Source organism: Acipenser ruthenus, chromosome 17 (genome assembly GCF_902713425.1).
Source record: "Acipenser ruthenus chromosome 17, fAciRut3.2 maternal haplotype, whole genome shotgun sequence".
NCBI classification, from domain to species: Eukaryota; Metazoa; Chordata; class Actinopteri; order Acipenseriformes; family Acipenseridae; genus Acipenser; species Acipenser ruthenus.
The window spans coordinates 28,331,619-28,448,417 of NC_081205.1; the positions used below are offsets into that span (position 1 = coordinate 28,331,619).

The 116,799-nt window shown below is 37.1% G+C and overlaps 2 protein-coding genes across 2 annotated transcripts; one reads left to right on the plus strand and one right to left on the minus strand.

Moving 5' to 3' along the window:
- Positions 1-56,184: 56,184 nt before the first annotated feature.
- Positions 56,185-92,086, plus strand: LOC117423168 (rho guanine nucleotide exchange factor 26-like). The gene is made up of 15 exons (XM_034038652.3): positions 56,185-56,612; positions 57,161-58,341; positions 59,011-59,050; positions 60,533-60,678; positions 63,420-63,476; positions 63,928-64,088; positions 71,898-72,050; positions 72,462-72,591; positions 74,145-74,219; positions 75,239-75,328; positions 77,286-77,440; positions 83,219-83,428; positions 89,464-89,534; positions 89,660-89,764; positions 90,911-92,086. Exons 2-15 carry the CDS (start codon positions 57,253-57,255, stop codon positions 91,051-91,053), a joined length of 2,625 nt encoding a protein of 874 aa, XP_033894543.3. The 5' UTR covers positions 56,185-56,612; positions 57,161-57,252; the 3' UTR covers positions 91,054-92,086.
- A 1,278-nt stretch (positions 92,087-93,364) lies between these two features.
- Positions 93,365-114,214, minus strand: dhx36 (DEAH (Asp-Glu-Ala-His) box polypeptide 36). The gene is made up of 25 exons (XM_034038650.3): positions 113,514-114,214; positions 113,141-113,280; positions 112,139-112,301; positions 111,909-111,947; positions 110,907-111,077; positions 110,404-110,483; positions 107,003-107,077; positions 106,537-106,703; positions 105,813-105,894; positions 105,505-105,645; positions 104,711-104,816; positions 102,151-102,238; positions 100,418-100,473; positions 100,224-100,288; positions 99,187-99,330; positions 98,376-98,493; positions 97,744-97,842; positions 97,434-97,607; positions 97,137-97,223; positions 96,673-96,756; positions 96,392-96,491; positions 96,217-96,307; positions 95,485-95,605; positions 94,225-94,377; positions 93,365-94,092 (listed from the first exon to the last, which is right to left on the minus strand). Exons 1-25 carry the CDS (start codon positions 113,844-113,846, stop codon positions 93,910-93,912), a joined length of 3,060 nt encoding a protein of 1,019 aa, XP_033894541.3. The 5' UTR covers positions 113,847-114,214; the 3' UTR covers positions 93,365-93,909.
- Between the last annotated feature and the right edge of the window lie 2,585 nt (positions 114,215-116,799).

Here is a 116,799-nt window from a genome sequence, read left to right on the forward strand (position 1 = left end):
TCACTGTAATTCAAGTATACCATGGAAAACTGCATAAAACTGACATCCCGCGAGGGACTGAAACATACACTTTAGCAGTGATTTAGAGGTTGTTTTAAAAGACTCAAACTAGGACCCAGAACCAGAGGTGGTCTCACACAGTTTTCTATATAAATCCTTGACAAATCGCAATCATTATTTTGGAAGCTTAGTATGTGTTATTTGATTAGCCTTGTCTTTGGAAAGGTGAGGGGTTGAAATCACTGGAGACTAAAGCACTTTCTTCAGTCTCTTGGTGCAGCTCCATTCCAGTGTTATAAATCACTCACCTCTGACTGACATTGCACACCAACATGTTATGATGATATATATATATATATATATATATATATAATAAAACAGATTTAATTAAATTCTGTATGTCAAATGTGGTCGATTTGAAATCCACGAGTGTGCAACGGCTTCATGTTGCCCTTCAAGCTTTGTGTAATCAAAGCAGAGACCTATGTACACTGCATTCTCAAGTAACTCTTGTAGCTCTGAGAAAGCCTGGAGAGAAGCAGATGTTCTGAGGCTGATCAATGCAGTGTGATTTTTATGGTAATTTAGACAACATTTTCATTCACTGCTTCATGTAATAGCATTTCTCCCGTCACCGTGTAGGCAGCCACATTAATAAGAAAGGATGATACAGTGTGTGATGTACTTCAGACTGAAAGCAAGGACTTCTATTTTCAGCACAATTATTGCAATCAGCAGCATTTTGCATCAACATAAGTAATATTCTAAGAGTATTAGAGAGCTCTTTCATAGAGACGCAAACATCTTATTTCCTACAGTGAAGTCTTTTTTAAGTTACACCAATACACAGAAATTAAGAGCGTGAGAGTCGAGGGTTCTTGAAGTTGAGTGCAATTTGTGGAAATCCACTAGCATGGAAGAACAACATATAATAATATATTATTCTCATATGATAACATAGAATAATATATTGTTCTCATATAATAACATATTGTTCTCATATAATAACATATAATAATAATTTGTTCTGTAGAGTGACTGTAGAGTGTCATCTTCCGTCACCTGTTACTATATATTTGTGTACCTACTGTGTTAATCTCACTAACCAAATAATGTTTGTTTTTTATTATTATTATTATTATTGTGGCTATAACTTCTTTCCTAAGTACTGTACCTGACTCACAGTGAAGCAAATGGAAAACAGGACTTTTCAGAAAGTCCTGGATATTCTTAGTGGAAGGGGTGGAAATCCCCAGTCATGCCTGTAGCTACTTAACAGACAAGCGCAGTGGAGTCTGCTGACTCTTCTGCTGTCACCTGATAATGCCAGCTGTTTCACTACCTAAGTAAAAAATAATACTATACAGTACAATATTGCCATGTTAGTGGGAAGATGACACGTTATACACTACACTTCGGGTCAATGAGAGTGCACTTTGCAGGCATGAATAGGCTTCCAATAAACGGTTAACTTCAGAGAGAAGATTCTGGGGCTGGTAAATCTGGATTTATGAGCTGCATGGGATGTTCTGCAACAAGGGTCACCTATATGTTATATTGCAACAATGACCTGTGTAATGCAGGGCTTGAAATGAACTTTGATTCTTAGCCAAGCTAAGTGCCCCTTTCTATGCCAGAATATCATTTCTAATGCTTCCTTATATAGGAGCCACAGCCCCACTTTTATATGACCTTGAGGGTTTAATGTATGTCATTATTTTTAGCCAATCCTGTAAATGTTTTTATTCTTGGGTGTGCATGTTAATAAGTCTCATTACAAAGTTGATCTACTGAAGATCATACAGTCATAGTGCAATTGAAACCTCTGTGTGCCAAAATATAAAGAACATGAATAAAAATGTGATGGGCCTCTAAGCATCCTGCTTGCCAGTTTCTCTTTCATTAGGGCACTAACAACATTGATTTAATAAATACCACAATCATCAAAAGCAAGCCTTTCAAGTAAATGTGCTGGTCTCAAAGCATTTTGGATCAGTTAATTATTTCATTGATTTAATTATCTTTTGCATTAAAGAAAATAAAACCATTAATGTTGTTTCTTCTCAGCTCACTCTCAAGAGATATACAGAGAATGGTGGTAATTTGTGTATGGGTATGTGTTATCATCTGCACCACAGCCTACAATCCAGTCTGCAACAATGGTCAAATATAATCTATATTTAGAAAAGAGTACGCCTAGCCGTCTGGTGTGCAGGGTGAGTCACACAGCCCAGGTTCGCATCCTGACTGTGCAAAGTCGCCGGTCTTCGCTGGGGATTCTGAAGGGAGAGTCGCATTGGCTCTGGTGCTCCCGTGGTTTAGGGAGGCAAAAACGTCAGGGACTGTTTCTCCTCAACATGCTATAGCGAACCCTGCAGGCCAGGCACCTTGTGAGCTCAAAGCAGACCCCTGCAGGGTTGGCGGTTGTCCTCCAGAGGGCGGTAGCTCACTGACATCCGCTCTCGAGTTCCTGGGTGAAAAAGAGGAAGCTGTCTCGTCATGGGATCGGAGGACGCCCACTGAACCTTCGGTTCTCCTGAGCTGTGTGGGGAATTGCTGCGGTGAGGGAATAAAATGATTGGACATTCCGATTAGGGAAAAAATCGGGGGTAAAAAAATTAATCAATAAATAAAAAGAATACATTATGCCTGATATCGACGTAGTCCTCGTTGTTTATTCCTGGTAACTGTTTGCTGGATTTGCATTGCATAAAAAAAAGATAAAATAATAATAATTTTGCTTTGATGATACTGCTACAATTTCAAAATCAATTTTGCTCCTCAACATCAACTTCCGTTTCCCAAACCAGTTTTTTTTTTTTTAAAGCCGTCATAAGTATGACAGGCCATAATTCAATGTTATTCCAAGCCTTTGTATTCCTAAAGTTCAGGACCATCCTTTGTTCTATAGTTTTGGGGTGTCACAGCTTATTTAACTTTCTCGGTCAGGGAAAGTCCTGCATGATAACCTTTAAACATTTTGGCAAGTCCCTAGAATCTGAAATGATGTCATAAGGATGATTTATTATTGCTGTGCAGTCGAATTTTTGGAAATCCCAGTGCAAGCCAGGAATCTTCCTGTCTTCATGTTGGATAAACAATAATGATTAAACTGGATCTTCATTCATAGTTATTTCTTGCTAGTTTAACACTGGTATGATGTTTCGTTCCTCTCAGTAAATGTGCCTTTGCCTTTTCGCTTGTGTATAGAGCTCTCTGAATGTGACATAGAATTCTGATACTTAAACTTCAAGATACAAGATATCCAAAACGTCCAAATACAGAAGCTGTTCACGGGGGTAATCATTTTCAACAAAACATATGCTGACGAGGAATGTGATAGTCAAAAGGGGAACAAAATCTGTTAGTTTTACAAAATGAGAAAAAAGAAACTCAGTATTTCTCAGTAGGTAATTTACGACAAGGTGGAATTTTGGTCCTTCAAAAAAGATACATTTAAAGTCTCTTTGAAATGATGGCCCTCCGACGTATATACACACACATACTCACTCAGCTATAGAACAGACACTGGAGACCAAGGAAGCTGTAGATATTGCAGCATGTGCAATTTTTCATGATAGCAGCAAAACTCTTGTTAAAATTGCTTGTCTAAAGACAATATGTTACACTTAAGTTATTGGTGCCGTCTGTTTGCTGAGTGTGTTTGACAGCTGATGCAGAGGCTCAGCGGATTTAAAGTGGGGCCATTATATTTGCTGATTGGCTTAAACTGTAATCCCTTTCGTAACAGACACTTTGAATTATTGCATTGTCCATTGAATTGATTGCATAATATTTACTCAGCTTTTGCTGCAGTTTGTGTGTGTGTGTGTGTGTGTGTGTGCATGTGTGTGTGGGCGACTGCTAGTAAGTAAGCACATCATGTAAAAGTCTGTGTGTGCAAAGGGATGGGGTTACACATTCTCCCACCTAGTAGCATTGACTTACAAATGAGAGGACGAGAACTGGATACATCATTTCATTCGATTAGGGTTAACCTCTGTCGTCGAATCACAGGGAAGCATTGACAAGGCAGATTGGGGTTAAGAAGCAGGCCTCGTCTAATACTGGCCTACAGGCCAAAAAAATGTGTCTGGTGATAAAAGAGACGTTGAAGCAGATGGTGTGATAGTTGTGTTCTCTTACCCCTAAATAAGCAGCTGCCTCCGGCAAAGGGGAGGAGTGTGGACCCCAGACAACCCCCTACCTCTCCACAGCCTCCCACTTGTCCACTACTTCAGAAGTCTGAGAAGCCTGGAGTGGGGGCTTGTCCTCCCCAGAGGAGTAATCCCTTGTTGTTGTCAGATTTGTCTTGTACCACTTGCAGCGTGAAAATGACAGGTTTGTACAAATGTTTTGTGTATTCTCCATTTAGTCAACATGTGAGTCACAATGCATTGTATTTGAGTCTAACTGGCAGCCAGCCACAGAGTGCAGAGAGACAGATTAACTGTTGTGTGAACAAAACTCACCCTTTATCTTATGAATTAAGTTTAACAGGTGTGATGTCAACAACCTGTTATTACCACTATTACTCATTTTTCCTTCTGTCGGAAGACATTTTACTCACTCGTTTACAACATGATATTTTACATTTTTTTTTTGTTTGTTTTGTTTTTGTTTTTTATACTATACATCACAGGTTTTTTTTTTTTTAATTAATTTTTTTAATCCCACGTTTGGAGTTATGGGCCCATGTTATAATTTATAAAAATTAAAAAAAAGGTTTTTACATTAGTTTTCTAATTAATGCAGCAACTTTCTTAACAATGAATAGTTATATTTTACCACTAGTATCTACTGTAGTAAATGCAATCTCATACATCTTCAATCTAAATGCTTAAATTGATTGGTACAGTAGTGAAAGTGATGTTGCCCTTTTCAGTTTAGACAGAAATACATGCTGTTAGCTTAAAATGACATGGGGTGATTTTGAAGTTGTTGAACCCAATATACACCCAATATTAAACTAGTTCCTAAATATTCATGTTATACACATTAGACATGTTTTAAATTTGTGTAGCCCAGTTTAAGTCAACCTGCCTTCCCCCTGGGATAGAAAATTGCATAGTAAACACTACACTTTTGTATCACCTTTTTGTCAACCAAGCAGTAATTACTAGTACGGGTAGTTATTCTGTGTTACTTAATTTGATTACCCTAAACCTAGTCCCAATCCCAACCTAATAATTCTAAAAGGTTTACCAGCAGATCATTTGTCATGACTTTGAAGAAAGGGCACTCTCAACCAATGTAAGTGGTACAAGACAAATGCTGGAAAATATGCATGAGTGAATATGAAGCAGCCACGCTATACCACTAGCCACTGGTCTCTGCAGTAAGAAGATTTCACAGAATAAACTTTCCCAGGTCCGGGTTATTTTAAACTTCTGAAAGGGCAAACAAGCTCAGCAGGCTAAGAAAAACCCCACATATTTATTATTTCCATATGTTTCTCTGCTAGTAGGATACAGGCCACGAGCTAATTAACAACAGATTTGTACCTTGAATTCTCTTTTTTTTTTTTTTTTACATGTAATGTACATCATATTTTTGCTTTACAGCTTTAAAAGCCTTCCAGAGTAGAGTACAGATTTGTCTGTTCAGAGATAAAGACGTTTCACTTCGTTGCAGGATAGATATGAGGTTGCAACATTGCCTCTGGCTTTGAAAGCACAGTATATGTGTTCATAACCTTTAAAATGTGGAAATGTTATCCCCAGCACGGAATGTTATCCCCAGTGCTTCTTTCAATGCTAAACCTTTTTGAACTCTAGCTCGTCAGAGGTGCCAAAACATAAACAGTGGATTACAACACAAAATGCATTGTCAAGCTTTCATTGTTTCTTAACTTCATCTCAGCCCTCCACTTGTCCTTGTAAACAAAGTCAACTTGTTCCACTTCTAGCCAATGCGCTTCGCTTTGTTTGAATTTATCGTTGATTCATTAGGCATGTGTTTTGCAAATGTAACTCTTGCCAAAACGCTCTGTCTACTACATGTTTATTACATATGTAGTACAGACACTTACATGAAGCAGTCACCTTAGGCAGTGCACAGTAATGCTCTGTGGTCTTAGCAGTCTAAAGCCTATATTATGGATTCTGTGCTGGAATGATGCCATGAAAGCATTCCTAATTTGCTTATTATGAGCACTTTGCTGCTTTTTAATGTTATATCAGTGGCTTGTGTGCAAAAACCTTTTAGTTTTATAAACTTTTTGCTGTCACTGTTGAAAATAAGGTAAAAAAAAACACACACACAATGACCATTTGGGAAACCAATTTTTTTCTGGTTCAATAATGCATCGGTAATGCCAAAATGCACACTCTGCTGATTTGTTAACTATCCTGGTGTTCACATATGGTTAAGATGATTAATAGAGCATGCTAGTGCTCTCTATTATTATCAAATTAAAAGCTATTCTAAGTCAGGCAGATGCCAGTACATGTATTCTCTAATGACAACCTAGTCAGAAATGTCTATATACAAATACATGGATTAAAATAAATCTGTAAGCACGATCGACAAACTGAATGGAATGTCTAATTAGTTAATTATGACTCGGACAACACTGATTTTCTCTATCGCTTTTTGAAACTTGGTTTTTGACAATCATTCCTTAATTAGGAAGTTAGTATGAATTGGTGACTCTGTGGTTGCTAATGAATGCAAACAGACATTAAAAGATTGCACTATAAAAACAACATTCACTGACTAACAATATGTCTCAAAGAATGACAGAACCAGTCTTTAATTGCCCCCTTCTTTACTTCACTTAAAGGGCTTAGCTCTGGGTAAATGATAAGCTTCTGGACCCTTTTTAAGCCAACACCCCAGATTTGCTTTTGTTCTTTTTGTGCACTTCCAGCTATATCTTCGATTACCAACATCACTTCAAGTTGGCCTGAAGCCAAATACTTTGAATCTACTAACATACTCTGAATTTAATGATGTTAGTAATTATCTTAACACAGGGTATCATTAAAACAGCCAGCTTACCCAGTGCTGCAATACTTGCTTCGGGGGAAAGAATTATTAATTAACTGTATCAATACATATCTTGTTGCAAAAAGCCTTTGTGAGGGATCCCTATCCTCATCCACACAAACATGCTCACAGACGCTCACCCACACACATGGCAGGAAGTGGACAGTACTATGTGAACCAGCAAAGCTTGAAACGCCCTGTTTCTCAACTGCCCGTAGTGTTTTGAAATCCGGCACTTGGACACAACCCCGTCTTGTGGGACCTGCTCTGGAAGAAATGTTGGGAGGCGTGGCAGAGGCGAGGGTTGGGCAGTGGAGTGGAGTAGATCAAATGAATGCTGATCTCTGCACGTTTTCTGGGTGATGCAGAGCAGGCAGTGAATGATGACTTTTTACTTTTTTTTCTTTTTCAGTCCAGTCATGGGTTTGTTCAGCCTGGAGGCATCCTATGATTCTGCTGGGAGGTTTACAGAATGACTAGTTTCAACAGCCAGTTAGCCACATTAGATTCAGATGCATAAGAATGGAAGACATAACCCTTCACCCGAAACTAAAAATCACATGGGACGTTTAACGGACTAGTTTTGTCATTTTTATATTAGGCATTAGCACATTTGTTTTTCCAAAAAGTAAAAACCTATACAATAAAATGACCCTATTGTATCAATATGTTTTTTTTTTCACTGACTTATACTTGTAAAAAACGTCTTAGACTGATAAACTACATCTCATACCCATCTGCTCTATGTTTGCATATTCATAAATGATGGTGTTGCAAACAAATTGTTAGTGGTGCCCTCATATTGAAATGTAGAGAATCCTTTTTTTTCTCTGGTACTTCACTTGCTCTAAATCAATTCTATCACTCTTGGCATATTTTATACTAGAAAAGCAGTATATGAACTAGTTACATTTTATGAACAAACTAAGCCATGCAATAATATGAATAATTTAGAACAGAATAATGCATTGTAGGGATATCCACATATAGCAGAAAGAAAGTAATATTAATAATGCCTAATGAAAATGATATTAAAAAGTCTCCTGTGTACAGGCTATTGTGGTTTAAAACTTGAGTTCGACAAGCAGATAACCGCACATACAACATATTTTTTATTCTATGTACATTGCATATTGATGGTCAATTTGAAATTTGTGTTAGCACTGTGTAACAGCAGTAACAGGACCTGTGGTGGCAATAGAATCCATTGTCTTTTTGTCCTTTATTGGAGAATGCATAACTGTCATCCTTTAGCTTTGTGATTGTTAGAAGGTTACACTGCTAAACTTCCCTTACTTACTCAGCTTGCTGGCAAAGAGTCTATTTTCTGTATAGTATTCAGGAACCACAATGTGCACAATGTACAATATCCAGTCACTGGCTGCAGGGTGAAAACACAAGATACTGAAAAATCAGTTTCAACATGATTAGAAAAAAAAAACAGACATTGTGTATTTCGATGAACAATTACTTCAAAGTATAGTTAATCTTATGATGAAGGTATTGCATGGGCATTCAGCACAGGATTAAGACAAGTTGAGGCATGTTTATTTGCCTTTACTATCAATCTCCCTTAATTGTCTATTGCTTTAAGATTTTATAATTTAATTGGGTGCTTATCTATGTTCCTGTCTGAATCAGGCCCTAACCATCAAATCCTCAAGAAGACATGGCAGCGAAGGAACATTTTTAATTAGTTTTATTGGCCACAGTTTAATGTTCCCCTTTTTATAATTACTTTTAATTTCCTGCAACATGGGTACTAGTATAATGAAAATGCATTCCTTGAAAACTTGAAATTGAGAAATAATTATGAAGAAGAAAATTAAAGTTAAAGTTTTTTTTTTTAATTTTATTTTATTCTATTCACAGGGAGTATACAAGCCACTTGCCTTTCTCTTTCAGTTACAGAAATGCTCTGTGCTACCTTCCTCGCTGTCTGAAACACAATACAAAGACATTTCTATAATGCTTTATATGACAGCATTCAAAAGCACTTTTCAATAACAGAAACCCGCATTTAAGATTAAGTGCTGATGTACTGAATAACAAAAGTGTGGTTTGGAGCTATATATAGTTTACAATGGTATTCCAGAGGCTCACTGAAGCGATATCGAAGGAACCACCACCTTCTGTGGAAAAGAGAAGGTTGAAATGAATTCCTTCAGGGAAAAAGTAACTCGGAAAAGTTTTTATGATGAGTACCCATGGTGACACAATTGGATCTTGAAGTCTGTAAATTTGAGTCTGAATCGGGAACATGGAATGGAAGCAGAATTATGGACAAGCCGGAGTATTTTGATTGAGGTCCTGGGTGAAATATCGAAGAGTTACATTAGATAAATCAAGACTGAATCATAAACAAAAGCTCAATAGTAATACCACCCAGGGCCAGATGGCAGTCAAATCAACGCAACTTAATTTGAGAAACAAGTAACAGCAGGCTCTTAAAGAAATGCAAGGTCACGGTAGATATTGAATCCAGGTAAAATGAAGGTTTCATTGTATAATCCAATGCCTAACGGCTAACAGCAGTAAACAATAACAATGTTAATGAAGCAATACAGTTGCGTGCATTGTTTGTTTATAATCTGTGGGTTTGCCCCGAAATAATAACAGTCCCGTTTCAGTTCACCCACCCGTAACACAAACACCAACACCAGTCCACAATGCATGTTCTAGTGCTCGTGGTGAATACATTTCTTTAGTGAAAACAAAGTGCAGTGTTGTTGATTCGGGATTAGTGCTGGCCTTTGGCGACAGCTCCAGATCATGTTAGCCATCCAAATAATTACAAACAGTATTATTAACAACAAACAAAAACAAACAAAAACACTCACGTTTCACAGCATGGATTCTCCTTCTGGTCATTTAACGTAACCATTCACAAAGGAACAGATCACATCACTACGTCCCCTTTTTATAACGTCACCCATGACCCCTTGCTCAACGAGCGCATCCGCTCCTCCAATCCGAGAATGCCACGCCATTTCCATTCTGGGTCATTGAGTTTGTATACCATAGCTTTGCCCCCTTTCTAGATGGCCAACTTCCACCTAACCCTGGGAATAAACTGTCGTGCCATTTAGTCCAGGGTATTCTGTTCCCTTTATGAAGCTGCCTCGCAGATTGGGAGGGAGCTCAACACCAAGAATCATCCGATCTCTGTCACACTACCTTATTCACACTACAGTGATGATCAAAGGTTGTAGTAAGGAAGGAGCCACCCAAAATACTTGTTTTAATGACTGTGATTTGTTTTGGGGTTTCAGTTAATCATCACAGCCCTTTTTGTAGATTCAGGAATATCTTTCTTTACACTCAGCCTGCAGCAATCAATTAACACATAGGTGCTACAGCAGGAGGGGAGAGACAAGAACAAAGCTGAAATAGAGCAACAAGACTGTGACTATATTGCTAATTCAGAGTTTAGGGATGATAGACAAACACAAATAGTTAGTTCCAGACTTGATGGAACAGCAACTGTAGCACATGTGTTCTTAAAGAGTGGGCAGAAATTACATTGAGTCTCCATAATACCATACATAACCTCTGTTAAGTATGTTTTTTTTTCTATTCAGACAGGGTAGTGCAATCAATTACTGCATGGCCATATCAGATTACATAATTGGTTTACAATCATCACTGTTTTCAAACATCTTTGTGATTTAAAAAAATAGAAAAATCCTATATTACATTACATTATATTATAGTACTGTAATAGCTAAGTCAAAATGGTGGCAGTAGAATAATTAATAATATGCAGTAATCAATCCCAATTAATGTAGATGTGTATGTTTTAAGATACCTGTACTAAAACTGCTTTAGATAATGGCTTGTTTTGTTGCTAAGCAGGTACTTCAAATGTGCAAGTGTGGTCTAATGCAAGATGCACTGTAATAAGAACCTGCTAGGCATAGAATCAAAGCTAAGTCCTGACTAACCATGTGACCTGTGGTAAATCACTTGACTAGGACCTTGTTAGTAAAGAGGTGCTGCTGTTCTGTAAACAGTATTGAAACCTCTGCTGCTGAGTTTGAATGCTGAAGTCAGCCTCCAAGTCTGTACCAAAAATAATTGAATCTCCTTTCTTCCCAAGCCTTTTTGTGTACAATAGTTACATATAGAAAACTACTTTTGAAGAACTGATAATAATAATAATAATAATAATAATAATAATAATAATAATAATAATAATAATAATATTTTTTGTATTTTTTTGGAATAAAATAAAATCAGTATTTCAAAGGATTAATCTACATCTATTCTTCACAACATGGTGAGCGGACTCATATTATTATTATTATTATAACCAAGTTAATTGGGTTTTCAGTTACATATTTAATACTAGTTTTAATGCCCCAAAATACACAAAGTCCCAGCAGTGAGCAATCATGTTGATGGGACTCATTGATAAAATACTATTCATAATTCAATACATTATTTTTGATAAAACTTGTATTCAATATATATATATATATGAAAAGAACAGTAAACTTTCTTGAGAAAAATGAAAGATTATTTAATGAAATGGAATGGAACTAGAATTTCTGTTCCAGTCTACTTTGTCCCTTTATTGTTGTGAACGGCAGGTGTTTGACTGTAAGAACAATGTGATGAAGTGCAGTCTGAATGGAGTCATCATATGTTACCGTTTTTCAATTGTCATTACAATGCTGATCAGAGATGGATTTATAATAGAACATATTTTTGTTATTGTAACATTTTCCATTATTTAAACACAGTAGGTACACAGGATATTTTTGCAACTATATTTTAGTGTTGTATTTGAAAAGCATAAAATATGAAACACATAAAATACATTTAAATGCAATTCCAAGTTCTATTTTTTTTTTTTGTTAAAATTTGAAATTGTGGAAAAGTTCATAAAACTAATTACAATAATATATAATAATGCCAGAACAAAAATAATCAACAGGTATTGTGTTACAAGAAACTGGTCCCCAATTCTGCACCAACCTGTGTTTCTTGCTACTGTAGTTCCACACTTGAATGCACATGAATGCTGTATTTGTTTCTGCAGCAATGGGGATACCATTTATAGTTGCCATACATTTTTAAAACAAAGAGATAGATTAAGGGGGTTATATTCACAATGCCTCAACTCATGAGTTTAAAGAATGTTTGCATACCCTCTGTACAGTTGTTTAAAGCATGTTAATATTTCTAAAACTACTCTGAGCTATTGATGGTTTCATAAACACATTATCTGTTTTGAATATAAAATGTTATTTTATTGATAAAAACAGACTTTAAACAAGCCCTAAATTAAAGCTTTGTGAATAGAGCCCTATCAGAGAAGGGCTAGTTCATGGATTCGACAAGCAAAATCAAACCAAATCAACACCCAGACAGAAAGTATGCATATTCATTTGAATATCAGTGATGGGTTTTGTGATGACAGCTATAAAATAACAAGACTGAGGAACAGACAGCTCAAAAAGGCACGGGCTTTGACATGTTGTATGCAGTATCAGTTTCAAACCTTTCAAATTCTCCCTTTGATGATATCAGATGGCTGTTCAGAGGTCACGCTGGCCAGCTCGAGACACCCAGTGCTATCGAACTCCAGAAGCTTTGATTGGAGCCCATGATTGATAGTATTCGGTGTCCTGGAGCTTCCGTTCAATGCTGGCTATACAGCTTTCACTGTGTGAGCAGGTCTGCTGCCTGCTGAATCTTGTTTATTAAGTGTCTCCAGGTCAGAGTGGAGTGTCTGGTTTGGCACAGAAACTCATTTAAAAAGGCTTATCATTTGCTGGTTCAGTAGTTTCTGACACAAAAACTTTCACGGCTCATGACCGTCTCCTTTTTTTATCAACTTCCGAGAAAAGTTGTTCTATTTCTTGCAGTAGATAGACTGCAGTGTTTATATATATATATATATATATATATATATATATATATATACACACACACATTGTGTTTAGGCCAATGCCTCTAAAGAATCTAAATGGCTAATTATTCAGAGCAGGAAGATCCATATTCATATCAAATTAGGAGAGAAAGCAGAACATTTGTTACAGGTAATATGATAGATATCTTAAAGATTGTTAAGTGCTGATAAGCAATTGTTGAATAAAAGAGAAACTAAACCTCTTAAAAACCAAACCAATCATTCCTACTCATCTCAGTAAAAAAGTCACCTCACAATTAAGGCTACTTTTTTACGGTCTTATTGACTTAAATAAACTGCATATATCTGAATAATAATATATAAAACTGTTAAAATAATAATTATTTCTTGTTCAATCCTTGCCCCACCGATCTTTGACAGTGACCATTGGGTGTACTAAGGAAGTGTGGCCCGGTGCTTTGAACAAAGAATTGAATCGTTAATTGTGCTATACCCTGGTTATAAATAGAGGCTGCAGATATAAGGGACTTTACGGTAAGTGCTTCTCAGAAACACATTTTTCTATTTGTTGAAATTAAGCTGGTAAAAAAGTACAAATGGGACTGCACAGTTTAATTTGGGCCAGTGCAGCAAGAATGATTCTTTTTCAACAGCAAGTAGAATTCGTCAATGGATCTAATTCAATAAAACTGAAACCAGCTTATTGTGCTGGTCCTTGGTCCTATACTGCCGAAATTATATGTAAAGTACAATGCATTTTAATCATGTGTTTTTTAAAAGGAGCCCAGCATTACATAATGAATCTTGCAGATTGATGAAGAATTTAAATCTAAGTAATTCTTTACTCTTGCACGTTTTGTAATGACTGTTCACATTTGCATTTTCTTTCTTTTAGGTTTTCTTCAGTTTTTAAGAGGTGCATGTGTTTTAAGCTGTGGATGAATATATTACACCTGCATGTCCTATGACTGAGTGCATCGCATGCACCTGCAGTACCACCACAAAGGAATAGATTGCTACAATCCTTGTATTCATTTAATGAAATGTTGGCATTGTCATTTATAAGTGTACACGGATATTTCTTAAGTGCACATGCATTCGAGGTTACAGAACAAAAAAATACAACCTCCTACAGTATGCGCGATTTATGATGAAATCTGTACAATCAAATCCAAGAACATGTAAGTACAGCATTTATAATAAACCTTATATTTACTGTATAACTTGACATGAAGCCTTAGTAATTTGTCTTTTATATGTTATGCTAATAAACATATTTATCATTAACATTTGTCAAAACCTTTAATCTGTGACCAGATTTGGTATACCAGTGACCCATTGGTATAACTAACTACCGGTAATATACAGTAGCTGCCTGTGAATGGAAGTGTTAGTCTGTAAAGGAATGGAAGTGTTCAATTGGCAGTATGAATGGAAGACATTATGTTGCTGCTGTATTTTAGTATAGTACTGGGTGCATTCAAGTTGTAATCGCTCTTTGGTAATACCAGTGCTAGAATACAGATGTGGTACATTTAACTGAAATGTGTATTAAATTAGGTTGCATATCTTTAGCTGCTGGAGACAGATAGTGCTACTTTAGTGCTGGATTTCATAGTGCTCTTGGGGCTGTCAGCCTTAAATAAGCAGCAGAAAAAAAACCCTGAATTTAAAGAATAAGCAACACAGGCAATGATTGAAATAAATGGTGCTCACAACCTCATTAGGGTCTTATTCTACTGAGATGTGTGTGTCAGTCGTTACTGTTACAATAACAGTACTGGTTTCCAAAGACAGATGGAGTCCAGACATCCACACTCTTTCTATATTACAGATCTGAGGTATGACATCCATGCTGATTGTTAACATACTGTGTCTTACGCATATTCTGTTCCTTGCCCTGTACATTTGCACATAATGGATACTGATAAGATAAGTAAACTTAAAATGTTATTAACATTCTTTCATTACAAGCATTCAAAAGGTAATACCTTGAATACCAGCTGATACAAGTGTTCCCCTGTGCTCAGTGTCACAGAAACAATTACTGTACTTTTCTAAGACCCACCCACAGTTTCTTGGGGGACTTTGGACTGTTAAAATGCTGCAGAATGAATCACCCATGGTAGGTTTAACCTGTACAACTACATTTTGATATCAGTAAATCATTTAAAACAGATTCATCAGATAGTCACACCTGTGTAACTGAATGGCTAATCAGAACTTATCTCTGAAAAACCACCTATATTGCCCAGACAAAGAAACAATCCACATCCTCTAGTAATTGGCGGAGGCCTTCCTTTTGGTTAGATAATAGTTTTTTTTTGCAAATATATGGTCTTTCAAAGTGTTGCAATAGCAGACTATTGGAATGTAGCTTTGGACATCTGATTATATACAGTATATACTGCAGAATGCAAGACAGTGTCTGAATGTAATAATTGTGTGTGCTGGCCCATAACTTGCAAAGATGAGTCTTTTCTGTCAGGATGGGTTTGTTTCAGAAAGCAGGGCAGACATGTATTTTTATTCCTAGAAGAAATCATAATTCATGGGCATTATAGTCATATTCAGAATGACTGCATTTCCTTCTCCGTTTTCCTACTGATTTTGCTGAAATTAAACTGCGCTTTCATCGCCATTTTGCAGACCAATCCCCTTTGCATGCCAGTTTGAGTGTGCGTGAGACTACCATACCACGACTTCAAATAATCTGTTGGGGATTTTCTAGATGAACTCTCAGGCATTGAAAATGTTCACCTTTCTTTTGTTACATTGTGACGAGGTGAAAAACCCTTATAAATAGTGCTTATTTTTGTGATTTCTTTTGTGTTAATACTCAATAATAACTTATTTTCTACCGGTACTTGTTTTCATTCACTCCCATATTTTTATATAATTATTTTAGAATATAATTATTCCACCAACAACATCAGTTGCAGACAGTGTTATCTTTATCTTCATATTTAAGTGTTATTAAGGTTAAACAGTGTTAGTTGTTAGCTGTGTATCGTTTAAAAGACTTCATTTCAATGGGAGAATGTGGCTGGAAGTAAATAAACTGGACCTTGATTGGTGGTCCAATTAATTACCAGTAATTATTATTAAATGGTGCAGGTTTATAAAAGGCTGCAACTAACCTGTGTGTTCAGTCCTGTGGAGGCTGGGGTTTAAAGAAGAGAGAATGTTTTCGGTTTTGAGACTTTCAAATACTCAATAATATTGGGGATTATTAATAAAAAATATATTTGATTCCCTAAATTATCAAGGCTCACACATTTAAAGTAGGACATATAAATACTGTCACACAGGACACATAAACCACACTTGCAGCCACAAAGCACTATAAATAAAGATTATCTGTATGTAGTTTGTGGGTGAGTCTCCAGACCCACGTAAGGACTCTCCTTTTCGTATACCTCCTGCTTCATGTGACCCGGTCTTATGAAATATTAGTTCTGCTTTCAGTTTCCTTTTATCTCCCACTTCCCCATACACAGCCATGCCAGGCTGTTCCTATTTGGTGGGTTATCCTCAAAAATCTTGAAGTATATACGATACATGGAAAAACACCAACAATAATAGTAATAAAAACCAAAATGGCATCTTGTTTTGCAGAAGATTTAATGTGTTTTTTTTTTTTAAATCAAATGCATTTTTTATCCACATGCTGTTTTAATCTGGATAAATCAGCCCATTGTATTTTGATTAAATCACCATGGTGATTGTATATTGCTGTAATGTACTCCCTCCAGTAGAGTAGAGTAATTTAAAGATGTATTAGTACCTATCGCATTTTAAGTTTTATTTCAAAATAAAGAGTTATAAGTTGTTTTTTGATGGTTTAAAAAATATCTAAAAATTGAATTCACTGTTTGTGGGTGTGACAGGGAGGGCCCTGATGCTGACACTTGCGCGGATGTGTGCAGCTGAGACACAAGAGACGCGTTGCTAGGCAATCAGTTGAGCAGGTAGGCTCGCCCGGGGCTGAGCTGATCTGGAGTTCTGGATTTGCTGGGGGGGCGTACCTGGGGAGGCTGCACAGCTCAAAAGGCGTCTGCGCGACAGCTTGAAGCAACTGCCCCACTATGCTACACAGAGGGGCACTTTGTTGACATCAAGGAGGAGGGCATAAACGTTGTAGTTTATCCTCTGCTGGACACCGCTCAACTGCAAGGACGGTCGCAACAACCTGCAGTCGGACTTCGGGAGCAACAGCAGTAAGTTAGTTTAGGGGTTGTTGATGCCAAACAGTATAGAAAGGGTTGTTATAATGTAGCAGGTTCCTGGAGCGGGACTTCTCTCTTAATGAAGCTAGCGCTCGCCTTGTGTGGCAAACTTTTATTTTTTGCTTTGTTTTGTTTTGCTTTCTTTATTAAATCTGACACTAGGGCTGGTACCCTAGTGGCAGTACATGTGTGTGTGTTTAATAAATCTGTGTGTCTGTGTGTCGTGTCCACACCCAATGCTCTGTCTGTGTAACAGGGTGATGGTCCGAGCTCACCCATACCCACAATCACATTTTTCACCTCAGGAGCACAGAAGTTTTGGGAACGCAGGAATCAGCAACTTGGTAGTGTTCACAGGCATAGATATTTATTGTAGCACTGGATACTTCACACATATGACAACTGATGCTTAAAGACTAACAGGTTGTACACAAAACGACTGACATTCACAAAGACAAGATCACGAATGACAATGAAGACAGGGCATTAAATAAGCCCCAGCACCACTTACTCCTAACAGGATCAATTATTCAATAAACAATTAAACTTCGAATGATTTTATACAAAAAAAAAAACAACTATTATTTAACATTCATTCCATTTATAATAAACATTACAATATTTTACATTGAACATGCTTCTTCCCTTTATATATTTTTGTTAAACCTGCATGAATACTGGCTTTGTCAAATACACTTGCTCAACAGCATGCAGGATACATAACCCACGGCTCTATCACCAGTAGAATAACAATCACAATCATAAACACAGTAACAGTAAGTAATTTAAATATTACAGTGAGGGTCTCATCCTCACAATCTGCCTCATTATTATTCAGTGACGACCCACACACTCTGCTTTGTGGGTTTTAGGAACCGAACCAAAGAAGTCGTTTTCTTGTTAAATACATATAACAGATTTCTAAACAGATTCCTGTTTTGAAGCATTCATGTCTCAAGTTATAACTTGAGACACGAGTCTGGTAGATAAGTTATTCAAATTCTTTTATGTCAAGCCTGGATTTGTTTAAGCCTCTAGCCACCATGAGACCTTGCACACCCATTTCAAAGCCAGCCATCCACCTCAATGATATTAATCAACAGAGAGCTCACAAAGTAATTCCAGAGACCCTGCCTGAGGTGTATCTGCATTTCTCACATGTCACTGTGATAAACCTGTATTTGAAAATACCAGTGCATACATACTACTCTATAGAAATTAGAACAGTCTTGAAAAAATAGACATTCTGAAAAGTTGTTTCCTTCAGAACACAATTATAGAACTGACATATGCACAACAGTGCTTAGATGCATTTTTCTTCTGTAATTGCTACAAAAAAAGCATTCAAAAATCAAATGGAGATTTACTGTAATGTGTGATTTTATATACTGTCGAGGGAAATGTGAAGCCTTCAGAGTGAAGGTAATACAAAGTAAATAGGCCTATTATTTATTAGAATTGTTTCATTAGCTGTATATCCTTTAAGTCCATAATGGAGTAATTGTGTACCGTACAAGATATGTTTCAATTAGAGTGCAATACTTTTGAATGAACGAACGACTGATTGAACTAATGTATAATAACGAGTTAATTAATTAATTAATTAATGACTGTGGCTTTTGGGAACTATGTGTATGGTAACAATTCCCCTGAGAGCTGTTTCTGCACACACTCATTACTTTTGGGAAATGTTAGGCTCCACAGCTGTCTGCCAGACAGAATCTTGGTTTAATTGGCAGAACTGTTTGAAGGTAATGTTATAAGATTATGGTAAGTGCTATAAAAGATACTGACTCATACTGACTCTTTAAAGGTTCGCTTATTGAAAACGTAACACATTATTTTAATGTGATATAAATGTTAATTGATATAAATGCAAATAAATTCATGATACATGATATGTAGTAAATATGAACTGGAGAGGAGGGCCCTAGTGGAAAATGATTGACCCGAGGGAAGACTATCGTTACTGACAGCGGGCTATGAAGCCACTCCCAAGGGGCATTTAATTTTCCACTATGAGTGGAGTCTGCAGTACATATTTAATATATGCATCAGTCAAGAAAATAAGGGAGGCAAGGTTGGATAGTAAATATGACTTTATATATTTTGTTTAAATATAGCTGATACAGCATACGTAAATAAATAAACAGCAGAACATTTTTTTGAAGTTCATACCACACAGTTATCAAAGTTTTTTTGGCATACAGCTCTCTGTCTGGCCTGCTGACTGCTGCATAATCCAGCTTAGATCCCCGCTGTCATGTTTGTTTACATCGTCGAGTTTGTTTGAATTTAAGAAAGTCAGAAAACAGCGACAGTGACGTTTTAATCACCATTTTAGTATTTGGAGCAACTTTCTTTAGGAGCATGTCTTGTAATTCATTTTCTGTTTTTTTCACATTCAGCCATTTTCTCTTGTTGTGAAGAGTGGAGGTGAAGGGCATTCTTTTGAAAAGGGGCAGGACTGACAATGATGTGAACCAATCACATGTCAGAGGGAGACTATTGCCCGGTGGCGTAAGGATGTTAGGGCAATATCTATTTTTGCTCCTATGATGAGGTTTTAACCAATCACAGGCCAGTATTCCCAAGCATATCTATCTATCTATCTATCTATCTATCTATCTATCTATCTATCTATCTATCTATCTATATATATATATATATATATATATATATATATATATATATATATATATCCCTTTTAGTCACTGCATATATAATTGCACCATGTTAAGTTTCCTATCTATGTATCTATTTTCAAATGCATAATGTTTTTTTCAAAGTTTTGGCAGGGTAACTTCTCAAACTCCATAAGGTTCACACAGTGTTTTAAAATTTCGAAATAATTAATAGAAAAAAAAAAACATTACTAAAAGGGATATATTTCTTTCTCATACTAATGGCTTTTGGTTTTACCATGTATTTATTTATTTATTTATTTATGTCTTTGTTTGTTTGTTTATATTACAATATTAAGGCACGTAGATGTTATACCATGGTGTTTTATATACAAAACACAGAAGTTTTTTTATTCTTTTAAATACTAATTTAAAGTGACTCTCATTTTACTCCGCACCTCTGTAATTTCTCCAGGGTAAATCTAAGTCCCCCTTGAAACCCTTGTTATTGATTGCTGTGGTAGATTTAATGCTTTGTCGGTATGTCAGCTCAATGCCATGCAAGTCATTGTCCAGTCTCATTAGTTCAGTGGAGCCAGTGAACTGCTCACACTGGGCACGATTCCCACCCTACGCATGTTAACTGCCGGGCTGGAGAGAGTTATCAGCAGGGGACGTAGAGCGACAGTTGGCTTGTGAAGGCAGTTTGCACCCAACACCTGTGTCAGGAATGAATTTTCACCAGTGAAATCAACCTTTAGGAGACAGTTATAGTAGCAGCTAATTGGTTGGTAGCTTGATTATGTATGCTCAGAATGTTGGCATATTGTACCAGTATTTTACTACCCTGGCATGCATTCAACATGTCGAAAGGATCCTTTTTTTTAGGATACAGTAATATGAAATGAACTGGACATATGTGTTTGTTCTGGTGTAAGAGTAAGTAGCGGGGTTCTGAAGAATATAGCGTTACACATCCCCACATGCTGCTATAACTGTTTAAATAACTTACCTGTCATTTTTCTTTTCATTGTGAACATCCTGACAGCTTTTTACACTTATAACTAAAGTCTGTTTCAAAACTATTTTCAAAATAGCTGCTCTAGTGCACTGGGGTTTGCAATCAGTGCAATCTGTTCTCTAAATCAATGCAGGAAGAGCAATACATTTAAAAAAAAAAAACCATAGCAACAACTGCTCTGGCTTTTCTGTTCCGTACCACATCAGGTTGGATCGTTATTGCTGTGTTACCTGTTTGACGATGTCGGCATTAATCCTTACACTATCAGTGCACTAGAGCAGCTATTTTGAAAAGAGCTTTGAAATAGACTTTAAAGTTATAAGTGTAAAAAGTTGTCCGGATGTTAATGAAAAGAAAAAAGACAGGTATATTATTTAAACAGTTGTAGCAACACGTGGGGACGTATAACGCTATATTTTTCAGAACCCCACTACTCACTATTCAGTTCCTGGTTATTCTTTCATAATTTAATCAGTCAATGGAAATGTTTAAAAAACATTGTTTCAGTTTTGACTGACTGCCTTTAAGCCTTTTCTTGAATAAAGGCTTTTTTGAATCTAAATGAATTTGTTTTGGGATTTAAAAGGTGGCCATGTGAAGTGGAGGGTGCTTAAAACAGGTAACAGCATTCCAAAGAGTAAGCCGAACAATAAAACATTTCATTGAGTTAAAGAGACACTTTTTGTTTTCATGACGGTTACAAATGGTGTGCAATAGCAGTAAGTATCTGTTATTAATCTTGTGTCTTTGCCAGCAAGCACATGAGCGTGTTCAGTGTGTGTAAAGCAACACACTTTAGAGCTGAAAACAAGAAGCTTGCGAAAATGTTTATTATTTTATTTTTTTGGAGGTATTGCTAGGTTTGACATCAAGGCAAGACCCCTTCCTGAGTGAGTCAGCATTGAACAGCACTTTCAGTCTCCACTGAACTGGTTCCTCCTGACAGACGATGCGGGAGAATCTGTTGTCCTTCCACTGACGCTACAGAACACCTTGACAATTCTCTCAGTGGAGTTCATTCACCGTCACCTTGGTGTGCATACAAACTGGAATTAATTGTGGCTAGTACAAGGCTTGTCAAAATGTAACACACCAAGCTAGTTTCTTTGGGAAGTATACACTATTACAAATAGGGTTATGAATGATACAGTTAAATGTAGTAGCTATTTAATTAATGAGTTGGATAACAGGATTAGAAATAAGACTCCTATAGCATAGAAGTTTCACCCATTCCAGGTTTTACCACAAGCTTGATTAACCACAGTGTATAGGCAACACATTCTGGAGTGTCTTATTAAAATGGATAATATTCCAAAACAGTGATATAATAATAATAATAATAATAATAATAATAATAATAATAATAATAATAATAATAATAATAATAATAATAATAATAATAATAATCTATACTGGGACATGAGAATATTATGTTTGTTACACTGATACAACAATATCAGACCAATGGGTTGATCATGAATTTTGTGGTGATGGTGCAGGTAGTGACTTCCCAGGTTGGTTCTTGCCTCTAGCTATCTAGGTACAATTTGTTGCTTAGTTTCAGCAGAGAGGCAGCATTTCAGAAATAAGGTCAAACTAATGGGGAAAAAATGAACAAAAAAGTATTGAGCAATCCAGCAGTTAGCTATTGCTGACTTATAAATAAATGTTACAGAAACAATGCACTAGCTCTGCTGTTTTGAAGTGTTTTTCCACCACCTTCAAACAGCTTTATGCTTAATTTCACACACTATCTCTACTTCAATACAAACAAATCAATTACATGTATACAAAAACAATAGCAAATTGGAAATTAGCCAAATATCTTTGGTAACTGATATGTAGTAACTAATACAATAAATAGTACAGGACCTACACACCTCACCTGAACATATAGAAGACAAGCTGGCACAAATCCACATGCTTCTCTATAAACATCCCTAAATTGGTTTTCAACTCAATAGAACTTTTTTTACCCTCTATGTTTGGGTAACCACATCTATCTAAATGTAACCCCACAAAACCGTGCTAATAACATCATTGAACTTTGTACCCCCATTAAATAATGTCCACAGTAGTTGTCCAATGCAAATGAAAGTAAAGAAAGTGTATACTAGTACTTTTACTATGCAATAGGTAGTATTTATAAGGCCGTACAAAGGAAACATCTTCTTTCAAAACTGGGAAAATAAAATTTTGAACAGTTTGACCTTAATGTAAGCACAGGACTCACACCAGGGACACTATTCTAGCTCTGTCTTTACTCCCTCTGCTGGTCGGTCCGCTGTTGCATCAACATTTTTCATGGAAAGTTGCCATTAAAATGCCAGTGTACAATATTCTTATAACTGGTACTGTAAATTCTGTATTTACCCACAGCAGTTACTTTAAATGCTGGTACAGTAAGTAAAACTAGAGTGGCTATTCAACTTTTCATCATGGAGACATGTAAAAAGGGCAGATAGAAATTTGAGATAAACTCAAAATTGCATACAGGATGCAGAACAGCAATGTATTTATTTATTGAAGCCTAAATACATGGTTTTCATTGGAGCAGAACTTATAAAATGTGTGGTCCTTTTGTTGGTATCAGACACACATATACACTGATTCAAAGCCCTTATTTGCTGCATGACAGATTATGACTTCTGACACTGCAAATCAAGTCAATTTGGACCATGAAAGCTTGGCCTGATCCAACCTTTTCATAACTTTGAACAGCCAATAAAAAAGCACAAAAAAATCTAAAGTGCTTTTATGCTGCTTTTAGTTGTTTTGCATTAAAAGCAGTCCTTTTAGAATCTAACAACTTGGATGTGCTAAATGCAGTTTAAAAGGGTTCTTTTCAAATTTTTGCCATCTGGTTATGAATAGGAGAATGATGATACAAGTTTTTTGCTTAATGGAACAAAACAAAACAAAACAAAACAAAAAAACTGCTTAAAGATACGACTTTTAAAGGTTGTTTCTGTCTGGTATCGTTTCAAAAAGATATTTGGTGCTGTGCAATTTGATATCAGTACTAAGTGCTGTAAGTCCTTTAAAAAAATGACTTTTTTTTTTTTTTACCAAATCTCATATCTGGATATTATTTATTTTATAAGAATCCAGATGGCATGAATAGTTTTTAATACAGTTTACATACTCAGGACTCTGAAGTGGTTACATTGATGGAGCTAACTCGTTGGCAAACTTTTCAATTAGACACTAATGACCACATTTCTGCTTGTCACCATGTATCATTTCTGAAATGCAAATGCTTTAAAATTCAATTTGTAAATGATAAGTGCATTTTCCCTACCTATTGGCCACTACCCTGTTGCTATGATTGATGATAGACAAACAGGCTTGCATTCCATTCTAAAAAGTGATGATGCCTAAGAGCAGTATATTTTAAGAAGAAATGGAACAGAACCAGCCTTAAACTATTTTAAAACCAATCAAAATGAAACAAATGGCTTGGAGTCACACTGATGAGTCACATACAGTATACATTAACAGTATGTCCATTAAGTGATTAATCACTCTCTGCAGCATACAAAGATAGTTAAAATAACTTTGTTACAATCTGCTGAAGGAAGAAGTCTGCTGGAGAAACAGGCAGTGTTGTGTGATACATTGTGGGTAAGGATTTTGTCCAGTCATCTGTTGGTGACATGAGATGAGGTTAACAGCTCTAAAAGCACAGCCTGGCTTGTTTGCATTGTGGTTTACACACTCGTATGTGCAGGGTCAGTAAACCATTAGAACAGATACCTTTTTTTATTCAGTACAAATGAATGAGAGAAGTTGCTTGATTAAGCAGCCACCTCAAGAGCTACAAATGTTCAGTCCCAGTCAACCTTTTAATTAATTGCAGATGACTATTATAAAAAATAACTACAAAGCAGCTTCAAACCCACTTACAAAAGTGAAGGATGACTTTGTGACAAACAGTGAAACTACAAACAGCAATAGCAAATGACCTTGTACTCAGGGCCATAACCAGAGCTAACACTGTACCAAGGTCAAGCTTAGGTTTCAAGCTATAGCTGGCAGTATTTATATGACTGCTTGGTATTTACTATTCAGTCTCCAAATCTATGTTACACGGCAAACCAACACAGAAAAGTAAGGCGTCTTTTGTACTTTACCAGAATTTTTACACGAGCATCAGCATTTATGATGCATAAAACAACCGAGGATATGACCTCGGTGTCCTCATAGCTAGTTATGGCCATGCTTGTACTAAATTGTAACACATACAAAAAAAAAAGAGAAATTATACCATCATTGCTATTCAATGATGCTCAGTTGGATCTTGTTTCTTTAAGCCTTAAAACAGAATACAATGTTTGGATCATGGATGTAACTAACAGGATGCACTTGTGCTGTTGTCAGGAGCAGCTTCCTGAAAACCTGTCCATTTAAAAACTCAAGATCTGGGTCGCATGCATTATTCTGGCTGAAGGAAGCAGATCTGTATGTTGAAAGATATATTTTTTTAGTTGTGTTTCCTAGCGGCATACGAGTGAGCTGGATCCTGATCGCTGTGCAACCTTTTCTTTCAATATGTTGTTAAACACCTTGATGTTTAGGTGCAGTGAAGTGTGGATGGTAGTTAGCTGGTGATGCCTCATGTTTTATGTATATGGGCAGCATGGGCAGCCATGCCTATTGTTTTTCTAGGATATGTTGTTTCTAGCTGTCTGATGTTTATAGGGTATATGTTACCAGAATCCTGAAGACAAGTAATATGAAACCTAATTGATGGAACTGCCCTAAATCTATCAATCTCAGAAATCAAATACTTTAGTTTAGTATTGAGCTGTGGATTAAAGTGCAGTAATAATTTACATCTCCAGTCTCAGTAGGACTTGGATTATTCTATCACTCGGAATATTGATATGCTTACTCAAACTGAAAGAAAACTTCTCAAAACTATTTATAGAAACGTGGAATCAATATTAATTTCTTAAACCAGAGGCTGCGTTTGCAGCAAGCAGAAATGTATTTTGCAATTTGTAAACCATAGTATCTCTCTGAGGCAGCAATGCGGCCTGAAATTTTATGGAAAGAAAACAAATATATACAACAAATATGACACAAACACACAGACTTGAAGTAAAGCTCAGCATTCATTAGATTTTGTTCATTATATCAGTTCGCCCACTGCCGCCACAGCAGAAGACGGAGCTGGTCTCTTTGGAGGGCAAGATATACTGATCTTTCTGGTATATTTCAAACATTGTTTATTTCTTAATAAGAAATCTGTTTAAGCTATTGCCTTAATCAGTGTTACTTGTCAAGATAAAGGCAATAGCTGGAACGTTTGTCTACCGTACCTGACGACACCCTGCATTCTAATGGCATATCAAGTGTCCAGAGCAGCCTCAAGCTGGCATGGGCTCATCTTCCTGGGTGATTGGAAGTGTCAGACAACTAGACTTTCCATAAATGAGTGAATACTGCTCAACCGGGAGAAAACAGAGATAAGCAGTAGCTGTGTAGCAACTGCAGGTGTCACTGTTTCAGGAGGTCTGAGATGGGATAGGGTGGTGATAGAATGGAGGGAAGCTGGCTATACATAAATAATATGCTTACTTACTTCCCCTATGGTCTGTTCAAATTACCAAAAGCTTGTTTTATGAATCACAGTACTGTACGGGGGAGTGTTGTGTGATGCACTGCTGTTATGAGTTGTGACCCCTGGCGGTGAGATGAGATGAGGTTTCGGCCTCAGCCCTGCTACACCTATATAGTTACAATATGTTCTTGTTGTGTATTAAACCTGTATAGGCAGGATATGTATATCGTAATGGCCATTTTTGTTTTTTTGTTTTTGTCACTGTTTCGATCAATTGAATATACCCCAGAGTGGACAAGACTGTCCTTTAACACCAGTTTTTTTCCAACTTGGGAGATTTATTGACTACCTGACTTAAATACAACAAAAACAGTGAACAGAGGTTCACAAATGATCAGTTTTTAAGCATTAAAATAAACCCAAGTCTCTTGAGATCCATCTATAAAAAGAACGCTTGCTTTTCACACATTTTAGATAGACAGCGCTGCTCAAAGGAAACGACAGAAGAAGAATAGATGTATGATTCTCTTAGCTTACATATCAAGTTTCAGTCAAGGACGTTATTATAGCGCTGTCTGTAGATTGGTCTTATATATGTTGATCTTCTGTCCAACTCAAAATAGTGCTGCGTCTAAAAAGTGTAGCATCAACCCTTTCCTGAAATTTGATTTAAGTGTAACAAATTTAAACAATTAATATGGAATTCTCAAATTAAAACTATTGTTGCAACCAATGTTTAACAAACAGGAAACATGAAACACATTGGGTGTGTTCTCTTGTCTTGTTGTGTTGGGCTAAAGGTAGCTAACAGTAAAAAACTATCAAATAGAAATAATTGGTAGTGTTCGCTACAAGAAAAAAACCCTAAATTAATCATTTGACAGTCATTAAAAACAGTGTGCAATATGGGACATGTGGAAGGCACAATGTAGCTACAATTTTGATCAAAATGGGTACAAAGGTAAACTAAATGTTTAATTTGTTGATAATGGATGCACTCTGCATGCAGCTTTATGCTGTGCGGTGAGAGGAGACTGATATGCACGCTTGACATTCCTTTCTTCCTACACTGTGACTCATTCACACTCTCTAATTATTTCACAGTCTTTGACTGCCCTGCTGCGACCCTGCTTAGCCTATTCATTATCCTGTGTCTTGTACTTATTGTCCCATGTCAGATTCCAACATCCTTCTTCCTTACTGGGTATTCATGACTCATTTTGTTTAAGCTAGATTGACCAAAATCTGGCTTCAAAGTTTATTTTAGATGCACTACTTGCAAACAGCTTTGAATAAACTGTCTTTGTATGAAAAGGGATTTATTTTACAGCATCTTAATTTTATTAATATTATTTTGTTATACCTACTTAACATCTTATTGAATGTTCAGAATATTCCTATGTTGTTGTTTCAGATTAGATCATTATTTACAATGCTCAATCATCTTTAACAAAAGGTAAAATAGCTTCTAATGGCTTTGGTGACTGATATAAGACTGTACAGTCAGATACACAGAAGTAATGCCCAAAATCTTCTAAATATGTTTGCTAAAACCCTTACTTGGAAGTGGCTTTCAGATTTGCTCAATAATTCCATTACAATATGCTAATTGATTGAGTGATGATTCAGTTAGAGTGTTGGTGTTTATTCCTGAATGATTCAACTCATTTGGGTATCTTTACTTCCATAATTTCTAAGGTCTAAAGTCATGTGCACATCAGTTCAGGTTAATGGAACTGGCACAGCTCTTTTTTCTTGCTTCTGTTACCTCTGCAAACAAAAGGAGGTGACATGCCTTTGAGTTCCTGAACTAACGTCAAGTACATGTTGTCAATGCCAGGTCAGATGGGGCAGGCATCCATTGAATGAAGAGGCTTAATCCCACGACCTTGTGCACTGCCCCCTCTAACTGGTTTTAGAAGACAACTGTGGTTTAAAATTCTCTTGTCCTCTGTAACATGTAATAACATGACATGTTAAATACATTTTATTTCTCAAAAACAACAACAACATTGATCAACAATGTGTGATAAATTAACCAGAGACAGATTAAACCTTCATTTACTTAGCAGTCTTTGAAGTTTCAGTACATCATCAAATAAGCTATGTTTATATGTATGGGAAGGTTTTGCAAACATAATGCTTAACGTTTGACTAAAAATGTTAATTAGCCCTTGGAGATTATCACATTTATGAAGAAAGAAAACAGTGTGGGAAGTCCAGAAATGTTTAAAGCAGATAAAGAAAACACTGCTCCCATTGGGACATAATTATTTACAAAAATACATCAGACTGGACTTCTTACCAACCCTAGAATACATGCAGAGCTGCTTATATTGATTCCTTCTCCCCAAAAATGCTGAATAGTTTAATTTGCTTTACACTAAAACATTGCAGATATGTTACTGATATCTTGCATAAACCAATTAGTTTTGTCTTAACTGCTTTAAGTCCAAACTGAAGAATAAAGCCCAGTGGAAGGAGCAATACATTATTGCTACTCTGAGATTTATTATCCCCAGTTAGTGAATTAACCTCAGCGCTTACATAGCGTTTATGCTCAAATAAAAGCATTAACCTAATTATAGAACATACAGTATACTGCTGCTGTTGTGCTAAATACTGGTTATATCTTAATTATGGTATGTATCCTGTTACCATGTGGCTTGTAAATGGTACATTCATGTCATACTGTAATAGAGCATGTTTGTCATACCATTTCTAGTAACAGTTTTCTTCAGATAATGAGAGAAAGCTTTGTTCAATAATATACAACACACTAATTGCAATGCTTCCTTTTAGGGTACAGTGGGAAGAGTGCAGCCATGGCCAGGCACACAAGCATGTCCACACCCTGCAATGCTGTTATGGGGCAAGACTGTAGGACAATCCCTCCTTGTATAGCTATAATACATGGCATATCTGTAGAAAACCCATGCTTAAATCAATGGTAACATTCTCATGTTCAAGGTCTGGCAGTGTCATCTTAATAGTTTTATCATATGAGTTTTATAATAGTATATTTTTAGAATAGTTTCCAAGGATACAGTAGAATTGACTCCACGATACCAGTGCTGGGGTGTTTGAAAATGGAATGGGTTAAAGATTACCTGCCTAAACACCTGCAAAGGTTTGATCTGTTTTATATGTTGCATCATATGATTCGCTTCTCTTTTATGTAACCCTGAACACCCTAGATGTGTCGCCTTAATGGGTACAACATTATTTCACAAATAATGCAAAATACTTTTTTTCTGAGTATAAAAAAGAAATAAAAATGACCAGTGATTGAAGTGGAAGCTGCATCCTCCCACACAAAGCTTTTCTGTTCTTGTTTGCTGTTTTAAATGCTAAAATCAAACCCTTATGATGAGACTTCTAGAAATGATCTCTGGCCCAACCTTTGTTACTCAATGATAACATGAATTGTAAGCATCCCTTTCTATGTTTAAATGTTAGCTTGCTGTTCTTGAGAGCCCTTTATTTTGACACCTTCCTCATTTTAGGGAACCGACAGAGTATTGTACAGGTGCCTGGTGCAGTTGCTTAGCAACGGTCAGGCTGCTTCCTCTTCAGTACAAAAAAAACATCTCACTGCTGAAAAAAATATATTTTCTGAAGTGCAGAAATACAATGTTTTTAGGCTTTAACTTACTAAGAAAACTAGACTTTTAATCACTGATGAAGGCAATTGTGAAATGTTTGTCTACTTGACTCAGTTTAACCTCTTGAGTTTGTTTTATTTATTTATTTATTTATTGTATTCTACCACACAGAAATATCTCACAGTAAAGTCATGTATTTTAATTAATCACACAAAACAAAACATTCAGAATCTAAAACTGTCTACTGGGAGTTATTTAAGCATTTTTTTTTTTTTAAGCTTTTCCTTTTCTTGATAAGATGCTGTCACTTCAATTTGATAAGCCCTGTTCCCACAGGAGGCTGTTCACTAAAAGTAGAATTTTTGTGGTTGAAAATGGAAGTGGGTGGAGTGGATTCCTGGGGAGACAAATAACATGAATCTAGGGTTTTTCGAACTTTATCTTTTTTTTTCTTTCGGTTTACTGTGTGAATAGGGTGAGAACAGTTAAAGAAATATTATTCTGTCTCACATTTTTAGAATGCTGACTGAAAATATTAAGTTCACGCTAGTAGTTAATGGAAAAGGAAAGGTTCGCTCGGTTACATTTTGGGCTGCATTAGAGATCAGCATGCTCATACTGAATGAATGTAGCTCTTTAATATTAATGTGATGCTTTAACATGGTTGATTGTCCCTTTCTTGCTACAACAGCATACAATTCTCGCAAATATCTAACAAGGATCTGTTATTTTGCATAGCATGTGAAACACATCTCAGAGTACCCTTATTAAGAGATTTCACATACTTGAGTTGCTTAATATGATTTGAAAAGGTACTGTACAAAACACATTACAGTGATCAGTATACTGAAAATTAAACATTACAAATGATACAACAGCCTGACCTGATGTGTCTCTGCAGACTGACCTGCATACAAGGTTTAACAGAATTGTACTGCTGAAATCTATTACATTTCCCATATAGCGTGAGTCATCTTCATCTCAGATCTAAGGCTTAAACCCTGTAAACTCCATCTGCCTGCCGCAAGCTTGACCGCAAGTGGAGGTCGTCTGGACTAACGGTTCACAGAGAGATCTGGACCGACCATCTTGCGTGCTACAGGCGTTCGCTTGCCGCGGCCAGGGTGAAGTACTTCTCTGAATTCATAACTATGGGACAAGGTAAACCCAATGTTCTCTTTAAGACCATTGACCAAATCCTCCTCTCTTACCTGTCATGATGTCTCCTCTTTCTTTCAGAACAAAATCGACAACATCTATTCTATGCTCTCCCACCACAAACCCAGTTTACTACTTGACCACCTTGATGCTCCTCTGGTTGCCCTGTCTGCCCTCTCCTCCTTCTCTCCTCTCTCCATTGCTGATGTTTCCAACTTACTGTTGAAATCAACTACTGCCACGTGCCCCTGGCCGACTAACCTTGTCCGTCTCTGTGCTTCTGATCTTGCTCCCTCCATCATGCACACTCTCAACCTGTCCCTGGACTCAGGCTCGGTTCCACCTCTCTCTTGCTTTCCATGCTCTTTAAGCCTGATATCTGCCATTAGCTTCTGTGTTGTTGCTACTATTTCATGTATTATGCTACTATCATGTATTATGCACTTTCCACTATAATGTATTATGCATTGTTTTTTACTGTATAGCATGTATTATGCATTTCTCTGTATTTAAAGTATTATGGATTTTCTTGTTGTAACTGCATCTTGTAAAGCACTTTATGATGGTGGTCCACTATGAAAGGCGCTATATAAAATAAAGATTGATTGATTGATCTGCTTCACCACCATCCCCTGATAAATACTACCAATACCTGAATTCCAGCCTGTCATAATCCATTCCCAGCAGCGGAAGCATCAGTGTTCTAATGTATGATCCCTGGGTGTATTCACATTGCCTCTGGCCTTCAGGGAGGAGGTGTGAAAAGGAAATTAGAACCAATTAGTGCTGTTCTTTTATTGACATGGATGCTAATGCCATCAGACTGGCAATAAGACTACTTGTTTTTGCTCTGCAGGTGATTGATGTATATTCTAACTTTGGCCCGCTAGGGGAAACAAGACTAGACAGTTGGAAAAACATTACCCAGGCTGCACCTGACATTGGCATATTTACAACATATATTCTCAGTGTCCGAGGACAGTCAAGTAATCAGACCAGTGAAATTTCATGCCGGCTATGAAGATCAACACATAGAAAATAGAGCTTTACCATCACTGTGGGTAGAAAAACTCAAAAAAACCTCAGGCTTTAGTTTCTTATTTTATATTGAGGAATCATAAAAGCATCTGAAGGGCAGTTACATTTAAACTTTTAGACTTAACTTTTGCGGTTAACAAAATTAAAGTAAGTTATCTTAACAATATAGTTAAGTAGAAAATTAAAATAGCAGGTAGATGCCAATTAAAAATGTTCCAAAAAGATACAAAGTAGCTTGTCCTCAATAAGGACACAGGCACTTAATAGGTAAAGGACTACTACAAATAGATTTGGGTGTGTTAGTTACGGTTAACATTACTCCCTATGATTGGTGCATACATGTGTGTCAGTTGGATCAACGGAGGACAATTGTCTTGATAACTGACCTACATGCTGAATATAGGTCAAAATGACAGGCACTTTTTTGGGGGGTGGCAGGTATCCCTGTTCCAAACCCCAACTGTAGGATTGCAGTGAAATAATTTGTATAACAAAGAGCTTATCAGTTCCATCATGAAAGGAATACTAAGCAACTTCAGAAGAAGCAGCTCTTTGTCCAAGGTCTTTTAGAAATCATGTTATTGGGGGTTTGGATTAAAGCAAATTGGCTTAGCTGTTTGTAGTTTATGTTCTGAATTTTTATACAACTACAAATGGGGCCATTTACAATTTCTTAGTAAATTATTTAAATCTAATTATGACTGAGATAATCCTCTTGAATATAAAAGGTGACTGCACAGTAGTTCCAGAGACAAGCAACTGAGCTTTCATCTTTTGTGAGTGATGGGATAGAATGTACAGTAGAATGTAAAAACATGTTCAAATTGTTAAGTAATGGGTTTACATGGATGAATAATTATGTGTGTGAGGTTAATAGGTTATTAAGTTAGTTGTAGTTTGCATTAAAATTAGTAATTATTTATTAGAATACATATTATATGGTCTATTAAAAACAGTGTTTGATGATATTTCCCATTTTATCAATAATTTATCTTTTTCGTTTAATTTATTTCTTCTAAACCATGTCTCTGACTCATTCATACAGCACTCAACTCAAAAACTTGGCACTTATTTGCTCTTTTGTTAGCTTCTGAAGCTAAGACACTATTTCAAATTTAACACAGTAAAAGTAAGTTTAGAACAGAAGGTAAGAAGCACTTTTTTACACAGAGCATTATAAATGCATGGAATAGCTTACCAGGTGAAGTAGCAGGATGTAAAACACTGAGAACATTTTTAAAAAGACTAGATTCTGTGCTTTGTAGGGAAAATGGTGTGCTAACAAGGGGCAAGCCTTGATGGGCCAAAAGGCCTTTTCTTGTTCTCAAACTTTTTTTATGTTTTTATGTTCTTATGTGATTGCTGTGACATTACAGTCCTCTATGACATTTATAATTTTACTGGTTAATCATTTGGTTTTGAAAAGTAAAGTATCCTTCTAACACACATAAAGTGAACACAACCATATTATTGATGGATGTGGTTTTCCAGTCAAGTGAATAAGTCGTCTGCATAACATTTTTATTATAAAATCCAGTAAAAGCTCTCAGGGCTTGATCTAAATGAATTGTCATTATATGTTACATTAAAGACCAGCTTATGAAAGGCTTGTTTTCTATGGGAGTGTCCTGTGCCCAAAAAACAAAGAACTCAAACCCACCAACAGAATGTGTTATTTAAGGAATTATGTAGGATTTCAAAATTTCATAGTGACCATAAATAAGTTGGTTTATAAAAAAAACAAAAAAAAAAACACATGAAAGTAGGAAATTATAGTCTCAGATGCACAGAATCCAATGTGGACAGGTCACACTGTTAGAGAAATGTAATATTTTCCCTTTACGAAGTCTTTACGTCAGCACCCAGTGTAACATTAATTATTTAGAATTCTGTACATCCTGTCTAGTATAGTCTCAAAGCAACTTGACGGCATCAAAATACACCCGACTACAATAAATGTGTACCCACCATCATCATTAAATTCAATAAATAATTTTGAACTGTTGGCCAACAAAATCAGCTATAAAGCCATTCATGTTGTTTTTGTATGCCATTAAAACAGCCTAAATTGTTTTTGTGCATGACTTTGCTATAATTCCTAAAGGGATAACTGTATAGTATTACTTACATATGCATAGTAGAGAGCCTCCACTATTCTTTTTCCATCAAAGCTGCATTATGTTGACATTTAAGTGAAAAATTATTTGTGTGAAATCCTCAGCGAAGGGGACGTAGTGGAGGTAGTTGCACGGATGTACGGATCGTTTATTGAGGGTATTAGATTCTGGGGATATATGGAGATGTCAGGCTGTCCATTTGTTCCTCCGTATAGATCATATTTTTGTAGTGTAGTACAATGTTTTATGGAGCATTGCAAGGGCAGAGACACGTGCATTCAAGTAGTGCATGAAGAAGTTCATTAAATGAGAATTTGATCTGATTATTTTTTTTCATTAGATAGATTGGCTGGGGCGTTATGGTTACCTATGATTAACACAGTAAACAAAAAAAAAAACTCTTATGGATTGCTTTATGGAGTGTCAGTGAAAACGAACAACAAGAGCCACAGGGAAACAGGTTACCTGCTGCCCTGTAATTGCTCAGTAATTACCTTTCAGTTATTTATAGCAATCTTGGCATACAAACATGTCTTTGAAGGGTACAGAGGTTAATGCAGAAAACTCTTTTGTCATAGTCTTCATTCATGCCTAAGGCTCTTAGATATGGAACCTCAAACAAACATTAGTCCCTTATGTGTCGGCCGGCCCTGAGCAATCCAAAATGCCCTGACAACACCTTCCCCTTCACAACTGATCAGACAACTAGGAAAGTTCAAATGTACAAAAGAGACTTTTGATTCAGTTACCGGACAAACAAGTGAACACGAGGTGGTATTTGGCACTTTAGAAAAAGAGAGATTTTTCAGTCCTTTAGAAAAAAACAGAAAACATATTCTTTAAAACTCTGCTTCTATTTTCTAGACTTCAAGTTTCTTTCTATATAAGACAGGCTTTTGCTATATATCACAGAATATAGAGCACAATTGCTCTGATTAACAAGAATGCTACTACTGCTGATGACTTAGATTTAGGCAAACAAACACTGAGTCGCCACTCACTGTATTGCCCGCCTGTGCGCTCCGGTCTCCCTGTCGACACTGACTTCCATAGCTCACTGCTCTACCTATATGTCATGTAACTCCACCTTCTCTTTACACACCGATGAACTCTTAAAGTAACAAGACTCAAATATTTAAAAACATAAATACATAACACACTTAAACATACACAATACCCATGGGATTTTTATTACATCGTGTGTTGGTTCATTGGTGGTGACTTGATCTCATTGTAACTTATTAGTATGCCCATATAATCGTTTTAACACCTTGGCCAAGGTGTTTATAAAGGCATGGTGAGACCCGCTCACCTGTCAATCACTAGTTTGCCAACAGATAGCAATGTAGGGTTAGGGTTAAGGTTAGGGTTAGGGTTAGGGTTAGGGTTAGGATTAGGGTTGAACACTCATTCAAGGTGCAATTAGCCCAGCAGCCTTTGTAGTTGATGTGGTGCTAATGGGATGGATTGTAAAAGTAGACATTTAATATACAAAACATAACAGGATATTCAACAGCCAAGACATTAAATATTTTGAATTTTTGATGATACAAAGTAACCATATGAGCTCACTGTGGGTCTGAATAAAAGATAAGGCTGACAGTAAACTGAGCTGTGCAATCCCAAAATAAGGTCAAGCTAAACAGAACAGGTTTTATAAGCAGCACTACTTGCTGAATTTTCTTTACAGCTGGCTGTGTGCAATGATATGAGGATCACACAAACTCTTTGAAGACATCAAATTATTAGATTATGCAGTGTGGCGATAACATGTGTATAGCTTATGCTTTTGAGAAAAGAAAACTGCTTGTGAGTTTCCTGTTGAAATTACTTTAATACTCCCATTTAAACTTCTTTTCAATGTGCAACCAAATACTGTAATGTCAATCTTCATGCTGAATGCAGTGAATTACATGTTTGCAATTTTGTGATCACGAAGCGTACAAAAGCTGACAGAGTAATTACTTGCTTTTTTGAAAGTCACTTACATCTGCATTTGTATGATGCACTGATCATATGGAATCGCTCAAGAATAAGCTTTTAATGCCAATAATGTCATGCTTTTCTAAAAATAAAATATTTCTATTAAGGAAAATAAATAAAAAGGATTTGAAATCAGATCCAGTGATAAAGTAACCCAAAACCAATTTAAAAATAAATTCAAGTAGAAACATTGCTGTGAAATATTGCTGTAGCCACTCTACGTGTATAAAACAAAGTTTTCACAATGTTTTACTGTAATTATACCGTACATAGTGACCACATATAATACTGTAACTGCAGTTAATGGCAAGCAAAATAATATAAACTCACAAAAGTACCTTGCAGCTACATGAAATGTGTCTCACGCCAGCAGTGCTTTTAATTGCAAACTGCTCTTCAGTGCCCTGATAGATTATCACTAGTGTTATCTGAGGAAAGTAGCCTGCTGTACAGACGGTGTTATAATGATCAGGATTAGAGACTGGAATGCAATATGTTATTTACATTAAGAAAAAGTGAGGAACTGTGTCAGCATATGAAAATGCAATGTAATTCGGAAGATATTTACATTTTAAACGCAGAAGATATACATATGTAGCCACAATATGTGATATAGGCACTGTAAATGCTTTGTGCTTTTTCAAAAATCGGTTGGAACTATCAAAAAATTGATCTGATAACTGGATGAATACAGAGAGGTGAGTTAGGAGTGAGTTGTATTGTAAGTCCTTCTACTTTATGTTACCAGCAATTCATAAACTTTGACAGTGAAAATGCTTTCAAGTTGGAAGTATAGGATGACAGCAGCAAGACGTTTCTTTAAGCTGACCAGTGGAAGCATTTATCCCATAATTGGCTGTTTGTGATCGAAAAACTTACAGAGACTGCATTCTAACAGACTTGTAAAAAAAAAAAAAAACTTACACAACAGTAGTAATCTTGTAGTGCTGATTTATATACTTGTGCAATTTTATATTTGGGGATGAAGTCAGTTACAGTGACTGTAAAACTTTTTAAATATTGGCAATATACTGTATGTAGATCTCCTTTTTGAAAAGAGACCTGAGTAATAAACTAGTTGGTATGGCTTTAGAAATCAGATTTTGTGAACATGTTTCTGACATTGCATCTTTAGGGACAACTTCACGGTAGATGTTTTACCTGTTAACATTTAACATGTAGTAGAGGTGTTTTTTTTTTTAAGTAAAAAAAGATGATTAGGTAACACAGGGAAAAAATCTTAGCAATTTTATTATGCACTGACAGCTAAAATTAAATGTGTTGTATTGTTTTCTCACAGTCAGAGCTGCTTGCCTGAGAACTATGTGGTTTGATTGCTATGGCAAAAAAAAAAAAAAAAAAACCCTACAAGGGTAATTTCCTCTCAACCCACAAACTGCAAAACTGCAAGACTGTATTGCGAAGAATACATTCCCTAATTCGCAAAACAATTAGTTAGCAAGTTAGATAACCTACCTGGAGCAACATCATTAGGAATTTAAGAAAGAAAAATCTGCTGTGTCTGATACAAGAATCATTACAATTTTTTTAGTAAGCAAAAAGACAGAAAACTATTCTGCTCCAATTCCTTTCCTGGCTAGGCTCCAGATTCCTGGCATTTATGTTTCACTGGGTTATATAAAAAACCTGACAGAAATATTATTCAACAAGAGAATAGAGCATTTAAATGTGACACATTAGTCCATCACAGCTTTACTCTGCTCAGAAAAAAAATACAGAATGGTGTTTTTTTTTTTAGCCTTGGATTTGCCTCTGCAGGAGCAGCGCTTGCTAGCATTTCAAATTCAGGCTCCTTATAGCTTCTTTGAAAGGCTGTCAGCAGAACAGTAACCCTCTGAATGTTTAATGATCCGTTTAGTCCCCAAAGCCTTTCACAATGGGGAATTCAAGAAGACAGGGGGTAGACAACCTTTTGAAAAGCCAAAAGCTGGGTCATTAGCCAGCAGATACTGGATAATGTGTGTTTGAGCTGTACCTCGGAGTAAACCTCAAAGACAAACTGCCCGTGGTCATAAACTGTTGTAATTTGTAGCAAAGGGTAAAGCTCATCTGGAATTACAGGTAATCTTCTGTGCTTCTTCTTGCTCTTCATACAGTGAATGTTTCTATACACATGCACTTGCTCCCCAGCAACACTGATATAAAATGCATTCAAATATATATATATATTTTTACCAGCAATTACTTTAATCCATTAAATATAGAAGTGGAACCAGAAAAATTAATTTCCACAACTGTGGTTCAACAGTACTCTGCCCATGACATGGGTCACTGCGTCATAAATGCTAAACTACGTGCTGAGTTTCAATGAGTTTGGGCTGAGAGCGCCACCTTTGCTCCAGCTGTAGCTACAAAGAGCGCATTAATTGCTTGATTTCTCTAATGAAACAGTCGGATTAGTCAACAGCATTGGTAAATGATCGTTCAGTCTTAGAGGACTCGTTTTAGTTGTAAATCTAGGATGAGTCACTCAAAAAATGAACACATTTCAGCGGTATTGAAAACTGCAGTAATTAAGATAAATTTGACCTCTAGAAAAGTTCAACTGTTACTAGCCTACTGGTCTCTGAGTACTGATGGATCAACCAACTGACTGTTGAGTACCCTGATAGATTTGCAGTTATTATTAATGGTTGTGGTTTAATGATTAAAAAAAAAAAAAACTAAATGTTAGTGAATAGTGTTTATTAAGTCCTATTATTTTATTATCTATTCTAATATAAAGATGCCCTGGAATTCCCCATGCTAATGGGTGAATCACTGCAAGGGAACCGCAGTGATGAGAATGGTATGTCGTGTCGGAAATCATTTCAAATTAGTCAGCAGCCAGAGACAATGCTTTCGTAATAGATAATGAGCAATGAGGAAACTAAGTCAATTTTGAGTTTCCAAGCCGTACACAACCCTTCAGTGATTACTGCATCTTGTTTGAAGGCACAGTAGTGTATGTTGGTGTGAGAAACATTATATCTCTTATATGAGTGTTAGTAATATAACTTTGAATGTTTAGGGAAAAAGATGATTGCTTTTAATACACTTGACAATGCTTTTGCCATGGTTTCCTCGTATATGTTTAAATTTTTTAAGAGCTGACCAGTTTGATTGTTTAATTATCTTTTTTTTTTTTTTACTCCAGTAGTTTATTAATAAAGTTGTCCTGCTGTAGTTACCTTGTAGCGTAAAATAACTAGGACTGATCAAGTTGACACAGTGCTGGAATGGTATGTGTGTATCCTTAGTTCTTTATAAGAACACATTCACAGAGTTACAGTGTTTGGAATGGCTGTTTAATATAGTCTGAAAGAATACGGTAGAAGGTTTTCATTAATAATTCTAAGACTGTGAATTTAGTAAAGGGACTAATCTGTATGAAGAAGAGATTAATATTGTCAATGTCATTAATGATCAGAGGACACTTCCGGCATTTGAGTACGATAATTCCTCAGGAAATGAATAATTAGTAGACATTCCCTACAAGTCTGAAATTAGATCATTATTATTAAGCTAACATACACCTTAACATGATCTGTTATTTACCTAAAAAGTTGTAATACTAATTTGTTACAAAAAAATCCAATTCGTAAAAATAACAGGGATTTCTGAGAATCTTACACTATATGTAAAAAAAAAATGTTGGTGTAGTAGACACTGGTCAAACAGTGTGATTATATTTTAAGCACTGGTAAACTATAGGCTGGATAATACAGAGCAATAACACTGACACATGTACACATTCCTATGCAACACTGACAATTATATTCCTAGGCTGAACATTTGGCTGTGTTACTGGTTCTTTTGAATTTGTAAACTCTTCTCCCAGTAAAATAAATAAATAAAAAAAAAAACATATGTTTGGCATAACATTTGAAATAAACAGTTGTTCAACTCTTACCAAAGGAAACTTTAGGGGCTTACTGTTTACATGAATTCAGAAAAGAAAGAAAAACACAAGATCAAAAATCAAGATCTTAATCCCACATTCCTCTGCTGTTTTGAGTCTTTATGAAATCCTCTTTGAATGGAAACCTATTGAAATCAAAAAAGGCCTGCAAGTATAGAACTCTAAAAGTTCTATATAAGGGAAAAATAGACTCTATTAAACTCAGCATGTGGTCTAGAACATTTCCCTTGTGAGAGACTCATTCTAGATTTAAATCTGCAATGAACAATGCGATCCAGTTCTTCAAAATAAGAATTTTGATTAAGACTGTGGTATATTCAAAATGGGACTAATTAAAAAGTTGTTTAAAAATACTCATTGTGGTGACCTCCTTTAATATATATATATATATATATATATATATATATATATATATATATATATATATTTGCATATATATATATATATATATATATATATATATATATATATATATATATATATATATATTTGCAACCTAGTCCTTATTTTGCCCCTTTGGAATATCACAGTGGAAATATCTAAAAAAAATAACCAATGTTATGTACTGTGTTTACTGTATATGGTTTATAAAAGGGTAGCTCAGATAAACAACAGACACAAACAATAATGACAGTGGTGGTTAGCAGCTGGCTTGGTGTGGTGCTCTCATTCACATTCAACCAGTTTTACTATAAATGTGTCTTATTCATTCTCTCTCACACCATAGCATCTCTTAAATGATGAAGTTTGTAAATTTAGCGGTCATGAAAGTCCAAGGGCAATGGCACTGGTTACAGGAGTCATGAGCTTCTCCTTACAGCCCAGTGTATGCCACTTCATACTGATTTGACTCTTACTGGATCACCTGTAGACTCACTGTATAAGTCATCTTGATTTTAAGATAGTGAAACAATATAGATTTTTAGTTTTTTTTGATAGTACAAATATAGTTTTCTACGTTTGGAATCTGTACAGTGTTGAAAGAAAGAGGCTAAAGGTGTTCCCGTGTACTTCACCCAGCTACTCAGACCCTGTTTAATAATAAATCTTGAATACAATAACAATATTCTTGCTCTTCTTTAATTTTGCCATATGGTGTGTAGCTGGAGCTTATCTGTGATATGCAGCCCCTTGCTTGTTATCATTACTGAAAGCAGCAGGGAGAGAATGGTAGTGCCTGATCCAGCTGGGCTCGGAGGTGTTAGCTCTCCCCGTACCGACCGCTCGGAAGTGCTACACTTTCCATATGTTCAAAGCCAATACTACCTTATTGGTATATTTATACCGAAACTACAGCAAAAAACTGGACTTTTTTATTCATTTGTTGCATACAAGGCATAAAAATGTGCAAGGTAATTTTGCATGAAAGGCATAGCAAAGCACAGGCAATTATATCCTTTTCACTCTGCCTACACTCTTATTTTACTATGCTTTACTACACTTTACAATGTCTTTACCATGCTATACCACAGTAAACTACCTTATGTAGTAAAACTGATTGTCCACGCCATTCAAGTATATAAATATTGTACAGACTCTTCATGATTTTTAATCTTGTAATAGCACAATGTTTAACTCTTAGTTTAACTAATTTGTATTTAGCCACTCCCCTCTGACTTCCTCACTTCTCTCCAAGTCTTAGTTGCTGACAGTGGCATCCAGGCTTCAAGAAAATCTACAGGTCACTTCAAAGCACAGGCTGTCTTAAGCAAACAAACTTGGTTTCCTGTTGTCCAAAACGTTGCTTCCGGGTGGGGGTGCAGGGGTGGGTAGGGGGGTTCTCCCCAAAACTAACAATACTGGACCCTATTCCCCAATGAAAATATCAACTCCATTAATGTAAAAAGGACTGACATTCTATTCATGAAACCCATTCTTGATTATTTGATTATTCAAGGAAACCGAGATAAGGTTGTGAATCACAACAGATCAATTAGATAAACAATTGTTTCCTTCAAATGTGAATGACAGCTACAGCTGGCTTTATCTCAGTGATCAGGGTACTTACTGTTGACCCCGGACTGGCTGTTGGGTGAAAGATTTAAACTGCTTTTTCACAGCAGGGTTGTTGTAAAGAGCTGTCAAGAAAGATAATTACTAAGGTTAAAAGATTTTACATGTGTAAAACTGTTTTGGTGGACAGCTATGCTTAATACTTGAGAGTGTAGCTCTTTGGTCAAATGCCTTTTCCATTATCTATAATAAAACCACTTATAACAATATTTAGTTTGTAAATCGCTTTAAGCTTTTCCGGTAAAGTAACATTTCTTGTGTACAAGTTATCTTTAATTTGGCATGTCATGCAATCCTAATTCACCCTTCTGGCTTTATGGATTAAATTAGGTGCAGCACTGTCGATACTTGCTATAAAATAATTGAGAGTTACGCCTTTAAAAGATCTGGCTACAACAGTTCACGGAAATTTTAAACATTTTAAATACATTCTCATAAGACTTATTACATTATGTGTGTTATTATTATAATTTAAGAGGGTAATATGTTTTGTAATTGTATAGGTTTTTAATGAAAGCAGTCCCAAAAGAAAATCATATTGACTTTTTTTTTTTTTATTCATCAACCAACCAAGAGCTTTGGTATATAGTTAACATTTTCCTGCAGTAGCTACTACTCTTTTCATAATAACTTGTTTTTTTAAAAAAATATTTCCTCCAAGAACCACCAGGTGGGATCACAGCAAGGTTCTTAAAGGATAAAATTCACGGTATTACCACAAGGTAATAAAATTAATGTATTCATGTACTTTAGAACATATTCAGGTATAAGAATGTGACAGAGTTATTAGGGCCACATGTTTTTTGTTGAAATGTAGTTTGCACAATTTTTAATGGAAGTAAAATAAAACTGTTGGTTTCATAAAACAAGCAACAAACAACTGAGAAATGTAATTTAACTCAGAAGTTTTATGTTTGTCTTACCTCCCAATTCTAGAACCACTTTCTACCCAGGTACTAAACAAAGAATGTCCTGTAATTGTGACAGATCAAGATTAAATGGATGCTTCTAGCGCAGGTGTTCTGAAAGTGCAGTGCTGAAAAACAGATATGACAATGGGTGATGAATGAGCCACATCGCTGTATTCATTTGTGGCGGAGTGTCCCGCCCCTATTTATTATTATTTGTATTTTTGTTTGCGGCGCGGGTAAAAGCGCCGCGTCTTTTATTGTTATATTTAAAAACCTCGTGAGGATGCATGGCTGATCAGCTACTGATTATTTAACTAGCTGACAGTCATGCATCCTTACCAAACACGTGCAGACTCTGGCCGGGGGATAATAAGATAATTACCAACTAGTTAAATCCCTCGGCCAGAGTATATAAACCAGCAGCACTATGCACTCGGGGTGTGGAGTGTTCGAGAGTGGAGAACGGGAGAGAGAGAGAGAGAGAGAGAGAGAGAGAGAGAGAGGAAGAAAACAATTGCTAAAACGTGCTGGAGTATCCAGCACGAAACTTACTTGTTTGTTTATTCGTTCGGCCCTCGTGCCCTTTTGTTTGGTGTTTTGTTAAATCTTTTGTTTTTGTTTTGTTTATTAAATACGCTGAGTGCACCAGCACTCAGCTTCAACCGCCCATCCACTGTTTTTGGTTTGAGTTACTTCCTGGTCCGTGACGTCATCCACATCACCACTGCGAGCCAGACTGCCACATATGGTGTCCTGCGTGGGACAAACAACGCCTCCAACAGCCGGACCAGGAACAGCAAAGGAAGTTTTTTCGTGTTCGTTTTTTTCAAATAGTGTTTTTTGTGTTTGAAAAAAAAAAAAAAAAAAAAAAAAAAAAATGGATGAAGTGGACGCCTATATGGAGAGGTGGCATGCGCATCAGAGGGAGTTGAAGGAAGGAGGGGCTACATGGTGCCTCGCCTGCCTGGAGTATGGGCACCTCCCTGAGGTGTGCCCATATGAAGACCCCCTCTTTGTGCAGGCCTTTGATCGAGGTGAGGTGGAGACTGCGGAGGAGTGGATCCACCTGAAGGCCATACCATCGCCGCAGGTGGATCAGGAAACCTGCCTCACCTGCCTCAAAGGGGAGGAGTGGTGCTTTGCCGTCGGCAAGGTCGGGCACAAAGCACCCGACCAACCCCCTCCATGGCAGGAGGTGGAACTGCTGGTCCCAAGGAAGGGAAGGAGGGGCGGTGCTAAGAAGGCAAAGAAGCCCGCACGTCCTGCGCCTGAGTGGGAGGAGCCCGAACGTCCTGCGCCTGAGTGGGAGGAGCCCGAAAGTCCTGCGCCTGAGTGGGAGGAGCCCGAACGTCCTGCGCCTGAGTGGGAGGAGCCCGAACGTCCTAAGCCCAAGAGGGGGGAGTCGGTGCATCCACAGCCCAAAAGGGAGGAGTCGGTGCGTCCACAGCCCAAAAGGGAGGAGTCGGTGTGTCCACGGCCCGAAGAGAGGGAAGTCGGGGCTTCCACAGCCCTAGGACCCAAGCTGCAGTCCCAAGAGCCAGAAGGGGAGGAGTTACAGGCTCAACCCCCTGAATTTTTCTGGGGGGGAGAAGGGCAGGATGCTGGTGTTCCCCAGCAGCCTCTATTTATGCTGCTGAAGGGAGCACGGCACACACCAGCCCAGCCGCCACAGCAGAGGGAGCCAGCACCGCCACAGCCTCCCTCTGAGTGGCCAGCATCCGCCCCATCGCCTCTGCCTCCACCACCACCAGGAGCAGAGCAGCAGGAGCTGCCTCTGTCTCCACCACCACCAGGAGCAGAGCAGCAGGAGCTGCTTCTGTCTCCACCATCACCAGGAGCAGAGCAGCAAGAGCTGCCTCTGCCTCCGCCGCCTCCACCGTCGTGGGAGGACTGCTTGCCCCTCCCACCTCCACCAGCAGAGGATGAATACCTGCTGGTTCCGCCTCAGCCGCCGTGGGAGGACTGCTTGCCCCTCCCACCTCCACCAGCAGAGGGTGAATGCCTGCTGGTTCTGCCTCAACCGTCGTGGGAGGACTGCTTGCCCCTCCCACCTCCACCAGCAGAGGGTGAATACCTGCTGGTTCCGCCTCAGCCGCCGTGGGAGGACTGCTTGCCACTCCCAGCTCCACCAGCAGAGGGTGAATACCTGCTGGTTCCGTCTCAGCCGCTGTGGGAGGACTGCTTTCCCCTCCCACCATCGCCATTGCCTGGGGATGGCTGTTCTGCATCGCCTGGGGCTGCCTTTTGTTCTCTACAGGACACAGGGTACGAGGGAGAAGTGGAGCTCCCGCTGCCGCCTCCATGGCCAGGGGCTCCCCTCCCGAGTTCGCCTCCCGAGGGTCCGCTGCGGCTGCCGTCGCCTTCCGAGGGTCCGCTGCGGCTGCCGTCGCCTTCCGAGGGTCCGCTGCGGCTGCCGTCGCCTTCCGAGGGTCCGCTGCTGCTGCCGTCGCCTTCCGAGGGTCCGCTGCTGCTGCCGTCGCCTTCCGAGGGTCCGCTGCTGCTGCCGTCGCCTTCCGAAGGTCCGCTGCTGCTGCCGTCGCCTTCCGAGGGTCCGCTGCTGCTGCCGTCGCCTGGGGTCGCCAGGGATCCTGCTTCGCCTGGGGTCACTACACTGTGGTCAGAGCCCCACGGAGGGGAACTGCTGGCCGTGAAGAGGAGGGGGGAGGTCAGGAGACCAGCTCCCCCAGCCGCACTTTCGCGGCAGGAGTTTGGGTGGTCAGAGCCCCACGGAGGGGAACTGCTGGCCATGAAGAGGAAGGGGAAGGTCAGGAGACCAGCTCCCCCAGCCGCACTTTCGCGGCCGGAGATCATGTGGTCAGAGCCCCACGGAGGGGAACTGCTGGCCGTGAAGAGGAGGGGGGAGGTCAGGAGACCAGCTCCCCCAGCCGCACTTTCGCGGCAGGAAATACTGTGGCTGGAGCCCCATGAAGGGCAGCTGCCAGCCATGAAGAAGGGGGGGGAGGTCAGGAGACCAGCTTCCCCCGCAGCAATTTCGCTGCAGGAGAAAGGGTGGCCGGCCATGAAGAAGGGGGGGCAGGTCTGGAGACCACCCCCAAAACTTTTTTGGCCAGAGGAGCCGGCCGGTGCGCGGGCCATTGGAACGCTACGGCTGTTTGGGTGGGAGGAGGACATCCCACCGTGGCCGCCACCTTTGGTCCGCTGCTGCCCCTGTTCCTGCGCCGGGACTGCTAACCGGGACTTTGGGGACTAAGGGGGGAGGTGGCCGAAAAGGCCATGTGTGCTGCGCACAAGGGGGGGCATGTGTGGCGGAGTGTCCCGCCCCTATTTATTATTATTTGTATTTTTGTTTGCGGCGCGGGTAAAAGCGCCGCGTCTTTTATTGTTATATTTAAAAACCTCGTGAGGATGCATGGCTGATCAGCTACTGATTATTTAACTAGCTGACAGTCATGCATCCTTACCAAACACGTGCAGACTCTGGCCGGGGGATAATAAGATAATTACCAACTAGTTAAATCCCTCGGCCAGAGTATATAAACCAGCAGCACTATGCACTCGGGGTGTGGAGTGTTCGAGAGTGGAGAACGGGAGAGAGAGAGAGGAAGAAAACAATTGCTAAAACGTGCTGGAGTATCCAGCACGAAACTTACTTGTTTGTTTATTCGTTCGGCCCTCGTGCCCTTTTGTTTGGTGTTTTGTTAAATCTTTTGTTTTTGTTTTGTTTATTAAATACGCTGAGTGCACCAGCACTCAGCTTCAACCGCCCATCCACTGTTTTGGTTTGAGTTACTTCCTGGTCCGTGACGTCATCCACATCACCACTGCGAGCCAGACTGCCACATCATTCCCTAGAGGTTAGTGTCGTAACAAAAACACAATGTCAAATGAATATCAGTCCCAGGGGTGTGTTCATTTTAATAATGGTCTGTCTGGTCTCCTTAATTGACTTGACAGACTGAGTTCTGGCATACAAATCATATCCTGCTATGCTATAATAAAGACAGTACTGTCTTGATTAACAGTCGCAAATATTGTTCTTGCATTAAAAAAGTGTGAAGGAAACTACACAGTGCGTGTCCAGTGCCTTAATGGCAGAAATCATTTTGTAAAAATAACAATAATACTTAGGCTGTAGTATGCCACTGTACTACTAATGTCAAGCATACATTTAGCAATACTGCATTATACTGCAATTCATTGTAGTAAATAGTGTAGGATAAAAAGGATAATATTGTAACAAGAGGAATTATATTGTACAAAAGTTGGGTTCCACAGCATTAACTGTTGACCTTGCTTAGAATGACATTTCCCTTATAAAAGTATTGTTTTTTTCTCCATGAAAAATAGATTGTTATGGCTCCAGCACTGACGCACTTAAAGCTTCCTTAAGTAATGTAAGAGTGCAAAGAAAGTCTCAAAAGAAGTGTCATTTTTACACAGGTCCCTTTATAGTGGTTATTGTCAGATTACATTCACTGTCTATTTTAACCAATGCACTACCTCTATGATTAAACTAACAATACAGTTCTATTATTAGCTGTCTCTGGACTTGTGGGCCACATGCAGCTCTGGCCTCCCACCCCTGCAGCTCTTTGAACAAAAAAGGGGTCTGGGGTCTGGAACCTGTAGCTCAGTGAAGACATGACATCATCCTTCTCACCTTTGATCCTGGCTGTTCTTGCAGATACATTATCAAGAAATCTATCCCATCAAAGGGTTCTGTCTGGTGATTAAACTGTACTGTAGGCAGATCTAAGGAGTGCACAGATAATTAACAGACTAGAGCTTATCAGGGTGCTTGTCAGGTCATTTTCATGTCTGCTTAATAACTGTCCCCTTATTTGTTTTTTAGCACATTTCCATCTGTGGCAACAGCTGAGTGTCTGTGGAATGTTGGCTTGAATGTTAGCAAGCAACTTCCATATTTATTTTACAATCCTAGAAGTCTATTGGTTTTAAAAAGTGATAATAGCTTTGATAACAAGGAGATTGAATGACATTCTCAAATGTGCAAATCTATCGGCATGCTGTATACTGCAGGCCTTGCTTTACCAGTATTCAAAACATTTTATGATTTGTATAAGGCTGGTATAATATTTAAATATGGCACTGTTATCCTCATAGTGACTGTAAAGTGATTGTACTGTTACTTACCCGTTTCTCACTTCCATTAGCGACATACTCAAATGTGCAGTTTTGAAAGAAACACATGTTACAGCAAACATGTACTTTCACTTTAAATCTGGTACTACTTAGATCTAAGAAAGTTCTCAGTCGCCATGCCTTACTCTCAGGAAATGCATTACACTTGCACTAGGTCACCTCAGTAAGCTTTCTTGGTCAAAGCATGTCAATCAATAGGGGAAGCATCTGGTTGTTTAAGAAAATGTTCAAGGGGTGGGGATCATTTCACCCTCCAGGTGAACTGATCAAGGAAGTGAGACGCTATCTGAAGGCATGAGCAACAAATAATTCTTTAACTTAGTGTAGTTCCAGTTGTCAGGTTTTAAAATAAAAAGACATGTTTACTGCTGTATATTACATGCAAGCTGTAACGAATCTCCTCCTTGGGGGTTCTTCCTTAATAATAATGACATCAGCATGCGACCCACCATTACCTCTTGACTACAAAGCTTGCTCTTTAGCTGAATGTGACGTTGGTCTTTGAACGGTATGGTTTGCCAAGTCCAGCCCTCGCCTCTCCATTCCGTTCAACGGGCTGAGATGCCAATTCATTACAAAGCCTTCTTGCAACCTTCCTATCGAGCTCGTATCATGTGTTTCTTTCAAAACTGCACACGTGAGGTCTATATAAGGAATGGCACAGCAGGTACAGTTAGTTATTTGTCAGCTATAATAATTTTAAGAAGTACTAACAAACACACACTGTGATAAAGATCAATGCAATTCTGTGTTCTGCTACACAAATATTACCCAAAACATTAAATTAACATATTCATCACAGTTTTCTTTCTTTCTTTTTTTAAGCCACCAGAAGGATAGTAGTGCCATCATTTAAATATAATCCAGGTTTAATGTTGAAAGTTGTGGACTCATTGCCCATCTACACTATCTGTATCAATGCACCGTACTCTTACAGCTGCTTTTCTAAGATCAAACATCAAAGTATAGGATGCAATTAAATGCAAGTTTACTGCATTCTTACAAACCTAGAACCGGGTCGGATGTGATCCTGTTATTTGGCTTATTCTATTCATACTGTAGGTAGGAAGAAGCCAATTACTTCCTATTCTATTGGGTAAAAAAAAAAAAAAAGGCTTTTTAATTTTCAACATGATGTCCAGTGTATAAAGGGTAGTGCAAACAATATTATTATAATAATAGCGATATTGTTACTAGTTCACCCTTTTCTATTGAAGAGCATTTGGTTGCTTGCGTGTATTTGGAATGTGCACGTATTTAAAGACAACACTATAAACATTGCAGTTGTATTTCTACAATATGATTTCCTGTGCTCAGTTTCATTAAAGTTATTCATTCTAACTTTAAAGACATGGAGCATTATAGATTTGGGTGGCTTCACATTATTAAGGAGAAGATTCAAGCGAAACTGTATGACCTTCACCTTGCCTTTATGGAGCTATTAAGTTAAAATCCATGACGCAGCCAGAACTCATCGCTGCTTTTTACAAATGCAAAAAATATAATTCCGGTATGTTCTTTAAATGAAACAAAAGCGTGCTTTCAGTATCGGCAACTGCCTTTGCATTCCCATTACTTTGTGTTATTTGAATGTAAATGAATTGAAGAGTATGTGAATACAGAAATGGGGGTATGCAGCTGTTTATTTCGGATGCTCGTTATTTTAGATGGCGATTGTAATGAAGTGACTGTGCTGACATCTTGTGGCAAAGTATGGTATTTATAATCAACGCGTCTGCAAGTAACAATGGGTTTTAAAGACATTGGTGTGTGTATAAGGGTGTGTAATAACTGATTTACGCTGCAATGTTTTTCCTCTATAGTTTTTAAGAAGGAATCATCCACAGTTTAGAGCTGGTAAAGTTAGGCTTTCCAATGTGTGCCTAGTTGTGGGCCACCATTTAAATTAAAACATAATAATAATAATAATAATAATAATAATAATAATAATAATAATAATGAGCCATTAACTCATTGGAATAGAATCCTGCCCCAAGCGATTATGGCATATTGAGAGGTATGTATATTAACCATACAGACTGTTATGAACACACTCATTCCAGTGTGCATCATACCTGTATTGGTACTTGAGGTGATCATACACCCTATACATTTGAGTGGACAATGCACATCCTCCCCTGATACCTGTTTAGGCATTATTTCTATAAAGAATTGGAGTATTTAGAATGTTAATGTGCACACGTTAGTTGTTTGGAATATTCTGGTACAATAATGGTTGCTGTTGTCATATCAATAACGACCACTCATTGCAATAACGGTTTCTTTAATTTAATTAGGCGGCTGAAACAGAAAATTAGAAAGGGTGATATTTCACCCATAAATACATGAATTGCTGGTTTTATGTGGAGTGGTGCAGAGCGGTATTTTGTTATGTCATCGTGGTCAATGCACTGATTGTTATGTTGGTGCTTGGTGCCGGAGGCACAGTAGTGGCAGCTGCATGCTGCATTCTTTCCTGATATCACCCCTTTCTGCTTTTGAATAGGATGACTGCTCTGTTAGAAGTCAGTGTTAGGGATGGCTGGGCAGAGCTGTCAATGGCAGCGCTGGCACCGGCAGCTGCCAAAAAGATGTGCCACAAGAAAGATCTCTCACTTAAGCATGAAGAAAGGGGGCTTTTTACAGAGGAGCATTTGGCCTCACTTATAAAAGCACTGTAAAGAGATGGCTTAATTGAGCTCTGCTGTGCACAACATTTTTGGCTTTGGATCACAGCTTCTAAAGTAACACGTATAACAGTGACTTGGTGCAAGGACTGGGCAAAAGGTTGCAACCACTGTTTTGTTATGCAGGAAGGAGCCTTTACCCTGATGTTCAGTGCATGGTTACTTTCTCTGACAAACATCTGCTTTTCTCAATAACAAGCTGTTTACAGTTTCATACGTTTCTATAATCTAAAGTTCATGAAATGCTCCCAGTTCAATCAATATACCATTTATCGATAAAAATAAATAAATAAATAAAAAGAATTACAAAAAAAATAAAATAAAAATCCATCTCTCTGCCCTGGACATTTCATACATTATTTAAAGGTTCTCTCTCAGATTTAAGTTGTTGTTTTCTTGTAATTAACTGAAGCCCATCAATTATTCCGCCATTTTAAAAAATAAAACAAATAAATAAAATATTGTGGCCACAGTTATATGTATCTCTCCATGTGTGTCTAAATGTATAATGTATGTAAGAGTATATTTATTTGATGAGGATCATGGTGTTGTATATGTGTGCTATAACTGTCAATCTAGTCTTTTCTATAATAGAGCTGTTCTGCTTCAGTACCTGTAGTGGATGACAAATATCTTTATTTTTTTGTTCACAAAATCAATAAGCCCTCTGTACTGCACAGGGTCATTTACGTGTGCAACCCTTTGTCTGTACATTGTTCAACAACTAGACAAAAAAGCTGCCTCTTTAGAGAACTGATAATACTGTATCATTTATTTTCACCTGTGAGCTCTCCTAGAAACCCATACTTGTCTAAAAAGACCCTTATATAATTTTTTCATAGTGAAAGCACAGCAAAGTGTAACAGTGGAAACATGTTAAAGTATAGGTAAGCATTGTAAAGAATAGTGAGGTATGGTAAAGAATGTTAATAAACATGACAAAGCAGGGTAAGCTATGGTAAATGAAGAACATAAGAAAGTTTACAAATGAGAGGAGGCCATTTAGCCCATCTTGCTCGTTTGGTTGTTAGTAGCTTATTGATCCCAGAATCTCATCAAGCAGATTCTTGAATGATCCCAGGGTGTCAGCTTCAACAACATTACTGGGGAGTTGGTTCCAGACCCTCACAATTCTCTGTATAAGAAAGTGCCTCCTATTTTCTGTTCTGAATGCCCCTTTATCTAATCTCCATTTGTGACCCGTGGTCCTTGTTTCTTTTTTCAGGTTGAAAAAGTCCCTTGGGTCGACATTGTCTATACTTTTTAGAATTTTGAATGATTGAATCAGATCGCCACGTAGCCTTCTTTGTTCAAGACTGAATAGATTCAGTTCTTTAAGCCTGTCTGCATACGACATGCCTTTTAAACCTGGAATAATTCTGGTCACTCTTCTTTGCACTCTTTCTAGAGCAGCAATATCCTTTTTGTAGTGAGGTGACCAGAAATGAACACAATATTCTAGATGAGGACTTACTAATGCATTGTAAAGTTTTAACATTACTTCCCTTGATTTAAATTCAACACTTTTCACTATATATCCTAGCATCTTGTTGGCATTTTTTATAGCTTCCCCACATTGTCTAGATGAAGACATTTCTGAGTCAACATAAACTCCTAGGTCTTTTTCATAGATGCCTTCTTCAATTTCAGTATCTCCCATATGATATTTATAATGCACATTTTTATTGCCTGCGTGCAATACCTTACACCTTTCTCTATTAAATGTAATTTGCCATGTGTCTGCCCAGTTCTGAATGCTGTCTAGATCATTTTGAATGACCTTTGCTGCTGCAACAGTGTTTGCCACTCCTCCTATTTTTGTGTCGTCTGCAAATTTAACAAGTTTGCTTACTATGTCAGAATCTAAGTCATTAATGTAGATTAGGAATAGCAGAGGACCTAATACTGATCCCTGTGGTACTCCACTGGTTGCCTCGCTCCATTTTGAGGTTTCTCCTCTAATCAGTACTTTCTGTTTTCTACATGTTAACCACTCCCTAATCCATGTGCATGCTTTTCCTTGAATCCCTACTGCATTGAGTTTGAGAATTAATCTTTTATGCAGGACTTTGTCAAAAGCTTTCTCGAAATCTAAATAAACCATGTCATATGCTTTGCAGTTATCCATTGTCGATGTTGCATCCTCAAAAAAATCAAGCAGGTTAGTTAGACACGATCTCCCTTTCCTAAAACCATGCTAACTGTCTCCCAGGATATTGTTACCATATAGGTAATTTTCCATTTTGGATCTTATTATAGTTTCCATAAGTTTACATATAATAGAAGTCAGACTTATTGGTCTGTAGTTACCTGGTTCGGGTTTGTCTCCCTTTTTGTGGATCGGTATTACGTTTGCAATTCTCCAGTCTGTCGGTACAACCCCTGTGTCAAGAGACTGTTGCATGATCTTGGTTAGCGGTTTGTAAATAACTTCTTTCATTTCTTTGAGTACTATTGGGAAGATCTCATTTTGCCCAGGGGATTTGTTTATTTTAAGAGCTCCTAGTCCCTTTAACACTTCTGCCTGTGTTATGCTAGAGTTATTTAATATAGGAACAGGTCTACTTTTGGGATGTAACTGTTTTGTGCCTTTAGTACTACATTTTTTTAAAAAAACAGCCATCCCTTTTCTGTGGATGTTTTCTCTATTTTACTGCTTCTGTTAGTCTCTGTTTCATACCTTCATAGTTTGCCTAAAATTTCTAAAATTGTAAACCTTAGCTTTAGTCATTACTTTTTGGGTTTTAAAAAGCACTTCAAATGATACCATGTTGTGGTCTGAGTGCATAATAATAGGGGCATGCTAAATATGAATGGAATGCATAATATGTGTGTTGTAGTTGGAAGAGTACAGTCCACAGAAATGTTTCTGCTAAAGAGAGGCATGTGGTTAAAATAAGCCACATGCTGTATTACAGTAACAGTGTGGCATTTCCATTTAAAATGATTTCACTTTGGAATGATGTTGTGTGGGTGCACATATACCGCAATACCTATTATTAATCCCCTTGCTGTCCTCAAAAACTACCAAAGCGAATATCACTTGATAATTATTCATGGCATGGAAAGAGCAGGTGATAATACTATTTGCAGGACTGCAAAAGTGTTTTTGTAAAGGACTAAATCCATTTACTCAGGACGCCATGGTGATGTTTGGAAGTGTCTCTTTGGCAACGGCTCAGTGAAATCAACATTTTGGTAATGTTTCGTTGACTGGTGAGGGATAGTGTTAAATACTATTGCAATAGCCTACTTTAAACCATTTAGAACAAACACTGCCATCCATCATCCAGCTGTGACGCGATGTGATGTGAATTCTGAGCTACAACATAAGCAAGAATCACAGAGCCACGGACAGATCTTACAAGTATAATCCTTAGTTCTATAAATAATAGGTTTTTTTGGTCACTGAAAATCATATTGTGTGAAAGACTCCTATGCTTTCTTATTGAGGTATTTCAAGTATGCAGGATGTTCCTCCCTTTAAAGCATGCACATCTGCAGCACCAGCAGCCCATTCCAGTAATATAACCTATTCCATATTCAGAGGTTTTACATCAGCTCTGGTTTGAGGTTGTTCGGGTTGTTGATATTTGGGCTACCTGTTACTGGCTCACTGGTGTGACTCTTATTGTGTGGATTAACCTACAATGATTCGCTCAATACAACAATTAGTCAGTTTGATACGAATGCTTACATGCAATACATAATGATCAATTCCGGGGATGACAAAGTGTGCTGTCCTCATTCCTCTGGTCCAACAAATACACTCTATACAAGCCTTTTTATACCCGACCTGTGGTGACATCATTCTTTCACAATTGCTTCTTTTGTAACTGTTTTCAGTATAACTTGGCACCCTCTTGGTCCTTCTAATAATCACACAATTCATTTTGTAATTTTCCCCATTACAGCAGTGGCACCCTCTTGGACCTTTCTAATAATGATTCATGCATTTGACACACACACACACACACACACACCCTGCTAATAAGATATATCATTGCAAGAGATTACAACACACAGCCATCCTCCATATGTCATACCCTAATAAGGAATATCCTTATTAGTAACTTCCACAAGCTGGCCTTTACATTGAGAACAATTCAAATAGAAGGAAAAGAACATACAGACAAAGCATAACAACATATAAAATAGGAAATTATTACAAAACAACACTTTTTTTTTCTGTTAACATAACCCGAGGCCTACAGATTAGAGTACAGTTCGGTTAGTTTTCAGTCTACTGTGTGCTTTGGGTCTATAACATACTTTATGGAATTCATATTTGTACTTTGAACCCACTACATTTTATAGAGGGGGAAGGCCTGCTGTGAAAAAGCATTGACTTAACAAAGTACTCAAGTATCTTTGGTCTGCGTATAGTGCAATAACCTTAGACTCTGTATAGTGTCACGGGTTAGATGCCTTCCCTCAAATCAGAAGGCTGTATTTTTAATTAGAATAAAAAAATAAAAAAAAGACTGTTTAAACAAATAATTTTTAAGGTGCAATTTAAAAACACCCAAGGATTCAGAGCCCCTAATTCCTTTGGGAAGGGCATTCCACAATCTAGAGGCATAGGAACAGAAGGCCCGATCACCCACAGTTCATAGTCTGGTTTAAAACATCAGTGGACTGCAAATTGTGTCTAGGGGTATAAATAGATAAAAGGTTTACTTTTATTGTTATTGCTAGTAATAATTAGGAATACAGTAATAAGTATATAACTGGCCATTTAACAGTCTGTTGGGATTTAACAGTCTTTCTTAATTTAAAGAGCAGGCGCACTAGCAGGAGGGGGCGACCTGACACATGTCTCTGAAAGCTGCTTGGTCAGTGTGTTTTATATTTACAACTACAGCTCCGTTTTATAGTTTAGCAACATACCAAGGTTTTTTTTTTCTGTGGAATTCTCCATTCAGTTGAAAAACCTTTACTACAAGGTAAAGGGACGTTTTACAAAAATGTCAGCTACCAGCAATCAGGCCACTGCTAAACCCGTCCATTGTTGCCTGCATCTTTTCCTGAATCGGTTACATAATCAAGAGACTCGAATGAGACAGTCCCGGTTACCTGCAATAACTAAGCGCATGTATAGCAAGGGCCAGGTTCCTGGCACCGGGTCAAGGTAGTTCTAATAACCAGGATTCAAGACGGGTAAACCCATGCTATCTACTTTGGTTAAATTTATTTTCGAACGGTTCAGATACCTCTTCCCATAGTAAAATGTTTTTATTATTATAGCTTTACTTGTAAGTTACGCATACGTCCACAAGATGGCACACTTTCCCCTAACAATTCTGTTGCATAACCGAAAACCTTCATAAAAGAAACTCCACTAAACTTTTCAATATGTTAACTTTGGAGACGGGTTTTCAAATTTTTGTTACCCATTATTTCATTTCTTGCGTTTCTTTTTTTTGGGGGGGTCTGTTTAATCCCTTCTTCTTTTAATGTACGTGATATGTATTGCATCACTTAAACTTGGCTGGCTTCTGTTTCTAGGTTTTCGCGTCTCCTCCCACTAATCCTGACCGAATACAGAAGTTTGTTATCACAGGGCGCTGTAGGAAAGGTAGCACAGCTTCAGCTTCGTTTAGAGAAGTAATTGGATTTTTTAAAACTATTATTGTTACTCTAATCGCATCCACACAGACACACAGTGCAGGGATGGATATATCGACAGATCTGAGATAAGTACAAGAAATGACGTGTTGTAAACAAAAAAGTGGCAATGGTACCGGTAAGTACAGCAATGCATTTGGAACACTCTTAATTTGCAACATAAATAGCTGTTTTAAACAAACAAACTGCCGGTATGTTTCCAAGTGATAGTAGACAAGCCAGTTTGTCGGACTTGTCTGAAAAACTGAAGTTTGCATAGGATTGTGTGGTTCTTCGTTGTAGGACTGCAGTGTCTTGTAAGAGCACCGCGCATTTAACTCAGCTTATATTGCGTAGTGACATGGGTATTGATATGCATTTAAACCAGGTTTAGAAGCTTTCTCTTTCTCTTTAAGTTGTTCACTTAAAAGCTTGCATTTTGCTCTTTGCTGTGTAGTTTGGCTGGTCAGCTTTTATAAATTATTGCCCTTATTGTGATCACAGGGAATCTCGAAGACTCATAAGGTTGGTGGCTATAATCTTATAACAGTCGACCAAAAATGAATCATATTTAAATCTATACAACTACACAATGCCGTTTACGGTTAACATTGTAAACAAATATGTTATTGGAATCTTTTGAGAGAGACAGCATGTATATTATTGTGTGATATTTTCTTTACCTAGTTTCAACAGTAACCAGTGGACTTTTAATTCATGGCCATTTTACTTTTGGATTGCTATATGGCTTTCTCTGCTAATCACTGAGAAAATACATTATGGAAGGGGGGAATGATGTGGATGTATCTAACAGTAACATCATGCCTCTTTGGAAAAGAAGATCTGCAAACTATGCTGGCTCAAGAGAACCCAGTAAACCTAAAGCCAGGCCCCTCAGTTACCAGATCGACGGGGTCATGATGACTGATTTCCCTGTAGAGGATAGATGTGCTTTTACCTTGAAGCAGCCAGCAGAAAAGGTAGTCGCCTCCCCAGGGGGTACAACGGTTCTGAAGCATGTAATGAACAAGCCCACCCGGGCAGCTCGTGTGGTTCGCAGCATAAGCATTGGGCGTTTATCCAATGGAAAGTTTTCTTTCCCTAAGCGGAAATCACAGGACCAAAAACAAGTGGATAAACAACCGCCACAGACTTTGGAAATTAATAAAAACAGTGACATCGGGTCTTCCTCTAATGAGAAAACTCCGTCCCCTGATAACAAAAGAGATTTGCAGAGAAGGATCTCCAGCCCCCCGACGACCCTGACAAAAGAAAGTGACCAGATTGTTTTTAGCTCAGGTCCAGAAGACTTGCCTGCAAGGACAGCTCATACACCATCCAATAATAATGACATTGCATTCCAGCAGGCACCTCAGTTTCTTGAAAACGTGGGGAAAACTTCAGCGACTTCCCCGGATGAAAAAGTAGTACTCCAAAGACAGCTCTCAACTCCCTCACAGAGCTCAGACAAAACCCCAACGGTAATATTAAGCACCAACAGCCCTGCAGCCTTAAAGATAGGAATGCAACAGGTCATACCCAAAGCACTGGCTTCAAACGTGATCAAGAGCAACCAGAATCTCTTGGACCCCAATAAGAGAACTCAGCGTTCCCGCAGCACGGTCGAGACCAGCAGCAGCTCTTTTTTCCCTGTGGGAGATGCTGAGCAGGAGACAGACTCAGAGTTAGACAGCCCTGGGACCCTGAAGCGAGGGCTGAGGACCACTTCCTACCGAAGAGCAGTTGTCAGCGGGATCGACTTTGAAGGTGCTTCCCCTAAAGGGAAAAAGGAAAAGAGACTGTCGAATCCCATCCTGAGATCTGTGGAGGAGGACAAGGAGAAAGGTTCCAGTTTGGGAAGGGGCAAAGTAAGTGTCAGATATCACCTTGCTGCACATCACCTTGATAAGAATGTTTAAGAGCTAGCCAGTGCAAAACCAGTTTGACTGAATTTGCACCAGAGAGTGATGGTTTTTATAATAGAAATAGCCCGGAATAAAGATACAACTGAGCTGTCTTGCTCCATGTGCAATTCAAGTTAAAGTGCAGACTAATTAGTATTGGAAGTAATTATTAGTTAACTTTAAATTTAGCAAATTTGTTGATTACAAGGTCCCAGTATGCTTGCATTTATGATTTTGCTCGATTCAGTTGCTGTGGGCATGCTTTATAGCAGAACAGTACTTTGTCCTGCCTGTTGAATACCTTTGAAAATAGTACAGTAAATGCTATATGATACATTTCTTTTGATATTGGTATTTCAGTTAATATTTAAACTGAACTAGCTGAATTTAATTGCTGTCAAAGGATTTGGCGACATCTGTGGACATACTGGTAAGTGTGAAAACTGGGACCAAACTGTGACTAGCAAATGGGCAGTAAGCCTGGATTCTGAGGTGTCAAGGTCCTGTTTATAGAACCACTAAACTGAAGTAACGCTCACAATAAACTGAGAATTGCAGAGGTTGCCTTTGAGAGTGACCGTTTACATGTGTAACTCCTGATTTATTTTGTTTGTCTTGTTTCATAAATTAAAGAAGACGGGATTACCTGCGCAGGGAACTTTCGATAGTGAAGGTACGTGATGCCACTTATTGCAGTAAAATGACTCTGTTTGACATGATGATACATCCATCATATCTAAGATAAATCTTTATCATTACACCCCTACCTATGATTAATGAACCAGAGATGCTTAGTGCATCCATCTCCTCGGAACTATCTAACTTTTCATTTGGTTTTCAGAAATAAACAGATGTTTATCTCTTTTCCTATTAAAAACTAAATACTTTGAAAATATTGCCTCATACTGTACATTCTAAATTAATTTCAATGCTAAAGAATTCTCATTGGAGGGCACACACAGTTTAAGGTAATGCTGTTCAGGGTTATGTGATAGGAACAAATTGTGCTAGTCACTACAGTGCCTGTGAATGATAGCAAGCACCCAACAGGAGGTCCGCTTTATATACCGAGCATCAAAAGAAACTTATCACTATTTTAACACATTTATTTTTGAAAAAAAAATAAGGTATATAAATGATGGACATTGACAAAATGTTTTTGGTTTCTTTTTAATCACTCGATCATTCATCCTTGACCATGACACGCTTGAGTGATTATGACTGAAGCATATGCACTTAATCGCCTAGTTAGTGATACAATTGATTGGACACTGGATATGGAGTGATTTCAGCTGTTGAATTGCAAGCTTGAATAAAAGCAATAAAGAAAATCCCAGAAAAAAACAGTATGCTACGTCTGTCAAGAGCAGCGCCTTCGTGCAATTTCAAACCTGTTGAGAAGGTATAACCAGACACACTCTGTCAATGACAGGCCACGAACTGGGAGACCAAGAGTCACAACACCTGCCCAAGATCGACAGATCATTTTGCAGCATCTTCGTGATGTCGATTGTTAATCAGCACAATAAAAAGTCACTGCACCTGCTCTAAAACAGAGTTTGTCATTTTTCAATCACATCTAGTGAATTTTATCCAAATATAAGTGATATGTTTCTTTTGATGCTCAAATATAAGTGATACGTTTCTTTTGATGCCCAAATATAAGTGATAGGTTTCTTTTGATGCTCAGTATATTAAAAAGAGATTATTAACACTTCAATAGAGAGTGAGAGAGCCTGAAAGAGGCTGGTATTGGTTACAACAGAGGATGTGAAGCGAAGCAAAATACACACAAGACTAAAACAATGAGCATTCGAATAAGAAAAAGTTGAGAGTGAATTTTCTTTCTATCCATAAATGAATATATTTTAATTCTGTGAATGTGTGTTTTTTTATTTATTTAATGAAAATAAAAATGGTCTGAATTTCCCGTAGTTTATTAATACTTTTAAATGTATTTTAATGAATGTTGATGATGTTGAATACAAAAAGAACACAGTATACACAATCAGCATTTATACATACTTACTGAAAACTTAAAGTTTAGTTAAAATGAAGTGTACAGAAAAGGTGGCATTTTATTCGATTTCATGCTCATTCTTGGGTAGTAGTTCCTCAGTTATCAGTCGTCACATGTATTTTTGCAATGTTACAGAAGACGCGGTGCTGTATCAAAACTATAAGGAAAAAGCTCTGCATAACGACTCCGATGAGGATGCTGAACCCAAGGAGCAAAAATCTAACGAAAGGGTCGTTGTTCAATACAAGCCATTGCGATCCACTTGGGGTCAGCTGTCTGTGGTAAGTGACTGCAAATACTGTACTAGTAATTTATACATGTCTTGTAATATACCTTGCAGATTCTGATTGGACTGTGATCATTCCCACTTAGGAAACTGATAGCGGCTTTGTGTTTGTGAATGCATTGAGTTCATGTACTAATATATTACCAGGAAAACCCTGTGCTGTGTACGCAGTTGGTAACATGCTGGCCTCTCACCTTGGAGAGTGGCTACTGAACTATTGAATTGGACACAGTCACTTTACAGTGGGCAAGCCTTGTATTTTTAACATAGTGGAAACACAGCTGCATCAGCTTTCTGTTGTCTGTGTCCTGACATTATTTATAAACACTCAGGATCCACTGTGGCTCAAGTATATACACATTGTTTACGGTTTCTATTCTAAAAATTGAGCAGGAATCTTCCATAATAATGTTAGCATGCTTTAGTATTTACCTATTCATTAGGAAGGGCTCCAAACTAACTCCAAAGAGATCATGTTTACTAGCTTTACGGATATTCTATCTAGAGACAAATCTCGCAGTGTGAGAATCCCTCATTACCTAAAGTGAGCGACAGAAGTGCTTCATCACCTTCCCGTTAAAATAAAGAAATGCAACACTTTAGGAACACGTTTGCATATAAAAACAAAGAGACAAATCGGAAACCAGACACATGGGAAGATAGTCAGCAAATGTGTATATTCTCCTCTGTGTACATTTGTGAAAGGGCTTTATTGAGCTTTGATGATGAAATGGGAATTCCACCCACGCTGGCGTGAACTGTTCTGGTATGGGCAGTGGATATCTCAGTTTTGAGCCTATGCTTTTGATTTACACATCACATGTGGACCTGGTTAAGCAGGCATCTACTGTAGCATTTGTGGAATGCTCCCAGACATGTAAACTAGTAGGATCAGCTGATACACTCTAGGCAGTTTTGTTGGGTTGAAGACTATTAATAGACAGAGCTGTGTTAGTTTACTGTTAATATTTCACATCGCTGTTAGTATGTGGACTCCCTTTCTTCAGGTGCTGGTGTGGTAAACTGTAGTGTATGAAGACTATCAAAAGCATTCTTTCTACCTTGCTCAGAATCTGGGTGGAACTCTTTTTACCCGGATGAGTGGGACATTCTTATCTTAAAATCTAAACCACGTGCTGCCCATTTTATTTTATATGAAGATTTCAGTTCAGTTTGGTAAGAAGCAAAAATAGGGCACAAGGAAGAGGGCTTTCCTTGAGTCGTCAAGTTAAGTTTGTGGTTAAAAAACAAATGTTTGTGTGTGTAGAGAAGCCATATGTAAGTTACAAGATCTCATACCCTGTAACACTGCTTTGAGAAAATGTGTGTCAATGGAATTGTAATACATTTTCTCCAAGTGGTGTGAGGGGGAGTTCTGGTTGCCGAGGTGACTAGCTTAGGGGCGTGTCTTTGGATGTTGTAGCTAACAAGATATTTTAATAAGTCTATTAAAAACGTAAGAACATAAAAAAAAATGATAGCAGGACATTTGGCCCATCTAAGCTCATCCGGTTCCTGGTAGCTCATTGATCTCAAAACTGTCAAGTTGGGTCTGCCACTTTCATTCAGTATATTGGTTGAATGTCCAGATTTTATGTTATAATAATTATGTATTTTCATTTTGAAACCTGTTATCTGGCACTGCATTACATGAAAGAAAGCCACGCTTTATGGAAGTGTTGTGTTTCCTTGGTCATTTCACCTGGAGAGGGAAATTCACCCCTTGAAAGTGACGCAGCAACATCAGCTGTCTTGCTCCCCAAACCTGCTGGCTGTGTGATTTTACTTTTCCTTAGTCTAAAATCTACAGCCAGGTCTTCCAAAATCAAATACTGACTTTTCAAAAAGACGTATGCTTCCACTTCTTGGATAAAGGACTGTACAGGTACATCTTTCTGCTGATGATTCTGTTTTAATAATAGACCTGTTTAATTACGGGGACATATTGACTAATTCAACCTAAAAAATCATACACTGAGTAAAAGGTGACTATGCGAACCAAGGTACTTTTCACATTAGCAGCGTGTGGATAATGGAGTATGTGTGTAGGTGTTGAGTGGAATAATGGTCAATATGAAAACGCACTTCAACTCCAGGCCACAGCGCTTTTAGAAATGATCCCTAATAAATTACAGTCCTAAATTATCGAGAAAGATTTATTTATTTATTTATTTAAGTGGAGCAAAATAATAAACCTACCGCACTTTAGCGTCTCTAACCTGTCGCCCTTACATAATTGTTAAAACTTTAAAAGTGCTGCTAGCAAGTATAAAAGCCAATACAAATCATGCTTTGTATTGTTTGTGGTAGTAAAGTCTGAGTTATGGGACACGGTAGACTAGAGCCAGCTTAGTCTTTTTCAGCTCCATACACAAAACATAATCTTTATAATTCTTGCACAATATATATATATTCTTGCACAATATATATATATATATATAATAAGCTTCTCCCTATACTTACTGCCTTTGATAATTTAATCTGCAAATGAAGCACTACCGCTCAAAATGATTTCTATTGATACAGATCCTGTTACATCCTGCCTCTTACAAGCCACAGCTGTTTGTACCTTATCCATTGTGGTTGCTTACTTTCAGTTAAAGAAAATCTGCAGTGTGGTTGCATTTTGGCATAAAGGATACCAGGTTTTTTTTTAAACCATTGTTTCCCATCCATTTTCTAAGACCTACAGTTAGAGGGGTTAAATCAAAAATATGTTTTTCCTTTGTATTTCAGGTCAGAAAGAGTGGAATATGTCAACAGTTAAGCCAGGAAGAGAGGAAGAGACAGGAGGTACTGGAACATTTTATTTTTTCCTTTAGCTGTGCAGCTGTGGTCCAGAATACACGCTGGGTAGCTTACAGCACACTCCTGCAGATAAATACTAGGAGTAAATCCAGCTAAATCCTTAAGCTCATGCCCACTTGGCTTCAAATACAGAAACTATGCCAATGGAGTTTTTGCTTTAGGGAGTTTCCTCTAGGGTGAAGACTGTAGCTCATAAGGGTGTGTGTGTGGGCAGACAGAAGGGACATTTTAAAGCCTTAACTCTACCTCATAATTTACCTCACAGTTTTAAAATAAAAATTTAGGTTTACATTTTTTTGAGGGATTTTGTAAACAAATGTTTAGCTCCAATTGATGTTGGCGATATGAAAGTACAGTCAATCCATTTTATTAAAGCTTATCTTAAAGATAAACGCATGTAATTAAAAATTAAATGTGTGTTTTATTGTCATTTCAGACCATTTTTGAAGTGATTTCATCAGAGCACTCCTACCTGCACAGTCTCGAGATTTTGATTCGGTTGTTTAAGAACTCCAGTGAACTGAACGAAACGATGACCAAAACTGAAAATCATCACCTCTTCTCCAACATCGCCGATGTCTATGAGGCAAGCAAAAAGTATGTTCTTTTCTTTTATCTCCAGTCTCTTGTGATTTTCATCCACTTCTGCATTTATGCATATTTTTTTTTGTCTCTTCTTTTGGTGCTTGGATTAAGTGTAGAATTTAAACTTTGAAGCCCACTCAACCTGCAGCCATGCTTTACAAAATAACTAATCATTGCCAAATTAGAAAAGAAAATGGAGCAAACTGAAGCAGGCAATGCAATTATCGGTATTCCCTTACAGTCTACCTAGAAATTCACTGGCACAATATAAAAAGAAAGTCAGTGTGTTGTGTTATTTCGTAGCTAGTAATTATGAAATACATTTTCTTCAAGTTTTTAACATCTTGTCACATGTGTTTTTTTGTTTTGTTTTGTTTTGTTTCATTAACACAAACTACCATAAATGACTATATCATTAACTTAAAAAGTGAATTTGTTTGACCCTTGGGTCATTATTTGTCCACAATTGTATAAACTGGAAACAATCTGTAGCTGGTATAATATATTGGCCAATTTAAAGAAAGCAAATATTTGGATTATTGATCTTTCAGAGCTACCGACCTCACAGAATACAATTAGAGTGGCTATTGGACCAGCTGCCTTGTTTCAGTGTTATGGCTCCTGTACCATTTTCCCATGTCTCTGGGTGTGTGTGAAACTCTTCTATTGCCTACAGAATTGTTTCTGCGCCATGTAACACAGGAGCTTGGGAAAGCGTTAGGACAGAGCAGAGCACTGACAGACACAGGCCAGTGCTACTTCTGTTCACACCGGTTTTAGCTCAGACAAGCCTGCAGAACCTAAAGTTGCAGTGTCCCAAATGTTACATTTTACACTGGAATCGAATTCCCGGGAGCCTGTTTACTTAGCCTTTTGAGCATTACATGTTATTGACAGCCCAGTTTGTTTACTTTCACCAAATGTAGTTTTACTGCCCACTGCTTCTCTCTTTATACAAGCAACATATTCAAGCTATGCATGAAGGAAGAAAAATGTGAATTAAAAAAAAAAAAAAAAAAATCCAAATTCTGTTGCTGCTAGGCTGTGCAGTTTTAAACACGTTTTTGATTGGTTGGAAATTTCCATAAGTTGCAGGAGAAAATTTGATTCCTGCAACAACACATTACAATGGTGTGTTCCAACATGCCCAATAGACACTGGGCACATCACATGGATTGGGAATGTTCAAAAATAGGAAGCTACAGTATATTCTGAAACTATTATCTATGATTGAAGTCTGGTAGCCTGTTTCTCAGGGTTGAATGCATTTACAGTATGTAGCAATGCTCGTGCTTGTCTCGCTGACTGCATGCCTGAACTCTTTCAGTCCTGAATTATTTGTGTCGAGCTGAAGAAGGAATGCCTTTATTGAGTATACTTGAGAACATTTTTTTTTTGTTACATATATTTATACACAACATCAGACTGGGACCTAGGAGTCCTGTGAGGTTCCAGCGTGATTTCCGACAGCATGTGTTAACATATGGTGCTGGACTGAAAGGGTTAAAGAAAAGTGTTTGTTCTCAGCTTTGGATATGTTATTGTGTTGTTAGGCTCTTGGAAGAGACTGATGATTGGGTTGTGGGAACAGAATTTCCCTGAACACTGCCAGTTTCATTACTGCAGATGTGCCAAAGTTTTTCTCCTGCAGCATCTCTTACTAATGAATCAAGTTGCTTTGTTGTTCTCTCTCTATCGCGGTCTCTGTTGCTTTCATTAGCAGTCATGATGACATGCAGGTTTCCTCAAAACCTTAATGGTAGCTTGTGTCTTTGCTCAAATGAAATGACAACAGTCTATAATGTTCTGTATGCTCCCCATAAAAAAAACATCTGTTTGTATGTTTGCCATAAAATGGAAACAAGGAAAGCTGTTGCATCCAACAGTGTGCATTATTGTGTTGGGATCAGGAGCATTAATTAACCAGTGATACTGTATGAGGGGCATTCTGTGACTTGCTGTCAGTGTACCAAAGAACTGGCATTTCGACTCAGGTCTGGCAGTCTGTACATTGTTCACCAACACTAGTTTGAACTAACAAAGGTTGAAGTCTGTGCCAGGTTCCCATCCCGTTGTAACTGTTAAATTCAAAATTGCTAGACTTGCATCAAGAATTTAATAGAAAGCCTTTGGTATGATGTGTGCTTTATTTACATTCCCTGTAAATAAAAAGAACACTTCATGACAATACCGATTAAAGTGTTTTGTAACCAATATGTTTTTACCCCTTTTTTTATTAAATATGAATACTATTTATTATGAATCAATATGTAATATTTGAAGTCTACGAATGTGACCATGCTTCCTATGGTCAAATCTATACTGACATTGTAGTTTACCAGTTGGAGTCCATAGAGACACACTTTGCCGCACTCTTAAAACATGACCACTATTTTGTATCAAAAAATGTATTGGTTTTATTTGTTAAAACATTTCAAAAGAAAACAAACAAACAGAGCAACGCGTTTCGAGACTCAACGTGTCTTCATCAGGGCCAGCGTTATTATCCTTTATATATATATATATATATATATATATTTTCAAGGGGACATTTTTTATGTGAATGTAACATTTGGGAGAGCCCCCACAAAACACCCATTGTTTAAGCAACATAACAGACAGCAGCATTCCAGACAGTCTTTCAGAGCTCCTCACAGCTCACTGCTGTCAATAGAAAAGGAAAAGATCCAGTGAATCTTTTTATATGCAGTTTTTTCCACCGACTGTATGGGGCCTTTGTTCAGCCCCACGGAAGACTTGCTCCTCCAGCAGTGAAATGGTAAATGGCTTTGAAGGACAAGTGAAACAGTGTAACTGCAGCCAGATCATTTTTTTTTTTTCTGATGTTTTCTTGTTTCTGGGGTTTTTAGTTACAAACTTCACTAGAGTTTAATATCAGGGCTTGACAAGAATAGGCAGTTCTTCTGATGATAAGCTTGCATGTTCATCGTTGAGGAATTATACATTAATATGACTGGAATACAAGAAAGAGCAGAACCACAGGCAACTAGTGCCAGGGGAGAGAAAATATACGAAGCAAGGTAAAAAAAATAAAAAAAATAGTAGCACATCATAGTATTCTAAAAAGTAAATGTAATATCTGATGTTTTTTGAGACATTTAATAAGAGAATTCTGTTGCTGAAAGTGGGCAAAGTGAAACTGAAAAATCCATTCTTGTCTAACCTGCGTAAAGCTTACCTGGGTGTGGCAGAAGTAAACACCCGCAGACAGCTGATCTACAAGCACTTGTCATGCAGCATCTCTGTATTCGCAACCAGCTAAGCGTTCTGTAGTCTTTTATTGGCGTTGTGCCCCGTTGAGTTGCTATTGCTCATGACTGTAATTGGACAAAAACACCAAGATGTTATTTATGCATTTCAGAACATATGTCATGTCTTTAAATCCAGGGTACACACTTTGTTTGCATAGCTGCATCCTTTTGTGTGCTCACGGCAACTTGTTAAACAGGGTAAGTGTCGTCAGGTAAAAGGTCGGACAGGCATAAGGAAACTGAACCTGTGAAAGCCAATTAAAACCACATTGCTGTTATTTACTGTAGAACACATGAAAGCAATGCACTGCTTTGCAAAACAATGCTGGCAATTCAAGGTTGGATAAATAAATTAACATGAAACATCCATTGAGTCAGAGTTTGCACCACAGCGACTTATAATGGGATGAGTGCAGCCTATTCTATTCAACTGTGTGTGATATACGTACGTGATATGTCTGCAGGTGCTTCCACAATGTCTTTACCACTAGGGATGAAAGTAATAAGAATATAAAACCATTGCTGTTTTCAGGTCTGGATGAAATTAAAATACCACAGCAGAGGACATTTACAATGACTACCTATACAGACTAAACTAATCTTGGACAAATTCATGATGTGTTGTGTTAGATGAACTTGTTAATATTTGTATTTAGAACTCCTAATTTATGTTGAATAGTTATGAAGACTGTCTATGCAAGTATACATTAGAGAAAGTATTTTAATGTATTTCTGTAGGTAATATTGTCGCAGTGCTTTAGGTTTATCACTGGACCCATAAAGGGGTCATTGAAAAACAAATGTCCCCAAAAGTGTTGCCTTTTCACTCTAGTTGACAGGACACTGGTCCATTATGTGAATTCTCTGACCAAGCAGTAGCACTGCTTGGAAATTAAAAACTAATGTTAACCATCAGACAAAACCGGTGCAATATCCAAATCATGCCAAGTTTTCAGTCTGTTTGCTTCAAAGAAGTGCAGATCCTTCCCGCCCTTCATACCTCCCATGTTTGCTGGCATGCTGCATTGTCAAGCTGTCCGTACTGGAATATTTCCAGGCTGGGTAATATCATCCCTATGATGAAGGATACGACTTCCTTTCATGTTTTTCCAGTTGAAAATAACTTTAAACTCCACTTTCTTAGCCTAATAAATAAATAAGCCCCATTAGAAAATTATTTGTGATGGATATGTATGAAAGCCCAGCATTTTAACATGCTGTTTAGCCTAATATTGAACAAATATTATGGCAAATAGTTCAGTCTCCCACAGTAAAATGCTTTTTGTTATAATATAATGTTTTTATTGTATGTTTTAATAACATTGCCTGTGTCTAATCTGGTATTTTGTGTGCACTAAAGACACATTTTAATGACATTTGTTTTGTTGAATACTAATAGTTCTGCGGTCTATCTACTTAAATGTATGGTTATTTTTTACCGATTAAAAGTGAACTGGTTGTTCACAGTAAAAGTTATTTGAGTAGACTTTAGCATTAAGAGAAGATATGGGAATGGAGCTGTTGGCAGACTTCCCAGGAAAAGATATTTCTGATTCGTGCCTGCAGCTTTGTGCAAACTTAATCGCTGCAGAAAGCTTGTTGTGTGCATTTCAATAAACCACGTCATTTGATTGCGTTGTTCCCGATAAGTAAAGTTCAGAATGATAAAACACTCTTATCTGTTTTAAATGATTTTTAAAAAGTGTGTTTATCAAAAAGCATTTGGAGGGAAAGTAATAACTACGCCAAATGAAGACCATAGATGTTAAGGGCGAATGTTTGTATTCCAAAAACACTGTATGAAAAAAGTCCTATAGTGTTATGGTGAATTTCTACACAGTAGTACTAATTGCTACATAGTATGCATCGTATATTACTGATAGATCATTCGTGGACTGTCAGCATTGATTAGGATAGATTACTGTCTGTTTGGTTATGATTCAGTGTGCTATATGACTAGCCACATGGTACAGCTTTGACATTGTGATTTTAATCTCAAGGAACCCGGTGAGACAAAAAGTATTAATAAATCCAGTACTTAATGTAGGCTCAATGCTTATTAGTTGTAGTTTCTATTTAACCTGTATAGGGAGGAACTAAATATTTCTAAATCGCAACTTGCCTTATAGATGTCAGGAGTTGTCATTTAGCAACTAAATGGTGTCATCTAAAATGTTGAAAAGGGGAAATAAATAATACCAACAAAAATAAAAAAAATAAAAATCTTTTCTCATGTGTTTCGTAACTCTCGTCACTACAGATTTGGGGTAGTTGCAATCCTTCCCCTCGCAGTCAGTGCCCTGCTACTGAAAGCAATGTGCAGAGGCTTGATCGCATGTTCACATTTCAAGGCCACTGCTTTTTTTTTTCATCTTTTTTTCTCACACATGAAAACTATGGCTATTGAATCTCATGAATGAACTGCTGTAAAAACAGTGTTTTCTATGTGTATCTCAAAGGCTGTTGTATCTAACAAGTTTTTCAATCTGTTTGATATTTGAATTGTTTTCCAATATTGTCAGGAAACAAACCCATTTTTAGCTTTCCTTTCCTTTTTTCATACAACACTGCTGAAGGTTTCATCTTTGACTCAGTCAGTATCAGCAGTATTTATGGTAACGCCCATAGGAACAGTGCTCTGGTTCTTTCGGTTTGCTTTGGGTCGTTCTCCTTCTGCATTACTTGATAAAAGCATTGTTTGTGTGGGTGTTCCCGTAAGTACGGTTTATATTTATTCACGGTACTTGCCTCCTTAAATTGGGCTAGCTGGTTTTAAGGTTGGGCTCATCAAATAAACACACGCAGAAGAGACTTTCGCCAACTGTGGCACTCCATGCAAAAGAAATTCCAACAGCCAGCATGTTCCAATATGTAACGTGTTACAGTATGTAGTGTGTTACAGTATACAGCGTGTTCCAGTATGTCGCATGTTCCAGTATGTCGCATGTTCCAGTATGTCGCATGTTCCAGTATATAGCATGTTCCAGTATGAAGCATGTTACAGTATGTAGCATGTTACAGTATGTAGCATGCTGGATCTGCCTGCAGAATAGGTATCAAGCTTATACTTTACCACACCCCTGTGCAGTAGCAATTTCTTGTCTTGTCTTTTTTTAGATCTTTCTTGCTTTCAGTCGATATAACTGGAAATTTGGCTTTTCTAACGTACTATGCGTGTTGCACTACAGTACGTCCTACAAAGTTCATAGGGTTCAAGGTGGACTTAATAATATTTAGGTACTGATTTGCTGGTGAACTTATTTGAATCTGCACAGCTCTGTGTTGCTCAGTATTTTGTGATTTCCAGTGTTTCTATAAATTAGTTTGTTATTCCTGATAATGGCTGTCTTTGTGCTGCTAGTTGGTTCAAGTGGCAACGTTTTTAAAGCAGCATGTATCCCTGCTTGGAGATGGAAATGAGCCAGGTTTGTGTACATTGATGGATTACTGCTGTTTTAAAAAAAAAACTCTAGGGATTTAATTTCTTTATTCAGACTAATAATACTGCTAAACTGCATGAAGATCAAAATACCACAGAAAACGCTCTACAGTGTAGCACATTCATTATACAGTACTAGCCCTGTACTGTAATATTTGATACACCAAGATCAGTACTGATCAGGATCAGTGGATTTAGGTACTGATTTTGTAAACCTTTTCAATATGAAATAAAAGTAAAATAAAAACACTAACGGACCTATTTTGATCTTGTTATCAGAATATGATAGACTTCTGCTTGGGATAAAGTCAGGCTCTCACGGACGTGTGTAGAGTGATATCCTGAAAACAGGAACGAGAGGGCTGGGAGCAGCTGTTGGAGATGATTGAAACTCCCCTGAGATATTAGTAGTCAGAGCTTGGAGGTACAGGCTCACAAACACAAAACAGGATTTTAGTCTTTCAAGGTTTCATACATGTGTTGAATGATGAGGCACTCGGGAAGAGTGTAATGTCACAAAACAGGCATGAACAAAACCAAAAACTGTTTCTTTTAATAAGAAACTAACTGGGAGCAATAGATGGAGGGGAGGTCAAGGTAGAGATGGAGGTCTGAGTGGATTGAAATAAGACAGGAAAGCTGCCTAGATGTGTAAGAGAGTCCCCAGAACAAGTGAGAGGACAATGTATTTCCTCCAGTTAAAGAGATGCCTTCCCAGCCCTTCTGAGTCATAGGGGATTTTCATAGAAGAGGAAAACTCCAAACAGTGTACTAACTGTGATTTAACTTCATTAAATGCTGTGATAAGCCTCGAGACAGACTGTCAGGTTAATGTAGTGTCGCAGAGTCAACCGCTTTTCAAGTAGGTGACAGTTTGTTTTGTTTAGTTTTTTCTCATAGTTGACTGTAACTTGAGCCCTCAGACTTAACCTAGTGTTTATTTAAATAATAGAACGCTGTGGCTATTTCCCTGAGCAGAATAACCGTCCTCTTCTCAAGTCCTTTACTTCATAGTCTTTTATGGTCAGGGTTGTAAAATGTGCTTCTCGTGTTACTCAGGTTATACTTTGAACTGTTAAACTGTTTCTCCTCCTTCCTGTGTTTGTTTAGGTTTTTTAAAGAGCTGGAGGACAGGCATCAGGAGAACATTGTCATCGATGATGTCAGTGATATTGTTGAAAAGCATGCCATGTCAACCTTTGACCCCTATGTGAAGTACTGCTCCAATGAAGTTTACCAGCAGCGGACACTCCAGAAGCTTTTGTGAGTGAAATCGGAATTCGAATGTAGCCTACTAATACAGCATCATCTAATACTGTAGTGTGGGTGTCTATTCTGGGGCGGAAGAAGTTTTTCTTTTAATTTTACGATCCTAAAAAAAGACAATGCATGAGCATGGTTTAGTTTTATTAAAGGCTAACATTTGTCTTAAATCATAGAGAGATATGTGGGCACACTTCCTGTGGTAGAGTATCTTGAAGTAAAGTAGCGTTTGGAAATGTAGATTATCAGCTATATCTATCTAGTCTAGATCAGCTGTCACCAGCCATTAATCACAGGCATAATTTCCTCTGGCTCAATTCTATCCAGTGGAGTTCTAAAAAAGATCTATTGAATAAAACTGTTCCCTGTCCCTAAACTTGATTTTTTAATAACCTCTATCTTCCTTTTTAGAACTAAAAACCCTTCCTTTAAGGAAGTCCTGTCTCGAATCGAGAGCAACCCAGATTGCAGGAACCTTCCTATGATCTCCTTCCTTATTCTCCCCATGCAGAGAGTCACTCGCCTGCCTCTTTTAATGGATGTAAGATCACATGTCTATACAGAAATAGCATTTCCTGTAGCAGCATCTCTCAATTTTTCCTATTTTATGAGAAAAAGCCCTAAAAATTTTTTTATTATTATTTAGTCATTTAGCAGACGCTTTTATCCAAAGCGATTTTCAGAGACTAGGGGGTGAACTATGCAACAACAACTGCTGCAGAGTCACTTACAATAGGACCTTGGTTTTACAAAGGTTAAGTGACTTGCTCAGGGTCACACACAGTTGCAAGCCCTTTTCTTTAACCACTGGACCACCAAGCCTACATGTATGGATAATCAGTGTGCATGGAATGTTCAAGAAGGGTTTTTTACATTTTTGTAGTCATACTAAACTATTAGTTATTGGTAAAACTTCTGAAATAATGACTGGCTTCTCCCTTTCAGGCTAAATAAGCCCACAGTAGAATAATAATAATAATAATCATAATCATAATAATAATTATTATTATGATTATCAGTTTATTTAGCAGAAGCCTTTATCCAAGGCGACTTAAAGAGACTACGGTGTGTGAACTATGCATCGGCTGCAGAATCACTTACAACAACGTCTCACCAGAAAGACGGAGCACAAGGAGGTTAAGTGACTTGCTCAGAGTCACACACAATGAGTCAGTGGCTGAGCTGGGATTGAACCTGTAACCTCCTGGTATCAAGTCCTTTTTTTAACCACAGGACCACCAAGGCCAGCTGTATATTTTGTATGTTGTGTTTAATTTAGAATATTAAAGTGTTGCGGGCCTGTAGAGATATATTTACAACTATCAGTATTATTTTTAATGAAAAATTATAGTGGATGCTTCTTCAATGAACCCACTTAAATTTGTTGTACTTTTAAGCCTGTCTGTTCTTATTACATCCCTTTAATCTTTGTCTTGCAATTGTATAGTGATCTAGACATTAGACAGACAGACATTAATCTCGGGCTCCTGCACTTTGTGCCTCTTCCTTCCCAAGTGTTCAAGACATGCTTTTAAAGCCAATATAACATGTTGTCAAATAGTATCCTGAGAAAATGTATCTTGCTTTGTTTCAGCTAAGAGGCAGAGTGCTTTTATGTCCCAGATATGCTTGTGATTTCATTGAGCTTTGTCAGAAACGTATAAAACAGTGATTTGAAAATGTTTATTTATACTCATTCCAGTCATTGTGTACTGTGTAGATAAGTGCAGGGGCAACTATTGTTCCCCTTGTGGAGTAACTTTTGAGAGCCTTCTAATTTCCCATGATTGTTGCTGAATAGTTGCACACAACTTCCATTGATCTAGTGGATCATTACAGACGAAGGAGTTTTAGTAAGCAGTGACTGTTATTGTTCACTGTTTTTAATGCAGCTCTGAAGTATGTATTTACACTGAAGAAGGCACAAGTTGAAAAATTGGTTGATTTAGTCTGTTATAGTTTTACCTTAGAATTGTGCTTGAGTGTTTTTAAAGGATGGATAATGTGTTTATTAATATGCTAAGGGGAATTGGCATGGGTGGTAATGATTCGCATTGCATGCATACTGTAGGTATTCCTTTTTTTACATTCCAGACTATCTGTCAGAAAACTCCAAAAGACTCACACAAGTATGAACTCTGCAAAAGCGCATTTAAGGCTGTCAGTAAGGTGAGGATGAATTGGATTCTGCACTCATTGTTTTATATACACTGCTGTGCAAAAGTCTTAGACATGTTCCATCAAATCTACAGTACGAAAGTCACTCTTGAAATCAGGACTTAAAGGATGTGTTGCAGTAAGAATACCTCTGTTAAGAAAGGGGAACATTGTTGATGGATGGACAAAGACACCTGTGCCTTCTGCCAGTTCTGTTGTCAATTCAACGCTTGTCTTCTTTCTACACCTTAAGGATATTATCTTCAAGTATTGCTCATCCTTGTTAGACAGCTTTTTGGGTCTTCCAGTCCTGGCTTTGTCAATTACAGATAATGTTTCTCTATACTTGTTTATTATGCTTCGGACAACACACCTTGAAAATCGAGTGATTCGAGCTATTTCACTCAGCTATTTGACTTGCATAATTTCCTTCATTATGCAAGTCAAGGTTGTTATAATAGTAGAAAACACTAGTGGAGGCTTTGAGTAAATTGTTGATGCTCATAATGCATCAGAGTAGAAAAATGCAACATGTCTGAGACTTTTGCACAGCAGTGTATATAATTGTATTGCTTTCCTTTTTTTCCCAATTCTGTTTATTAGTATATTATTTCAGTTTGCATATTACATGAACATGTGAATTAAACCAGCAATCATACTCTTAAGACAATAGAAAAGCAATTTCCAGGTTACATTCTTCTATTGCAGTACTTTACATAGTGTCTCTAATTACTGTGTCTATACATAGTGGTTACTTAGTAAATACATGTGTACTTGCACATCATTACAATGTTATTATACATATTTACAATGTGAATGTGTAAATATTTTTGAATGATATATGTAAGTACACAATTGGCTTATATTCTGCAAAAAGATGACAACTACCAATCTGAATTACTATGTAAATACAGAGTAATTAGAGACACTTAATGTAAAGTGATACCAAATGTTTCCACTAGCATTTTAAGCAGTTAGATTTCATTCTGCATTACTTAAGGGCTGTTGTCTTGCTTCTTATTCTGTGTTAGCTGGTCCGTCTGTGTAATGAAGGAGCCAGGACAATGGAGAGGACAGAAATGATGTACACTATAAACTCCCAGCTGGAATTCAAGATCAAGGTACATGCTGTAAAAAAAGGAAAACCATTACGAATAGCACAGTGCATGGATAATATTGCACAGTTTTAATGTTATCCTGTTGAATAATAGACTGTGGTCTTGAAAGCAACCATCAGGATATGCCAGTGCCCTAGAGTTAGTTAGTAAATCAATTTGTAATGTAAAGTGATGCTGTTGAAGCTCTGTCAAACACGTGTTAATGAAGTGTATTTCCTTGGACGATGTGGTAGTTGATGGATGTGGTAGTTTATTGCTAAATCCATTCCATCAACCTCTCAGTGCTGATTTATCTCCTAATCTAATCCTAATAGCTAAACCGAGAATTAAAAGGCTCTGTTAATAATAATACATCCATATTGAGGCTCTGTTAATAATAGGACACCCATATCGAGGCTCTGTTAATAATGGGACATTCTGAACATTCTACAGAGCTACTAAGCCCTGCTCAGTATTGCCGTTGCCTTGTCATCAAGATAAAACCAGAGCCCTATAAGAACAATAAAGAAAGATTGATCATCAAAGTCCCTAAGGATAGTTTCAGAGCATTTAAACTGTGTGTTAATTCAATGAATAAGGAAGAGATACTGGGGAAAGCAAACACACACCATAGTTAAAACAAAGACCACAGCCTCAGATACAGAACATCATCAAATGAAATGTCCCTATTCATGTACAAATCCCTTTCTTTCATTGCAAAGGAATTTGTCAAGGTAGCCTGCTGCTATGTGGAGGCCAGGCTCACTCCTGGGTCTTTAGGAAGTGCTGGAAGATCCTTGAGTAAATAAATCAAAACTGTTAATGACAGCTTTGCATGGGAAGTGCTGTTGGATTGCAGATGGGTTATTTTTACTGGATCTGCTGGCAAAAGCCCTGTGTTTTAATAATCAGTACATTTACATGCTTATCAGTTTGTGGCACCATTCACATCACATCTCTCATGGTTTTAAGGTGTTTAAGTTGGAAGATGAGCGTGTGAAGTTGTTTACTGCAGTATATTTGCCTGTAGCTTTTGTTGTTTTTTTTTGTTTGTTTTTTTCTTCACAAAATACCATAACAAATTGAAGTGGACGTATAACAAGCAGGTGGATACAGTATCTATAGGCCTTAAGTTATTTTTATTATTCTTTTTTGGTTAAAATACACCACAAACTCTCCAAGGAATTAGTGCTGTCAGAAAGAGCTTTTGCGGTTAAGGTTAACCACATGGTCTTTATAAATGAAGGCACAGCTAATCTGTCCCTGCAAGTTAATCTACAGTATTTGATCAACACAATGTATTGCATCAAGTAGCCACAGATTCTTGTACCGCAGTACAGTGCTTCCCTAGAATAAATATGTAAAGTGAAGCGTTCGCTAGTCGATCTCCACCCTTGTGAAACTTAGAGCTGTAATTATTTTAAAACTATACAAATAAGGGTGGGTCTTATTGAATCCACATATTACAGCAAGTATGTAGACATTTGATCCAGGCATTTTCTTTTTAAATAAAAAAATATTTATAGCAGGTTTATTATTTGTGAGTGTAATTTTTCAAATCTGTCTTCAGGGCAGTGTTAAACTGAACAGAATAACTTGTTTGGGTTGCCCTCAGGGTAAAGGTTAATCACGTAGAAATGTCAGAGTTTGAAAACATGTCAAACCAATAAGCTTGTTTTACAAAAACAAAACAAAACAAAAAAAGCAATACCATTATGCCTGATGTTAGTATAACAATCTAAGCTGAAGCAAAACTTCTTTTGATTGTCATTTCTTTTCCCTGCAGCTTGGACTGTGTTCCAACTAGGTCCTAAATTACTTGCTGGAGCAACTAGGTCCAAACAGGAGTAAAGTTAATTGGGCACACAAAGTTAATGTGCAGTATACTGCACTTGTGGAAAGTTTAATTGAACGTCACCATTGTACAGAGAAATAAAGTGTTTTGGTGATGATGTGCTCCGTCTCTCTCTCTTGCAATCAGCCATTTCCTCTGGTGTCTTCCTCCCGCTGGATGGTGAAGCGAGGGGAGCTCACTGCCTTCGTGGAAGAAAACGGGATCTTCCTGAAGCGCACCTCAAGGCAGCAGGTCTACTTCTTCCTGTTTAACGACGTTCTCATCGTTACTAGAAAGAAAAGGTAAGTGCAGCCAAGTCCCATTCTGCTGCTAATTTCACATTGTTAAGCTCCATTTTTTACATGGCTTAAAATATTGCACAGGATTTGTAAATCGCATCCTGTTTATATGTATCTAAACTTTTTTTGAAACCTATGATTTACTAGAGCTGTGAGTAATGGTGCTTAAAGACCTTGTGTAATGCAGTACCTTGCATTCAGAGATTTTGGTTACAGTTAATAAGCTGATCTTGTATAAAGGGAGTAGCTTAGGTTTTCTTTGTTTATTTTTAAATCAGTGTCAAGCCATTTTGATTTGGCTACTCTGTGTATTGAATTGCCCTTGCAAAATACCCCCATATTTACTGTACGGTGTGTGTTTTCAGTTTGCAGATTATTAACGTAATACTGAGAAACTATTTATGCACATTACCTGCTCATTATTTGTGAACGATAGTTTTCTGTAGCTCGTGGGCACATCTAAATTAAATCCATGAGTCTTAACATACTGTAGGTAGGAAGAGTACACTGCAAAATGTATGAATGGCTTAGAGACCTTTATGCAGGATTGAATACATGAAGTGCCCCACAGTAGTGCCAATAGTAATTCATGCATGGTTTGTCTTGTTGCTGGTGAGAATCTGATGCACAGTGATGAACCGTATATCCGGCTATGGGCCTGGACTTTTGAGGCACTCTGCATAGTCATCTGCTGACTGTTATATAAAATGAAAGGTTCCCTGTCCACGCCTAGGAAATTCTCAGCTGTGGAATGCAGCTGGACTTTCGTGAAGAACAGCCAAAGAAACAAAATGGAATGTTACCTTGCAGCTGGCCAAGAATGCTCACGTCATAGGCCTGAGAACACAAGCCCTTTAATGATACTGTACTTTAATAATCGCTGTGTTTTGCAAGTGAGTGGGGTGGGCATGTGGTCCTTTCTACACATTGTAGAATGAGGAGACACATCTGCTAGCTTTCAAGAGAACTGGTACATTTACTTTGCATTCATACAGTAAATATTTAGGTTTTGCCATTTGTGACGTGATTAATGATAGTCTTTTAAAATACCACTGAAGCGTAGTAGTGTTAAGGGCATGTTCTATTTTTTCTTTTTTTTGTGGTAATTAAACATTGCAGCAGCAGTATAAGTCAGTGTCAAAGCCTATGCTGGCGTGTCTGCATTAAGGTTTTAGTGTGAACTGGGACATAGCTTGTTAATTGGGTTGTATTTTAATAGATCATAATAACAGATATGCCCCAAGAATTTCCAATTGTATTACTTAAGCTTGGAAACCAATATAAAATAGATGATGAGCTGTTTGCATTGTGACTTTCCCTGTACAGAAAAATATTACTGTCTAATTCGTATGTGGTTTTTCAATCATTTTTATCTTGGCCAGTGACTGTTTCCCCTTAAGACAACTGTAGTAGTAGGAACACTAACACATTACAATGTTAATATTCCATATCAGTTACGCAATAAATTATTTTATTTTACACAATTGTATTACAAAATAATGGTTCACTTAATTGGCTGTGTAATTCATATTCACGGTACTTAACTTTAATACATAAACTGAATGTTTCATCAGCATGTCGTTAGATTAAAATATGAAGGCGATTTGTCTTCTTGTATAAACCTAGAAATCAGTTATGGCACACAGTTCAGGTTTCAGTTTTCTACCAGTATAGCCCTTATCTGTCTTCAAATGGGAATATTTGAAACATGAAAAGCTGAATTTACTATAAGTAAGTTGTTACCCACTGTGACTAGGGTATTGCTGGAAACACTGTAGTATATTCAATTAATCTAAATGTGGTCAGATCTACTTATTGCCATAGTTTAATTTATTAAAAGAAGGGACTTTTAGATGACTTTTTTAACTCTGACTTGTGTATTTTTCTCTTTAAAAGTAAGTAAAATGACTTTTGTTGTTAATTGAACATTTAAATTGCTCCGGCCTTGCTTCTATATATTATTAATCTTGAGTTATACCTTTTTTTGGCATTAAAATAACCCTTGAGAGATTATTTTTGTCAACAACATTATTGCTCAAAGGAAACAAGCACTATTCGTTGAAAATATTTTAACAAGAAGCATATGTTAATCACTGGGTTTTTGGGACAGTTATGTAATAGTGACAAATGGCTGTGTTTTTTTTTCTTGTGTTTGTTTTGGTTTTTTTTTTGGTTGGTCCTTTTGTGTTTGCAGTGGATCATTTTAATACTTTCACTTCATAAAACTCTGTGCAGATGCTTTTGAACACGAGTGCTTATTTGTACAACATATATACTTTATTTCACAAAGAATGTGTTTATTTTACTTCATAAGTTGAATCTTGCAGCCCCTGTGTGAGTTTGCCCATAATGCATGTGATTTCCAAGTACTTTTGAACTCTGTGTCAAACCTTACAAGTCTATCCAACTTTCTTTCCTCTCAATGTTAATTTCCGTGGCAGAATTCCATAAACTTCTCTGAAGTAAGGATTTTTATTTAATCTTTAGTAACATTTGCAGCTTACACTCTCTCTAGATTTGTAAATAATCAGTTTGCACATTTATTATTACCTCTACATAATCTGTCATCTTAATTTCTAAATGGATTTGATTTCACATAGGGTCATAAAATCCCATGTAGTTACCTATATGTCTTTCATGTGATAGATCTTGTGAATGGTTTCATTTATTGTCGAAATTTGATATGTCAGCTTACACTCTGTTTTAAAGTCCAGTAAAGCAAATACAGTTCACTTGTTGTACTTATTACATCCTATAAAGGCTGAATTGTCAAATGATGATGATGATGATGATGTTGATGTGCCCTGGTGAAAGCATTAGAATGGTCTTTCCTTCATAGTGACGTCAGGTTACAAGCTGCGCCTATGGAAAGTGTGCTAATAAAAAAGGACATAGTTCTGCTCTGTGAACATAGGGGAAAACATTACAGGGAACAAAAACCTGTGCTCGTTTACAGTAAGATTTCTGAATCGTTGTGTAAGTTGATCAAATGCATAATGCCAGTATTCAAGTTGTGAGTCTTATTAAATCCAAGACCTTTGGACCGTACTTTAGAAGTTATTTAATCAAATAAAAAAAGGTACGTTCAATCTACCACCTGCTGGAAAAGAGGAATTAGAACCAAATCTAAAATAATGTTTAATCAATGTTCAGAGACCACTGGAGCTTGAAAAATATGACCACTAGCTCAGATTTTGAGTTTTCATTTAATTTATCTCAGTTACCAAAGTGGCACCAAATTAGAAGACTTTCAATAGTCCAAAAACCTGAAATATTGAGTTTTTACAAATTGTTTTATTTAACAAGTGTACCATGTGAACCATTATCTTCTTACCTACTATAGCATCTGTTGCCTAGGCTTTCTAAACTTCTTGAGAAGGACAGTATATGCAAATCTCTTTAGACAGAAACTCCAGAACAGTTAGGTGCTTCATTTCCATTGAAAGAATACTGTTTATTAGTTTGCCTGTGAATCGATTTTTGCATCCTTGCAGCGGCAGACTGGGGGAATTCCCTAGATTCCACTTCACAGTTAATCAGGCGCCCCCATGGCAGCTGCTCCTTAAACATGTGTCTTCTGTCACATCTGTGATAGGCAGAACTTGCTGGGTGAAGCTGGATTGTGCAGCACACTTTGTTAATGTTAAATATCTTAAACCTAAACATTAACTAAGGTTAAATATGTACTAGTACAGAGTTGTGCAGACTCAATTTTAACTGAACCCGTGCATATTAACCTCATGTAGTTAGCAGTCATTCATTTCTTTCACTGTGGGATAGATATTTGTTGGTGTTTCTTAAATAAATATTTAAGATTGTTACCAATTCATTTAGGTTTGTACTTAAAACCGTGAAGTAACGCCTACATCAAGCTGTGCCTGTGGGCAAAATTGTGCTAGCGAGACCAGGCTGTCATAATCATGAATATTGCAATACTGGTGGTTGTAGTACTGTTATGTGCTCTCAGTCTCCGCTTCAGTGCCATTTGATAAATCTGCATTTTAATGTAATTGTATTTTACAATTTGGAAAAAGTTAACTGTCAAGGGAGAGAAATCATCATGCCCTCAGATTGTCAGAAAGCCATGCTCTTTCCAGTCGGTGATTTCCATGCAAGCAACCAGTGAACAGAGACGAACTTTCAACATGTTAATATGCTGGGTGTGCTGAATATGTCTCAACTATTTGCCAAGGCTGTGTTCCATCAGTCTCCTTTGCTAATTAAAAATGGTTTGATAGCTCTGGAGAAATAAACTGAGGCCAAGTGATGGGAAGCAGCTTTGCAGTCAAGCCTGCCTTATGTCTGAGAGATTAATTGAGAGCTTGTCAAGAGATTTGCCACTTGAGTCGTCCATTTTCAGAATACAGACTTTGCTAACGAGTAGGCTGTTAATTATGTTGATGACGTGTCTCCATGCCCCCCACTCCTTTTGTTAAGGCATTACCTCATGAGATGTACTGCAGTGAAAGTTGATTGAAGGAGAATGCCTAATTAAAATGAAGCTCAAGGACATTCTTTCAGCATATTACAAAGTGACAAACCGGCAGAGAGATGTGCAGAGGAGTACAGAAGACATTCACTCCAGGGAACATGATTTTTTTTTTTTTATCTGCATTCACATTCATACATTCACTGTTTTATTTTGGAACTGCTTAAGAAGACTTCACACAAAAGAATGAATAGATCACTGATTTGCTGTTCTCTGAAAATATGATCGCATTGGACTGGAAGGTGTATTTTTTTAATGAACTAAACCCTTATCACTAATTGTGTTTTTGGGGTGTATTCAGATCTGCTGCTGTTTTACATCAATAAAATTGATTACATGAACAATTTTTTTTGTGAATCTCTTATCAGACTTGGATATAGTGCCAATGTGAATATATTGCCAATGAAGTGTGTTTCATATGGCAAGTGGATCTCATGCTTATGAAGTTAAAGGTGGAAAAGCTCTCCTCCCTAGTAGCTGGACTATTCATAGGTTATTTCTAAAACCAAGAACTATTGCATCGCAGTTCAAGCCTCTATAGCTCCATTGTCTTTGCTCCACCTGTAGTCTATTTAACTGAACCAATTGATCCTTCCGGTCTTCATCACCTAATTATTTAGTGATACCTCAGGCAGGATTTGCACACCTGCTGTAGGGTTTACAATTAGCTTTGTCACACCTGAGCTTATTTGGAGGTCACAAGCAAGGCCACAGATGTGCAATCAGGGTCTGGTTAAGGTTTTTAAAGATCAGTACATACTTCTCTATTTTAGAAACATTGTTATTATTATTTGTTTATTTAGCAGACGCCTTTATCCAAGGCGACTTACAGAGACTAGGGTGTGTGAACTATGCATCAGCTGCAGAGTCACTTACAATGTCTCACCCGAAAGACGGAGCACAAGGAGGTTAAGTGACTTGCTCAGGGTCACACAATGAGTCAGTGGCGGAGGTGGGATTTGAACTGGGGACCTCCTGGTTACAAGCCCTTTTCTTTAACCACTGGACCACACAGCCTCCTATCCCAGTGTGTTTCTCCAGATTAAATGCTTAATATAATAGAATACAATGATCATACATGCTCATATTGTTGCATGGCTTACCAAAAGTATCTTGGCTTACAAATGGAATAAATGCATACCTGTTGAGAAATTTCAGGTTATGTGTGTTTGTATATTGTTTGCTCAATTTCTCAAAACAGAATGTCCCTGCAAATGAGGTGATTGCATTTCAGTGACCTAGTACTGAATAAATAACTTCTAATAAATACATATTGTTTTCTCTTGTTCCAGTGAGGAAAGTTATAACGTCATTGACTATGCATTGAGAGACCAGCTTTCTGTGGGCCAGTGTGAGATTGAGGAGCTCAGCCTATCCCCTGTGAAGACGACGTCAGGGATGCTGTACTCGCGACAAGGATCGGCCAATCACGTCTTCACACTGGCTTTCACTAGCAACCACTCGGGAGAGAAGGTGACGATGATTATGGGAGCAGAGTTTCTGTGAGTACATCAGTAATCTAATGAAGCCTACAAAAGCATAATTACTTGATAATAAAAGACATGACTACTCTCAGTAACATTTATCATATATTGTAATGCATTGTTGTAAACAGCGTCATGTGTGCCCAGTGTATCAAGGCTTGGTTGACATCAAATTGCAGTGTGCTTTCTTGTTAAGTAAAGCAGAATTAAACTGCCAAAACAATTAAAGCACAAATACACGTAGTGCAATTCCTTTATATAGTCAAGCCTCGTACTCTTCAGTTTTAGGTATTAAAAAGTTTAGTCTGAGACGACTGAATAGCTGGCAAAAGCACTTCATTCAAAGCTTTGTTTTTCCCCAAAATGGCTTTCGACAGTCAAAACACTACATGACCAAACTGCCCTTGAAATGAAAATAGTATTTAAACTAATGAGCCTGCATGCATAAGGTGATTTTGAGGAAGGGTTATAAGGTTGTTCTTACTAATTATCAACTGCTCACATGTTAAGGAGTTTGAACAGTCATGAGATCGGAGATCTTTCAAGGTCAGGTTTAGCATGAGCATCAATAATTCATGGCCTCTGATTGCCTGGCTTAGTTAGAGTTCTTTAGCCCATGGATACATAAACTTCTATTGCCTGAGTCTTATAATACTTATTCTACATGCACTCGTAAACTTTCCCACCTGAAAGCTTGCATATTTTAAATAATGCAAACCGCGATAAGGTTTTTGTAGATTGACAGAATGCATTATTATATAATATGGCCCTGGCAGGATGGAGCACCACTCCTTTGATTTGAAGGGTACATGAACACCTGTATCAATGAGATATTTGTAGGCTCTCTTTTATAATCATCTGACATTTTAGTACATTTGCATAGAGGTATATTTACACAAACAAATAAAAAAATGTTTGCGTGGTGTAAAGAATGATGCTTATTCAGACTGATGCAGGCACACATAGTCTCCTTTCTGTTCAGCTCCATTGTTCACATCAAGTGTTAACAAAATGCTGTGGTTAGATTAGAGCAAAGAATATCAGTGAATGCAAACACTAACTGAGCACTCTTCAAGTCTACAGTAATACTACAGCCAACTTTATAAATCCATCCATAGACACATTGTGTGTTAATGTTGGATACACCTGAGTCTCTACTTGTTGCCAATGTTATAGTATGAAGTGAAACAGAAATCAGCCCATCCCATACTGGAGACTATTCCATGATAAGTCATCACTAATCCAAACACACAGTTTGATCACCTTAATGTCTTGAGATAGTGTTCTGTGAGCTGTCGCATCTTCATGACTTTTCATGAAGAGTTGTGTGCGTGACTCTGGCTACATTACTGTGAGTTTTCACAGTCATTGACAGATTCTATTGCTTCTGGGAAGGGAGATTGAAGTTTGGGAACACAACTGCAAAATAATGTTCATTTATTGGCAATGTGAAAAGCATAGAAGGAATGAGTATTCAAATCCCCACTGACATCCTGTCCTTTTCTTAACTCGCCCAAGAATCCTGTGGTTGTAAACTTACCCCTGAAGGTCAAAGGGAAGTCTTAATGTGGTAATGGTTTGTGATGTTGATGATCTTTGAGCCAGAGCTGTTTTCAGTTATCTCCTAACCTGTTTTTGGTTGATATTTGTTTTCTCTTATTTTATGAACTTGCTGAAATTTATAGCTTGGGTATGAGAAAAACATTCACACAACTGATGATCTTGAACTAAATCTTCAGATTTCAGACTCACTACTTAACATCTTAATACCCCTGCAAAGATACTGGTCTACTCTTCAAGAACTAACAAGACTACGAGTAATAAAATAAAAACGTTGTTGTAAGTGACTCTGCAGCTGATGCACAGTTCACACACCCTAGTCTCTGTAAGTCACCTTGAATAAAGGCTAAATAAATCTGCTAAATAAACTAATAATAATAATAATAAATAATAATAATAATAATAAATAATAATAATAATAATAATAATAATAATAATAATAATAATAATAATAATAATAATAATAATAATTAAAATAATAATAAATAATAATAATAATAGATAATAATAGTGAGAGCAAACAGCACCCTTACATTGACCTCCTATCCTTTACACAAATTGTGAAGCCTAAGAAATAATATCAAAGCATGAATTTTGTGGAATCGACATTAATGGTTCTTTCTTTAGAATGTGACTTGAGAGATGAGGAGCTGCCAGCATATAAACATGCAATCAAAATCGGGAGAGTGCCACAGAAAACAAATATTTGAACTCTCACCGGACGACCCAGCAAATGTTTCCATCTTTGACATTGCAGTTGAATCGTGTTATTTGAACCTTAAGGGATTAGCAACAGTAATGGGGTTCTTGATTTGTGTTGTTAGACGTGGGGCTGAAATGGAGACCAGGGGCTTTATTTTGTGATTCATGGCATGCTAATTGCATAGCATTAAAGTTGTTGCTTGGCAACCTGCATTGTTAAGGCAGTTCTTTCCCACGATTCTTTTTCCTTCTCTCCACCTGTCTGCTGGTACAGCTTGAATTTTATTGTACTCTTAGGGCTTCAGTAAACAGTTTGCGTTTCGTTTATGAAAGGAGGATTTACTGTATTCAAGTGAGTTAATGTTTAATTTACATGTGGGTGTTAACGTTGGTTATCCTGTTGGGGTGACCAAATTACAGAGAAGTACATGACCTTCTCTATTTATCCACAGACAGGGATAACACAAGCGCTGGCAGTGTGAGGGTTTTTTTTTTTTTTTTTTTAAATTTGAGTGACCAATTATTATTTTTATTTATCCCCCCCAATTTGACCAGTTTATGTTTTTCCCCCTCACTGCAGCGAGTCCCCACACAGCACAGATGTTCTGAGGGCGTGTGAGCGTCCTCCGATCTCACAAGGCAGTGTGAGCTTTAAACACACTGCATGCCTTAAGCTTGCCTCGAAAGATGAACCATCCTCTTGTGTGCCAATTCAATCCTGTGTCTCTTTCTGACTGCTAGGATTGTGTGCTGATTTTGAGATGGGGATCATATGCAACCCGCAACACTACATTAGCTTGCCTTGGTTATTTTTCCTTTGTATGCTGAGATGTCTGTGATGTTAGCTGGGCTTAACTGAAGGGATATAAAGGTACTTACCACGCTCCAGTAACCCAACATGAAGAATAGCCCAAGGCTATGTAAATGTGTGCAAACAAGAAGCAAGAAGGCAGCTGTACATAAATCTCCAGTTACCTCATTTGTTTGCTAAATGCATGTTAAATTATGCCACCAGGACCAAAAGTCTCTTGTTGATGTTGCTTGCTTAGTACCAGCTTTGCCTGGATAAGCACATAGTTTACATATGTAAACTGTGTGTGTGCTTTATTATTATTATTATTATTATTATTATTATTATTATTATTATTATTATTATTATTATTATTATTATTATTATTATTATTATCACTGCTACTACTAATAATAATACTAATAATACTAATACTACTACTACTACTACTGCTACTACTACTACTACTACTACTAATAATAATAATAATAATAATAATAATAATAATAATAATAATAATAATAATAATTCATTTTTTGTATTGCAACATATTTCTTTTAATAGGGCAATTTAACCACAGACGCTTCCTAGGGAAATTCTGACATGTTTCGGGAAAGCAAAAATAAGTCGAACCAAACTAAAAGCCACACACAGTAGTTTCTGGCCACCGTCAGTACAACAGACAGTTCATGAATCACAAACATTACTATTAGTGCCAGGTATAGAATGGGATTAACTATGAGACATACTGACCGTTTTTTAAACGACTGATGTTGTGTAATAAAATATTTACTTCAGAGCAATGAAACGTGGTAGGTGGAGACCTTAGGACTTTACTTTCTGGAAAGTATCATTCATTACTTTTTTAATACTGCAGTCCATTATACAAGTCCTGGAAACAACTTGCTGTATACACAGAACAGTAAGTGAACACTTGCGATATCTTCTTAGTGTGCAGAACACTTCATTGTTCTGATAATGCCAGTTGTGTAATGGCTCAATGCTTAATTGGCTTGCTAGTTTATAGTACAGTATATGTGTTTGTTTTGGTCCTTGTGGAATAGGATGCATAAGGAAGCCAATATTGGCCTTTGTTCATTATCTGCCTCTTCAATCAACCATTAATATTCTGTTGTTTTTTTGAATACATTAAACGAATTACTTAAAAATGACATACATTGTTTTGCTTAACCAGTATTTCATGGTGTGCTTGAGGTTATTTCAGGGTGAAATATTGCATATATATTTAATGGTGGTGGTGTTTACATTGGTTTAGAAAGTCACTGTGAAGTGTGAATGAGCTGTTGGATGCTGTTAATAGCCGTAGGGATACTTTTGACAAGGCTAGATAAATGAGAGATGCCAAACCTGAGGTTTTTCACTCTTCCTGACTTTTTGTAAAAACTGAAACAAGACTGTTTTTGTTCCCCGAGTTACTGGCTACTGCTAGAGAGCCACCAAGCTTATGGGAAATCATTAGCATCCAGGCAGCCCTCTGGAGAAGTGAAAGAACTTTACTGTCCTGAATAGACAGTGGAGGTGGAGAAGGGAATTCAGAGCTATATTTTGTTGCTCAATGTCCTGTGCTCATTGCCAAGCTTGGGAATGGTTTTATAGGTTCTGATTCACAGATGAACTAAAGAATCCCTCCCCCTAGAAATCATGTGAGGAAACTGGATTCAGATATTTCCATCTATCATAATATTCCTCAACTGGTTCTGTATGTGTGTTCTTGTTGACAAAGTTGTGCGGATCATGATAGCCTGCACTATACTGTATTAAACTACACACTGCATTAGATCTGTCCTTTTCCTTTATGAAAGTTTGTGGCAAGCAAACCATGTGATTGTGAGATTGTTTCAAACTAAATAAATCACGACATATAAACAACAAAACCTAGGAGTTGGCAGTTTAATGCAGAAAGACAATTACTGCTTACTGTACAGCGGCAATAAAAACTTACAGAGCAGTTGCAGAATATATTATTGCAACCTGATCGGAAGGGTATCATTTCAAACAGGGGACCTGCATCTTTCTAGGGCCAGCATGCCAAAGATAAGAAGTTGCTAGAGCCACAATTTCCATTAAAGGTAGTGTCTACAGTATGCTCCACATATAAAATAATTAATGTCAGTTTAATTTGAGACTCCTGTAAACTACAGTGCCATAAATGCTTTAGAACTTTGAAATGCATTCCATAAATATGTATGTTTTACTAGTAAGCTGTTTGGAAAAAAGCAACCAGCAGAGTTTTGTCATGTGCGTTTACCATCTGCATTACCAGTATTAACATTGATGGATTTCATAGAAAAACATGGCACCTTTGCACTTCTTTAAAGTTTTAAAAGCATTTTGTTTTATAATACTAATATAGACTCTAGGTTTTTTTTTTTTTTACAGCTTGGGTTTGAATGAAGGCTAAGGAGATCATGAGACTCATTCATTAGAGAGACAGCGAGAACTTGCCCTCATCTATTTAGTGCAACATTGGGTCCTATTCACACAGCTATAGTGATTCAGCTTTGCAGTATAGTTACCTAGATGGACAGAACTCTCTTTGTTATTTTCCTTGCATGCTCAGTCACCTATGAACCAGTAGGCTGTCCGTTTGATCCCTTTCTCTAGATGTGTATATGATACTTGAAATATTTCCTAACAAAGACACATTCACAAGGAATGAAGGTGACCTTTTTAAACTGTTTTTTTTATTTTTGTGACGGGTTGGAATCGGACGAGCCTTTCCTTCTGTTACGTGGGTCTGGCGGGTGTGTCTCAATGCTGGGTACCCCACCTGGGCAGGGCAACAGCAGACACCTTGTTCCGAGACAGACACAGGTCAAATTTCTTACCCGCTGTGTTCTGTGAGATTTATAAACCGAAAATCATGCAAATAGTGTTTAGTTCCCTCAATATCAGCTAATTTGGACATAGGAGCATGTTTTATATGACAGAGAGTAAAGGTGAGGACTCCAATTTATTTTTTCCCATTCTCTCTTTGCAGTAATGAGCGAGCTCGCTGGATCACAGCGCTGGGAGAAAACAGCAGCGATAAGCAGAGTATAGACAGAACAAGTAAGTGTGAACAAGCCAAGCTGCCTTTAAAATTAAAATGCTGCCACCTTGTGGCCAAAGCTGATCTTGCATCTTAAATCGCAGGATGAGTCTGTTCAATTTGTCATGTTTAAATCTTGCTGTAGCACTGACCCAGGTGGAGATTACGAGAACGTACACTGCAAAACAGCCGGATGAACTTTCACTTCAGGTTGCTGATGTGGTGCTGGTTTACCAGAAAGTTAACGATGGTGAGTTACAGTCTTATGGTGTCAATGAATTTTTCACATATAAAACCGGTACCAACAGAATGCTGATTATATTTTTCTCACAGCGTATTAGTTATTAATAATTAACAATTTAAACACGGGGTATCAAATCGGTGTCTTTTGCCACATAGCAACCCATTAATTGCAACTTGTTACATTAATTACAGAAGTGTGTGTTTATAATAGGGCAGACTAATTGTTAAAGGACTATGTTTTCTACATAATCAGTCCTCCAGGTCTCTTCATAAGTACTGCATGTTCTAATGGAAAGACTGCTGTCTTCATGAATATTTCAAAGTACTCAAATGAATGCTTTATGGCCTCTGAGTCTGAATACTGTTAAATTTATATCTGTGTTATACCCCATGATATGTGTTCTTAAGACCAATGTTGTTGCTGTTTCTACACACATGGATATTTTACATGTTTAATAAGGGCACTAGAATATATAACCTGTGGGACTATAATGGGGTCAATGTAAAAATGGTTTATATTTAACATCCACACTGTTGGTTCTGGAAGGGTAGGCTGCCCAGAATAGATATCCGCATCACAAAAAGAAAAAAGAAGACCCCATGCATTTCTATGAAGATCACTTCAAAGACTATTGGCAACTTTGAACTTAAAGGTCATTCATCAAAGACTTGATCCAATGCTATTTCATTTTTTGGATTAAAGTAAAATAAAGCAAATTCTTTTAAATTTTGCAATGCCCACTTAATCACTAATTTGAATGGCAGTTAAATGCGAAAGGTATTGTATGCAGCTCAACTGTTTATCTTTCAGTGTTAAAAATTGCTATAGGAATAATCATCTTTGCTGAATTGTATGAGGATGCTAACACACATTTTCAGATGATGATTATAAATGTCAGAACTGATCCTGTGTGAAAAGGACAACACATATTAAGTCTGAAGCAAATGCTGTTATGAATGCAGAATTACACGCTCATCATCCTTTAAATCATAATTTTATTTTTTATTTTTTTGCCTTACTGTTATCTAGCTATTGTATACCTCCACAGTTTTTGTTTGACATACCGGGTATGCTTGTAAAACTGGAACAGCATAAAGCTGGAGACATGGCTAAATTGAATTGTATATTAACAGAGGTTCTGTTGTCCTTCAGGGTGGTATGAAGGAGAACGTCTGAGAGATGGAGAGAGAGGCTGGTTTCTTTCCGAATGTGCAATGGAGATCACATGCCAGGCAACGATTGAGAAGAACATGGAAAGAATGGGCCGCCTGCTCGGACTTGAAACGAACGTTTAGGATTTCTAAAGAATATTCCCCCGCCTGCCAACTTGAATTCCTCGAACAGGACTCTTTCTTACCACTGCCTGTAATAGAAGTATGATGGTTCACCTTGCGTTACTAAAAATTTAAGGGCATCCAGCATCTCTCTGATGCTGTAATCAAAATGTTAGTTTTTTTTCTAACATTGCACTTCAGGGACTGCTCATCTCTGAAAGACTTTGTAGCACTTTTTATAGGTTTTTTTATAGGTTTTAAAGGGGATAAAAAAAAAAAAACACTGTAAAATGCTATTTTTTTATGACCAACAGGAACTTTTAAGTATGAAATCAATTTCTGTTTTGTGTGCAAATAAATGTATGTTGTTTAAAAGCATGTATATTTGTCGGTACAGGTACATATTGCTATTGAAATTGTAAGAATGTAATTATGATTCATGGTAAGATTGAAGAGTCAGGAAAAATTCAGTAAAGATGTATTATAAATATGGTGTAAAAAATACTTTTGTAATTTACACACCAGAAGGATACCATGTAAAAGTTCACTTTCCCCTGTCCACAATCCCTTATCAAAATGCATGATGGAAAATAATACATGACAAAATGAACTATGCCTTAAGAATTTAATTGCATGTCTGCAGTGATTGAAGCTGATGAAGTTTTAATATTTTTTGTTTTCATTTTACAACTCAGGGAAATGTATAGAATGATGATTAGATCATGAAACTACTAACATGTTTCCTTAATGCTGATATTGTTTTTAGAAATGTTTAATAGAACATTTGGGATCCATCATGGAATATTTAAATCTCTGAAAACTTGCCAGTAAAATGCCTATGAAATACAGTATCTGTAAGCAAATGTTTCTGTTGCCTGATTCACAAATGAATGGATTCTAATAGGGACCTGCAGATTTACAAATAACAAATGTAATTGCAAAGAACAAAGGGGTTATTGCGGCTGTTTAAAGACTGTAGATAATAATACAAATGAAAGTAAAACAAATAATAATAATAATTAAAATTGCCAAGTACAAACTTTCTTTACAAATATCAAGGTGTTGGGCTTTTATTTTTTATTTGGTGGCCAGAGGTCACATTTCTCTTTTTTGTCTCCTTCAGCTTCTTCATTTGATTTCTCAGAAACCTCTCCTTCCACCACTTGCTGGGAGACAGTTGGAGTAAGGTATTGTTTTGTGCCAGCGAGCTGTGTGTTGGCTGAGTGCTTTACTGATGGAACAGTGAGTGCTGACAGAGAGCAGTGGGGAACATGCAGTGGCCCATCAATTATACAGCAGCCCTACCAGGAGGCAGACTTAAGCCAGAGTTATACTGGTCTTGATGGTGGCTTTCTTATCAACAGTACACATTTCCTGCCAGGACAGAATGCAAAATTGTGCTGGCCCCAAGAACATCAAACAATTCATCTTAAAATAAGCATGCTACATCAGTAATTGAATAAAGTTAGCATTTTATCAAGATCAAGACGCTGATAACATTGGTTAACTGATGTGCTGATGAAGGTTACATGTAGTTTGTGTGGCTTTGAATTAATATAATTTATGCCTGACCAAGTGCATTCGTTACTTGCAGATAAATGATTTTAAATAATGTTGGCTGTAGTTGTATATGATATTTTTACACTGCCCAATTATCGATGTAAATAAAATGTTTATGTATTTTGTAATGTATATCTGCAGAGATGGAAATAATATTTGGAATGCCTTGTAATTCTGTTTAATAGCAGGTTTAGATAGGGGGTGGAATGCAATAACATTCAGGTCATGTATCAATAAACTTAATTAAGACAAAAAGTGGGAGGGGAGGGGGTTCATAGCATGTCCTTGTAACTTCAACGATACACAACGTATTAGAAAACAAACAGAAAACAACTTTGAACTGCTGCTGTAAATCAAACGTATTTGCATCAGGGAAACACATACGTATTTTCCAATGAAGCAAATTCTGGGGAAGTGTCAATTTATGGTTGATGACAAGTCATTGACATGATTGGTTGAACAATCCCCTCTTTGGTCCAGTTGTGCTGGAATTACCTTATAATAGAATACATGTCAAGGATTGCTTTTGTGTAACAGACTGGTGAAGGGCAGTTCTTCACATACACCCCAGGGTTTGTTATTCATCCAATTTAGATGCAAATTTAAAAATAAAAAAACACTTATCCTGACAAAGTCTAGCTGAAGCAGCAACTTTGAAATCAAAGGCATTATAGACCCCTGCGTAATAAGAATACACACACATCGACATTTCAGAGAAATGATGTAAGGATAAAAGATTGAAAGGACAAACTATGTACACAATAGAAACATCTTGTTACTTCGCAGCACCATGCAGACAACACATTTTAATGTTTTGCACTGGCATATTAAAGTTGATAAAAATGGAGTGCTAAACACATTAGTACAACATAATGGAGAGAGATGTGCATCACACATTAAGCATGCTTAAGAGCTTAACATTCAGAAGCTTTTTCAGCTGCCCATGCATAGAGCTTTCGGCACTAAACAAATAGAGACTAACTAATGACTACCTAACTAATTTCTTAATTAACATTATTGGCGCTTGTCCAAAAAAAAACCAACAACCATTTACAGATGTTGAAGATATTAATTACAAATGAATACAGCACAGATCAAGCCACCTAACCCTTAGTTTAACCTTCCTTGATATCTAAGAACATGTTCCATGTTAGTGTACTCTCCATTCTACTTTTAAATAGTAAAAAACAAAGACAATAATTGGTTATTTTGACAATGTAAGGGTGGTAGGTTGTCCCCAATTCTTGTTGCTTGGTAATACAAAACAAATGACAATTGGTTTCAGTATTTCAGAACTGCCTGGTGACTCATAACCAGTTAATAGTATCCCCCAGAAAAACGGGGAGCAAAGTTTTTGACAGCGCCACTCTCCTGTGTAGTTATTAGATCAATAATTGCTGATATGACGGCACAGTCCTTTGATTTTGTATCATTCCAGTCCACAGGTTGAGGGTTTTTAATCTTCTCTTGGAGAAGAGCATCAAGTTCCCTCTTTAAATCCTGTAAAAATATATAAAATGAGTAATTGCACACCAAACCTTATTTAACATTTGCCTACGTTGTTTTGGAAAAGTGCTGCTTAGAAGCTAAATCAAAATGTATGTGTTTATTTGTCCTTTTCTTGGCTCTCACCTTTACTAAATGTGCTATCCTGGCTGGAGACTGAAAGACAATCCATTCATCTACAGCAATGGTGTCCTGGTCCTGGTCTTTCTGAATGGAGATATCACCTCCAAAGAACAGCAGTGAATAAGGAGTCACTTCAGTGCAGTCATACAGGAATATCTGTGAACAAACATCTGGTAAGGATCTTACAAACCCATCAACACTCCCATTACTCAGCTTTGAGCACAAGGTTTCCCAGGTCGTTTCTGGATGCCAGCCAATCACGTTACCTTTTCCACTTGCACTATTCTAATAAAATCTGACCAGCCTACGGAGATAGCTCTGAGAACCGTACAAAGAAGCTCACAAAGACCGATTCAGATTCCTCAGTGCACTTACATGGTTGTTAAGGGGGAGTCTTGGGTTTCTGATACCGTGTCTAAGCACAGAGGGAGAAATTAAAGCCAACACATCTTTTGCTAGATGTCTGAACAATGAACTACAACATTTGTTGTGGCACCAAACTCTTGTACTGTAGCTTTAGTTTTAGACCAGGCTGCCAAACTGAAGGTCAGCCAATTCTTTTGGGTTCTGTGGGTCTTGTAGCTCTAAAAAATATACTCCAGGCACAATAACCACCTGCTCCAAATGCTACACTTCTTACTAAAGTCTCTGTGCAAGAAAGTGATTCCTGTATTGAAATCCTGTTAATGTATGTCTAAGAGTAATTGGTCCTCTTTACAAAACCTTGCTATTCATACTGTGAATATAGCCTCAGTCTCAAACACAAAGCAGTACAGTTAGCATCCCATTGTTTAACTGATCTTGTGATTCTGTACTCAACTACAGATTACGAGCTCAAACACAATCTTGATCCAGAAAAAAAAGTGTAACGCAGAAAATATAAGGCTAATACATTTGTCCAACGCTTACAAGCAGTGTGCAGTTATAAACCTCATGTGAGTTTTCTCAGTATGGAAACAATCGAGCACCACAAGAACCACCACTGGTGAGAAAAAAAGACCAGTTTACAGTTATTACATGGGAGAACATTCCTGTAACAATTGGCTTTTAAAATAGGACTGCAGCAAACTGCTATTTCCCAGCTATTACACTGAAATCCTACATTTAAAAGCAAAAAGCATCTCTACTTACAACAGACTATTAAAGTAATAAAAGAACAATCTACACTGAACATTAGCTGCATAATGGACTGTAGATTTAAGTTCAATGTAATAATGACAGGTGCCACTGCGACTTCTAACATGAATAATATTTCCAACTTACACTGCTTGTTTTCATCTTCAGGTGATAGATAAGCCAGCTGTAGTGGAATTCTGCTTCTTCTGCATTTACTGACTTGGGGTGGATGCTAACTTTGCCATCTGGTTTTGTGTAAACCTTCACCCTACATTTTTTTTTTTTTTTTCAATAAGCAAAAACAAATTGGTAAAATATTACTGTGCAATGATTAATGCAGCTGTAAAACTGATTTGCATGATGAATATACAGGTAAAAAAAAAGACAGCAAGAGACCACAGCTAAAACAGATGGGCACTTCTGTAAAAACTCAGAATTTAAGATAGGATTAATTTGTTCCCTATTTAATAAACTGCTTCATCACAAAGCACTTACAGCGGTACTGCCTAATCAGGCATGCTCTGAACAGCTGCTGCACATCACGACCAGCTCTTATCAGCAGCCTGTGCTAGCTTAACCAGAGCAAAATGCTGCATCTCAGATTCTCACAGGGAAACCCAAACCCCACCCACTGCAAACCCTTGTGGTCAGAATCTTAAGCGTTTTTAAATAAAATAAGACCATCCCCTTTTTTTTTTTTAAATTATATACAATTAAAAAAAATAAAATGACCACCTGTCACTGGGGGAAAAAGAAACTACCCTGTGATTAATTTTTATTTGTGCAGACTAATATTTATTTTCATGAGTTATTCTATGTAGTCAATGGTTGAATGTAATTGCAATTCTGTAAAATAATGATTTACAGTGCCAGCCTTACATTTTTCTCTTCTTGCTGAAACTTGGTCGTATCTTGGCAACTTTGGGGTACAATCCAGCACAGATGACAGCTTTTATTAACTTCTCATTGTCTGTAGATAGAATTTAAAAAGTGAATCCTTTTGAAAAGCCAAAAAGCTTGTCAGACTGAATAACAGAGACTTCTCTAAGTATACCTGAGTTGATATTGGAACTGGGGTCTTTGGGGTTTTTGCTGCCAACGAATCCGGCAGCCAGCAGGTGTTCTGCAAACTGTGCTTTCATGTTGTGCAGCATCTGGGAACAACGGCATTCAACAATAATAGATTATGAATTCATGACATCGGACTCTCTGCCAGATTGGAAAAGACTAACAAAATAATAGCTAATCCAATTTATATTGCAAAATCTAATTACCATTATTTTCTGAAAGTAAACTGCATGAAAGCTGTTATTTAACAGTATTAAATGTGGCTACCTGGAGGGTGTTTGAAGACAGAAAGTGCTCCCAGCAGTAATCACGCTCAGCTTTGTAGCCATGTCGTTTTGCTTCCTCCCAGCCCTGAAAACAGAAACATTTTAAAAGCACACTATTTTCAAAAGGGCATTCGGATTCCTGCAGTCAGTATATTTTAGAAAAATACTTCAAAAAGAATACTAAAAGAATACCTTCAAAAGGTATATAGAATTTGAAAGTGTTCATTTTATACACATTAAAATAGTTGTGTTACTATGTTTTACAGTTTCAAAAAATAATGAGTTACTTTTTATTTGTTTGAATTTACAAGAACAACTTTCATACTTTACACTTGCGTTGCAATATATTATTTACACACTACAGACTATATGTATTGAAAACATTTATGTCCAGTGATTGTGTAATATATATATATATATATATATATATATATATATATATATGGATTTAACCATAGACCATACCCAAAATGCATTCACTACAGTCAGATGGTCACTTTTAGAGTTCTTTGACAACTCTCTCCTCTTTGTATCTGCAAGCTTTTCTTTACCCTAAAAAAAAAAAAAAATGGAAGCAGCATTATTGCTCAACTGCAGGGGCATCTCAACCATTATAGTGCTATATTATATTAGAACATACAGGTAAGTTAATGCAATAGGTCAAGATCACCAAATTAACCTAATATTCTGTGACCAACCCCCTTTAGCACTATCCAAGATGTATCTAGTTTGTATTGTTATTTAGCGGCTTTGTAAATGTACCAGTGGAATGACAAAGGGGTCCCTAAAGCTGAGGCTTGCTGCTATAATAAGGACTGGATCCAAGCAGCTCAGCAAAGCTCCGAACAGGATCATCTTCCCAATGTGAGGCTCTACTGGCAATCGAGCCAAGTGGAAGCCAAGAGGAGTCAGGTCCTCATTCTTATCCAAAGCATTCTGAAAAATAAGACACAGATTCATTATGTTAGAACAAATAAAATGCAAAAAAGAACCTAATCATGCACAACATTTTTAAACCACTTTACAGGGAACATATTTCTTTCAGCAAAGCCATTTCACACTTTATTCTTACCAGATCCATTAAATGTGTTACAGCCAAGTTTACAGTCTCATCAGATGGGGGATCCAATGCATTCCTGAGAAATGAGGCAATTCTGCCAAGCTTTAATATCTGACAAAAAGAACAATCAGCAATCAGTGATTGGGACATGAAGAACTGAATCTATGAAGCACAGAACAAATACGAATTGGTGGTGGGGGGGGGGGGGGGGGGAGTGCATGACAGAAGGAGTTGACAAAGTTAACCCAAACCAGTACTTTAAGCACAGCACAGAAATTAAGTGAAGACAGACTTAGGACAGTTCTTCAGAGTGTTGATGGTACGGAATTGGTTACCTAATGATGTTGATGCTGAATCACTTGGATCCTTTAAGAGCCAACTTGTTTTGAGATCAATCAGCTACTAGGAACCAGATGAGCATTGAGGGGCTGAATGTTCTCTTAGGATTTATACATGTTCTTACGTTCTCAATGTTGACATTTAATTTGACTTTGGTACCATTCCCCATTATTCTCTTTCTGGGACCTAAACTTGTAGCAGTACAGCGTAGTCAAACACGTAAAAGCAATTTAGTGAGGTAAGCCAGTGCAATGGCTACACTATAACCCTCTCTGAAACACTCATCATATAGTCATATATAGTACCTTTATTTGTAAGCAGAGTTCCTCCAATGGAGTCCTCATCATTTCTGGCAACTGATAATTATCCAGGAGGCTGGCTCTCAATCCATTATACAGATGGTAACACTGACCAGGCTGCACCCTGCAGAAAAGCAATGCGATAAAAAAAAAGAAACAAATGGCTGAGCTGACAACTAGACCCATCTGTGAAATTTCATCTCACATTATCTGCGCTATTTTATGTGTTAATGTACGACCCTATCAAAGCTGCTACCACAATCTGCTGCTTGGAATGGATCATTACAAATACCCCCCCCCCCCCCCTAGTGTTTCCACCAGAAAACAAGTATTTCAGATACAATTTCTAAAATTAAATCCCACATGTATATAGGCTTATGTCAAAACCCGTAGCATTTTGTAACCAAAGTAACAAAGTATATTCATCACAATATTCTTAAGTTTCCCCGATACTAACATTAAACTGGAACATGGCATATGCTGCTTTTCATTCAACACAGATAACATTAAAATGACAACAAATTCTAAATAAGAAATAAGAACTGTGTACATTCCTTTAGGGCAGCGGTACTCCACTCTGGCCCTCGAGATCCAATCCAGGTTTTTACTTCAAGCACATTCTAATGTAGTTAATTGAAGCTGTTAAGAGGCAATCAACTAATTTAGGACCTACTTGGAATAAAGACCAGGACTGGAATGGATCTCGAGGGCCACAGCTGAGTACCACTGCTTTAGGGCATTGTCCTGAACAAAATGTTATGCGACACAGCAGTACATCAGTGACTTTCTAATAGAAAGGGATGCAAAATAAGCCCACCTTCCAGCACGACCTTTCCTCTGTTTGGCATTGGCCAGACTGACCCACTCAGCGGTCATGGTGCTGATATTGTTTTGTGTGTCAAAGTGAGTCTCCTTGATCTTTCCTCCATCTATTACATGAACAACATCATCTATGGTGATGCTACAGGGATACACATTTTAACAGGTCATTGGCAGACAAAACAGATTCAGCGTACAAGGACTGGGTCCTTTCTAAGCAATGTACAAAATGGGGTTCTCTGCAACATTAGGCTACAGGGGCCCCTCATGTCACACACATGATTTTAAGAAAATAAATCACTTAGTTATAGTATAAAATGTCAATATTAACTGCTGTTAGAAATGCTCATTTGAGTGGAAAGGTGGTACACACTGGTACCAAGTTGCTCCCTCAACATTGCGTGTTACAGATTTGCATTTCAGCAGTCTTTTGTTGTTGAACTGAGCAGCACAGTTCAAATCTTTGTATTTTGCTTAATGCATTTAACAGAGAATTCGCTCATTAAAACTGGCAGCTACAGTATAGGACACAGAGCAATTACATACAATACTAATGTGTGTCTACACCAGTGCTTTACAACTAGTTAAGCATTGATAGAACAATATTGCAATGTTCTAGACAAGCAATACTATGGAAATTAGCACTGGATCATAAATGACTATTAGAGTATATGATTATTTGTTTATTTCTTAGCTGACGCTCTTATCCAGGGCGACTTACAATTGTTACAAGATATCACATTATTTTTACATACAATTACCCATTTATACAGTTGGTTTTTACTGGAGCAATCTAGGTAAAGTACCTTGCTCAAGGGTACAGCAGCAGTGTCCCCACCGGGGATTGAACCCACAACCCTCCGGTCAAGAGTCCAGAACCCTAACCACTACTCCACACTGCTTATTTATGATAATAAAGCAACAATTCTTTTTAACTAAAATGGAGGAAGCACTGTAAGTGGCAGAAGATACCTCATTTAGTAACAGGTATACAAATATTAAGTGCCAAGAAATTCATCTATATATTCTCTTTACCTTGTCTCAGCAATATTGGTAGCAATCACAATTTTACGAACACCTGGAGGTGGTTTCTTAAAAACCTTAAAAAAAAAAAAAAAAAAAAATTAAATATATATTTTACCAGGTCAATAGGCAACTGAGGGGAATTCCTAAGTGCACATTCTTTTAAAGTCAATTGCTAAGGCACATTGTCCCCATTGGATGTTTACCTGAGTCTGGTTGACAGTAGGCATCAGCGAGTGTAGCGGAATGATGACAAAGTTGTCTGAAAAACCAACAAATAAAATACCAACATTTAGTTATTATACTTTAAACTACTACCTCATGCAATAAACTATAGATTTCTCAAATCACAGATGCTAATGCAGTAAATGTATCCAACAAATCTGTATCAACTTAATCCTGATTGCAGCGTACCAAACAGACAATCCCAATATTTGGTTTAGTTAAGTGGAATAAATCAGACCAATAATGAGGACTAACCTACAGCTATGGCCAAAAATTTTGCATTACCCTCTAGAATGAACACATTTTGCTTCATGAAGTCGAATAGAACCTGCTGTATAATGTTACGTTAATATATTAATTACATAGTTTGCAGTTTTCCTTATACATACCAAAAATCTGACAAATTGAAAAATGTGATTTAAAAATCTAACATCAACTTCTGCGATATCATTTTGTAGCTTCTCTGATTACATGATGTGAAAAATATATAAATTCTGTTTATAGTTTATTTCTTTTTTGTTTTTAAATTGTGTCAATCCTAAAATTCGAGGGGATGCAAAGCAAAGCATTTGGCCATAGCTGTATACACCCTTCTTTACTAATCTGACATGTGCAATTCAGTGTCAGATAAATAAATAAAGTGATCCCTGCACAAAAAAAAAAAATTACACATTTTTATTACCAAACACATTTAAGTAAAAATAAATGTCACGTTTTTCTCGTGCACATTTCAAACTGGCGGATCATACTTGCATTTAAGCTGCCGACACTGCTGAATAGGCACAGAAAAGTTTAACTGCATGATAATGGACTATTAGTTCTTTATAGTTAAAGAATATTAAAATGAAATTGTATTGCATTAAACTGAAAAAGGTATCAAAAGGTACAGAATTAAAGTTGATATTACATTTAGGGCCTATATATATATATATTGTGCAAGACTTTCTTCTCACGGATCTGACTGCCCAAAAGTGAAAGACATAAGAAATGTACAGAATAAAGTTTTCAGATGTACTAGTCTTTTTCAGAGGAAAAATGCAGCTGTCTCTGCAAAACAAAATGTAAGCAGTAAATGCTTAGGACAAGCAAGTGTACTAAGTTAGTCGTATCCTTCACAGTACTAAATTAATCCACTTGAACAGGACCATCACGCATCTGATTTGGCATGCTGTAATTGGGATCTATTTAGTCTGATTTAGCAGGTGATCTACCTGTGATGATTAACTTTTGGTACCCGGCAATCGGGTTTAGTAGGTGTACTAACTTTAGTCCAAACACGTGGACTAAACTTGCTTAATCCACTAGTTAGACACGTCAAGTGGACTTCATTTAGTATGCTGCAATTGAGCCAACAGGTTTAAGATCAGAAAGCAAGGCATCCATAACAGAGTAAACAAAGACACTTAAATGTAGTGGTTAGGGCTCTGGGCTCTGGACTCTTAACCAGAAGGTCGTGGGTTCAATCCCAGGTGGGGGACACTGCTGCTGTACCCTTGAGCAAGGTACTTTAGATTGCTCTAGTAAAAACCCAACTGTATAAATGAGTAACTGTATGTAATAATAATGTGATATCTTGTAACAATTGTAAGTCGCCCTGGATAAGGGCATCTGCTAAGAAATAAATAAAAATAATAATAATAATAATAATAATAATAATAATAATAATAATAATAATAATAATAATAATAATAATGTCCATTAAACTCATTATTACCTGACTTAAACATCTGTTGAGCCATCAACAGATCATTCAAACCACTGATATTGTCCCAGCCTGGCAGGAAAACCAGTATGGCTCCATCCTGTAAAATGTATTTATTAAAAAAATTAATCTGCATGTATTTTGTCCTCATTCTGTCACTCCAAATGATCTGCATCCAAATCTTAAAGGTTGCATTCTGCATAATAACGGGAATTTACAGAGAAAAGGAAACAGGTAGACATTTAGCACATTATAATCAGTTAGCACTACATGCCGAAGAATTACACTTCTATCCATTTAAAAAACTACAAAAATATATTTTCCCTGCTATTGGGATTCTAATCGCTGCTGCTGCACTGGGAAACCAAGATCAGATCAGCTTGTACACAGAATCAGCAGACAAGGACAAACCAATCTTTATCAAACTAAATCCTTGACCCAGCAAGCTAGATGCAAAGTTAGTGCAGACTACTATTATTTATAAAATGTTAAGGTTAAACATTATCAGGAATACTGTAACCTCAGCAAATAGAAAACCTGATAAGAACAGAAAGCTCATATTTAAAAATGACTATTATTTCTTACTGCAAAAAAAAAAAAAAAAAAATAGCAATGGTTGTCTTAAAATATTGTTCATGTCTGCTTTAAAAGAACAAATTTTAACAGAATAAACTGAAGACTGTAAATATAGCAAAGCTATTTAAAAATGGATTATATACAGAACTGAAATATGTCTGTCAGTCTACTGTTTAAGTAGCAGTTGTGCACTAATCAAAAGCATGTGTGCCAGGGGTCTAAGCAGAGTCCCAGTCTCACCGTTAATTGAATTTAAATTGGAAAAGTAAAGAACCATTTAAAATACAGACATTACAGGCAGAGCAACTGAAGAAAGCAAAAATCAGATTGCAGTGAAGCAAGCGCTCTGGTTATGCTTTTGGTAGAATACATATGCAGTACAGTTTTACACCGTGGCACAGACATATATCATTGTAAAAGGAATAATATGAAGCTCTACGAGTACAAACAAATCTGTCTCTAAAGAAAACAGATTCAGCTCGCCACACCCCCCTTTATTAATCTCTATTCTCTGCAGTAGTGGCATACCTCACTAGTTACACCCCAGGGAATTATGCACAGAAAAAAATCAAAATTATGCAAAATTATGCAGGATCTCTGTACAAGTATGTGCAAAGTAACACAGTTATTGTGCAGTTGTATTTGGTTCTTCTCTCATACTGGATATCAAAATACTAGTAAGTAAGTTAAATAAAAACACATCATTAAGTAGAAACCAGTGGAATTTTTTTTTTTTTTTTAACATAGTCTTTCTAAATTCCAAGTTTGAAATAAAGTAACACCAGCTCTTTCAGTTTGTCTTGTGAAAGACAACGCCTCCGATTGGACAGAACAAGATTATACAGCGAGTATTTGTTACTGCATTTATGTAGTTAATGTCTTCAAATACCTGTCCAAGAAAATATTTTACTCTCTTTTGTTTATATATTTGTAACGTGGAACGTTTGTCGTGGCATTTTCTGGCAAAATCGATCAATGCTCCCTCAACCCTCATTGTGATCTGACATTTTTCCTGTCCTTCTCTGTTAACAGTGATATTAATGTAATATTACGCGCCTATGTGTGGTAATATGTTTTATGCGTAAAATTATGTGGGCGCGAAATTCCCCGTGGTGTAACTAGTGACTATAAAACTGTGTTCACTTCTGCTGAGTCTGAGGTCTGAGCTCTCCCCTGAGGAAGTGGCAATTAGATTACAGCACTTTTTTTCTTTCACTCGCTCTCTCAATTTATATTTATATATATATACACACACACATACATACATACATACATACACACACACATACATACACACACACACACAATACAGATAGATAGATAAGATAGATAGAAAACTGAAGCCAAGACCGTTTGTTTCATGACTATTTTTTTTTCTTACCAGCCATCTCTACTATCATAACATTACTTGGCCACATGGCTGAATAAACCCCTTTCACATGTCACAGTCACAGCACAACTGAAATTTCAATACACACAGAAATTAAAATCGAATTGTCGTAGCCATGTCTAAAATTACACTGAAAGCATTTAATTAAAGCATCTGCTGTACACGAACAGCCATAACCACCTCGAGATGAGTGCATATGATTTGGTTTAATTACAGACTAAACTAGCTTCATTACGGTTACTTTTGTCACCAAGCAGAATATCCAATTACTGTGAATGCATTACTTACATTCTTAGTTCTGCTTAATTAGACCATTTCACACACAGTACTAAATTGTTCTAGCTGAAATATTCGAGCAGGAAAAAACTACTTTGATGGATTTTGACCGTTCTCAAAATATTATGAATCTTGATTTAAATCATTGAACCGTATACACAATGTGAAAAACGGTGTATAATTTAACCCCTAGGGAGCTCTTTTAAGAACTATGACATTTAATATTTTAGTGACATAGCAAAATAAGTCCAAGTAACAATATACAAATGTACATAAATAAACAGCAACAATTAAACATACATATCTCAACTGATTCAGATATTTCCTCACCTCTTCTTTCAGGACAATGTGCCTGATCAATGCTACAATCAGAGACAGGTCAAGTTTATCATCGTTATCCATGATCTCTAATGCATCAATCGTACTCTCCGAATACCTACAGATAACAAACACAATTTGAATTTTTATTAAAAGGTTATTGTCGGTTCTTATACAGTATAGTACATAGAAATACTTAAAGAAATGAAATAAATCAATAATAAAAATTTAGACTAGAAGTCTTTTGCAATGTCTAAGTTGAAACATTTCTAGTTGAAACATTTCTCATTGAATTAAGTATATTTTATTATTTGTAAATTACGCACTAATGACTGTTTAATAGTTATGGATGATAAAATATATTACATGTACAATATTTACTGTCAATATGGCTTAACCAAAAAACATTGCAATTGGGACCTTGCAAAACTATAATATCAGCTGGAGTATATAAGACGGGATGCAAAAATACTAAAATAAAAGGTCAAGTGTTTTTAGAAACACCTTCTTGGCATGCCTTTCCTGCTGAAAGGATTTCTATTAAAACAAAACAAAACAAAAAAATTAAAATTGAAATGCCACAGGCCCACAGCACCACACTGCAGCTGACAGACTGCAGGGCAGGGAGACTGTTTTCTACAGGACTGGCAGGACTAGGCTGTGAAGCAGCCGTTACTGCAAAATTAGAAAGTGCTTCAACATTCCAGCACTGCTGCCAGGGACTAAACTTCAATTTAAAACACATTTAAATGTAGATGCTGGTACAAAAATAATAAACAGACAATAAACAAACAAACAAACAAAACCTGTCACGGAGGCTTCTTGCGTAACTGGGCCAGCTTTCTCGATACTCCTCCTCTTTCAGCTCCTTCTCTGGTCGAGCCATTTGACCTTGCATGAAGCGCTTCTTCCACTTAGGTCTGCCATCTTGATTTTGGGGACAGTAGCTATTAAAACAAACAAACAAAGCAAATCAATAAATAAGCAATATGACCTAGTCTACTTCAATTTACTCTAACTTTAATAATCAGCACATACGTACAAACGTCTAAATACATCATTATATATATATATATATATAAATCATTATTTGCAAAAGGGAAAGACAGCCAACCGTAACATCTCGATCACATCTTCCAACAGGTACTCTTTCACAGGATAGGTGAAACCAGGGATGTGTATCATTGGACAGTTATCTGGAAAGACGATGCAAACATGTAGATAGTTTAAAACAAAAAAAACAAACCATTTTTTTTTTTTTGCAACCAAGAAAGATTGAATATCTGAAATAGGTTATATACAGAACAAAATATTGTCCAATCAGAATGAACATATCCTTGCAACTAGATGGACTGAAGATAATTCTAACAGTACATGATTCCTCCCCCCCGAATCAGTTCTCCCTACGATTGCCCCAGGAACAAGATTTTAAAAGCAGGATAATATGACATACCCCTGCTCACTAATTAGTTGGCTACAAAAACAATGGAAACCCTAAATCTAGCAACTATCAGAAACTTCAGATGTTATATCAAAGGTACTTCACTAGAAAGCTACGTGCTTTAAGGGTTTGTTTTTTTTTTGTTTTTTTTTTAAACATTTCAGTATTAAAATCAGAGAAAAACATTCAAAATACACAGACAGCTTTAGCCTTTTAATTGGCCATATTGCAACTAGGAATTGTTGAATATGCATTTAAAATGGGTCAGACATTCCCAGATAAATTATTCAATTAAAGTACTTGAAAAATACATGGATAAAAAGACAACAGGAAGATGTGGTTTACTAGTAAAGGCAGCTGACTGATGTATTAGTCTTTGTTATATAATAATACCCACGGAAATATTTTGAAAACTTCTCAGCATTTAATGTAGCACTCATGAGGATGATTTTCAGGTCATCTCGGAATTTCATAAGATCTTTCATTATTGTTATCAGAACATCAGACTGAAGGTTCCTCTCATGAATTTCATCCAAAACAATGTGGCTGATGGTAGACAAGTGCCTGGTAAGAGTTGAAACAGAACACAAATGAATTTAAAGACTCTAAGTAAGATCGGTGACTAAAGTGGTAGGGTATTTTAACACGTCCTTAAGACGTACACAGCTTTCCAGAACTGAAGTTTAACCCTTTCATGCATGAAATATTGAAAATTGCTGAAGAAAGTTTTGGACACAAATATATTTTTATTGACCGAGAGAATAGCTCAAAGGATGCAGACATGTACAATAGGTATCAATTTAAGGCCTAAGCAAGCATAGATATGATGTTTCTGGTAAAAGAGAAACAAGTTCTGCACTTACGGATCTGATCGTAGCCACTGCAGGATGATGCCTGTGGTACAATACAAGATAGAGCCTTGTTTCCTTGGTAACCGGCTGTGAAGCATGAGAATGAGGTTAGCAACATAACCACTATGCATTATACTTGTAAATAAAACTCATTTAGAAAACAAGACATTGTTCAGTTTGAATGGATTAATACCAGGAGCTTTTAAAAATAAAGCCATACCAATAATCTGATATACTATTAAAAACAAAAAACAGATGCCTACACACTAAAAGGATTTTTAAATAACTGTGTCATACTTAAGAGCATTTAAAAATAGTACAGAGTCAATTATCTGATCTTTGATCAACTGTACTGTCTAATCAAATGAACGCACCTGTACTCACGTGATGAATTATATGTGGTGTATTTAACGGTTGCAATCCCGGGAACCCCATATGGTAAATTCAGCTCCCGAACCCCGATTTCGGGATTGTATTAAGGAAACACTGATTCTGTTTTACTTACGATTTCCCCTTGTTTTGTTATGTGTGCTACTCTGCTGCACTTAGTAACTAAGCAACAAACCCTTGCTGCTAAAATTAAAACCATGAGATTTGAAATTGGCTTTAATGATAAGAACCACGGTCTGCAGCTACTCAACATGGCAGAGAGAAATGAAAAAAAACAAAACACTTTTATTGACTGTGACAAAGGAGACACAGTGGAGGCATTCAGTATATGCCTTCAGTTCTACAATTACCTGGAAAGTATTTGTTATTTGGTTTTATGAAAACTGCATAGTAGAAAGCATCATTTTCAGTTATTCTTTGTTCATTTGCCTGTATATGAATAAATGCAGTTCTTGATTGAATGTAATTTAAAAAAAAAAAAAAAAACCTGTACTCAAGTTTATCGGTTTTTACTCTGCCTACTTCAGTGGTTTTCACACTTTTTAGGCCCCATACCCCTTTCCAAATAATCTAGTCTACCGCGTACCCCCATCTGAGATAGGGTCATAACTATGAAAAAAGGAAAAAAATATGGTCTTTTCCAATCACTAGATTAGTACTGTAAATGGAAAGCTGCTGTTAAACTAATGAAAATAAAAGTAAATTAGTTAACGAATTATAAAAGTCTGCCGAAAAAAGTTCAAATGAAGAGTCCAAAAACAGGTTATGCTTCTGAAAAACAAAACTAAGGTTCCAATTTAAAACCAAATCAAAAAGCAATTCAACAAAAGTCATACATTTCTTCCAACAAATGCAGAAGTGTAGAGAGAAAACAGAATTTTCAAATTTTATTGTTGAACACTTGCGCAGGGACAATGTAAAATGCTGTGCGTCTTGTGCGGTATCGAATCTAGCCAGAATAAGCACATTGTTTTAAGCTTATTCTTATTACCAAAAGCTAATGTGTTTAAAGTAGAAAGGGGATATTTATATCAGGCAGTCAGAAATGACTTTTAGAAAAATGCTAAACATAAAGTGTTTAGTGCAGTAGTCTGTTTGTGTTAATCAGCTGCAAGACAATTAAAGCTTGTTGATGGGCACTTGCTGTATGATATGAACACACTCAATAGGTCTGGAGTCGGGAATCCAATTCCGGAAATTTCCCAATCCCAGGATTTAGGGACTGATTTTCCATTATTAAAGGTACAGTAATTGTTATTAATACCTGTTCGATTATGCGAACTAGTATCGGTCCCAATTAGTTAGGATAATTGACTCTCTACTGTACTGGATAATTTATTGGCTCCTATTAATGGGACACGTATTATTAAATCAATGGGATAAAACTGGCCAGTAATTAGACTGAAAGTACCTATACATTACCTAAAGGAAGCACCATGTGTCTAATAAGAACATGAATTTCAATATGAAGGTTTATGAACTTGAAAGAAGGTATGCATTTATGGTTTTAAATAAATAAGAAATCTTCACTGTATCACACATGCATTTCAACTGTGTTAAAAGATTAAATGTAACACTGGGTAGCTGGGAACACCAACACATGCAAAGGTCTGACACTTACGGCTCATAAAATATTTAAAGGTGACCTTTTTAGGAACAGCGATGTAGGCTACTAGCCTACTAAAGCTGAGGGGACACTAGTCTACATGTTGCTATAAAAATGTAGTGAGGGATACTTTTTTTGTAGAAAGTGATGTACAAGCTACAAGTTTCAGGCAACTTTGTTGCAAGCAACTGTATCAAAAACAAAGAGAAATGACAGAGAAAATTAATGTGAAGCCGGTGTGGGATATTGTGAGAAACTCTCCTTATCTGTTTTTTTCTGGTTGATTATTATTATTTTCTTCATTTTATAGGTGGTATAGACAAGTAAATAAGTGTTCATCAGTCCATTCCTGGTAGTTAATGACCAATTTGTCAGTAATGCCACTCGATGTAGTGGAGAGGCATTAAAGTCGACACAGTTATTAATATTATATTCCTTGAAAAAAATGATTTACTGTTATGAACCGTTTTAAACAATGTTGTGTTGACATTATAGTCGAACATTAAAAAATCCGGTTTGGTACCGACGCTGAAGCATTAGAGCGTTCATGTTAAACCGAAGCAGTGTGTTACGCTTAAGTTCAGCAGATGCAGCTTGCAAATATTGTTACACATTTACCAATATCTGATTTGTAGAAGAAGAAAAAAAATCCTCACCTGGCATAATTAGGAATTCTGTTCAATATACTATAACACAAAAAACTATAACAGTCTCTCTATTTACAATAAATGTTATTAACACGTTTATTTACATGAATAAAACAGAAAACCCTTCAAGCAAAACATTCAACAGGTTTCATTCTACATTTTCTAGCAACATGTAGACTAGTCTCCCTTTGGCTTAAGAATAATAAACAGCCACCTGCCTATGTCTAAAGGTATTAAAATCCCCTGTGACTCAATGCCAAAATTGCCATGGCAATCAAAGCCTTTTGCCCTGCATTTTTATTACACAACATAAACAGCCTTTTAAGCCGTGAAAGAGTAACCCTACTGTGTGGGAGAGAGAGAGAGGACACAAAGCTACAATATATTTGTTCTCACAGTACTGCATCAGTTAGGGTTGATAGATACGGTTTCAACTTTAAGAATAAACCTGTATTATATGTGGGATGTTTGCAAGAAACCCCCCAATATAGAAGTGCCATTACTAATACTAGTTGGCGCAGCATTTCTGTGTACTACATATATACAATGTTTTAGTATTTGTAAAAAAAAAAAAAAAAAATTAAATTTCAGTAACTATTGAATATGTAAAAAATCTTGCACTGTACATTTACTACTGTATAAACACATAGGCCAATATCTGTATATTTGTGTATAGTACTAAATTCAAGTCTTAACTCTTTCTAGTATCTCCGGTATTACCATTTAAAACTAACATAATGCTGTAAAACTGCACACAATGAAAACCTCACCATTGTAGTCTAATTTGGTAGCCACAGGTGTTCCCATCTCCACAAGCCTCAGCCCTTTCTGAAGCCACTCTTTCTGCTACCTAAAATAAAATGACCACAATCACACAAGGTAGATTAAGCCCCTGTAACTAATCTCTCCAATGCTGATGGAAAACAAAATAAACAACAAGTGTTTACAACATTTACAGTGAGGCTTAAACAGGAGTTATAAACGCTATGCGTGGCAGTGTGCTGATGCAGAGGGACACTTTGCAATGAAACAGAAATCAGAACAGAAACCAGTAGGTGTTATCTTTTTGGCAAAACTAGACATATTTTTATAATTAGCACACATGTATAAAACATTGCATTAATATTATTGCCATTATTGTATCACCGGCTTAAATATACAACATACAACACTAACAAATTAAAACCTTATTTACACCCAATACAAATTTGGAACATTGTAAAAACTCAGCAAACAGCAAAATGTCAATAACGGAGCATTTTGCGTGACTTACAGAAATGGCACTGATCCTCCGTGGCTGTGTGCAGACTATTCTGCAGAGAGATCCCATTTGCTTCTCGATATAGTCATCCAGAATGAACTGGGTAACTTGTGTTGTCTTCCCACAACCTGTCTCTCCGCTAACTACCACCACCTGGTTACTTTTTATCAATTCAACCAATTCCTTTAGGAAGAAACACACAAACAAAATAAAAAACGCTGTTCACCAATAGAAGAGCTTGTTTATTTGCAATATTCAAAACAATGTACACAGCTACTTTTTATAGAAAACTGAAGTTTGAAAATACTTACACGTATATAATCAAATTAATTTTTAAAAACTGTATCCCAGAAAGCTAAGCTACTTTACTGTTGACTCTTAATACATTAAAACATCTAGAGTACCGTTATAACGCAGTCTCTCCCAAAACAGCTTTAGTCTACAGTTGACAGTTTTTGAAAATGAAACATTTTAATTCCAACACTCTGGTGCCTGTTGTGAGTGCTTTTAAGACCATGAACTATGTGGGATACAGATAATGGCAGGCTCTTTCCACTGTTTGCTTGTCACTGCATCTTAAATGAAACCTGATGAGTGCATTCCCTGTTGATACCATTAAAACCATCTCACTGGCTCTGCTATCAACTTCAATGTATTTCAATGTCAAAGAATGGGTTGCCAAATTGTAGATAATGTGTGCTTTAGTGTATACTACAGAGGAATTTCAGATGCCATGTATGTCCTGCTATAAGTGTAAAGCTTCTTAATACAAAAGGATGACAAGCATGTTCAAATGATTTATTAATGTTACTTCTGCAGAGACATAACAAAGATAATCTTTTTGGTGCTACGTTTGCAGATTCAGGTAGGAACTCTTGATCTGACATTTTCTACAGTACCCAAATAAAATAATGTTTTGACCAACACATCTGAAAGTTGTGCTAAAGTATGCTGCTTGTTACTACATTTATATATTTTTTATATATAATTTCATATCTATTTGAATACTCTTACCTTTCTCATGTTGTATGATGGAAGTTTCTCCCTGAACCTCTGCAATAAAAAAAAAATATATACACATATTAACACATCCTAAATTCAAATGAACAACATAGACATATTTTTTCTGCTTCTAATCAATTCTAGCCATTCTACGCAATAATGTCAGTGTCATTAGACTCTGTTTCTGATATGTATTTATTTAATCTTTTAACACTGATACAAACTAATAACAAACGGTTTACCCTCATTTCCAAGTACTTAGGATCAGATTTCTTTTTCTGAAGGTCACTTTTGAGTTCTTGATCTAGACTTGAATCCCGAACAATGTCTTGGAACAAGAAGTCTAGATCTCCGTCATTGACTGGTTTAGTGTCCTTCCAACTAAAACTGTCAGTATGGACGATCCTGAAAAAGCAGTACAATGAATGTATTTGATTAAATCATACCACCAGCACAAATACATATTGCTTAATTTAAAGTGTGGATATATATATATATATATATATATACAGATATAGATAGAGATAGAGATAGAGATAGAGATATATACACTTAAATCTTCTTTCTTCCAGACCAAGTGAGCATTGTGACAGTACCATGAGTCCTCTACTTCTTGATAATAGAAAACAGTTGAAATTGGGATGCTCATATGCTTGTATCCTTCTCCAGCTTTATGACAATAAATAATTCTGCCTAAGGTCTTCAGATAGCACTTTTTCCCATATTGACTTTTTGGCAATGACAGCAATCATCCTATGTCTAACCCTTTTATACTCCAAGAATGTTCACCTACAATCCACCATTTTCTTCACTTTTCTAGAATTAGGTTCATAATTAATTTTTTAGCACCCTGTAACCAATCACATCATACCATAAAAGGGTATGAATACTTTTTAATCAGATTTTTTTGGAGTTTTGCAAAAAAAAAAATCGCTGAAATAAATAATTGCAGACATCTATTTCGTGTAACTTTTTTTTTCCTCATCCACAAAAGCAAAACTTTTGCTACAAAGGATTTTTCCTATAATTTTTGTTTTTGTGTAATTTCTAGAAATTATACATTTCCATTGGGGTATGTAAACCGACTACAACTTTGTATACACACACATCTATATACATCGCATAGGGAATCAGTTAACTTACACTATACAGTTTGTTTCTTCATCTTCATAATTTGCATCATTATAATTTAAGATACAATACAAATTCAACAACAACACAAGGCAGGTTTCTTGGCTTTTTACCTGCTTTGGCTCTCCTTGCAGGTTCGAGAAGTCTGGGATGTTAACGGGTATAATTCTCTTTCAGACTTCTTACACTGGACAGAGCTCAGAAGCTTGGCAATGTGTTCTTCTCTAGATTCGTCCATCTGAACCACAGCTCTCTAATCAGAAAGCACAACCAAATAAACGCATTAGAATAGAGCACTTAAATAAGTTAAAAGGTAGAGTGTATAATGTAGATCTGCGCTGAGTAAATACTTTTTTGTTGTTGCTATAAATATATATAGCAACGATTTTATTTGATTTTCTAGATTCTTTAAGTTTTCAGTTCTGAAGTACAGACTTGTTTTATAAGTTTAATAATACTATTGTATTTGTTTTTAAGTACACATACCATTTGTCTCTCTTCTTCTTTTCTTTTCGTCCCCGATCCCGATCCCCCTCTCTTGGCGTACCAAAGACCAATCTCCCGGCCTTTCAGATGGGCCGGATGACGGCCCCGCGGTGCACCTTGACCGTCCCGGGGCTCTCGGGGTGGGTTTTGATAAGAGCCGGAGCTCGAAGAACCACCTTCCCCTCGCCATCCACCTCCACCTCCACCTCCATCTCCACCTCGCCATCCTCCTCCTCCTCCTCCTCTTCCTCGGCCCCATCTCTCATCACTGCCTTCAGCAGAGTCTCGACCTCCCCACTGGCCCCGGCTTCTGTTCCCATAACCGTAACTCATATCGTATACAAACTCAATTTCTTTGTAGTTACAGCTGGAGAGTTACACAAACGCATAAATAAAATACATAAACAAGATTTATTTATTTTTTTGTTCTCGCCAACAACCCGATGACAGCGTACTCACTCACACCGTCACAGTGAGACGCACATAAAAAAAATCAACTCTATATCCACAACAACAAAAAAATATGCAGCTGGCTCACGGTAGTAAACCAGCACACAATACGTTTTTACAAATATATAGTCGAATTAACAATATAATCCAAACTGCATAAGAATTATTTAATAATGCTGTACGGTTTGTAAATATGTCACGTTCGCCGGATTCTCCATTCGGAATCAAAACATATCCGGCCCGACGCGTTTATTTTACGTCATTGAGAGATGAACAACACGTCCACTTATGTGTGACGTGTTCCACTAAAAAGACTACAGTACCATAGAGATCAAAGAAAGGCTGAGTTGTTCAGATCAAATAAACTAACGAGAAGGCGCTTGAGTACCTTGCAGGATTAGAACAGAAAGGTGGGAAACTGGTAAATAATAATTGGTAAAAGGTAGAAAATAAAAGTGAATGAAAGATTATAAGGCAAGAAATGGTATTACATTGGCAGTTCTATCATTTTCCACAGAAATCCTGCTTTTAGCACTGCTGGTCAGCTCTTAACCAGCAATACTTAAAATTACTTTTATTTTTATTTAAAACATCACATATTGTAGTAATAGAACAAGGGTGTCAAACTCTCAATCTCACAGAGCTCTCAATTACTTAATTGGTATAATTATTTGATAAATTGGACACATTGAACACTTCTCTCCAGGCCTCAAAAATGCTTCATATGTCGTTTACCTTGAATCAATTATGTTGATAGCTTGAGTTGGAATGAAAACCAGAAGACCCTGCGGCCCTTGAAGACTGGAGTTTGGAACCCCTGGTATAGAAGAAAAGAAAAAGAAAGATTAAACCCAAACAAAAATTATCATATTAATAAAAGTACAAAAATAAATCATTATATTTAAAAGTAAGTTATGCTGTAGTGGCTAAAATACCAAATGCTTTTTGTGATAATAAGGTTTATAAGTTTTAAAGCTCTGAATGTAAGTCAATATTAAATGTTAAGAAAAGCTTTGCCAGCATGAAAGAGCTTCTCTAAAGCCCCTTTCACACTGGCACTCCTACCCGGGTTCTGGCTACCCGGGTCACAATTCTGTGTAGTGTGAAACCACGTACCTAGGTCGCAGCGACCCACCTCAGGATTTCATCCAGGCTGAGCGAGACAAAATGCATGACGGCCGTTCGTAAGCCAACAAAATAACAAACAGCCACACCTGCATGAAGGTTTCACTTCCGCAAGGAACGTTTCTGTTTATTCTCTTTAGCCATATTTCTGTTGCTTGAAACACACCATGAGCCAGATTGCAGCAGGGATGAAGAAATGTTTGCTCTAATCAACATTTGGGCCAAAGGTTCAATCCAGAGAAGCTTGGATGGAAGCGTCTGTAAACAGCTGCTTCCGGGGCATTCATAAGCGCATTGTTTACTTGCATCTGTCACCCAGGACAACCCTACTTTATTAAAAGCAACATCATTCTTCAAAGCCATTGTAAAAGGGGCTTTAGATGGGACAGTTCACAAGATCAGGGAATAGAAATGCCTCAGAAAGCCATCTTGTCTCGCCATCTGAAATGTAAAAATACATTTAATAGAAAACATAAAGAATAACCGTTTGCCAAATGCTGTAGCCAGCTGATTGAGTTACACTTTTACTATGGTGGAAGTTCTTATCTATAGAGAATAGTGAATCCATTAACAAAGGATCAAAACAGCTTTGTCTTCTGGTAGCACTAAACATCAAAACATATTTCAATGGTAAGTGCAAATTAGCAGTCCTTTATTCTAGAAAGCCCCTGAGATTCGCTGAAAGGAAACCCAGTGAAAAGAACGCTATTGCATTTCCTTATTCTAGGTTTATATATTTAATAATGTTTCTTTTATTTAAAAAATCTTTTATTTGAAAAATATGAAACTTATCAATTGTGCATCATAGCCATAGTGTTTTTTTTTTTTTTTTTTTAGACAGTCCTCATAATAAGTAAAAAAAACACACACACACAAAAAATTGTCATTGTCTTTTAAGAACTGACATATTACGTTAAGTATTTAAAATAGTTGTCTGCTGTGATTGACGTGCCATCAGTAGTCTTTTAGGGGAGGTCAGTAACACAAGGCAGTGACAATCAGTCTGAATTAGCTGAAAATGACATCTCATGAGCTGTACGTAGGCCAAGTATAGTCTTAGTAGTAACACCTACCGCTGATGTGTCACCTCTGGTGGTTGTGTTTTTGTCCCAGCTTTGGTGTTTGTTGAGGAATAATGCAGGTGGAGGAAAAAGACTGACAGCTGTGCATATTAGGTATAAAAAGGCTTACCCCCAACCTACACATTTTTCGTTGTAAGTCTCAAGTGTTGATTCAACGATATATCTTCTCCCTTGTACTTTGACCACATTTGAAATGACTTTCACATGTATTTTGTCACGGAGCTTCTCTAAATATATATAAGAAGTTTGTGTGCTGTGGAGTTGTCTTTTGAAATGTTTCCATTCAGGATTATGTTTATAATATTAATATAATGCAATCTTATGAGAAATCGATCCAGCAAGCTCATGGATGTTATTCTCTTTGGTATCATTTTAATCAGATTGGAAATCATGTTTATCTTGAAAAATATACAGTATATACTATGCTGTACTGTAAGTAACACGTTGGAGAATACAGGCCATACAAAGCCCCCCGACAATTTAGCTAATGTTCACTTGTCTGAATATGAATGTTTATACATGCATTGTAAATATGAAATACTATTACATTGAGATCAGCACGTGAACTGGGGTGGTGCTGTCTGGCCCTGCATTAATCTTAACTTATACAGCAGCTGGCCTTATTAATA

What these genes read in the sequence shown, in the direction of transcription:
- LOC117423168 (XM_034038652.3), top strand. Translation starts at nt 57,253, where the DNA reads ATGGAAGGGGGGAATGATGTGGATGTATCTAACAGTAACATCATGCCT. An exon ending in CCAGTTTGGGAAGGGGCAAA is followed by an intron (nt 58,342 to 59,010) that starts GTAAGTGTCAGA and finishes CATAAATTAAAG; the next exon opens with AAGACGGGATTACCTGCGCA. An exon ending in GCCTGCCTCTTTTAATGGAT is followed by an intron (nt 72,592 to 74,144) that starts GTAAGATCACAT and finishes TTTACATTCCAG; the next exon opens with ACTATCTGTCAGAAAACTCC.
- dhx36 (XM_034038650.3), bottom strand. Translation starts at nt 113,846, where the DNA reads ATGAGTTACGGTTATGGGAACAGAAGCCGGGGCCAGTGGGGAGGTCGA. An exon ending in GAAGTTTTCAAAATATTTCC is followed by an intron (nt 105,895 to 106,536) that starts GTGGGTATTATT and finishes TCGTCTTTCCAG; the next exon opens with ATAACTGTCCAATGATACAC. An exon ending in ACCCCTTTGTCATTCCACTG is followed by an intron (nt 97,224 to 97,433) that starts GTACATTTACAA and finishes TTTTTTTTTTAG; the next exon opens with GGTAAAGAAAAGCTTGCAGA.